Source organism: Cervus canadensis, chromosome 27, assembly GCF_019320065.1.
Source record: "Cervus canadensis isolate Bull #8, Minnesota chromosome 27, ASM1932006v1, whole genome shotgun sequence".
In the NCBI taxonomy this organism is placed as follows: Eukaryota; Metazoa; Chordata; class Mammalia; order Artiodactyla; family Cervidae; genus Cervus; species Cervus canadensis.
In genome coordinates, this window is record NC_057412.1 from 43,030,108 (window position 1) to 43,174,286 (window position 144,179).

The window sequence follows — 144,179 nt, forward strand, 5'->3', positions numbered from 1 at the left end:
TGTGGTTTGAAGATTGACTTTCCTTGATAGAATGATTAATATTTAATATTTATATCTCTCCATAATTTGAATTCTGCCCATCTTTCCAACTTTATTTTTTCAGTAGCTCCATACACAGCCAATCTATCCCAACCAAACTTACCTATTCACAGTTCCCTGAACATTGCTTTTATATCTATGTCCATGACATTCCTAAAGCATTTCCAGCAATATTCTATTTGTGTGTCAAACTTCAAGTCAAATTCCACTTATTCCATGAAGTCTTTTGTGACACTTTGAATTTATGCAGTGTTTAGTGATGATGTTACTTGTAGACAATTAATAAAAATAATAAATAAAATGAAAATGAGACTACTTGCTTATTAACATGGATCCTCATGGGAAGACCATCAGCTGTCTGTAAGAGTCTTTATTTGCAAACATTTTATTGGTGTGGTTTACCTTACATTATAAACACTATACAAAGTCATTTTTAAAATCTTTTCCTGTTGTAGAGTTTTCAAGCGTTAATTATCATTGAAGATAGAAAAGAGAACTCAGAGATGTGTACTCTTTTTATCTCATTCATGCTATACTTAGTGTAAAAGGTGATAGAGTTGATACAGTTTTAGATGATGTTTAAAATATAATTTGTGAGTTAATATATTAAAATAGTAAAACTTTGAAAAGTTTATGGACCTATTTGTGTAAAATTGGTGAGCTTGTCTCATAATTTAAATGGACCATACAGAAAACCTCACTATACGACAGTTTAAGAAATGAGTGAGATTTGATCATGGATTGATTTATAATCTGTTAAGGGTAGACATAACTTGAATGATTTTGCAATATGAGTTTAAGTATTTAAATATTATCCTTAGACTAATACCAGTGATTTGAGTGGACTAATTTTGACAGTTGAAAGTGAACAATACCTGGTATTAGCTCGGTTGAACATTGAGAATAATCAGCTTGACTCTAAGTTGGACATTATTTGGGTAATAATGCTGAAGTAATACAAGTGACAATATTATATATTTCCACAAATCAAGTGGTCCTGGAGTGTGGGTTTCAAGGAGTTTAGCAATGCAACTAAAATTAACTTAGGTAAAAATAAAGTTATCCAATTCACTATATTGAAGAAAGGGCTAAGGAACCCAATCTACAGAAGGTAGGCCCCATATATCTCAAAGCACCTCAAGAATGATGCCAATAACCCTTCTCCTTTCCATCTTTCTTTCCATGACAACTTCAATATCTCTAGCCACTAACCTATACAAAATAGAACTGTGTTGGCTAGCAGTTTGTAAGCTCAGCCCTCATAGTTTGTGGTTCCCTAAAGGATTTGTTTTTCCAACTACAAAAACCAAACCAAAACAAAAGCAAAACCCACAAGCAAAAATATAAATATCAAAACAAACCCTCGGAAAAAGACTCTGGAACTGCTTAGGAAAGTGTTCACCTGCTGGACTAACACCACAGGCTTGAGGACAGTGTGATGATGACGGGGTCTGCATGGATCAAACAGGATCTCCATGGCTGGGTTACCAGCAAATGTGTTCATTGAAAGCCACCACTGGAATCATGTAGCTGGACTACAGGAAGAGACATTTATCAAAGGAAGGAGTCTATTTCTCTAAAAAAACCGAAGGAGGTACTGAAAAGAAAGGAATTTGTGTGAAAGATGGTATGGCCTTGGAATTCTGAGAAAGCTCTTGCCACAGGTCGCCAGCTAGTGTTTGCTGGGAATGAGGAGACAGTAGAGGCTACATCACTTGGAAGGAAGAGCTGACAGGAGCTAGGAATCAGGCACCACAAAGCAGGTCAGTCAGCCCTCCATTCCCAGATCCCTGTTAAGGATGGAAAATGAGCCAGAAATACAGCTGTGTGCACCAACAAGACAGCAGGACGCTTCCTGGAGCTGTTGGTCATGAATTGTTGGTAGAAGGGTCTAATAACTTGGGAGCTTCCCATTTCATCCCCGACGGGCTTTATATTTGGGTGATTGACATCTGGATCTTATCACCTCGTGGAAAGACAATGAGGATAAACATTTTTTCCTGATTAGGATCAGTTCTGGTGGATCCTCATAGTAACTCCATTTATAGGAGGCTGGGTAACTATCAGGGACAACAAAAAGATTTTTATCCTTCTTTCTGAGGTCTAATTGAGCCACATAAATATTAATATAAGAGAGATCAGTTATTCAATGGAGACATCAGTGGCTATTAAAATAATAGTGGTTCTTGGCTACTTGAATGTGCCCAAGATTCAAGGGAGGATTTAATTTGTTCCATACGTTTAATATGGAACAATGGGCAGAAAAAAAGCAAGGGCTGGATGAAGGAAAAAAACAGAGCATAACAGTCATTAGTAGAACATATATTTTAAGAAAAAAAAACTTCTTTTTTGGTCTGAGGAAAAGGAGTAGGAGAGGTGCTAGAGAGTCATGGAAAGTTTCTTTATTCTAAATGTCTTTATTCTAAAATCCTCTCATCTATAAATATTCAAGAAAAACATTACAATGATATTGAACTCATTTAACTTTGTTTTCCTAGACTTTAGACTTTGATATTTATAGCTTTGCAGATTATTGTGGGGGAGGAGTGTCCCAATGAAGAGCAGGAAAACTACTTAGGTAACTTTTGGGTGGCTTTTTTGTAGTATTGATTTAAGAGTTATTTTTAGTACTTTCTGTGGACAGGGAAGCCGGGCATGCTGCAGTCCATGGGGTCACAAAGAGTCGGACACGACTGAGTGACTGAACTAAACTGAAAGAGCTAGTGGAAAGGATTTCAAAATTGACAGAATAGTAGCTATTTTTTAGCTTATACCTAAGGCTGATATATCCCTCATGTATATACTTATAGAGTTAATGAAATACATATTTGTAAGACATCACATTAATAAAAAAAGGTGATTGGAAAAAGTATCACCTGTATTTTGTTAATTTTCTGCAGGCTCACGCTCCCTGCACCCGGCACATATTTTTAATCTTTTTATTTGGCAGGGGAAAACTACCTGTGGTGGGAAAGCCAGCAGTCATTTCTTTTCATAAAGGAAGGGATGCTGGAAATCTTAGTAATTACAACCCCATTTCAATTTTACTCACAGCAGTTAAATTATTTAAATGTCTCTTCTGCTGTCAAAATGAATATTTTTTAGTTTACAAATATTTTATTACCATTAGAGCAATTTTGTTTCCATTATCTTAGCTTGCCAATTATGCGTATTAAAAATGAGAACCGTCATAAAATGATACCAAATTAGAATTCTGGGGTCAGATAATATTTATTGATTTTCTTTAGTTCTCTGACTAGGGAGACTATGTATATTTTGATAGATAAGATACATTCTGTTATATATATATGTATTTTGAAATTGAGTCAAGAAAAAAGCATTATATTTTAGGACGAAAAAGTCTGTTGTGTGCCTTATTGTAGTGTTTCTTCATCGAAGTCTTAATACAACCCAGTCTTAAGTTAGAATTTATGCTCTGACCATTTATAGATTATATGATGAGTTTGTCTTGGGACTGTTCATATTTTAAAGAAATAATTAATTTTTCATTTTTATCCCATTATCTTTTGTGAACCAAGCTACATTTAATTTTGGAAAAATCATATTTTAATAATTAGAGTATTTACATGGAAGATATGAGAGTAAAACTTTGATAGATTTTGGTTAGGCTCACAAGTTTACAGTTCTTATTCTGTTGATCATGATAAAATACCCTCTCTTTCTCTCTATGGTTTAGAGAAGGCAGCCTTCTTATAAGCCTTCAACAATGCTTGTTGTCTATGTGGAACATCACAATGAGATGCTAAGGTAACTAAAATTTTTGTTTTATGTGTAGATTTTTTATAAACTTAAGCTCGAAAAATCAACTACACAAAGAGATTTTCCGTTTTTCATTATTTGACATTCTATATTATTATTTCATATTTGATGGATATTTGTACTTTTGCATATTGACTTACAAACTAAGTATAATTATACCATTATCAATGTTTTGTACTTTTATTTCTAAGGTTGAATCTTAGAGCAGTTAAATATCTCATTGCTTAGTGATTAGAAATTAGGTTCTGTGGTAGCACTTTGGGATTAGGAATGCTTTTGTTTTACCTCATAAGGTAAATTACCTAGTAAGGAAAAGCAGGTATGAAAAATACCTAAATTATCTATTTCAGAAGCAAGACTTCTGGAATGACCAAGTAAGAAACTTAAAGCTATCTACTTCTCCATACAAGCATTAAGGACACTGGAAAAAAATTCTCAAAATCAAATTTTTCATAACTCTGGAAAATAACAGAAGGCTTTTATATTTATCATATATTTAATATAATATCTGAGTTATATTTTAATAAATTGGCTATAAAAAGTATCCAATCCAAGTTTGCCAAAATAACTTCCCTATTTCTCTCTCTGTGGATGGACATTTAGATCTCTCCTATTTACAGATGATACTGTGACACATATTTTGGAGAAAAGTGAAAAAGCAGAAATATCCTGAAAAGTAGACAGCCAGGCAATTAGGAGTCATGTTCACAGGCATAGCGTATGAGTTGTCAGTGCTTGGGAAATACCAATATTTAATAAGAATTGAAAGAGATGTTGTCAAGCCATACCATGAAAGTTCAGCCTTATTGAAGGGCTGACAGAATACAGAACAGAACCCTTGAGTTGAAGCACTTGGGTTTAATGAAGAAAATCAGAGGCATTTGGGTCCCAGTTCATGTCACATTTCAACCACTTGTAAGCTCTGTGACTTAAATTATTCACACTTAACCTCAATTCCTCATTTGTAAAATAGGGACACCAGTAGATTCACCAGTAGATGTTAAATGTGATAGCTGTGAGTAAATACCTAGCATAAGTCCAGCAACCTAATATTTACATCCTATTTCCCCATATCTAAGCTGAAATTAAACACATCATCGGCCAGCTTCTCATTCTTATCCTACTGAGTTGCTCTATGAAGAGTCAAATTTATCAGTGTGAATTTCAAAATTTACACCTAGATGTATGAGAGATATAACCTTACATGGTTTAATTTGACTTGACGCTGGATCTACATTCAACCTCAATTATTAATTAGGTCCCCTTTCTTTCTGTATTTCACAAATGATCTTATGGTCTGTATAATTTACTGTATGCATTATGCAACCATTTGCAGCTCAGTCTCAGGTCACAGGGTCCCTTACAGTCCAGTCCAGCGGCTTTCTCCTTCTCTGCCATTCCTATGAATGGAATTTACCCAGAGCAGGTAAACTGGGCTTTTGGGCTCCAAACTCCCTTGGTACATTGTGCACCTTGTCCTTTCTGCAATTCACCCACTTTTTGATGGAGTTACTCCATAGAGTTTTGCTGGGATATCTGTCTTCTGTCTCCATTCTAGGTAGCTCTGTAGACATTTCCACACTTAAAGGCAGTTTCCATTTGCTTCCCACCTCTCCTCAAAACCCAGCATCCTTTCTGTAATGAGCAGACTTTAACCAAAAACAGACTGTCCCTGAATTAGAATTTTTCAACTTTACGGTGATGGTGAAGTGATACACATTCAGGATAAACTGTTCTTTGAAGTTTGAACTCTGATCTCTCAGGTGACTGATATGCAGCGCGATGCTCTGGAGTGCTGGGCAGTGGCAGAGAGTCACAGCTCCCAGCCAACTGCACAACCGTGAGGGTGGACAATACCTAAACCATCTGTACCCGAACGGCCATGCTGTTATCCCTTTCAGTACAGCATTCAATAAATTACATAAGACATTCACCCTGTATTATAAAATAGGTGTGTGCTAGATGGTTTTGCCCAACTATAGGTTGATGTAGTGTTCTGACAGAGTCTATATAAGGTAGGCTAGACTTAACTGTGATGTTCTATAGGAGTTGAGTATTTAATGAAATTTTGACTTAGGATACTTTTACCTTAGGATGGGTTTTTTTTTTTAACATAACCCCCTGATAAATTGAGGAATATCTGAATATGAAGCAGTTCTATAATTAAACAACTTCTGCTTTCAGCCCTTTGAAACTTCCTTAAGCAAGGAAATACAGTATCTGACCACATGTTGGAATTTGAGGGTGCATGAAAGGCAAGTTGAGTGCACGTGTACAAACACACATGCACACACAGAAACTATCTTATCAATAAGTTCCCTTCTGTTATTTGGGAAGAAATATGATACTGTAAGTTGGACATGACTTAGTGACTAAACCACCATGATACAGTAGAACAAACTCTTCTGACAGCATTTCCGTGAAAATTCTAGCACAATACTATGAAAAAGCTGATCATGACAGACTCATTTTCTAGTGGTAATTAATTACCTCTATATTCCTAATTCTCTTCTTTTCTCAGCTATTTGTAAGGCCTCCTTAGACAACCATTTTGCCTTTTTGCATTTCTTTTTCTTGGGAAGGTCTTGGTCACCACCTCTTTGTAAAGTATTATGAACCTCTGTCCATAGTTCTTCAGGCATTCTGCCTATCAGATCTAATCCTTTGAATCTATTTGTCACTTCCACTGTGTAATTGTAAGGGATTTGATTTAGGTCATACCTGAATGGTCTAGTGGTTTTCCCTACTTTCTTCAATTTCAGTCTGAATTTGGCAATGAGGAGATTATGATCTGAGCCACAGTCACCTCCCAGTCTTGTTTTTGCTGACTGCATAGAGCTCTTCCACCTTTGGCTGCAAATAATATAATCAATCTGATTTCAATATTGATCTTCTGGTGATGTCCAAGTGTAGAGTTTTCTCTTGTGTTGTTGGAAGAGGGTGTTTGCTATGACCAGTGCATTCTCTTGACAAAACTCTATTAACCTTTCCCCCCTTCATTTTGCACTCTAAGGACAAACTTGCCTGTTACTCTGGGTGTTTCTTGGCTTCCTACATTTGCATTCCAGTCCCCTATAATGAAAAGGACATCATTTTTGGTGTTAGTTCTAGAAGGTTTTGTAGGTCATCATAGAACCCTTTAACTTCAGCTTTTTCAGAAATAGTGGTTGGGGCATAGACTTGTTTAACTGTGATATTGAATGGTTTGCCTTGAAAATGAACAGAGATCATTCTGTCATTTTTGAGATTGCATTCAAGTACTGCATTTCAGACACTTCTGTTGACTTATGAGAGCTACTCCATTTCTTCTAAGGGATTCTTGCCCACATGAGTAGATATAATAGTTAACTGAATTAAATTCACCCATTCTGGTCCATTTAAGTTCACTGATTCCCAAAATGTTCATGTTCACTCTTGCCATGTCCCGTTGACTACTTCCAATTTAACTTGATTCATGGACCATTCCAAGTTCCTACCCAATGTTGTTCTTTGTAGCATTGAATTTTACTTCCATCATCAGTCACATCCACAACTGGGTGTTGTTTTCCTTTTGGTTCAACCTTTTCATTCTTTCTGGAGCTATTTCTCCACTCTCTCCAGTAGCATACTGGGCCTCTACACACCTGGGGAGTTCATCTTTCAGTGTCATATCTTTTTGCCTTATGGCACCACTGTTATAGCAGAAAGTAAAAAGGAATTAAAGGGCCTCTTGATGAAAGTGAAAGAGGAGAGTGAAAAAGATGGCTTAAAACTCAATTCAAAAAACTAGGATTATGGCATCCGGTATCATCACTTCATGGGGGAACAATGGAAACAATGAAAGACTTTGTTTTCTTAGGCTCCAAAATCACTGCAGATGGTGACTACAACCATGATTAAAAGATTCTTACTCCTTGGAAGAAGAGCTATGACAAACCTAGACAGCATATTAAAAAGCAGAGACATTGCTTTGCCAACAAAGGTCCATATAGTCAAAGCTGTGGTTTTTCCAGTAGTCATGTATGGATGTGAGAGTTGGACCATAAAGATGGCTGAGTGCCAAAGAATTGATGCTTTTGAACTGTGGTATTGGAGAAGACCCTTGAGAGTCCCTTGGACTGCAAGGAGATCAAACTGGTCAATCCTAAAGGAAATCAATCTTGAATATTCATTGGAAGGACTGGAGGTGAAACTCCAATACTTTGGCCACCTGATGTGAAGAGCTGACTCATTAGAAAAGACCCTGATGCTGGAAAAGACTGAAGGAGGAAGGATAAGGGGAAGACAGAGGATGAGATGGTTGGATGGCATCACTGACTTAATGGACATGAGTTTGAGCAAGCTCTGGGAGTTGGTGATTGACAGGGAAGCCTGGCGTGCTGCAGTCCATGGGGTTGCAAAAAGTCAGACAGGACTGAGTGACTGAACTGATATTTCTAATTCAGTTTCCCATTTATTTACAGAATCATGTGATTGGAATTTCATGGGAAAGTTAATAGCTTTTGGGGTGGCCATTTAATAATTGATGTAACCCAATGCTTTGTATGTGGTGAAAGTGAAAGTCGCTAAGCCATGTCCAACTCCTTTGGATCCCATGGTATATACATTCCATGGAATTCTCCAGGCCAGAATACTGGAGTGGGTAGCTGTTCCCTTCTCCAGGGGATCTTCCAAGTCAAGGGATTGAACCCAGGTCTCCCACATTGCAGTAGGATTCTTTACCAGCTGAGCCACCAGGGAAGTCCAAGAATACTGGAGTGGGTAGCCTAATGTTAATGAGATCATTAGCATCTGATATTTATATCTTAATTGCATATGTGATGGTTAGTTTTATGTGTCAGGTTGAAGGGTGTTTCTGAAGGAGATAAGCATTTAAGTTCATAAACTTTGAATAAGCAGATTGCCCTCTATGAATAGGTAGACCCCATCCAATCAATTGACAGCCTGAATAGAACATAAAGAACTTTCTCCCAAATCAAGAGGGAATTCTCCAGCAGACTACACTCAGACTTCATTTGCACCTAGATTTATCTCCTAGATCTCTAGTTTGCAAGCCTATACTGCAGATTTTAGACTCACCAGTATCTGTGACACCTGGATCACTGTCTAACAATAAATCTTCTATATATTTACAGTAATTCTGTTTCTGTGGAGAACCCTGACCAATAAATAGAGCATGTATCAACTTTTAGATATGGAGTGAAGAAAGATATTATGTTTATCAATGATGTGGAAGGAAATACCCTGCTTTACTCACTTTTAATGTTGATGCTTCTTGAGCAGAAGGATTTTCAATTCACTTCAGTTCAGCCACTCAGTTGTGTCTGACTCTTTGTGACCCCACAGACTGCAGCATGTGAGGTTTCCCTGTCCATCACCAACTCCCAGAGCTTGCTCAAACTCATGTCCATCGAGTCAGTGATGCCATCCAACCATCTCATCCTCTGCCGTCCCCTTCTCTTCCTGACTTCAATCTTTCTTAGAATCAGGGTCTTTTCCAATGAGTCAGTTCTTTGCATCAGGTGGCCAAAGTATTAGGGCTTCAGCTTTAGCATCAGTCCTTCCAGTGAATATTCAGGGTTGATTTCCTTTGGGATTGACTGGTTTGATCTCCTTGCAGTCCAAGAGACTCTCAAGAATCTTCTCCAACACCACAGTTCAAAAGCATCAGTTCTTCAGTGCTTAGCTTTCTTTATAGTCCAACTCTCACATCCATACGTGACTACTGGAAAAAAAGAAGGACTTTGGGATATATCAAATTGAAATAAGAAGAACATTATCATTTAATATGCATACAAAAATACAAGTGATATGGATAGAATCAACACAAGTAAAACCAAGTGAATGTAAATGAAAAAGTGCATGACTTTTCAGAATGTCAATACTGATATAACGGGCTACCCTCTGAATTAACCTGATATTTTAATGTAAAAATTTTCAGAAATCATGTGTCAAACTCTAAAGAAATAAATAAACAAAACAGAGTTTAGACCACCTAGTTATAATTTGAATGTCCTTTGGAAAGTTGGAGAGATAATGCTTACAGCCTCATTATATTCTTACCAAAGCAAGAAACAGACACTCATGACCTCAAAAGCTTCTCCCATCAGGATACATTTATTACAATCAGGAAAACTTTGCACCTAGAGCCTACAAGATATTAAAATTTAGAATATTAAATAATAAGATCATATACAACTGTGGTACACTACTATTAACTTCCAATAAATTAAATTTGCAGGAATTAAAGTATCTAGTTATTATGTTTCATTGAAAGGAAATATTAAAATTCATGAGTATTCTAAAGGACACCCTAACTAAATCAGAGTAGATTACAGTTCTGCCAATAAAGAACTGGAAATTTCTAATAGGTCTTTACCATGAAGTTATCAGAAATCAATAAGAACATAAATATCTTCATTGAAAAAATATGTAGAATTAGCTTGAATGATGGTTATAGAAGATAAAAAAGTTAGATAGGTAATTTAAAAATAGCTGATATCCTTTATAGCTACTAGGAAATACCAGCAAAGAGGTTAAAGAGAACATGAAGGGCATTTTAAAAAGTTCAAGGAGAATAAGATATAAAAAAAATTGAAAATAGGCCCTTTTAAAAAAATGATTATAGGAGCCATAGAAATTGCTAATAATAATTAGATTTAGAAATAGCATAATTTATAATAGAAAGAATATTGAAATTTTATAAACTGCTGTCAAAATATATATTATAAAATTGAGAAGTAATATGAATTCAGGAAAAGTAAATCTAAAGAAGAAAACTTTAAAAAAGTTATATAGAATATTGTTTAAATGCTCTCTCTTCAGTAAAGATATCTCATTGCTAATGATTTCTTTTTTTAATACTGACAAAATATTTCAGCATTTAAATAGGAATATTCATGATTTTCAGGGACATTATAAATCTTTTTATCACAAGGTTTTTTTCACTGTTACGATCATAAAAGCATGATAAACTATTGTGCCTGAGTTGCATCAGTCAATTGAACTGACAAATTGATTTACCTTTTAACTTAAGCTTTCTTGCTCATCCACCTTACCCAGGAAGCATGTCTAGTGCATGGATTCATGGTGGGAGATGTTCATAAAGTAATCATTTGGGAATGCTTTAAGTTATTAGATTCTTTTGCTTTGGAAGATAGGAACCATAATAATTAACAAATAGGTTTAAGCTTTTTCTTTTATGCTATAATTCCCTTTAAGTAGTTCAGTACTTCATTAAAAGATTGAATCTCTTTATAGTCTTGTGGGGCTTGCATTTTATTTACACATTGAGGGAAAGGACTCTGTATTGAGAAATTTAGGATGGTGATTAATTAGCCCAGAGCAACAGTCACAGTTCTGGGATCAGCCATGAGGACACATGGTGTTAACGAATCTTTCCAAGTAAAACAGTTAGGATGGATATAAACCAATGTTTTCCTTTGTAATGGATCTTAGAGAAAGGTAAGACCTGAAAAGGGGAATATGTTGATATATCTATTACATATTTTAATACTTGTATTTTTAATACTTTATTTTAATCTTTCTCTCATTTTTAGTCATGTAGGTCACTTAAATTTTTTGGTAATAAAAATGCAAAAACATGGCTTTAGTCATTAGATTTTAGTTCGTTTATAATCCCTGTCACTTAATCTCCTTGAGTTTTCTTATATCCAAAATAGAAATGCAATACCTATGTCTTTGGCTGAGTATTATGATCCATGTGTCAGCTTGTAGAAATGTCTAGCCCAGTGGTTATCACATAGTTGATAATAAAATGTAATTATTTCCCTACCCAACCTTAGCCTTTCAAAATGACTTGGGAACTTGGAACTGAACTTACAGTATGTAGGGTCTAGTCATTACAGAAGCTGTTAGGGCTGTTATCTTTCTGTCCATAACACTGTCCTTAGATAAGTATAACCTAAGATTGAGTTAGATTTTTCTCTTTCATATTATTTCCTTGTACTGTTCACTTATATTGAACTTGTATGTCTCTAAAAAAAAGCCCCGACATTTAATTCTTCTGAGTGATTCAAGCCAAGCCTTGCCAACAATTTGTTCAATAAATTCTTTTAAACAGAATATCTCCCATTTCCCTCCAGTAATTTCTTTTCACAATCCTCTGGCTTTCTGCTCCTTCCAGAAGGCTGTGTACTATGTGAAGCTCTCTTGGGATCCTATTTATCCTGCAGAGAAGAGAAAATCTCTGATTATCTAATGCTGTTGAGAAGTCAATCAATAAGCAACGTGGATTTAGTAACAACAAATAAAGCCAAGCACTAAGGCTTTGTTGTTTGTTGCTAAACTAGTGGCATCCTGAAAGAAAAGTATTTCTTTTATACTAGCTGTCAGGTAGACGCTTAAAAAAATAAAGACCAAGGCCAAATTGCATTTAATGGTGGTTAAGTCATGAGACTTAACAAATAAATAATTGAGGCAAGGATTATTTATCACTGATTTATATAAAAGTATAATATGCTTAATTATGAGTAACAATCTTGAGGAAGTGACTTGATGTCCTTGAGCACAGCAAAAAAAAGCTATAATGATTATTGTAGGTGAAAAAAATGTAGCTATGGAGAGGAAGTGAGCTAAAAACATTCAGACTACAGAAAAGACCAAAAACAAATCAGCTATAAAAGATATTGAAGAGGAAGCATCAGATACTCTTTTATAACTCTAAAATGAAATGCAAACAGATAAAGTATATGATTTGCTGTAGAAAAGTTTTGAAATTAAGCATCAGGATTCATCTTAGCATTCAACCAAGAATGTGCGCGTGTCCTAAAATGCTTCAGTCGTGTCGACTCTGTACGACCCCATGGACTGTAGACGACCAGGAACCACTGTCCATAGGATTCTCCAGGCAAGAGTACTGGAGTGGGTTGCCATGCCTTCTGCCAGGGGATCTTCCCAACCCCGGGATCGAACCACCTGCATTTCTTACATTTCATATGTTGGCAGGCAGGTTCCTTACCACTAGTGCCACCTGGGAAGCTGTCAAGACTATGAGGAGATTTCTCTCAAGAGTATAGAAATGCCTCCTCTTTGTGAGTGAAATCATCATAAAGAGATTGGTTTATTGATATTTGTGTGCTGGTAGGCTCCCTGCCCCTGCAGTTGCTCTGCTTAATTCTCTTCATCTCCCCTTCCTAACAATTCAGTCATTGGAGCTGATTTCTATGAAAAAATGTTTGACTTCCAAAATGTTATAATTCCAAATTATAACAGTACATTTAATAAGAAGTTTATATTTGCTTACTGAATTATTTAAATATTTGTTCTGGAAAACAATGACATTTGTCTATTATGGTTTAGGTTGGGTTCCTCATTCTAGTCTGGATCCTTATCCATAGGGATGTTATTGTTGGTCAGTTGCTAAGTCCTGTCTGACTCTTTGCAACCCTATGGACTGTAGCAGGCCAGGCTCCTCTGTCCTCAACAGTCTCCCGGAGTTTGCTCAAATTCATGTCAACTGAGTCGGTGATGCTATCTAACCATTGCATCCTCTGCTCCCTTCTTCTCTTGCCTTCAATCTTTCCTGGAATCAAGGTCTTTTCCAGTGAGTCAGCTCTTCTCATTGGATGGCCAAAGTATTGGAGCTTCAGCTTCAGTACCAGTCCTTCCAATGAATATTCAGGGTTGATTTCCTTTAGGACTGACTTTTGATCTCCTTGTAGTCTAAGAGACTCTCAAGAGTCTTCCCCAGCACATCAGTTCCAAAACATCAATTCTTCAGTGCTTAGCCTTCTTTATGGTCCAACTCTCACATCTGTACATAGTTACTGGAAAAACCATAGCTTTGACTTTACCACCCAAATATCCCTAGAAAGTTGGAGCAAAGGGAAGCCATTCCTATAGCATTCTGTGGAAGCATATCTAAGAAGGGATCACAGACTTAGAAAACCAAAATCATTAAAGGTAAACTCATGCCTTGAGTGTGAAGAGCTGAGGGTAGATGCCAGAAAGAATAGCAGGACAGGGAAGTGAGTGGCGGGCAGAATTAAAGTTTGGCTTGCTCAAAAAGAAGACTTAGGTGAGATAGTTGTCCTTTTGTCATCCAAGAGTAAATCATGATGATTGCTCTTAGGAGCTCCTGTTGCTGTGTGTGTATCAGCTTAAAGCAATTGTATGTGCATCTTTTGGAGAGCATCTTTAATTGTTTAAGCACATTCTTCTGTCTCACTAGCCTGGTACTATGAAAGTGAAATCAGTGAAAGTCAAAGTTGCTCAGTCGTATCTTTGCTAACCAGGCCAGAATACTGGGGTGGGTAGCCTTTCCCTTCTCCAGAGGATCTTCCCAACCCAGGGATCAAACCCAGGTCTCCCGCATTGTAGGTGGATTCTTTACCAACTGAGTCACAAGGGAAGCCCATGAATACTGGGGTGGGTAGCCTATCCCTTCTCTAGGGGATCTTCCTGACCTAGGAATCGAACCGGAGTCTCCTGCATTACAGGTTCTACCAACTGAGCTATCAGGGAAGCCCCAGCCTGGTGCTAGAAAATGAGATTATGCTCCATTGTTACTGGACATGTTTAGGAGGTGGATGCATCCCTGATATCCTTCTGGGAAATTAGCACGTCTTTAAAGGAGAAGACCCCTATTTTTGCTCTTGAAGTTTCTTAGAGTAATAACACTACTGTGCTCTGGTAAAGTTCCTTCATTTCCTCTGATCTGTGTTTTTGGTCTGGTTGGGAGCTGTGCCAAGCCCATGCCCATTCCTTTGCATGTATTTTTCTGTTACAGGAGGTGAAAGTAAGGTCAGGACTGTTCAAAGGTATTAATATGCATGCATGTTCTTCCTTAGAAAGATATACATATTCTAAGTACAGATGACTTACAAAATTCAGATTTTTGAGAGGAAAAGTAAATTGATGAGTAAATACAAGATTTTCCAATTCTCTGTGGGTACTTCTCTGCTAAGGAAAACTGTTAAAGTTAATAGACCAAAGATCAAATCCCTCTATCTCTAAAATTCTCCTGAGGAACAGTAAGAGAGGTCTGTTCCTTACATATATATATATATAAATTGAACTGTATAAATGTATAAAAAGTTCAATTCATCCACCCAAACAGATCAAAGAATGCCTTCCCTAAAAACAAGTGCTTTTTCTATCCTGGAATATAAAGTGAGATTTGTGATTTTTAAAATGGCAGTCTTCCAACCTCAAAATTGAAAATGACATTCTTTATCACATGCATCATTGTAAGGATATTAAAGAACTAAGCGCTGAGAATTGATAAGCCTGAGTCTGACTGTTTCATAAGTGGAAGTGTTGACTTGATAGGATCCTCCTGAGTTTAGTTGTCTTCCTGAATGTGAAGATTGTGTAGCTAATCTGTTAAGTTATGGTCCTGATGTGGGACATGGTTTCAGTGATAGTCTTGACTTTAGAAAATGTAGAGCTCCTATAGATTCGTGATGTTTTCTTATTGGGGCATGGAATCAGTTATATAGAAAAATCTTTAATTTTCCCTCCAGAAGTAGCTATGCTATAAACATTTATATCCATGGCTGTATCTATATCTATGCTATATACATTTAAAAGATAAAGTTATTGTTTATTTTGATAGTTACATTTTTGGACTCCTTTAGGACTGCTTTTGTAAGTAGATAGATTTTCTTGGTACTGACTATAATTATAACATCATTAGAAGTTACTCTGTCCTTTCAGATGCATATGAACTTGGTTTGCATCCTCTATTTTATGTCCAATAAAACGTCCACTGCTTTCTCCAACACTTCTGTGAATTTCCAGGAGTGTGTATTTTCGGTCACTTCTAATTTTACTTTCTGATTCACTCTGAATGTAATCTACCTTTTTGTTATTCTCCTAGCTGCTTTCTTCATGATCTATTCAAACAGGAACATTTTCCATGTACTTAAGTTCTCTCATGTACCACGTACAGAGAGCATTTGTAGATATAGCAGATTATACTGAAAATTTAGAGTTAACAGGGAGCGAGAGGGGACATGGCAGTACTATACAGTAGTTCATGTCAAAAGAAGATGTCCTGTTCTTTGAAGTTCTTTGCTTACTACCCCACCTTTTGCATCAACAGCCAAAAATTTGTAACTGGCAACATTTTTCTATGGGTTCCACTGGGGTAAATGGATTTTCTGTACAAAGTATTTTCTGAAATAATAGAGAAAATAATTGTCAACTTTTTATAGAGTACAGTTAATCTATTAAAATTTTAATTCTTATTTATTAAACTTTTTATACAGATTTTAAAGGTATACTCCATTTACATTTATTGCACATTATTGACTGTATTCTTGGTGTTGTACAATACATCCTTGTAACCTGTCTTACATCCAATAGTTTGTACCTCTCAATCCCCCAGCCCTATATTGCACCTCCCCCACTGCTAAGAGCCACTAGTTTGTTCTCTATATTGGGTAGTCCTTTTCTTTCTTGTTATATTAACGAGGTTTTTGTATTTGGAGATCCCACATACAAGTGGTATCACATCTATTTGTATCTCTCTGGCTTATTTCATTTAGCATAATGCCCTCTGAGTCTATCCACATTGCTGCAAATGCTAAAATCTTGTTCTTTTTTATGGTTGAGTAGTATTCCATTGTGTGTGTGTGTGTGTGTGTGTATACACATTATAAATATTGCTACTATGAACATTGGAGTCCATGTATCTTTTTGAATGAGCATTTTTGACGTTTTGGGGGATATATATATATCCAGAAGTATAATTGCTGGATCTGGCGACCTACTCCAGTATTCTTGCCTGGGAAGTCCCATGGACAGGAGCTTGGCAGGCTGCAGTCCATGGGATCGCAAAAGAGATAGACATGGCTTAGCAACTAAACAACAACAATGGTAACTCTATTTTTAGTTTTTTGAAAAACCTCCGTACTGTTTTCCACTGGAGCTGCACCAGTTTACATTCCCACCAACAGTGTCCAAAGCTTCCCTTTCCTCCACATCCTCATCAACATATATTATTTGTATACATTTTGATGATAGCCATTCTGACAGATGTCAGGTGATATCTCTCTGCAGTTTTGATTTGCATTTCTGTGATGATCAGTGATATTGAGCATCTTTTCATATGGCTGTCGGCCATCTTTAGTCTATTTGGAAATATGTCTATTCAGTTCTTCTGCCCGTTTTTTTAATTGGGTTGTTTCTTTGATATTAATGTGCATAAGCTTTCTATATATGTTGAATATTAATTAATTAATAATTAATCCCATTTGCAAATGTTTTATCTCATTCAGTAAGTTGTCTTCCCCTTATATTGATGGTATCCTTTGTGTGCAAAAACTCTTAAGTTTAATTAGGCTCCATAGGTGTATTTTTGTTTTTATTTCCTTTACTTTACGAAATAGATTTAAAAAATATTGCTGCAATTTATGGCAGAGTGTCCTACCTATGTTTTCCCTGGGGGTTTTATATCTGGTCTTACATTTAAGTCTTTAATCCATATTTAGTTTATTTTTTTACATGGTGTTAGAGAATGCTCTAATTGCATTCTTTTACATGTAGCTGTCCAGTTTTCCCAGCAGCACTTATTCAAGTGCCTGTCTTTTCTCCATGGTATGTTTTTACCCCCTCTCCTGTAGGTTAATCGTCTGTGGGTGTGTGGGTTTATATTTGGGCTCTGTATCCTGTTCCATTGATTTGTGTCAGTTTTTGTGCCAGTACCAGGTAGCTCAGTTGGTAAAGAATCTGCCTGTGGTGCAGGACACCTGGGTTCGATCCCTGGGTTGGGAAGATTGCCTGGAGAAGGAAATGGCAACACACTCCAGTATCCTTGCCTGGAAAATCCCATGGACAGAGGAGCCTGGTGGGCTGCAGTCCATGGGGTTGCACAGAGTCAGGCAGAACTGAGCAACTAACACCATACATTTTGATTCCTGTAGCTTTGTAGTCTAGTCTGAAGACAAGGCATGTGATTTTTCCAGTTCTTTTCTTCTTCCATAAGATTGTTTTGAATATTTGGGGTCTTTTTTGTTTCCACACAAATTTGAAAATTTATTTGTTCTATTTCTGTGCAAAATGCCATTGTTATTCTGATAGGGATTACACTGAATCTGTAGATTGCCTTGGGTAGTATGGTTATTTTAACAATGCCTCTTCATGTGGTCACCTCTACTTAACCTTTATTTAAATCTCTACTTGGCATAATCTCCAATTTTCACTGTACCTTATGAAGAGCAGCTTAGAGAGCTTTACATCTCTGGCTAAAACCCTGCAGTTTCCCACCTATGTTCTGCTAGATATAAGACCATCTAACCTGGAGAGAAATTGCCCCCTTCCTTAGGGGCAAAATTAATTACAGAAGGTTGTGATGCTCCTTGAATGAGTGAATTACCCTGTTATATTTCTCTCTGCTTATTCCAGTGGCATCTTCATTTTCCTCCCCATCTTCCAGCAGTCTTCCCAAGTGCTTCTCTTTGCATTCGCTTTTCTTGTTCCTAGTTCTATTAGGCTCTTGTTTTCTGTAGAGCAGAATATTTCTACTCAGGAACCTCCTCACTCTACCACAGTCTGTGTATTTATTGCTTGAGGGGATTTTCACGGCTGGAGCTTGCTGGTAAAGATGATTCTGGACACTTCTTTCCAGGTGGTCCTGCTCATATGATGCCATGTATATATATTATTTCATTTATATGTAAGGCTGGCCTTAGAGATCCAAACCTTTGTGAGAATAAACTTTACAGAATGTACTATACTTAAAACCTCTATTCAACATGAAGAATGTATTAGAATGTGCTTTTATTACTCTGTTTTCTCAAAGCTAAGCATTTAGAATATAATCTTGTTTCTTCAGTAAGCTGATAGCCACTGCATTTTCTTAATATTCACACAAAATTGCATAAATGATAGAATTTTATGTCATTTGAAACATCCTGTTAAGTTTATTGTTATATTTAAATATAAAATACCCATCTTGTTGTTTAAAGCACATGCACATATTTGAGTGGGGAGATTAATTTATTTATTTTAAAGTCCTGATGCAAATCCATTAAACCATACTTTCTTGCTCCAAGCTCTAGCCTACACATAATTTTTCATTGAATATTATTTGAACTGAGGACATTTGCAATTATCTGGAACATATTTTCTCCAATACTTGATTTTAACCTCTCTATACATCTTTACCATCACTCCTGGTGGTCCAGATGATAAATAGTCTGCCTGCAATGCAGGAGACCCAGGTTTGATCCCTGGGTTGGGAAGATACCCTGGAGTAGGAAATGGCTAATCACTCCAGTATTCTTACCTGGAGAATTCCATGGATAGAGGAGCCTGGCAGGCTGCAGTCCATGGGATCACAGAGTCAGATACAACTGAGCAACTAAATATACATGCATACATCTTGGAATTCTCTAAAAAATCCTATGGCATGTTTGAGTATCACTGAACAGACAAGAGCTATGCCTAACAAGAACAATGCTAGTCTGAGTGAAAAATATGCCATTTTTATTAAAAGCATCTTTGATATGTTTAATTAAGCCCCTTATTCTGCCAATACTACTCTCTGAGTAAAGAATTTCTCCATACATAACACATTATATATTATGAAATGGTTTAAGCAATAAAAAATTAATGAAAATAATAATGAATATCTACCATCACCTAGCTTTTTATCATGTATGCTTCTGTTGTTCTAATTGAATATTACAGATTCATTTGACTCACATTGCTCAATTATTCCCTCGTCCATTTCCCTTTCCTTCTTTCCCAGAAGTAACTGATATCTGTTTATCAAAACAGTGTATATTTATACTTTTATTACATTGGTATATAGTCTGAATAATTTTTACTTTTTTATGTTGTTAAAACATGTAGATCTTTTTACAGTATACTCATTATTACAATATAACAATTTTTTCACATTAAGCTTTTTAAGATTGTTTTTCCTGTTAATATTTGCTGGTGTAATTCATTCATTTTTCACTGTATAAGGATTTCATTGCATGAACACAGCAGAATTTATTTCCCTTTGTCTTATTTTCCTTAGTTTTTTCACTTTTCTAGCAGTTGCACTTTAAGAGCTCTTTGATAGAAAATCACGTGAGCTTTAATAAATGATCACTTTTTAAAGTCATTGAGATTTGAAATGGTTTGTTACATAGCAATAGTGCTAATTCCTTCAGTTAAAAATAATAGAGTATTTCTTGTTAATCCCTGAAGCCCTCTCTGTTTTTCATTGGATCCATGTTTGTAATGTCTTTGATTGTGGTTATTGAGGGTCTCTATCTTAGTTCACCACTGAACCGTGTGTTGTTTGCAAAATGGGCCTGGAATCTCCATTTAATTGCTTATTCCCCTACACCATTACTCCTCACTTGGCGGATGTAGCAGTTATTTTATTTCTAAAACAAGTTAATGTTAAAATAAATTTTGCTAATGTTTTTCTTTTCTACAAAAGCCTATGCCTAGCTTTCATTTAAAACTGGTATACCCATGTTTCCTTACTGAGTTTTTCTAGGCCTAGTGCAGACAAGCAAAAAAGAGCCTATTTTTGGTCCTTTCATCACCCTCTCCAGTGCTGTCCACTGATATTTTTCTCTGCTGTCTCCAGCTTAGTCCTCTGGGGGCATAAGAGCTTCCTCTGAAATGATGAAAAGTCTATTTTATTGATGATACCACCAACTTGCTTTTCCCTTTCAGCCTGAGCCCATCTTCTGGACTCTTAACTCTGAATTTAGCCCTGCATGCTCTTTGATATTTAGGGTCACTTGATTTTTAAGAAAAGAAATTTATTTATTTGTTGTGTTTTCTATTGTGACTTGTGATTTATCAGTTCAGTTGAGTTGCTCAGTCGTGTCTGACACTTTGTGACCCCATGTATGCAAAACTTCAGGCTTCCCTGTCCATCACCAACTCCCGGAGTTTACTCAAACTCATGTCCATTGAGTTGGTGATGCCATCCACCCATCTCATCCTCTGTCGTCCCCTTCTTCTCCTGCCTTCAATCTTCCCCAGCATCAGGGTCTTTTCCAGTGAGTCAGTTCTTCGCATCAGGTGGCCAAAGTATTGGAGTTTCAGCATCAGCCCTTCCAATGAATATTCCATGAATATTCAGGACTGATTTCCTTGAGGACTGACTGGTAGGATCTCCTTGCAGTCCAAGGAACTCTCAAGAGTCTTCTCCAACAACACAGTTCAAAAGCATCATTTTTTTCAGCACTCAGCTTTCTTTATAGTCCAACTCTCACATCCATACATGACTACTGGGAAAACCATAGCTTTGACTAGCTGGACCTTTGTTGACTAGCTTGTGAAAATTTGAGTGCTGCATTTAATTAGAACAGTAAATTATACTGAACTACCTCAGTATTTCTTGGATCTGAACTTTTCAAATTGTTTTTTATTCAACCTAATGCTATACTTTCATTCAACTTCATGACTTTTTTGTAATGTGCACTGTGGTAGCAGGAACTTTCTAAATTAAAATTAACTCTGAGTTTCTGAAAGAAGCTTTGTTTCTAAGAGTGATTATTTGCAATAATTGCTCCACTGTTTTATGAAAAGTTAAGATTCCTGGTGTCACATGGCAACCTTATCCCTGGGTCTCCTGCTGGCTTTTGTCAGATTATTGCATGCTGCTCCCCTGCTGAAAAACCCACATGGGTTCTCTTCCAGGCCACCTGTAGAGGAAGAGAAGGTTTTTAAATTTTTTCTTAAATTTCCAAGAAAATGAGAATATCTAGAATGTGAATTGGAGGACAAAGTATCATTTACAATAAGCTGTTCTTGAGAATATTTAGTCTCAGGAAGAAAATACATTGAACTCTGGTCTCATGTTATCTTACAGTGTCTCTTAAAGAAATTGACAAGATTTTGTTGCATCTACATGTACTCCAGAATCTGCTCAGATCTTGCTATCTTCTACTTCCTTACTTTAAATCAAGTTATCTTTAAGAAGGAGTAAATATTGGCTCTTGGTAAAGTTTGAGAAGATTCAGACATGAGTCTGGTAGCTGGGTTGATAATATCTCTACTTTTCCCCCTCTTTCCATTATTATTAAAACTTTTCTCAAAGTGAAGCACCATTGGTGAACTTTAGGTGCTAGAAGCTCTTGCTCGTTGTTTCCCCTTGCTGGAGAGGGAAGGCACTTGCAGGTGAGGATGGCTGCATTTTTGTCAGGCAGTGTCAGATTACACTTCCTTTTAAAGATCACAAGACCAGTATGGATCTGAAATACCAAACATGCCACCTGTGAGCACCGGATAAGTCTTCTGGATCTGCCATAAGAGGTATTTGAAATCAATTGCAAACCCTGCTGGAATGTCTTTTATGAAAAGCTCAACTCTGGCCTTCTGGAATATTTATTTGTTTCTTATTTCCTCTATTTCAGCGGACTCCCTTCTCTGCAATCAGGTGAGTTTTGTGAAGATTAGTTGGGTTTTGATGTGGGAAGTTCTTTATGAGTCATTCCTTATGTTTTCAGGAATTAGGCCCTTATGAATAAAATTTCCAGACAACATATTCCTCACTTCTGGGGTAAGAGTTAAGCTTTAAATATTCGTTGACTGAAAAAAAATATGTAATAACTGACATTTGCTATAAATTTAGTAAAGATTTTGATTGTATTTTGTTAATCACCAAGTCATTTAACATATATGATAAGGAGTATATATGTGTGTGAAGTATATTTTAGTCAGTCTACAATGTTGAGAGAGCAAATTGATGCTATGATCTTTCATTCTATCACATCATTGCTCCCCTAAGACACCGAAAGGTTGTCTCTTACTGTGGCATAACCTGTGATTGTGTTGTTTATTGGGGCTTTGCTGCATTGCTTCGACTGTGTCTGACTTTTTGTGACCCCATGGACTGCAGCTTGCCAGACTCCTCTGTCCATGGAATTCTCCAGGCAAGAATACTAGAGTGGGTTGTTAGGGCTTTACATATATGCTAATCATTTACTTATGAGATGAGTTATGTACCATAAAATATGTTCTATGTGAAATATACTTCTTAACTTTCTAGGGAAAATTAAAAGAAAGATAAGATGATTTAAGGTTGTAGTTTATACCAGATCTGATGTTTGTTACAATATATGGACTTTTAGTCAACCCTAATTCTTAAGCAATTCCATGTCTTGTGTGTATGTGAACTGTTCTCTCCTAAGACCCACCTTCTCATTGCTTAGGAAGGCTTAGCTCCGTTGATAATTACTCATAATATTTGACAAATAAATTATTTTCATTTCTTGAATTTATGTCTGGTGAATTGCTGTTAACAGTCATCTGCCTTATTGGAGACCTAAAAGGAATTTCCACCAGGTTTATGTGTTTGACTTTGCTGATAGATGCAGCTAGCAGGGAGTGTACAAGGCCACTAGCCCAGCCTGGCCCAAGGTAAATCCTGCTCATTTCTTCCCAGATTCTTATAGATTCATGTCTCCTGCTCAAAGAGTCTTGCTCTTAACTTTTTGTTCTGTGAGTGTAAAGTTTTCGTGTTCACGTGAAACTGGGAACATATTCTTTCCCTTGATACCCGATTGTGACTTAAGTCATAACTGCTTCTAGAGATAGTTCTCTAAGGGTAGGGAGCGTGCCTATTTTGCCCATTCTGGTATCCTAAATGACTAGAATAGGAAACTGAACCTATTAAGTCGCAATAAATATTATATGAATGAATGAGCCAGCGCTCAAATGACTTGAGTAGCAAAACTCTTTTCAGTATATATTATATTCTGAGTCCTCAGATCATACTGCTCCTCTTATCTATTAATGGAGCTATGCAATTGTGAAGTCTAGGCATAGGGGCCATTTTTTTTTTTTTTTTTTTTTTTGCTTTCCAGCATCTAGATCATTATCTTACAGGATGGCTGTTCTCTCTTTCTCAAATGCAGTCGCCTGATTTTGGTATTTGTTTTAATAATTGGTTTGTGGATGTTAGGTCTTATTTGATTTTCTCCATAAGACTGCATGCGTTGGAATAGACCAAAGACAGAGTTATATCAGAACTTAGAATATAAATCACATTTTACTGGTGAGCAGCTCTGGCAGTGATAGACTGCTCATTTAATGGAAGAATCTATGATGGTATGTGCTGAGATCAACAGCATGCACCTAGGTAGTGTACATGAAATTACCACTTTATCAAATGATAATATGGCTATTAAGACATTGATGCTCTTGTGTTTCCCTTCTCAAGGGGTCATAATAGATTCCCTGGGCACAACTGAAAGGAAATCTGTAGAGACAGAAAAAATGCTGTCTTTCTTTCTCTTGCACCCTCCCTCTTGCTATCAGAGCTATGGAGAAAGGATATGCCTACCGCAAATAGGATTTTTCTTTTAGTGACACTTATCACAGTGACATGACCCACTCAAAGGTTTATAGAATATTTTGCCAAAGCACCACTGGGCTTCCCTTTTGCTCAGGTCCTAATAGATTTTGGCAATTATCCATGTTGGGAAGCGTGGAGGCTCTGAGAAAGGTCGGGGTCTTCATAGCTTCTCAGACACCTTGCTGTGACTTGGAATGAAATTGATCTGCTCAGCAGCCAGAGAAAGGGGAGAGGAGGAAAATTTGATAAAAATCTTCATCTACCATTGAGATTTCTTTCTTTCTTTTTTACTTTGAAACCTTGCTTGTCAGAATTTGGAGAATTTAAGGAAAAACAAGTGTCCAAGTCTGCTATAAGGTTGTATATGAAAGGTATATCTTTGCGACATGACATACTAAAAGGTCAATTGAACTGACATGCCTAAGGAGAGATTTTATTTATGCCTCTTGCAGAAGAAATAATTGATAACTTTCACCTCTCCCTTGAATACACTTGAGTTGCCATCACACATGAGAAAAGAAATCAAGGTCCTATTCATGAAGGTCACTTGTCAATCTCAATTATTGAGCAGAGTTGTCATGACTGTCACATACATGCGTATAGGATATTTGATTATGATAGAAATATTTCAGGGACTAATAGTAAATATTGGGTTCTGATGGTTAAATCCATGGGATTAAAAGAGCAACTAAGTAATATCTGTCAATACTGAGGTCTTCAGACAAATGTGCAAGATAAGCGAGGTTCTTTTTCATCCATTTATTTAGGAGGATGATCATATTCAGAAGTGAGCATTTTCATGCCTCTAAACTCAGAGAATCTGGTTTTCATGGGATTTACATGATTGTGGTATCTTTATGAATCAGTTTTGACATGACTGTGGTATTATTGTGTACTGTGAGGGCACCCCAGTGAACAAAGCTGCTTTGCCTAAAAAGAGCTGGGCATTATCTGGGCTCTTTCTGGCCATAGTTATTGTTAATGTTTCACAGAGATCACACCAACAAGACAGTATACACTGATGGTGTAACTTAGCTTTCATATCACCTACTTACTTGTGCTGCTTATGGTAGACTTTGAACGTTCATAACTATGGAATTTTTTTTGAATGTTGTAATACCTCTTCCTGTTTGTTACCTCTCCTCCCAACAATGGGCTTCTTTTCCTTTTCTGGTAGCTCCTACATTTTAACATGAATGAGAACCACCTTGGAAACTTGTTATAATGAGATTTTAATTTAGTAGGCAGGGGTGATCTCAGGAATTGCATTGAAAAGAAACTCTGAATAATTCCAGTGAATAACTTCACACTTGGAGAGACATAGTTTAGACTATTCTTTGGCTAGCATCCTTCTTCTAACTAGCATTGAACTGTGGATTTTTTAAGCTCTTAGCTGCCTTTTTCTTTGTCACCTATACTTTGTAGAATTGCAGAGAGGTTAAAAATAGTGTGATTGAAGATCAGTGAATTTAAGAAGTGCTACCTTCTATGGCAAGAGGGACTTCACAGTGTGATTAAATTAGGGATTTTGCAATAGGAAGATTATGTTGGATTGTCCCACTGGGCCCAACATAATCACAAGAGTCAGAGAGAGAGAGAGAGAGACATGGCATGAGGCTGGTCATGAAGATGGAGGAAGGGACTGGGCAAACTCTTCTGTAGACCTTCCAGAAGGAACACTGGCTTGTCAACACTTTGATTTGGGGCCAGTAAAACTGATTTCAGACTTCTGACCTCAAGAAGTGTAGATAATAAATTCATGTTGTTCTAAGCCATGAAGTTTGTGGTAATATATTGTAGTAGCAAATAGGAGGCTAATAGGTTGTCTTTAAACTTGTTTGTTGAGTTCAATGAAAAAATAAGAATGAAAACAATTCCTATTCCTTAGAATTTTTGAGCAGATCAGATGAGATACATCATATAAAACATATGAAAATGTTGGTTGCTGTCATGTCCAACTCTTTGTGACACCAATGGCTATAGCCCATCAGGCTCCTCTGTCCATGGAATTCTCCAAGCAAGAATACTAGTAGCCATTCCCAGTGGCTACTGGGAATGGGTAGCCATTTCCTTCTCCAAGGGATCTTCCCAACTCAGGGATTGAACCCGGGTCTCCCACAGTGAGGGTAGATTCTTACCATTTGAACCACCAGGGAAACCTGTAAAATATATGGGTGCATATTAAATACATACTGCTGCTGAAGATGATGGTGATGTGAAGATGCCCACAATGCTGCTTCTTCACTTTAGCTAAGCAGAGCCTTCTTGTTGTTCAGTCACCAAGTTGTGTCTGACTCTTTGTGACCCCATGGACTGCAGCACAGCAGGCCTCCCTGTCCCTCACCATCTCCCTGAGTTTGCTCAAGTTCACAGCCATTGAATCGGTGATGCCATCCAACCATCTCATCCTCTGTCATCCCCTTCTACTCCTGCCTTCAATCTTTCCTAGCATCAGGGTCCTTCCCAATGAGTTGGCTGTTTGTATCAGGTGGCCAAAGTATTGTCCTTCCAATGAGTATTCATGGTGGATTTCCTTTAAGATTGACTAACTTGATCTCCTTGCTTCACGGGACTCTCAGGAGTCCTCTCCCGCAGCACAGTTTGAGAGCATCAATTCTTTGGTGCTCTGCCTTTTTTATGGTCCAGCTCTCACATCTGTAGATGATTGCTGGAAAGACCATAGCCTTGACTATACGGATCTTTGTCAGCAGAGTGATGACTTCGCCCACTAATAAAAATGAGGGTTATTCCTAACTCACTTGATTTTAGATCACTCCTACTTTCAGCTGTCTCCTTAGGTAATAAACTCTCTCCATTTTGTGTGTTTCTAGGAAGAGGCAGCCATATTCTTGTTCCCATATTAAATCAATCCAATTAATAAGACTTTTTGATTATCCACAAACTACCCACAATTATATGTGCTAGGAATCAGTTGGCTCAATCATATTTTCCTTGATTTTTTATAATTTATAATTTGAAGGTTGTTTGAGGATATTTTTTTCTTCCCGGTAGAGATTTTGCAAGGCTTATGGTCCCATGATTCTCTACGACGTCTCTGTATCAACATCTAGCATGTTCTGAAATGATGTAAATGATTTTTAAAAAGTTATTTGCCTCTTAAGGAGCTGATCATCTATTGTTATAAGTGTAACATGATCAGGTACCAATTAAATGGAGTACGATTGAAGAATGGTAAGAACTCAGAGAAAAGGAGCTGTATATTGATAGCTTTGGAAAAAGCTTTATCGAGGAAGCAAGTCTTGAGCCCTGATTTGAAGAATACATGTAATTTGGATAGAAAAAAGTAGTGAGGCAAAGTACATTAAATTAGGGGGACAATGAAAAATCCATTGAGGCCATTTACAGATGAAGGTGAGCAGGGATTGCATTGGAGAGGATCAGCTAATAGGGAACTGGAATTTGGCTGACTCACTATATGCTCAGGCTTTACAGGTCTTGTAAGCACTGCTTATTTCATTGTATTCTTGAACCTCCTTAGAAATCCATACTAATGCATCTGTAAATTGAAATCGAAATATATTTGCTTCTTTTTCTTTTGTAACAATTGGATACAATAGTGTATGCTGTTATTCATCCACACTGATTCTCAGTTTGAGAGATCAGGGTTAATTGACATTCATCCTCTTTCCTGACAAATAGCCTGAACCCCTTAATACCGAATGCTGTTAATGGTGATGAAGTTGAAATTTTAGATAGTTCTAAAAGGAAAAAAAAAAAAAAATCTGATAGGCATCCAGAGAGTAGAGAGCAGGACTGTTCTCTAAGTATCAAGGGAATTGTTTTGGAGAAGGAACAAAGCAATCAGCAGTTTGTTTCAGCTTCTTTCCAGTCTTATTAATCTAAAAGAGGCCAGTGCCTCAGTGAAGTAGTAATGCAGAAGGCATCGGCACCAGCAACCCTGGCAAAAATCCCAGCTGCCTTCTGGATGGGGGTAAAAGAACAGGAAGCAAATGAGATAATTCAAGAAAAGAGCAGAGATGGTGAATCAGAGTAGTAATGGGCTGCTTCTGGGGAAATTTATGTTCATGCTTAGAACACAGTGACTCCTTCCTCAAAAACACGCAATCAAATAAATAAATAACAGAAGATGCTCCATTTCATGAGCCCGGGGTAAGTAAGGAAAGACATGGGATTTTTAGGCAAGGGGTACCTGCAAGTCCATTTCGGAGATGTGTCAGAAGAGGTAAGGGATTCCCAGGCACTGGGCCTGCATTGGCAATTGCAAGGTGCTTCCCACAACACTCCCATTCCTGAGGATTTCATTAGCCTCCCACTCTATGCATCAAGATAAGATTAATCACCACAAGGCTCTGAGGTGTTTGTTGGCATTTTAACACTTGAAAAGTATAACATACAAAAACGTACTTAAAGCAAACAACTTGTTAGCAAATAATCATAAGATAACCACAAATGGCATGGCATCGCATATTTGTTAGTAGCACAGGTGCAGCCAGTGTCCCCACAGGGCCTCTCACATCCTTATTCCCTTCTCTCCCCCAAAGGTTATCACTATCCCGAATTTCTTGGCAGTCACTTTGTGTTCTTCTTTATACAACTGGCACTTATGTACGTATTCCATAAACACTGCAATTTTGTTTTCCCTGTTTTCTTAATGTTATATAAATGGAATTGTATCATAAGTATTCTTTTGTGTCTGGCTTTTCTTTTTTCCTTTTAATGTTATGTTTATGAGATTCATCTTTGTTGTTGCTCGTGGTTCTTGCTGTTGTTTTTGAAGTCATTCTAATGGATATAGGCAGGCCTCAGAGATAAAATGGGTTTGGTTCAAGACCACTGCAATTAAGCAAATATTGCAATAAAGTGAGTCATACAGACTTTTGTTTCCAGAGTGAATTCAAGTTATGTTTAAACTACACTGTAGTCTGTTAAGTGTGCAATGACATTACATCTGTTGGGGGAGTTTGTAATTTCCTTGGTTCTGTCTTGCCACAGCAAAAATTTGAAGCGATGGATGGACCAGTGTTGCAGCTCAGTTTTATTTGGCAAGTATAGGAAAATCATCCTCGAGGTATGAGGGCAGGCTGACCCAAAAGATGCGAAGAGAAGAGAGAAACCCATGGCTCACTTTTGGCTCCTGTTTTTATATGTTATTTCTCCTCCACCTGAGCCTACCCTATGTAAACTGGGCTAGCCAGGAGAGCTGTTTGTTTCATCTGAGGTTCTCACTCCAATCCCCAGACCTTCCTTTATTCTATTTGTTCTATTTGTGTGGGCTTTTCCCTTCTTTGTCTTTTTTAGCCACCACCATTCTGGACCCCCTTTTTGGATTCTAACTACCTAACATTACCCACTAAGAGATGGGAAGCCCAATTCTTTGAGAATAGGGGTGTCGAGGTCTTTCTGGCTATTTCCTGCTGAACTGGGATGGTGAGTGGCATTGGGCATCCCCCTCTTGCTAGTCTCGAGCCTCAGAGTCCTTATAATGGTGGCCATCTAAGGGTGAGTGATATTTTCCATGGTTGGCTGTGGTTTTATATAGCCTTGCTGAACTGGCAATGCATGTTGTAGCTTGTTGACCTGGGCAGAGACAAAATGGGTTAGACAATTCATATAACATGGAACAATCATGAGCAGCATCAATATGGTGATGACAGGGATTAGTAGGGGCATTAGCCAAGTCGAAATTCCCCATCACCAGGAGAAGGATCCCCCAAAGAGAGACTGCAGCTGCCTGAGAACTCTCCAGCTTGTTCTTTGAGATCCTGTAGGATCTGAATGTTTTCCTTGAGGACTGTGAGACTTTCTTTAACTTAGTTGGAGGTATTTTCCCAGAAATAATATGTCTCATTCAAGATGGGTCAAGTCCCTCCTTATTCAGGGATCAGGAGCTCTATCTCCTGACTATTTTGGAGTATAACCCCTGCCAAGCTGTGTTGGCTCTTTGAAGCCGTTCTGAGAAATCTTATGCCCAGAAACTTAATTTTGGGGTGTTCATTAGAATGGCACTCATTTGTAGTCCTGAATAGGTATCTGAGATCTCCCAGGGGCTCACAGGTGTATTGAGTGTCCTCTTCTGTTTTCTTCCATGGCTTGACTCATGAGTAGTGAATCCAGGAGTTGTGTCCTAGTACCTTGACTGCTGTGGGAGTAGAAAGTATTAAAGGTTAGGCGCTCTTCCATGTGGAGTGGAGCTGAGCCTTTGAGGACCCATCTTTCCAGACTTTAATCAGGACTTGAGTCCCTGGAGCATATAGTGGTGGCTCTTTAGAATCTTTTGGGCCCTGATTGGTACCCCACAAGTGTATATCCTGTTGGAATTGCCCAATGACTATGGTATAAGACTGGAGAGTCTGCGCCTCTGGAACTAGGAGGTCATTGACATAAACAAAAGATCTCCCATATAGCATCTAATAAGGACTAAGACCAACCTGTTCCTTAGGGGCAATACGCGTGCGGAGGAGAGCTATTGGTAAATCCCCTTTCCATCCCTGGGAGATCTCCTGGGTTATTTTTTTTTTAATCTCTGATTTTAAGAAATGGTTGGCTCTTTCTACTTTTCCTGAAGACTGAAGCCTCCAGGCACAATGGAGATAATAAGCAATGCCCAGTGATTTAGAGACCCCTTGCGGGCAGGAGGAGAAGGGGACGACAGAGGATGAGATGGCTGGATGGCATCACCGACTCGATGGACATGGGTTTGAGTAAACTCTGGAAGTTGGTGATGGACACAGAGGCCTGGCGTGCTGCGATTCATGGGGTCGCAAAGAGTCGGACACGGCTGAGTGACTGAACTGAACAGAATTAAATTGGGTGACCTTAGAAGTAAATGATGCCTCATTGTCTGTAATGACCTGGACAGGCCAAATCTCAGAATGATTTCATGGAGCAGTTTTTTTTTTTTTTTTTAACCACCTCCTCAGCCTTCTCAGTCCAGGTGGGAAAGCCTTCTATCCATCCTGTGAATGTATCTATCATGACTAATAGGTATTTATACTGTTGAGAAACTGGCATCTGGGTAAAGTCCATCTGCCAGTCCTCTCCTGGGTAAGTCCCACATCGTGGACAGGCTGGGCCAGCTGGGGTCTTTGAGCTCCTTGGGGGTTGTTAATTGGCAAGTGGGACAAGAGGACACAACTTGCCTTATATTCATTTGGAGGCCTGTTCCCCTAAATGAGTAGTGGCATATAAGGAGTTAACCAACTTCCATGGGAGGTTCCCAGGCAGAAAATAAGAGTTGCTCCTTTTGGAACCACCCCAAATGATCTTCTTGAAAGCCCCTACTCTTAGCTTTAAGAGTCTCACCTTCAGTATATGAAGGAGTTTCTATCAAGTTAGTCTGTAGAATTAAGGTGGCAACTCCTATTAGGTCATGGTTCTGTAACGCTGCTCTCTTAGCTGCCTGATGAGCTGTTTGGCTCACTTGTGCCACCTCTGTGCTCTTTTTGGTGTCCTTTACAGTGGAGACTGAAACTTCAGCGGGCAGATGGGCTTCCTCCAAGAGCCTAAGGATTTGACCACCATATTTGATTGGGGAAACTTGGGTGGTCAAGTGGCCTCTTTCCTTCCAAATAGCAGCATGTGCATGTAGCACCAGAAAGGCATACTTGGAGTCAGTGTAAATGGCTACTCTTTTTCCTTTTCCCAGCTCTAAAGCTCGAGTCAGGGCTGTGAGCTCAGCTAATTGGAAGGACTGATGTTGAAGCTGAAACTCCAATACTTTGGCCACTGATGCGGAGAACTGACTTATTTGAAAAGACCCTGATGCTGGGAAAGATTGAGGGGAGGAGAAGAAGGGGACGACAGAGGATGGGATGGTTGGATGGCATCACCAACTCAATGGACATGGGTTTGGATGGACTCTGGGAGTTGGTGATGGAGAGGGAGGCCTGATGTGCTGCTGTTCATGGGGCCGCAAAGAGTTGGACACGACTGAGTGACTGAACTGAGCTGAACCTGGTGGCAAAGGTTTAGCCTCTGTGGTCTCAAAATTGGAGACTACTGCATATCTGGCTCTTCTATTTCCGTCCAAGACAAAGCTGCTTCCATCAATGTACCAAATTTTCTCAGGATTTATCACAGGATCATCTGACAACTCCTCTCAGGGTTTTGTTCAATGGTCCAAAGTTTCTAGGCAAGAGTGGAAGGGGAGAGAGCCCTCAGGGGTAGGCAGGAGGGTGGCTGGGTTAAGAACCTCACAAGGGGATAGAGTCAGGCCTGGATTTTTCATCAGCACTGCTTGATATCTGAGGATCCTTTGATCAGACATCCATAAATGCCCTCTCCCATTCATTATTTGTTTCACTTGGTGGCTGGTAAAAGTAGTTTGCCCCCAAAAGAGTGTTTTAAAACATACTCTCACAGGACTGCAATAGTTGCAAGATTTTGAAGGCAGGGAGAGATCTCTTCCCAATAAGGGAGCAGGACACTCAGGGACCACCAGAAACTGGTGGGAAAATATTTGTCCATCCCAGCAACAAATAAGTACTTGGGTGAATCTTTTTGTAATTGTTTTTCCTGTAGCACCCAAAATGGTACAGGTTTGGGAGGAGAAGGCTCTGGAGAAGGAGGTCAGGATAGATTAGGTAGCTCCTGTGTCAACCAAGAAATTCTCAGACCTTCCTGCCACATCCAGTGCACCCTTGAATCCAGCTCTCTGATGGTTATCTGTGACAGGTGGGCTGGCTGGAGTGGGCTGTGTCAGTCCTGTTGAGCCATCATGTGGGAAGACTTGGTGCTTGACCTTGAGGCTCTTGGGTCCCGAGGTCAGTGTGCTGCCCAATGTTCCACTTGATACCATTTGTAACAAGCATTTTAGGAGACGTGTCATGGTTTGGACAGTCTTTGGCCCAATGTCCCACCTGTCTACAGATTAGACATTTGCCTCATGCCTTGTCCTTCAAGGACTTGGGGTTTGCCATAGGGCTTCCCTGTAGGGTCGCCAGCATCTGGGCATGCCTTGTCTCTTTCCTTTTCTCCCTTTCCTGGGCCCTGGCCTCCCACTCCTGTTCTCTGTTGTACAAAGGTATTGGTGGCTGGACCATCTCATCTAAAGAGGCACAGGGTCCTGCTGCTATAGCTGTTGTAACTTTATCCTGATGTCTGATGTACACTGGGACACAGATTTGTCCTTTAAAATCACCTGTCCCTCGTAAGAGTCTAAGTCCAGATTGTTAAACTTTTGGAGGACCTCTTTAAGCTTTTTCAGAAAGGCAGTGGGGTTCTCATTGGGCTCATGAGTTGTTTCTGAGACTGGGCACAGTCCCACAACTAATAGGCTTCCTTCTATTTCCATGAGTGGACTTCCTTAGGGGTGAGTCTTTCTGAAGCTTATCCTATCCAGTACTGTTGCAAACTGAGAGCTGGGCATCCCCAGGTCAGAGTGCAGATCGCCAGGCAGATTGAGGTGTGACAGCCTCCTGGAGATCGAATCCCCGGGCAGGTAGAGGCAGGTTGGCCTCTCTGGAGTTGTGTCCCTGGGCAGGTGGAGGCATATCGACCTCCTGGGACTCCTGGACTGGCAGATCCCCAAGCAGGTTGAGGTGTGACAACTTTCTGAGGACCAGATCCCTAGGCAGGTTGAGATAGGTTGACCTCCTGGGAACCCCAGACTGGAGTTGGGCACCACCAAGGTCTCCAGCATGACCAGTGCTGGGTAGGATTAAGGGGTTGTAATCTTAACTCATTGCTGGTTTGTCCACTGTGGATGGGAATAGATACCATGATGTAAAGAAATCCAAGTCTGTGCTCTGAGACTGGGAATCTGGTGAAAAAGCCATAAGCCTTACCCTCTTATTGCTCTGAGGGAATATAAATCACTGATTTCCTCCCTAGTCCTCAATAAGAGCAATTTAGGGTGTTTCCAATGCTTCAGGATAAGCATTTCATTGTCCTAGACCCTCTCTAGGTAATAACAGAAGTAATGACAAAGGATTGGGTTATCTGGTCCTGTTAGGGGTGTTAAAGAGTATTTTAATAATAAGCTGGATGAAGCGATGTTGCCTATAAGGGGGGCAGGGTCCTGGTTGCAGCAGTTAGTAAGTGGCTTAATGACAAATTGATGAGGCAACAGACCAGATGTTCCCCAAAAGTGGAGTGGAGATTTGATCCAGGAGTATATTTGTAACTTTAGGAGAAGGGTGGTAAGGGTTTGGGCCCAAATGGCTTGCAGGGCAAACTCCCAAAGTGGCAAACATTATCCCTGGAAGCCCAGTTGCCCTTGAAGAGAGGCCACCAGTAGATGGACTTTTAGCAGGCATTGTGTGCCTGTCACCTGCCTTAGTGGATCCACTGAGAGATGCTGTTGTTGCACATGTTGTAGGAAACATGGAAGATGAAGACCTGAGTATCTAGAGGGATTGGATATTATATAGTATTTCCCTCCCAAGGGCCAGCTATTTTCTGGTTGTCCCTCCAGAAGATTGTAGAGGCAACAGTGTGGGCCCAGATGGGGCTCAGGAAAAAAGCATGAAACAGGAGGGAAAGGGGCAGGGCACGACTTTTGAAAGAATGACATAGCCCAAGGGCATAACATAAACAGATTAAAATCAAGTGGGTCCAAGATGACAAGTCAAATTCAACTAAACCTTGATCCTCAATCTGCAAGCTAAACAGTAGTTCCAGTTCAGTTCAGTCGCTCTTCGTATCCGATTCTTTGCGACCCCATGAATCGCAGCACACCAGGCCTCCCTGTCCATCACAAACTCCCGGAGTTTACTCAAACTCATGCCCATCGAGTCGGTGATGCCATCCAGCCATCTCATCCTCTGTCGTCCCCTTCTCCTCCTGCCCCTAATCGCTCCCAGCATCAGGGTCTTTTCCAATGAGTCAACTCTTCCCATGAGGTGGCCAAAGTAATGGAGTTTCAGGTCACTGTCAAAAGACCAAGGAGTGGGTAGTTTCCCAGTTGTTGGAATGATCCTCCCACTTATTAGCATATGAAATCACCCAGCTCTGGAAAACTAGCCACACCACATTCCATGGCCAACGCATGTAATGGCCCACACCCTGCGGAGTGTGCTTCTCTCTGAATCAGAACAAATCCACCTCTTACCTATCACTGTGTCTCTCACTGAATTGTTTTTGCAATGGGACATCAAGAGCCTGAGCTTCATTAGATCCTAAAACCAAGCACTGTGGGTTTTGGCCGGGTTCAAGTTCCAGCTGGATATGACTGAATGACCAAGCATAGCACAGAGTCCCTGCCATGTGGGTTTGAGTCCCAGTCATAGACAATGGTTTCAAGCACAACTTTCAGAAATGGAAAGATGATGACCTGCCCAGTACTTTGTAAGCAGTGGCATAGATGGAGAGAGGAGATGAAGGATGGGAGGAAAAAACAGTGGGAAAAACATGCTGAGGAATCCCCTTCATAACCTGCTGGTAAATCTGCTAAATACCCGACCTGTGCTCACAGTTTTCATTGGCACAAAGAAGATTAAGGACAGGAGAACCCCTACCCCCTTGGACAATAGCTGCTAAGTAGCCCCTGCCAGAATCCCTCAATTGCACCCACTGCTGCTCGCCTGTTCATGGGGGGATTGAGGAAACAAGAAACAAGAGATTGTAAAGGATTTGAGGTTTTATCAGCTATATGTCCTTCCAGCCAGAGGAGCAAGGACCTCCTGCCTTAACTGGAGGTTTTCTGGAATCTGAGACTGAGCTGCGTGAGCTTTCTGCCAAGTTTCTTTTAGCTGTCCTGCTTTCTAGCACGCTGGGCTTCTTGTCACTTCCTCTGCACTGGATTTTCTTTGAGTTCAGCTTCCACCACAGGGGCTTTCGCCGGGCTGGGCTTCTGCTGTGCTTGGCCTCCGCCTTGTGGGGGCTGAGCCAAGGTTGTTTCAGCTAGGTTAAATCCAAGTCACGGCACTATAGATGTTGGGGGAGTTTGTAATTTCCTTGGTTCTGTCTTGCCACAGTAAAAAATGTGAAGTGATGGATGGACCAGTGTTACAGCTCAGTTTTATTTGGCAAACAAAGGAAACTACATCCCTGAGGCATGAGGGCAGGCTGACCCAAAAGACACAGAGAGAAGCTCGCGGCTCAATTTTGGCCCCTCTTTTTATATGTTACTTCTTCTTCCCCTGAGCCTGCCCTATGTAACTTGGGCTAGCCAGGAGAGCTGTTTGTTTCACCTGAGGTTCTCACTCTGGTCCTTGGACCTTCCTTTGTTCTATTTTCATGGGCTTTTCCCTTCTTTGTCGTTTAGCCACCGTCATTCTGGGCTCCTTTGTCCTATTCTAAGTACCTAAAATATCTTTAAAAAAAGCAATGCACATGCATCAAATAAAACTAATGCTGTTGGAAAAATGGCTGATAGACTTGCTTGACTCAAGGTTGCTACAAACATTCAATTTGTTTTTTTTTTTTTTTTTTTTTAAGTAGTATCTGAGCAACAAAGTGTGGTAAAATGAGTTATGCCTGTGTTATAGTATGTACATGGATTATAGAATAGATGTGTAAATTAAGTGGTGCTAGTGGTAAAGAACCCACCTGCCAATGCAGGAGACATAAGAGTCGCGGGTTCCATCCCTGGATCAGGAAGATCTGCTGGAAGAGGAAATAATGACGCACTCCAGTATTCTTGCCTGGAGAATCCCAAGGACACAGGAGCCTAGTGGGCTACAGTCCAAAGGGTTGCAAGAAGTCAGACACGACTGAGTGATTTAGCACACACGTAATAAGTAGATGTATGTTTCAGATAACATTTCTTTATAGAATCTCAGTTAAGCTTCTATGAGGGTTGTATTAGTTTTATTTCTACCTAACAAATTCCCACACATTTAACAGCTTAAAACATTACCTGTGTAGTATCCCACAGTTCTGGAAGTGAGATATTTGGTTGAGCTTGACTGGTTTCTCTGCTGTTAATCTCATGAGGCCAACATCAAGGTGTTGGTTTGTCTATTCTTGGATCTGAGGCTATGGTGAAGAATTCACTTCCAGCTCATTCAAGTGGTTGTCATAATTCAGTTTTTTTGTGATTGTGGAAATGTTAACAACGAGAGTCCTTGGATTCCTTAATCAATAGAAATTGATGAGGCCAGACAAGAAATTCAGGCAAGGCTTTATTGGCACTCCTGCTGCAGCAGCGGGGAATGAGAAGAAGTAACAGGTTCCCTTGCTTGCTCCCTGAGAAGGTGGTGAGTGGGATGTGGTCCCTTAGATGGGGTGAGACTAGGGGCAGGCCCAGAGGTCAGGCTGGAGGGTAGCGTGCGTGGTTGGCCCACCCTGTTGGTGGTGCTGTGTGCAGTGATCATGCACAGTACCAGTTTTGCTGCCTACACCTCAGAAGTGGCAGTTGGGTTTTTGGTATTTTTGTATCTTGTTTATAATTTGCTCTAAATGCACAATTACTTTAGTCCCTTAGAGTTTTTTTGTGCTCTGTTTTTGGACGAGGAGACATTATATGTCCAGGTGTGTGCACTGCAGCAAAGGGCACCAGGTCTTAGGTCCCAGCCTGTGTCAGAAATAAAGTCCCATCTCCTTGCTGACTTTTGGCAAGAAGTCACTCTAGAAGTTTCTCTAAGGTTCTTTCTCGTGACTCCCTAGTCTTCAGAGCCAACTATGGCACATCACATTTCAGGCTTCCAATCTCTCTCACTTTTCTCTCAAGAGAAAGCAGGAGAAAGAGCAGGAGAAAATTCCCTGATGTGATTGCACGCGTGTGTGGCCAGTCACTCAGTCGTGTCTGACTCTTTGCAGTCCTGTGGACTGTAACCTGCCAAGATCCTCTGTCCATGGCAATTTTCAGGCAAGAATACTGGAGTGGGTTGTCATTGCCTCCTCCAGGGGATCTTCCCAACCCAGGAATTGAGCCATCTCCTTTGTTTCCTGCATTGGCAGGTGGATTCTTTACCACCAAGCCACCTGGGAAGTTCCCTTTAAGGGATTAGATTCATGTAATTAGATTACTCACCAGGAAAATTTTTTTGTCATATTATAATGTAACATAATCATGGGAGTGATATATCATTATATTTACAGATTTCACTCACACTCAAAGGGGGTTTTACAAGGTGAGGATCATCGAGGGCGTCTTTGAATTCTGCCTTGTACAGGAGAAGAAAATGATAATTTTATTGATTTAGAATTTAGTGTTTCTAAATACTGCATCCGATGCATCCCACTGTTGCTATAGCTTGGCACTTTAAATGACCAGAGATACTCATACTTCGTGTAAAATTGATATTTATCTTCAACAGGGAAGGCTGATATTTTGTGTTTACTGAGCATATTCCATTAATAAAGTACTGTGGATGGATACAAGGATGATGTGATGGTTACATAATGACCTATGGAACAATAGACAACTGTAACAATACAAAATTCAGAATTTGATATGTATTCAAGGGAGGGTGAGACTACATTCTGCTGAGGAAGTTAAATAAGCCCTTAGGTTTCAACCAAAATTTTTTTAATTTAAGCTTTTTATTTTATTTTATGTTGGAATATGCTGTTGCTGCTGCTGCTGCTAAGTTGCTTCAGTCATGTCTGACTCTGTGTGACCCCATATATGGCAGCCCATCAGGCTTCTCTGCCCCTGGGATTCTCCAGGCAGGAATACTGGAGTGGGTTGCCATTCCCTTCTTCAACGCATGTATGCATGCTAAGTCGCTTCAGCCGTGTCCGACTCTGTGCGATCCTATGGACAGCAGGCCCCAGGCTCCTCTGTCCACAGGATTCTCTAGGCAAGAATACTTGGGTGGGTTGCCATTTCCCTCTCCAGTGTTGGAGTATAGCCAATACACAATGTTACAATAGCTTTAGGTAGTCAGCAAAGGGACTCAGCCATTACATATATATCCATTCTCTCCCCAGCTCCCCTCCCATCCAGGCTGCCAAGTAACATTGAGCAGAGTTTCGTGCGCTCTATACTAGGTCCTTGTTGGTTATCACTTTAAATATAGCAGTGTGTACATGTCGATCCAAAATTCCCTTCCCAAATTTAATACTCGTCCTTTGTCTTTGGTTTGTTCCCCTCATGTTCTGTTCTCCTCATGAATTGTTAAATTCATTTCACAAACATTTGATAAATAGTACTTGGGTTTACTGCCCACTACTATTCTAAACCCTTTATATATATATATGAACTCATTTCATCTTACGACAACTCTATGAAGTCTTCTTATTTCATAGGTAAAAATAACCTGGGCAAAAAAAGTTGAGTAATTTGTGCAGGTTTCAATAACAAGTAATTAGCACGTTCAGCGGTTGAACCCAGTCCTGCTGGCTCAGAATCCTTGCTTTTAAACCACTGTTTAAAGTTGTAATGTTTAAGTTGCACTGTACCTAAATGAAGATGGAATTCAGATTTAACCATGTAATATTGAGGTTCATTTCATTATGAACCATGTAGAGCAGTGGTTTTCATCAGAGTCTATTTTTGTCTTCTCCCAACTGAATTTGATGTTTGGCAAGATCTGGAGACCTTTTTGGTTCTCACAGCGACACTAGTGTTTAGCGGGTAAGAGGCTAGTGAAGAAAGTGAGAATGTTAGTCATTCAGTCGTGTCTGGCTCTCTTAGACTCCACGGACTGTAGCCCGCCAGGCTCCTCTGTCCACGGAATTCTTCAGGCCAGAATACTGGAGTGGGTGGCCATTTCCTTCTCCAGGGGAACTTCCTGATTCATGGATTGAACCAAAGTTTCCTGCATTGCAGGCACATAGAGGCTAGAGATGCTGCCAAGTATTTAATTCTTTGCATCCCATAACAAAGAATTATCCAGCCCCAAATGTCAGTTGTGCTGAGGTTGAGAGACTCTTGTAGCCCCATGACCCTCAGGATTAAATCAAAGCTCTCTCCAACATGGCACACACGGTAATTACCTGTGTGGCCTGTCCTCTGTGCTCATCAATACCTTCTAGTAGTTCATGGGCGCAAGGTACATGCACAGAGCTCTCTCTTGACACCGTGGCTTTATTTGTTCTCTCCACTCTCCCCAGAATGCCTTCTCTACGCATCCTCTCACCCACAACGATTCGCAGTCGCTTACTCATCCTTCGAGGTGAGTTCAGCACACGGCCATTCTTGAAACCTTCTCTCTATCCCCCAGTCAGCGTGAGGTGTCTCCATACCGTGGTTCCACATTGTCCGCTGCAGCCATGAAGTGTTACACCCAAGGGACTGAACACCTTCTTTGCTCCCCTCTGCGTGAGTTTGGGGATCCCATGGGAGCAGGGACTGTCAGACTCACATCCGTGTCAGAAGCACCTGGAAGAGTGTAATTCCTGACACAGATACGTTCAGTACATCTTAGGCGAGTGAATTCGTGAGTGAAAGTATTGTATTCCTCTGCTAGGGCTGCCGTAACAAAATTCTACAAACTAGGTGACTTAAGTATCAGAAATTGAGTTGTGGATGCTGGGCAGTTCAAGGTGCTGGTGCCTGCAGGTTTGGCTTCTCCTGAAGTGCCTCTCCTTGGCTTACAGACAGACAACTTTACTGCGACCTCATGTCGCCTTTTCTATGTATGTGCACTTTCCTGTTTCCTTTTCTTGTAAAGAGATCAATCCTACTGCATTAGGGCTCCACCCTTATGACCTCGTTTAACCTTACTTGTCTCTTTAAATACCCTATTTCCAAATATAGTCACATTGAGGGTTAGGGCTCCATTATACGAATTTTAAAGGGACGTAACTCAGCCCATCCCTGGAGAAGGGAATGGTTACTCACTCCAGTATTCTTGCCTGGAGAATTCCATGGACAGAGGAGCCTGGTGGGCTACAGTCCTTGGGGTCACAAAGAGTCAGACATGACTGAGAGATTAATACTTTCAGCACTTTCAATTCAGTCCATATCAAGTATGAAGTGAAAAAATACAGGATATAGAAATTGTTTCAGTTTTGATAGGAAAATGCTTCTCAAATCCAGTCATTTAATATAATTAAAATACTATTTAAATTAGTATTTTTATTGTTCAATTTTTTCTTTCAAATGAATGTATTTATAACTGTAAATGAAAAACAAGCTTATATCCTTAAACAAAAGATATCCATACAAAAGCATTTGTTTTGAAAACAAAATAGATATTCCATTATAGCCCCAAAAGTGTTGCCAATGGAAAGAACTGGGCTTTCATTTATGCTCTGTTTATTATTAAAAAGATTATAAAATGTTTGGGGTATGTAAAGAGTACCTTGCACCAAAGCAATATAGTCTATAGCAAAATAGAAAACAGGAAAGAAAACTGAAAAATGAAATGTCATCCTTACCATTTGAGTCAATGCTCTTTTTTCCATATCTTCACCAAACTAGATGCATCCCAAACTTGGCCACAGATTAGATTAGAGCCTAGGATGTGTGCTGAGGAGTGTGTGGGCTGAAGCTGATGAGGATGGGGAGGCAGGAGTCAGTGTCCTGACCCATGATGAAGCTTCTGTGTGTTTACTGGGGTCTGCATTATATCATATAACTAAACAGTACCTGAATTTCAAGTATCAAAAATTTTACTGAAGATAGTCTTTTAGTACTAAGAGAAATTTGCAGACATACTCTATAAAATACTGCTAAGTTAATTCCTGTTACATAATCATGTTTTATTTTTGGTGGTTTCATACTCCAAACAGTGCCTTGGAGCAATGTTGTAGTGATCTATGGCAAGGAGTCTCACATTTGGCATGCAGCAAAATCACCTGGAGGGCTTGTTGAGACAGTTTGCTGGGCCCCCTGTTCCCAAAGTATCTGATTAGGAGACGTTGATGGGGTCTGAGAATTCCTGTTTCCAACAAGTTCTCAGATGCTGCCGATGCTGCTTTCTGGGAACCCTACTTTGAGAACCACTATTTAATAGTTCTTCTAAAGTACTTCCTTGCCTCCTTACAGGAGCTGTGGATGAAAAGCAACCCTGTAATGCTCTTCCAGACTGAGAGATTAAAGCCATATGTAGGTGCAGGTTTTCTGCCAGAACATTTTGGAAGCATCCTTGGTATTTTGAGTGCACTTCCTATTTGGACCTTCATCCAATAGCTGAAGACTGATTTATTGAAATTCTTCAATTGCCAGGTTCTGTGATAGGCAATTGGTATGCAGCAGTGCACACGGATAAGGCTACCGACTTTTTACCAACGATATAGTGTTTACAGGCAGCTATGTGGCTATTTTAGTCAATGTGTGAGCTCACAGACCTGGAAATGAGATTCTGTCTCAGTTTGCCAAACTCTTAGCTTTGTGACCTTGAACAAATCATGAAACTTGCCTAGATTCTAGGTCCCTCTTCTCAAAAAAAGGTTAGCATCACATTCAGTGACTTCACGTATTTCTGAAAAGTTATGACATGAAAAAGTCTGAAAAAAAAAAAAAGTCTGAAAAATAGAATTTTGACATGATAACCTCACTTTTTTCTCTATCTTGGTGGCATAACGGTATGAACTGAAACAGTCACTATTAGAAAAACACAATGATAGTTTGTATGTTTAAGATTGGTTCATTTAAATCTTGTTTAATCAGAATTATTTCTTCTGCTTGGGACCTGATAGAATAGAAGCTACCTGAAATGTGTCAAACAGCACTCAAAACAGAAAATTACATAGAAACTATCTGAATCATCCTGCAGTGTGTCCACCACGAAGTCTTTCTTGTCTCCTTTGTGAGATTAAGTCTACCTGTTGGCAGCTCTGCCATATCTGAGCACACATACTCTGAGATAAATCAACTTTCTATCTGCAGGCAGCTGTAGGACTGCTGTCTAAGAGACATTTGACAGATAGCTCCCCATCCCCCAAAAGAAAAAATCCTGGGTTTTTGGATTAAATCTAATGGGTAGTATATGCCATTTCACTCATTTTGAATGGTTATATTTTTCCCCTAAAAGTGAACCAAATACTGGCTTTGAAGCAATACAAATTTGAATTAGAGTCCTGACTAAGCTACTTATGACTTTGGTAATATCAGACACGTTGTTTTAACTCTCTGAATCACAGTTTGTCATCTCTAAAATGGGACCAATATAACTCCGGATTTTATGGCAATTTAACATAATAACACATGTAAAACATGTAGCAACATTTGTAACATATTTTAGATGGTAAATGCTATTTTAAAAGTAACTTGTAAGCAGAACACTGTTTGAACTAGATTATAGATAATCACTTTGGGCCCAGAAAGGATAATAGTCTAAGGACATGGATTGCTGAGAACAGCTCCTGCACCAATAACTTGAGGCAGAAGCAAGGTTTAGGGAAATATTTTAGTTTGGGTTCTTCTGAAAGCTGAGCCTGAATAATACCTTGGCTGTACTAGGAGGTAGGCATTAGGGAGTGGGGAGAATTGGACAGGGAAGGATCAAAGGTCAATATTCAGATGTGTTTTTGAGGTTATCACTGTCAGTTCCCCAGGACTGATTCCCCCGGAGATCCTGAGAAGGGTGGGGACCTCCTCCTATGAGAGTAGCCGAGAGGAGAGCTGCCAGGATTGTGGTTGTCCTGGGGACTTTAACCCACACTTGTCTGAGCTGCAGCTGAACTCAGAGGTTGGCTGAGGGGCTCTGACATGGGGGAAGCCAAGGCGATGAGGTTGCAGTAGTTTTGTTCAGATTTCTATACGTCCGGCACTTTTTAGGATGATACAGCTAGAAGAGGTCCCCTCCTTCATTTTCCAAAATTCCCTAAGGTTCTTAATCTTCATGTTCAGCTCAATGAACATTACCCTATTTCAAGTTTAAAAGAAAAGTATATCATACATTTTCAGGTATAATATGCTCCTAGGCATAACGATACACTAATAGACATTGGCTAGACAAGTATTTTGAATGAGGTGACCCATAAACTACCTGTATCAGACTTACCTTTAAGACCCACTACATTAAAATCTTTCAAGATAAGGTTGCTGCTGCTGCTAAGTCGCTTCAGTCGTGTCTGACTTTTCTGTCTGTGTGACCCCACAGATGGCAGCCCACCAGGCTCCCCCGTCCCCGGGATTCTCCAGGCAAGAATATGGAGTGAGCTGCCATTTCCTTCTCCAATGCATGAAAGTGAAAAGTGAAAGTGAAGTCGCTCAGTCGTGTCCAACTCTTTGCGACCCCATGGACTGCAGCCCACCAGGCTCCTCCGTCCATGGGATTTTCCAGGCAAAAGTACTGGAGTGGGGTGCCATTGCCTTCTCCAAGATAAGGTATCTTTCCTTTAATAAGCTCTATACCGGAAGCTGGGGCTTATTATGCTATGTTATTTTGTGCTTTGGGTTGTCTTATTTTCTTGTTATATACACTGTTATAACATTTTCTTCTTAATCCCTTATGTGGTACTATCTTTTGTTGAGGGTATGGGAAAATCATTCATGGAGGTATTTTCTTTGGTTGTGTGTACTATGTGTAGAAAAGAGATTCCCTCATCTACCCCTTCTAAGTGATTAAACATTCACACACTTGATGTAGCTTACAATCATTCCATCTGCCAGATACAACACGGGGAATGAGGTTGACCACATCATTTAAGGAAACAGAGGTTCATAGCACCTCAATGTTTTGTTTCAGCCCAGATACCGAAACGTAACTCCAACTGAGATTAGAGTCTTATTCAGTGCCCCAGTATCATTGGGACAACAGCTGTCTGGAAAACTGACATGGTAAATGGATTTTAGGTTCCTTGTTTCATCATGAAAAGAAGGTAACAACTATACACATTTCTCAGAACCCTCTTTTCTCAGGCAGACTGTAGTTTTCCTCTCAGGCATTTTATCAAAGTACTTAATCTTATTGAGCATATAGACAATGGTATCTGAACACAATGAATTTATTTAAGAATAAAGAGAATACTTAAGCTCAGGATTTACTTTCCTGTTAGCTGGTGTCACTGGCTAGTTTTATGTAGGGTTTCTAAACATATGTTGTCTATGACAGGAAACATGCATTCAGTGTATGGTGGATAAATCTGTAGACTGTAGGTTTCCAAGTTCTCCTTTGTTCAATGCCCTCAGAATGTCATTCTACCATTTTGGGTTCTAGGAGCTCAAACAAGTTTTCTAATAAGATCAGAGTGAAAACTCTATTAAGTACTGGCTCATGGATGATTTTATGGACTTATTATACAGTTACACTCTACTATCTTAAGACCGTCTTATATAGTTCCCTAAATTCCATGCTTTTGATATGTTCTGTTTCCAAAAGGGCATCACTACAATGGCGGTGTAATGACATGAGGAGAACTTAATGATTTCAGAATATGATATATAATAACCATTACCTGTAGTAGATAAAAAAGTGAATGTTTGGAATTTTAGATTATACATGGATAATCAAATATTTGGGTGGTAGAACAGATTAAATAAGTGAGGTGGAAGTTACAGAGCTGAAATTCTTTGGGGCTGGTTAAATCTCAGTTTTTATGTAGTTTCATTGTTTCTACATAGTTGCTTGAGTATTAAATATAAAGAAAAAACATAATTAGCTTTTATTTTAATACCTTACTTACCAGGGAGATTCTCATTCAACTTTCACAGTGGTGTAGAACCCAACTTAGAACCCAACCATAAAATTAAAAGTACTTTTTTTTTTTTTTTGAGATTAGGTGGGTGAGTGGATGTAAATGACTATAAACCATTACCTTTTGGGTTTATATAACTGAGAGCTACAGTTTTTCTGCATCTCTTCCCACTGCCAGACTATAAGCAACTACTTCTTTTTGCCTTATCTGTGAAACAAAGATAAATACAATACTTACCTCTTAATGGAACTGTATATGTATCAGTCAGTTCAGTTCAGTCGCTCAGTCGTGTCTGACTCTTTGTGACCCCATAGACTGCAGCATGCCAGGCTTCCCTGTCTAACACCGACTATCAGAGCTTGCTCAAACTCATGTCCATTGGGTCGGTGATGCCATCCAATCATCTCATCCTCTGTCGTCCCCTTCTCCTCCTGCCTTCAGTCTTTCCTAGCATCAGTGACTTTTTCAGTAAATCAGTTCTTCACATCAGGTGGCTAAAGTATTGGAGCTTCAGTTTCAGCATCAGTCCTTCCAGTGAATATTCAGGACTGATTGTACACACACATATTATGTATATATATTTTGTCTGACATCACACTGTTATGGAGACTGCCCAAACCATTTAGAAGTGATTTGGCATAATTTTACACACAGTGTTAACAACGTTGGCTATTTTATTCCACAGAGACTTTTATTAAAGAGGATATTGACATGTAGAGAAACATTGAGCACAAAAATTATCATCAATAATACAGATATAGCTTATAGATGATACAATTATAGTGCTTATTATGGGCCAAGTCCTACAAATAATTTGTGTATAGGTTGATTTACTGTTCACAAATCCATTATGAGATAGCTAATATTATAATCTTTATTTTACAGATGAGGAAACTAAAACAGAATACAATGATTGCTCTCAGTCTGACAGTGGGAAGAGAGGCAGAAAAATTGTGATTATCTGGTATATTGATTTAAAAAGTAGAGGTCTTGAGCTACTTATTGGAGGCTAAGGCATCCGTCAGTAATTTCTTCAGGCAAAGTAGTGTGTCAGGCAAGTAAAATACGTAGGGTTCATAGTGACCATCCTGTGAAACATGCTAAACAAAAGGAGCCAGTTGTTAGGATCTATAAAACAAAGATGTGTCTAATATATTTCAAGACTATTTCACTTAATATTTTCATGTTTTGAAAACTAAAAATTAAGTTCCTTTTCATTGGTTGGGATAGTAAAGAAAGCATTTCTTTAATTATAGTAAAAATAATATTCATCTTAACTTTCATACATTAAAAAATAAAAACAAAGAATGGCAATCACACACACATACACACACACAAATACACGCACAGAGACACACACACACACACACAATTTATTGAAATTTAAGGGACTAATTTGGAAATTCCTTTTTCAAAAACAGGTGTATCGGTATCCAAAAAATACTTGAATGATAGATGGGAAGGACCTATATTACTAGCACTAAAAAGTACTTCGTGGGAGTGGGGGCTTGGAAGAGAACAAAAAAGGAGAATCATTTAATAAAAACAACAGTAAAAGTAATGATCATTATTTAAATCAATCATGGGATAGGAATGATTATCTCAATCTGAATATGTCCAAAAAAGGAAACGGACGCACAAGCGTCCTGCACGCACAACCATCGGTACTGTGCTATCTTGTCCCTTCATGCAGTTTATATGAATACACTAGGTGGGGATGGTTTTGGGAAAGAGAAGAGGGATTTCTGTGATCTCTGGAAGTCTTGTCCAAAGATCTTTGGTGCTTATTCATGAGCAGATTTTAGCTCTCAGATCAGTTTCATTGGCTTTACAAACATTGCAGTCTTCCAGAATGCTAAACTAAGACTGATCTATTTAATCCTTCTGTTACTTTGGTGATTCCAGGGGCCGTGATTTCTGATGGGTAACCACTGTCACATTACAATGCAGAACTCCTTCTGGATGATATGCTTAACTTGAGAAAGAGTGCAGATATAGTTTTAACCATCAAATGTGTTAGAGTTTGAATTGTAGCCAACATGTACCAGATATAAAGTTAAAAACAGGTTTTTTTTTCAAGAGTGAAATATTGCCACTGAGTTTATTTTCTACTGCATTTGCTGTTGATCATGGCATTTGCAGTTCTAATTAGTAAATGGAATTTAGCAAGTAATGCAAGTTTAATAAGCCTATCCTAAGAAGATATCAAATTATATTTATCAAGCATTTTATGCACCCATATAAATCATAATTGTATTAATATGTTAATTAGTATATTAACATATTAAAGCCTTAACATTAATAGCTTAGAATTGATTTTTAAAAGTAAAATTGTTTTGAGTTTCATGAAATAAAATCTTATTTGTTTATAATTGAAAAGCAATAAAAGAGAAATATATATATTGTGTTGAAAACTTTATGTGTTTGGTAGTAAAGAGATTTCACAATGGGATGGTATACTTGAGAAAAAGATTTTTAAATACAACTAAAATAAGCTAAGATTGAAGTACCTTTTAAAGCAATACTTATGACTTTGTATAATACCTAGGACTAGTTATGAACTGATATATAGAAGTTTCAGTGATATAAAAGTGATTGAGCTTGACAGTGAATGCAATGTCTGAAAACTGGCTACATGAAAATGTTTATTCAGAACAAGTGAGTGTTAACTACCAAAAGAAATGGAACATTGGGTATAACCCAAGATGAAATAATTCCATTTTGAGAATTAATATTAACCTAAACTCAGCAGTGACTGATGACCTATAATAATGCTTGTCATGCAATAGTGTGATCACCGGATGACTGGATTCTCAGACCATCAAGATTCTTTCAAGCTATGTATTTTATTTTGCTGAGTAAAATAATAAATGCATGAATAAATGCGTGGACATATGGTTATATTGGTGAAAAGATGAAAACAATAAAAAATATATTACCTTAAGTGGGAGAAGACATGGTTTTATCTACCTATTTATCATTACAAATTGAAGAGTTTAGGCTACATTGGTATTTAGAAATAATTCTCAGTTAGTGTTTTAGCTATCATCACATGTAAAGTTTGGAGTCTTACTGAAATATATTTCCTAAAATAGCAATGGAATAAAGGAAAAATACAATAAAAGTTGAGAGCCTTGTGGTTCTGTTCTCATAATTTGTAATCACTGCTAGAAATCAGCTGCATGAGTGAGGTGAGGGTGAGTGTCAAAAGGGACTGTAGCTAATTTTTAAAAAATAATGGTATTGGAAGCATTTATGATATCTATAAAGGTGTTTTATTTTTGACCAGTGGCAAAGATCAAGGTACATGACAGACTTGGCTATGCTACACTATTTTGGCCAAACATCAAATGGAAGACACACTCTCTTATTTATTTAATGCAATAAAAAATATGTTTTGTTTTCATTTGTTCCTTTAGATTAAACGTTAAGACAAAATACTCATGATAAAATAGTTATGATCCTTAACTTGTACTTCAAATAATATGTTATGACAAACACTCCATATAAATCATGCACTCTGGGATGTACATCTAAAAAGGATATCCAGAGTAAAGATATTTTAAGGCATTTTTCTGTGATTTGAAACACAATAATTATTAGATTTATTTAAAGGTTTGTATCCCTTGTCTTGTTTCCCAAGTGTGTAACATTTCTTGCAAAGTGCATGTAATAAAGGATAAAGCAAAAATTTAGATTAAAGTGCAAGTGAAAAAGCAATAAAAATATGTAAATGCAGGCTGTTTTGTGCATTTGCTACAGATGGATCTTGGAATGACTCTGTTTCTCACAGGAAAAGAAAATATATATGATTTTTGTTTGTTGGCTTAAAAACCACTTAAAAATCAGTTTGGTTTTCAATTGTACAGCTTTTCTTGATGTTGGATTTGATAGGAAATTCCCTCATGGCTTCCAGCAAGGATGTTGGAAGCTAATGATATTTCTAAACTTATAGTATGTATCACTGAGTATGTGTGTGTATATCCTTAATTCACATATATATGTATATATATATATATGTGTGTATATATATACAGATAGATAGATAGATATGATGTAGTAATGGAAGTTCTATTGGTTGGGTTGCAAAATTAATTAGTATAAGTAGATACTCTGATCTCTGATAATACAACTTATTAATCCAAGAAATAATTTAGATTGTCTTTACATGGTTTCTTGCCTCAAGTTGTGTATTATTATACCAGTTTCAGTGATGGGATGAAAGAATTTTGTAAAGTACCCAAAATTGTATGTTAATACCACATGTACCATTTTGCATTTCCCCTACTTCTACTATCATAACAGCATTCTCAAAATAAATTGTACCATACAAAATTTAGAGAACCGTTGCACACCATGTACTTATTAACTGTTTTAATTCTGAATTTAGCATGTATATTTATGTTCTTAGATGTTTTATTAATACTGAATTGTTAGCTTTTAAGTAATTTTCTGTTGGTATTAATAGTATCAGAAATGAAAACACCTTTATTTCATGGTATTCATAATATCTTATTTAAAACTACAGTTTTAGAAACATTATGTGATTTTCTCCTAGAATCTTTCCGTGCAGAGTTTAGCATATTTCTGGAAAGTCTCAACTATCATGAAGATTGATTTCTTACTATAAAAGTCACAGATATATTGTTTGTGAATCATTATTTACAGAAGGATGTCACTTTTTGTTTTTATATTGTTGTAATTAATGAAATTCATTGAATCAGTTTCTTCATATAATACTCAGGAATCTATCTGGATAAATCAGCAATGTCAATTAATTCTTATGGTATTAACTATTTTCTCCCAGATCAGAATATATACTTGCTACTTTGTGGATCATAATCTATTTAGCCTCTTGATGAAAGTGAAAGAAGAGAGTGAAAAAGCTGGCTTAAAACTCAGCATTCAAAAAACTAAAATCATAGCATTCAGGCCCATCACTTCATGGTAAATAGATGGGAAAACAATGGAAACAGTGACAGACTTTATTTCCTTGGGCTCCTGAGTCACTGCAGATGGTGACTGCAGCCATGAAATTAAAAGACGCTTGCTCCTTAGACAGCATATTAAAAAGCAGAGACATTACTTTACAGACCAAAGTCTGCTTAGTCCAAGCTATGGTTTTTCCAGAAGTCATGTATGAATGTGAGTTGGACCATAAAGAAAGCTGAGCACTGAAGAATTGATACTTTTGAACTGTGGCGTTGGAGAAGACTCTTGAGAGTCTTTTGGACAGAAAAGAGATCAAACCAGTCAATCCTAAAGAAAATCAGTCCTGAATATTCTTTGGAAGGACTGATGCTGAAGCTCGAATACTTTGGCCACCTGATATGAAGAACCGACTCCTTAGAAAAGACCCTGATGCTGGGAAAGGTTGAAGGCAGGAGGAGAAGAGGACGACAGAGGATGAGATGGTTGGATGGCATCACCGACTCAATGGACATGAGTTTGAGCAAGCTCTGGAGTTGGTGATGGACAGGGAAGTCTGGTGTGCTGCAGTCCGTGTGGTCACTAAGAATCAGACAGGACTGAGCAACTGAACTGAAATGAACTGAATCTATTTACAATCCCAAAGACAAGTGGGATGACAGGGGTGGAGGATAGCACAACTGCTATCTATGTGCAAGGTAACTGCCTCAGGTGAGGTCATTGCAAATCATCAGACAAGGCAGGACTTCTGTCACTAGACAGGAGAATAGGCAGTTTTTCTGCTCTTTAAGAAAATTTTTTTGTTGTTTATGGGTTAAAGTCTTTAGATTCATTATAATTCATCCAAATGCCCCCTTCCACTTTTCAGAGACTTAGTCAATCCTTTAAATTTTGTGTGATCTAAGGGACTAATAAATCCATTTATGTTATACTTTAGCAACCTATAGAAGTTTCTGCTCTGCTTTTCAAATTTGGCAACCCAACCTTGCATCTACAAGAGACATGAGATACTTTTAGGATAAACATGGGAGCTTTCTTGTTCTTTATTGTTAGGTAAGCTGAGAATTTAAAACCTTGAACATACCTTTTTTTTTTTTTTTAATTTAAAAATCCCCACTACTATCAGAATAGCCAGCCACATTATTGATATTACTCAGTTTCATCATAGCTTCCCAGGTGGCACCAGTGGTAAAGAATCTACCAGCACTGCAGGAGATGCGGGTTTGATCCTTGAGTCTGGAAGATCCCCTCGAGGTGGAAATGTCACCCCACTCCAGTATTCTTGCCTGGGAAATCCCATGGACAGAGGAGCCTGGCAGGCTACAGTTCATGGGGTCAAAGAGTCTGACGTGTCTGAGTGAGGGCGCATGTGCATCCGCGTGTGCACACACACACACACACACACACACTGCCTTCAATGAGCATTTCATCCCAGGGAATTACAGGATAAAACGTTAGGTAACTTTCACACACATCTGTGAACTAATGGTATCCCATTTGCCAACTTCCAAACCAACCAAGCCAGATAAGCCAGTTCTGTGAAAGTCAATTTCTTGCAACCTCTCTTGTTACCAAATACTCTCTCAAGCAAATTTCTAGTTATTTTAAACAGAGAGAGGTTTAGTTCAGGGAATTTGGTGTTCAAATGGTATTAGAATTGTTTGGTTAAGAGTTGTAAACACAATGAACTGTTTGATTTAAAGACCATTTATTCCGGAAGTCTGGAAGCTGCCCCTGTTGCTACCTCCACATTCACCTTCATTTATGACTCTGTAGCGGATACCGGAACAGGAAGTCTACCTCCCACACACACTCATGTCTTTTAGAACTTGTTTAAGAGTGGTAGAAGGATGACTTTTATTTTATCATACCTTTCTGACATCGCATGAATGCATCTCAATGGCAGAAACAAAATTGTATTTAGAACCTTAGCCAAACAAAGAATCTGAGGAAAGATTTTAGCCCTTGCAACACTGGATAGGGCATGGGGAGGATGTTCTACCCAATCTTTCAGCATCTCTTGACATAGTTGATAGTTGTCTTCCTTAAAGCACTTTCTGCACTTGCTCTCCATATAACTGTATTTTGCTGTGTGTTCTCTCCTCACACATTGCCTGCTGTTTCTGAGGATTCTTTTCTGGATGAAGTGAATAAGGAAAATGGGGGCAGAGGGGTAGGTTCAATATCTTGGGTATGATAACAGGGAAGACTTCTCAGAATAGATACTCTTTAAATGGGATACACACAAATGTGAGATGGGTTTTAGGAATAACACCAAACTGCTTTCTTTCTTCTTCTCCCTCCTCTGTCTTCCGTGGTGACTGTGGAGACCAAATGCTGAAGGTGGTACCTCACCAGGTGGAATTCCTTGGCGTTCTTGTGAAACTTCTTGAAGGGAGGCCCCATGAGAAAGCCTCCTGTCATGAAGAGCTATATGGACCCTCATGTTAAAATAGGTAATTTTTACTTGTTTTTAGCTGCTTAAAAGAGGGCATTTAGTCTGTTTCATGAAGGTTTGAGGTTTATCAGATAATAATGCTAGAAGAGACAAGAAAAATGTGGGCATAAGCAATATAGTGATTATTATGAAAGACAGTGAAATTTAGGAACAGAAACAGGAACATGTGGTATTTTTGGATAGTTAGAAATTGATAATGTCAATATGTTTCTGACATTGATAATGTCAATATGTTTCTGACATTGATGAGTAATAGCATTGTGAGGGAATTTGACAAAGTGAGAAGAGTGTGGAATGCTGTTTTAAAATGTACGTTTGCCGTCGAGAGTAGAAGGGATATTAATTTTCTTGTGATATCAAGTTTGAGTGTGTGATCATAGAAGTGAATGTCACCATAGTTGGTGAAAACACCAACTATGAAAAGAATGGAAAACTGAGAGGTCAGAGTTTTATAGAGGTTCATTTGAAAGAGATTGATCTATTCCTGTATTTAAATTAAATAGCTTTATTGGTTGATGAAGCTAGAATAGCAGAACACTTGCATTGGTCCTTTCTGGGCCCTTTGCTGTTTATATTTTGCAAACTTTCTTTTGGTGAAGTGAAGACAGTGTTGCATATAAAAACATGGACATTAGTGTCAGACTGCCCAGCTTCTGATTCTAGTTTAGTCAGTCACTAGTTAAGCAACACTTGGAAACTGGCTTACTCTTAAAATACTTTTTTTATATAAAAGAAATATTGAAGGTTAATTGAAGGCAATAATTTAAAATGTCTTGGCTAATAAGGTACTATCCTTATTGTGTAATATTATGGTTCCTACTTTTCTTGATGACTTGACATTAAAATCCACCACTAAATTTATTGTAGGGACATTGGTGAGGATGGTATCCACTGTTATCATTTATTGTTACCCACATAGCACCTTAATTCTCACACGCACACACACACACACACACACACACACAAAACAGAAACAGAAATAACCTTCCAGATTGAACTGACAAAAGAAATTTGCTTCCACTGAAAAACTGCTGTGTATTCTCAAATTCTCCACAAATTATCCTGGTAAATATTTGATCCCTTTTAGCTTCAGAGACTGCATAATTAGAGACAAAATTGTGGCTTGACTTTAATATAGGAAATGATTATTTGAATATCATATACACACTCCCTTTCATCCATTAATTATAACATTTCTTTTTATTTTAGATTCAACATTTGATCATTCTTATTGTTTACATTTTCCAAGTCACTTCAGTTCTTCATGTGCGTATGTGTGTGGTGTACAAGTACTCTCAATAGCCTAGATTTTGAGACCACAAACTTTTGAAGGAAAATAGATGTGCAGAAGTAGAAGATTTTTACTAGTATAGAAAGATTTTTTAAAATAATTAAATGTTTTCCATTTAAGGACTAGGATGGAATAGTTCTCCTGAGCCTGCTCTCCAGTATAACTTTTTCTACGTGTCCCATTTTGTATTAAAAAGTTAATTGTGTATCACCTATTGACTTTATTTCTTAATTTGGTCCAATCTATGTTATAATTATTGTTGCTTCACATCATGATTCCTAGAGTTTAATGAGGGTTCTAGAGCTCTTTTCTCAATTACATCTATATGGATATTTTAATGGTAAAGAGAGATAAAAAATAAGATGCTATTTCTTCCCCTACTGTTGAATTAAGCAGACATTATTTTAATAATGTCATATTTCTATACTTGCAAGTAGAGCTTGCTTCACTGTGACTGAGACACTATGCTAAGTAGGACGACTATAAGCATCTTTGAGAAATTGCTCAGAGATTAAATGTCTCTTAATTTTCATACCAGCAAATGATTTCATCTTTGACCTGTAATTTGACATTCTAAGCATAGGATGTTCTGTATTTTAGTATCATGTGTGATGAAGCTTATTGGATTTTATCCAGTGTCCTATTAATTTTGACACTGGGAAGGCTGAGGATACAGCATTGAATTTTAAGCTTATGTAAGTTTCCAGGAAAGGAAATAGAGAAGCAAATAAAGAATGTGCATTTCCTATCAGTCCTGACAATAGATCTGTGAAGTTGCATACATGATAAACCACTTAGGGTACTCATAAACTGTTCTCTTCTGGACAGACTTATATTTAGTTTTAGGAGACATTTGTTGTGTACCTACTGTATAGAAAATTTTAAGTTCTTAAAAGACAAAAGAAATGAAAACAAAATAATCCAGGCTTCAAGGAGCAGCTCTTCTGTGCATAGTATTTATCCAAGTTAAAAGGGGAAAAAAATATGTTCTCTATAATGTGTATTTGTTGAAGTAACTTTTTGTGAATTTGTAAGTAACAGAAAATTTGGAGTATGAGATAACTTGGCACTGAGGTAACTTTAGGAAATAGGAGGTCAGGGGGTATCTCAAATAAAAGGTCACAGCCTAACTGAAGTTCAGAAACACTATTCATTTCCTGATTTTTGAGTTCTCTAAACTTTATCCCTACTGTATATTATTCAAACTGATTTTAAACTGCATTTATTACATTTTCTGATTTATTTAGGCTTATATATTTTAATTCATTCATTAAAAAATGAAATCAAAGGAGATCTGAATAAACAGATATTTCATATTTATGGACAGGAAAACTTGATATTGTCAGAAAGTTTATTTTTCCAAGACCTGCTTGTGTTCATTATTGTTTCCTTTCTTATGCTTAGTGTGGATTTAGTTTGCTCTTTTTCCACTTTTCTAAGATTGAAACTTAGATATTACTTCTTTTCTAATATATGCATTCGATGCTATGAATTTCCTTCCGAGCGCTGATTTTACTGCACCACGTGGATTTGGATAAGTTGTGTTTTCATTTTCATTTAGTTCAAAATAGTTTTTAATTTCTCATGAGATTTCTTCCTTGATCTATGTCAAATAAGTGTGTTGTTTAATCTCCACGTATTGTGGGATTTTTTGTTTATCCTTCTGTTGATTTCTAATTTAATTCCATTGTGGTCTGAGAACAGACATTGCATGATTTTTATACTGATAAGTTTGCCAAGGGGTGTTTCATGGTCCATGATGTGGTTAATATTCCATATGAGCTTGATGAAAATATATTCTGCTATTGTATGAAGTAATCTATATTGTTGTTCAGTCACCCAGTCGTGTCCAACTCTTTGCGACCCCATGGACCACAGCACACCAGGCGTCCCTGTCCCTCACCATCTCCTGGAGTTTGCCCAAGTTCATGTTCATTGCATCTGTGATGCCATCCAGCCACCTTATCCTCTGATGCCCTCTTCTTCTGCCCTTGATCTTTCCCAGCATGAGGGACTTTTCTAATGAGTCTTCTGTTTACATCAGATGACCCAAATACTGGAGCTTCAGCTTCAGCATCAGTCCTTCCAGTGACTATTCAGGGTTGATCCCCCTTAAGATTGACTGGTTTGATCTCCTTGCTCTCCAAGGGACTTTGAGGAGTCTTCTCCAGCACCTTAGTTCGAAAGCATCAATTCTTTGACATCCCGCTTTCTTTATGGTCCCAGTCTCACAATTGTACATACCACTGGGAATACCATAGCCTTGACTATATAGACCTTTGTTGGTAAAGTAATGTCTCAGCTTTTCAGCACACTGTCTAGGTTTGTCATTGCCTTCCTGCCAAGAAGCAATCATCTTCTGATTTCATGGCTGCAGTCACTGTCCATAGTGATTCTGGAGACCAAGAAGAGGAAATCTGTCCCTGCCTCCACCTTTTCCCCCTTCTATGTGCCATGCAGTAATGGGGCCAGATGTCGTGATCTTAGGTTTTTTTTTTTTCATATTTAGTCTTAAGCCAGCTCTTTCACTAGCCTCCTTCACCTTCATCAAGAGGCTCTTTAGTTCCTCTTTGCTTTCTGCCATTGGAGTGGTAGAAGTAATCTATTGGGGTCTATTATGTCTAGTCAGTTGATGGTATTGAGTTCAGCTATGCCATTGCTCATTTTCCACTTGCTGAATCCCTCCTTTTCTAATAGAAGAATGTTGAAGTCTTTGACTATAATGGTGGATACATCTGTTTCTCGTTGCAGTTCTTTTTCTGACTCATGTATTTTGACACTCTGTTGGATGCATACACATTAAAAATTATGTCTTCTTGAAAAAAAATGACCTCTTTATCATTTATAGTGCCTTTCTTTAATTCTGATAACTTTCACTGCTTGGAAGTATGCTTTGTCTAAAATTAATATAGAGTCTTCTGCTTTTGGATTCATGCTAGCATGGTATATTTTACTCCCTTCATTTACTTTTAATCCTTGTTTGAATTTATATTAAAGTGGGTTTTTTGTAGATGATGTATAGTTGGGTTTTGTTTCTTGACACACTCTGACAATCTGTCTTTTCATTTGTGCATTTAAACCATTGATATTCATAGTGATTATTGTATATTTGAATTAATATCTACCATATGTGTTAGTATTTTTCTGTTTGTCGTTTTTGTTACTTATTCCTATTTTTGTCTTCCACTGTTTTGTGTCTTTTGTGCTTTTAATCGAGGATTTTATATGATTTCATTTTTTTTCTTTTTCCTTAGCATGTTCATTTTACTTCTGTTTTTAATTTTTTTGGTGATTTTAATATATATTGACAGTTAATCCAAGTCCACTCTTAAATATAATGATTCACAGGTAGTGAGTAATTTATAGTGATAAAACAATCCTTATTCTTTTCTTTTGACTCTTTTATCATTGTCATTCATTTTACTTACACGTAAGCACATCAGATATGCACAGTATATGTGATAGAATATAGTGTTACCATTATTATTTTGAACATACTGTTAGCTTATAGATCATTTAAGAATAAGAAAAATAATTTATTTTATTTTATTTTATTTTTTTAAATAATTTTTAAAAAATTTACTTATTCCTTCCCTGATACTCTTTCATTTCTTTGTATGGATCTGAGTTGTCATTTGCTGTGTCTCTAAAGAATTTTTATAACATTTCCTGCAACATGTTCTGCCTTCATTACTGTTTCAGACATTTCTTCTGTTCTTTTCTCTCTCTCTTCTATTGGAATTCTCGTTAGGAAAATGTTAGGCCGTTTTCAGTTGCCCCACATTTTTGGGTATTTAGTTTGTCCTGTTTTTTTCCTTCCTGCAGTCCTTTTTCCCATTGCTTTTTAGTCTCAGTGGTTTCTATTCATGTATTCTCAAGCTCGGAGGGTGTTTCCTCAGCTCTATCCAGTTTGCCAGTAACCCCATCAAAGGCGCTCTTCATTTCTGTTTTCTTTTACAGTGATATTTCTTTGTTATAATTTCTCTCTACCTTCATTGTCCGTCTGTTCTTGCATGTTGTACTTTGTCCGTTGGAGGCCGTAGCGTCTTTTCCACAGTTGTTTTCAATTCCCGGTCTGATAGTTCCCACATCCTTGCACTTAATCTGGTCCTGATGCTTACTGTTTCTCCTCAGACTTTGATGTTTGTCTTTTAATATGTCTTACACCCTTCTCATCATAGCTGAACATGAGGCACTTGGGAAAGGGAATTGTTGCAATTCGGCCTTTAGTGGTTAGGTGTGGGTGGGCAGGGAGTGTTCCCTAGTCTTGTGAGTAGGTCTTAGTCTGTGAGTGAGTTTGTGCTGCTGAGCTGTGAACTTCACACGTGCTTCTCGATTTTTTGCCCCCCTTCATTGGGACATGATGGGTAGAATGGGCTTATTTGGGTGTATCCTTTCTTCTACATGGAAGTCTAGAGGGGGCTAGAATTGGGTTTTTCCTTTCTCCAAGTCAATTAAGCTCTGATTAACTCCAGGAGCTTAGGCTCTAGCTAAGTAATTTCACCTGAGGGCTGACCTTTTAAAGACAAACAGGGTGCTCTGGCGTATTTCAAAATGGCTCTGTTTCCTCTCCTCCTGCCAGAAGCACAAGGGGATTTTTCTCTGTTCTTCACTGTGAGAACCTGGTCTACCTCCTGGAGGTAAGGCACAAAAATGTGGGGGGTCCCCTGATGTTGAAAAACACAGATAGTCTTTTATTTCAGCCTTGGTTTTTCCCCTTTTACAAATAACCTTAGGTGCAGGTACGTTTTGTAACTTATTTTCTTTACCTGAAATGTGTCCTTTAATATGCATTCTGGTAAGTGATATTGAATTCTCTGTTTTTGTCTGTGAAAGTTGTTATTTAGCTTTCCTTTTTGGAAAATATTTTTGCTTGTTACAAACTTCTTGGTTTGATTTTTTTTTTTCTTTGAGAATTTGAAAGTTACTGGTAAGCTGCCTTTTGGCTTCCATAAAAATTGAGTGTGGGGAGAAAAAAAAAAATTGAGTGTGGGTTTTGTTGTAGCTGTAGTTACCCCTAGTGCTTATTTTGCTTGAGATTTTTTCAGGGTTCCATTGTGCATAGGGTGGGAGTTGGATTGTCAGAGGAGTTTTCCCAGTGCTCTTGTTCTCCTATTAGCTTTAGACTTTCCCTGCGTGCTTCCACATGAGAACAGGTACCTCTCCATAGGCTGTCTCATCCCAGGGGTGGACAGCCGCATCGTCACACAGGGTCCCCTGGTGAGGGGACGGGAGGGGATTCTCTCGTCCTGGCTCAGTCTCCGGCTTCGATTGGCTTGGTGTTCCCGGTTCTGGGAATGGGGCTCTCCTGAAGATGTTGCTCTGCTTCCTTTACTAGAAGTACACACCAGAGCCGGAGCCTGGAGAGTCTCTTACTCTCCTTTCAGGGGCAGCATTTTGTTTGATTCCTTGCCACAGATGCAACTGTTTGCTCTTTCCCCTCCTTTCTCCAGCTCAAGAATTTTTTTTTTCTCCTGTTGGACAGAAGTTTCCAAACAGCTTTGTGCTTCCCTGCAATGACGGCTACTTTTCTTGTTCAGGCTTGAACCACGCAGGGGGCCTTTTTCTAATGTCTGACTCTGCTCAAAATTGTTCTTGTTGCCTTGCGACTTCCATGGAAAGCTCTGAGATTGAATGTAAAACCCCTGTGTCTTGGACTCTTGAGAGCTCTGTATTTTCAGTTTATCCCACCCTTGGTCTTTAGGAATTTATTAAAGTTTGTCAGCCCCAGTTTCCTACCCCAGATAAGCCATCACTTGTATTTCCTTGAAGGTTTCTTTCCTCAGATTTCAGCCTACTTGTTTCCTCTGTGACGTTTGCTGTTTTATTAGCTAAGGACAAATTATAATTTTGTAGATTATTTGGCTTTTTCTGTTGTCTGAGTGTGAGCAATGCTCTTTCTACATTTCTATATCCTAACTGGAAGCCAAACCTTTCTGGAGAAGAGTTTTGGTTCAGCTGGAAACCATTAAAACTGACACCTGCTTCATATAATGAGAAAGTTACTCATAAATGTTTTGGGCTATTGATACTACTGCTTTCATTAGCAGATGTATTGGTATCATCCTTTGTAAATGTTGGCCTTTAAAAGGGCAGAACACAATTCTTCTATGACTAAAATGTGTATGTGATGTCATTTTGTAAATGTGATACCTTTGGCGTATCATTATTAAACTGTGAGCTTGAAGTTATGTTTTTTAATTAGAGTGACACAAAGTAGATGTTTTTATGTATAAAAAAATCAGGAATTATAAAAATGGCTATTAACACTGTTTCACTGTTAGAAAGTTGATTTTATTATCTGTTCATTTAAATTTTGGAAATTGTATTTATCTGTAGTGAATGTGAGCATAGTAGTTCCTTAAACAATCAAGTAATTTTTAGCATATCAGAATTCTTAATTCTAATGTATTGCATAATTTCCATTGTATTCCTTTTCATCACTCTGGCCATTATGACATTTAAGTTGATCAATGTCAAAACTACTTGAACATTCAGTTTATATATATATACACACACACATATATATATATATATAATATACTAATGCACTCTTGACTTCTGTCTAATGCACTCAGGAAAATGTTTTTACCAGTGGTATTATCAGTAATAGAAGTGTTCTGTATTTACCCAGTTGGGTCAAAAAGCTAGAAGCAGAGTGACATTGAAAAATATAACAACCATATAAAATGAATGTGTTATGGTGTCTCATTATCTTTCTATGTTGTCATTTTCAAGAATTAGATGAAGAAATAAAAGTAAAATCAGTTTAACCATGTGTCCCTTTTTGAGGAACTAGGTGTTTATTATTTCAATATATTTATTCAGTGGCTTTTAGGACAGGTGCTATTCAAGGAATTGTGGAGTCAGCAGTTACTGAAAGAACAAGGCCTGCTTTATGTAAAGCTTACCATTTTTTCAACAAAATTTAAAAATACTTATTGTTTTGCAATTGGTGGTTTAAGCTCTGACACATTGGAGTATCTTATTATAGTGGAGGCATTTTATTATTGTGTTTTGGAGTTCCCATTCTCACATTAAAAGATTACCTAGAATGATTCATGAGGGCTTGAAATAGTAATGCTCAATGATTTATCACACAGCTATCATTAGGGTAGACAGCTGGATGAGGGAAAGAGACGTCGGTAGAGCGTGGAGGAGTCTGCCTGCAGACTTCTTACACTCTCCCTCTCATTAGGTGTCATGCGGAGCACACTCTTCCCTAGCAGTGAAAATGCAGTACATGTGTGCTGTCCTTCTGCTGAGGGAGGCTGACTAGAGACTCGTGTCCTGGGTTTTTATTGGGATCCGATCACATAGGCACTCCCTGCCTAGCACACACCAATCTTCCAGACTCCCAGAAGTTAAGCAGATGTAGTTTAAAGCACATTGCCATCTCCTTCTCCAGGGGATCTTCCCAATTCAGGGATCAGACCTGGGTCTCCTGCATTGCAGTTAGATTCTGGATGGGAGCTGAGCAACCAGGGAATTCCCTAGAGAGTTAGCTCACAGGTGGCAGAGAGAGGGAAGGGAAAAATGGAAAACATATTTTAGAGATTTGTAGTTTCTGTTAACATCTTTAAAATTTCCCCTGAATGAGAGAAATCCTAGGGATTCTTGGGATAAAAGTGATATGATCCTACATACATTTTAAAAGTTAGAGCAAATAATAGACTTAAAGGATGAGGGTAGATTACTAGAAGAGAATATACAAAGAGACTATTAGCAATATATTTCAATAATCCAGAAAAAAGTATCATGGTGAGAATCAGAAGAGTAGCAGTGAGTAGAAATGGTTAGAAGATTTGGGCTGGGTATATTTTGATATCAGAAACAATAGGAAAAGAACAGAACAAAGCAAATCTTTTTGGGTGCTACTGTTAAGGTCCTTTAAGATTTTTGGTGGAGATAATTTAAAGATGTTGATATTAATTGAAGTGAGGGCAGTTGATAGAGAAGTATGTTTTGGGATAATGAAGAATTTTTATTTGGATGTGTTATGCTTAAGATACATATTTGACAACCAAGTGGAGATGTTCAGTAAACAGCAAGACCTGGGGGTCCAAAGAAGGGTGGAAGTGAGGGCTTGGAGATCAAAACTTGGGCGTCATCAGATTAAAGATGACATTTAAAGCTATGAGAATGGAAGACATCACAAATTGTAGTTAGAAAAAGTTACAAGGTCACAGTCATGGGGCATTCTAATTGGTACCAGTAGAAGATGAGAACTGCCTTTAGTGGAGGCTCAATGGAGTAGTACTCAGTGAAGTAAGAGAACCAAGAGAAGGTGGTAGTGTCTAGAATCAGTGTGGAGAAAGTTTTGCAAGAAGTGATCAACATTGTCAAATTTTTCTGATTGCTTGCATTAGGTGAAGTTTGAGAATGAACTGACAGATTTAACGTAGATGTTCCTGATATCGGCAGGTGCAAGTTATACATGTTACAGTAGCAGTATAAATTCATGTGGGCTCAAGAGGGAACAGGGGAAATGGAAAAATGCACTGTAAATACAGATTGTAGTTCCAAAAAGTTTGGGAGTCAGAAGGATTTTTTATGGGTACTAATACACATGTTTGATTATGTTAAATTGTTCAGGTGAGAGAAATGTGATAAACCTGAAATTAAAATAACATCAAAAATAAGTGAGATGGGATGGATGCATCCATCGTTGGAGGGATTCATCTTGGGCAGGAATACTGGTACTGCAGCAGCAGGAGAGAAAGCAGAGTATATAAGAATCACAGTAGGTAGGATGGTGGATGTGGTACTGGGTGTTTCTGAATGCTTGTATTTTGTCAGTGAAATATTTACAACACCTCAAAATAAGGAATTCCCTGGGGGCAGGGTGACGGAAGAGGTTTTGTTAATTTAAGGAGAAAGAAAGTTTGGATGTATGAATTGACTAAGGATATACAACAGGATTGAAATTAAGGACAGATCCTGAGAGATGGGGTCAGCAATGCAGTGAGTCACTTCAGGTCCTTCAAGTGGCAGATGCCATGCTGGGATTGTGCACAGTATTTATTGGGGAAAATGCCTGCAAAGAGTACAGGGGAGGGTTAGGCATAGGAGAGGGGAGTCTTCAGACTGTGAAGCAGGTTTGACACCTGTGAAATGAAAGGAAAGACAGGAAAGCTGGGTAAGAGAGCATCTGACTGAGTGCAGACCTGAGAAGGTCTTGACCAGGCTGATGTGAGGTCCTCCAGCAAAGGCTGACTATTGGGAGAGTCAATAGTCAGAAACAGCCCAGCCAGAGAAGTCTTGTCAGACTCAGCTACTGGCTGGAAGAAGTCTCGGGGAAGCCCAGCTTTGGTGTGCATCCGAGAGAGGACCTGGAGGTGCTGCCAGCGGTGGATCTGGGTCAGCGTGTTCAAACTGCAGCTGGTTCTCCTGATGGTAGAGCTGAGCTGAGTGTGTGTGTCCACGGCTGACACGTGTGATGCGCTGATGCTTCCCTCCATCTCTGTTTCGCTGCTCTGATGTATTTGGGGAAGAAATAAGAATGTTAAATTTAAGTAGATTAGAGAATATCCAGGGTAGTGATATGAAGGGAAAGAGGGAAATGCAAATTGAACTACACACTTTAAAAGAGGAAACTGTTTAAGCTGGTTCTGGACGTGAGTGCCTCCGGCACTACTGTTATAACCGTGCAAACACGAAGCTAAGGTATCTTTAGTAAGGTTTGCATCCTTAATTCCTTAATTTTCTTTGCATGTTTCAGGGTATGGAAGTATGAAAGACTTATAATCACATATACCTACATATGTATATTTATATATAAAGAGAGAGAAAAAAAACAATTTCAAGTTATCAATTTAAGTGTATACATATGACTTAGATGTAAGAGGAGAATTTGTTGCTTCCTCGTTAGGCTTCACTTCCCATGTGTTTGTTACATTCTTAACCACAATGTGTTTGATTTTAATTTTCTTCCTGTTATAACATGTGCCTCTAGTTCTAATAAATTAATCATATGCTCATATGAAGAGGAGAAACTGAGTGCATTGAACTTATTTTGGGAGATGATGTGCCGTTCTACAAAGTAATTAATGCTTTACAATGAGAATATGAAGGTTGCTTTAGGGAATTTGAGGTTTTCCAGTGACTTCGGGCTTAACATCAGTTGATCAGTTTTGAAACTACTGCCTATACCTGGATCCCCACTTAGTTTGCCTCTACTTGGCTCTTTGGATCTTCTATTTTCCTAATGAACATTGTGGAGGTAGCATGTCCTCCGCTACCTGTGAATTTGCCTACCAGATGCCAGATTCTAATTGTAAGACTGTAATTTATTCTGATCTGTCCTGAATCTACTGCCTCAGTTCTTTTTCTACTTTAGTGGGCAGGTCTGGTTTCTGATCTGAACCTTCCTCAATGTATCTTGTCCTGCTCCAAATGACAAAGCCATGCCCTACTGTGTTAAATATACTTATGTGTGTGCTAAGCGCTTCAGTTACTTTGACTCTTTGTGACCCCATGGACTGTAGCCTGCCAAGCTCCTCTGTCCATGGGATTCTCCAGGCAAGAATCCTGGAGTGGGTTGCCATGCCCTCCTCTAAGGATCTTCCTGACCCAGGGATTGAACCCATGTCTCTCATGTCTTCTGCATTGGCAGGTGGGTTCTTTACCACCATCGCCATCTAGAAGTCCATGAAATACACTTATAAGTAAATAAGTTATAATTAGTACTGCTGTCATGAGTAGGCCCTGTTTTAAGAGTCTTAAGAAATACTCATATTCAATCCTCATAACAACACTATATTTTATTATTGTTATCCCTATTGATGGATGAAGAAAACAAAGCCCAGGTAATATAACTTGCCTAAATTTATGCAATAAATCCTGGAACCACAGAGAAACCAAACTGATCACAAATTTTTCTTTAAAGTGATATCTTATTCTCTTAGTTTTAGACATTAAGTATAGCAATTAATATCTCATGATTCATGTTTTCAATGAATTCATAGATTTATCTATTTTTGAAGCTCTCCATTTTAATAGATAAAGAAACAGCATTGTCTGTCTACTTACAAGGAGAAAAATAACATTCACATGTTTATACAAGGCTATCATTAGGTACCTATTGATTTCTTTCAGACCCTGAACACTTGGCTTTCTGCTTACATTTATTGATGCTTCAGGGTAGCTATTTTTTGTTTATGGCAATAATTATAACCCTCAAACAGAAGTGTATGTAATTTTTTCATTCTAGTTTCAAGTCCTATTTTCATTAGAATTATTGCTATAGGGCTTGAGTCTTTCCAAATCATAAAGTTGGCCTCCTAAATCAGAGACAGACTCTTCTAAGCAGGGTGATATGTACTTCCAGATGTATATGTCAAAATAAAGAAATATTCTTGTCAAAGCATGATCTTTACTTCTTTATTTCTCTCTTGGTCTGAGTTATACTTTCTAAAACTATATTGAAAAATTAATTTCTTAAAATTGCAATGGCCTAAAAGCAAATTGAAACTTTAGTAAAGTCAGTGATAGTTTTCACTACTAAAGTAAACCAGTTACCTATAAAAGACACTTCTGTTTCTTTAACAATTTTCTATCCATCAACTGTGGGGTCTGTTTCTGAATGTCTTGAAGAAATAGGTTACGGCAGTTAAGTCAAGGATTTTATTTTAAGTAAAGGATTTTATTTGATAGAATTATAGTCTTTTTTTCTTTTCTGTCATAGTCTTTGTAGCATCTGAGTTTTATTCAACACAGAGTTTTTCACCTGGATTGAATGTTATGTAAGAGTATTTCACTGGAAAACTAATACAAAATTATGTCATATTAATTTTTCTCTTACATAGGAATTTATAAAACAATTTGAGCTAATTGTGTTTGGAATAATTTAGGAATTAGTTTTTCAGGAAAAACAATAAAACTTTGAACTTAGTAAGTATATATATATTGTAAGAAATATTTTCTATTTTTATAATGTATTTGAATTTGATATGAATAGTCTGGATATGGAGAAATAGCAGTTAAAAGGAACAAATAATGCTTTCTTTTTTATATTCTATATTCCTTATGTATCATGCAACTGATTTTGATTTTACAAATTAAGTGAAAAAAGATGGAAATAATTACTCATTTAATATAGCAGTTTCCAAAATTAACCATAATATTGGAAAGATAGTTTTACTTCCTGTATGCAATAAATTATCTTAGTTTCTCCCTGTGTAGTCTTCAATATGCATTTCTTCCTTTGCGTTTTTAATAATACCATCTTAGAATCTGATAACTTTGCATTTATGTAACTTCAGTTTGCTTATTGTTGCTACCAAACGCTTGCTAGCTTCAAACTGCTTCCAGGTGAATATTTTTAAAACCTCTTTCACATCCCTCTTTAAAATTCCATATCCTTTACTACCCACGCAGTCTCCCTATGGTGCTCTGCCCAGCTCTCTTTAGTGAGGACATTCTCTGTGGATAACCATGAACATTCGGGTCAGGTTTGTTGGTATTGTTTACGCTGTTCTCAGATAAGCCAGATGCTACCTTTCCTTTATTTCCAGAACTGGATCCATTTCCTCCATCAAGTCTCACCCAGCTGATTTATCTGTTAATGATTTTTTCTTCTCTCATTATTATCTCAGACTAAGCCTTGACTTATATCTTCTGGCTGCTTCATGTACTATAATATTTCTCCAGTAGGTTGTACATCTTTGAATATTACTGTGTTCTCTACCAAGGCTGTGTAAACCAGGAAACAGATACTTGAGTAGTTATTAATATAAAACTTTTCCAGTACATGATCTACCATAGTAATAAGATTTGTTAAAATACAGTAGCATGCAGCATAAGATAGTAAGTGGTAAAATGTTCAACAAGATGTTCACTGTCTTTTAACTGAAGTACAGTTGATTTACAATATTTGTGATGTACAGTGTAGTGATACAGTACGTTTACAGACTACACGCCATTAAAAGTTTTTATAAGGTGATTGCTATAATTCCCTATTATACAGCATATCCTTGTTACTTTTTTACTTTATACATAGTAGTTTGTATCTCTTCCTTCCTTACCCCTAACTTGCTCCTCCCCCTTTCCCTCTCCCCTCTGGTAACCACTAGTTGTCTATATCTGTGTTCCTGTTTTGCATTTATATTCAGTTGTATTTTTTAGATTTCACATATAAGTAATATCATACAATATTTATCTTTGATTTTTTTCACTAAGCATAATATTCTCTAGGTCAATCCATATTGCTACAAGTGGTAAAATTTTGTCCTTTTTTCTTGGCTGAGTAATATTCCTGTGTGTGTGTGTGTGTGTGTGTGCACACCACATCCTTATCCATTTGTCTGCTGATGGACACTTGGGTTGCCCCCATGTCTTGGCTATTGTAAATTGTGCAGATATGGACAATGGGGTGTATGTATTTTTTTGAATTATGGTTTTCTCCAGATATATACTCAGAAGGACAATTAATGGATCATATGATTGGCTCCATCCCTTCATTCTTTCTGCAGTTATTTCTCCACTGATCTCCAGTAGCATATTGGGCACCTACCGACCTGGGGAGTTCCTCTTTCAGTATCCTATTATTTTGCCTTCTCGTACTGTTCATGGGGTTCTCAGGCAAGAATACTGAAGTGGTTTGCCATTCCCTTCTCCAGTGGGCCACATTCTGTCAGCCCTCTCCACCATGACCCGACCGTCTTGGGTGGCCCCACACGGTATGGCTTAGTTTCACTGAGTTAGAGAAGCTGTGGTCCTGTGATCAGATTGGCTAGTTCTCTGTGATTATGGTTTCAGTGTGTCTTCCCTCTGATGCCCTCACTCAGCGCCTACCATCTTACTTGGCTTTCTCTTACCTTGGATGTGGGGTATCTCCTCACGGATGCACCTCCTGACCTTGGATGTGGGGTAGCTTCTCAGGGACGCCGCTCCTGACTTTGGATGTGGGGTATCTCTTCAAGGCCGCTGGCTCCTGACCTTGGATGTGGGGTAGCTACTCTCGGCTGCTCCTGCACTGTGCAGCCACTGCGAGAAAAAAAAAAAATAAAATGGAAAAAATGGAAAAAAAAGAATGCAAAAAAGCAAAATGGCTGTCTGAGGAAGCCTCACAAATAGCTATGAAAAGAAGTGAAAAGCAAAGGAGAAAAGGAAAGATATACACATTTGAATGTAGAAATCCAAAGAAGAGCAAGGAGAGATGAGAAAACCTTCCTCAGTGTTCAGTGCAAAGAAATAGAGGAAAACAATAGAATGGGAAAGACTAGAGATCTCTTCAAGAAAATTAGAGATACCAAGGGAACATTTCATGCAAAGATGGGCACAATAAAGGACAGAAATGGTATGAACCTAACAGAAGCAGAAGATATTAAGAAGAGGTGGCAAGAATACAGAGAACTATACAAAAAAGATCTTCACAACCCAGATAATCACGATGGTGTGATCACTCACCTAGAGCCAGACATCCTGGAATGTGAAGTCAAGTGAGCCTTAGAAAGCATCGCTATGAACAAAGCTAGTGGAGGTGATGAAATTCCAGTTGAGCTATTTCAAATCCTGAAAGATGACGCTGTGAAAGTGCTGCACTCAATATGCCAGCAAATTTGGAAAACTCAGCAGTGGCCACAGGACTGGAAAAGGTCAGTTTTCTTTCCAAACCCAAAGAAAGTCAATGCCAAAGAACGCTCAACTACTGCACAATTGCACTCATCTCACATGCTAGTAAAGTAATGCTCAAAATTCTCCAAGCCAGGTTTCAGCAATGTGTGAACCGTGAACTTCCAGATGTTCAAGCTGGTTTTAGAAAAGGCAGAGGAACCAGAAATCAAATTGCCAACATCTGCTAGATCATCAAGAAAGCAAGAGAGTTCCAGAAAAACATCTATTTCTGCTTTATTGACTATGCCAAAGCCTTTGACTGTGTGGATCACAATAAACTGGAAAATTCTGAAAGAGATGGGAATACCAGACCACCTGACCTGCGAAACCTGTATGCAGGTCAGGAAGCAACAGTTAGAACTGGACATGGGACAACAGACTGGTTCCAAATAGGAAAAGGAGTACGTCAGGCTGTATATTGTCACCCTGCTTATTTAACTTATATGCAGAGTACATCATGAGAAATGCTGAGCTGGAGGAAGCACAAACTTCCCAAGATTGCTGGGAGAAATATCAATAACCTCAGATATGCAGATGACACCACCCTTATGGCAGAAAGAGAAGAACTAAAGAGCCTCTTGATGAAAGTGAAGGAGGAGAGTGAAAAAGTTGGCTTAAAGCTCAACATTCAGAAAACTAAGATCATGGCATCTGGTCCCATCACTTCATGGGAAATTGATGGGGAAACAGTGGCTGACTTTATTTTTTTGGGAATCCAAAATCACTGCAGACGGTGACTGCAGCCATGATATTAAAAGATGCTTACTTCTTGGAAGGAAAGTTATGACTAACCTAGATAGCATATTAAAAAACAGAGACATTAGTTTGTCAACAAAGGTCCATCTAGTCAAGGCTATGGTTTTTCCAGTGGTCATGTATGGATATGAGAGTTGGACTATAAAGAAAGATGAGGGCTGAGGAATTGATGCTTTAGAACTGTGGTGTTGGAGAAGACGATTGAGAGTCTCTTGAATTGCAGGAAGATCCAACCAGTCCATCCTAAAGGAGATCAGTCCTGGGTATTCACAGGAAGGACTGATATTGAAGCTGAAACTCCAGTACTTTGGCCACCTGATGCGAAGAGATGACTCATTGGAAAAGACCCTGATGCTGGGAAAGATAGAGGGCAGGAGGAGAAGGGGACGACAGAGGATGAGATGGTTGGATGGCATCACTGACTCAATGGACATGAATTTGGGTGGACTCTGAGGTTGGTGATGGGCAGGGAGGCCTGGCGTGCTACGGTTCATGTGGTCACAGAGAGTCAGACACGACTGAACGGAACTGATTATTGTTCTGTTTTTAGTTCTTTAAGGAATGTCCATTTCATTTTCTGTAGTGGATGCACCAATTTACATTTCCACCAACATCATACAAGTGTTCCCTTTTTCACACCTCCTCCAGTTTTTGTTATCTGTAGGGTTTTTGATAGCCATCTGACAAGTGTGAGGTGATAGTTACGCTGGTTTTCCTTTGCAGTTTTTGATTAGTGATGTTGAACATCGCTTCATGTGCCTTTGGCCATCTGTTTGTAGTCTTTGGAAAAACGTCTATTCAGCTCTTCTGCTCATTCTTTAACTGGGCTGTTTGCCTTTTGATACTCAGTTGTATGCACTTTTTATACATTTTGGATATAAGCCTCTTATTGTTTTATTCTTTGCAAATAATTTTCTCCCATTCAGTAGGTTGTCTTTTCATTTTGTGGATGGTTTCCTTTGTTGTGCAAAGGTGTGAACTTCAGTTAGGTTCCTTTATTGTTGCTTCAGGAGGCAGATCCAAGAAAATGTTCTTACAGTTTATATCAGTGAGTTTTCTGCCTATGTTCAGTTCTAGGAACTTTGTGGTTTCTGGTCTTACACTTAGGTCTTTAATCCATTTGGAGTTTATTTTGTATATGGTGTGAGGGAATGTTCTTATAGTTTTACATATAGCTGTTCTTGTCCCAGTGCCACTTATTGAAGAGATGGTGTTTAAAAATTGTCTTTCCAAAACTGAAACAAACGAGGGAAGAATATACAAAGCAGAAAAGACAATTGTATTATTTTTATAGATTGATATGCCTGACATTATCTACATCTTATTCTTAAATTTCTTCCAAGTAAAAAGTAGCAAGATAGATAGTATCCTGAATTTAACCTTCCAAATTGTTAAGTTCAAACATCCCATGTCCAAAATCTCATAAGCTAAGTAATTGTTTTTTTAACAATGTTTGTTAATTATGTTGATCTAATATGAAAACATTACACTTAGCTTTTGTGACTTAATTTTTTGTTTTATATACAATTTTGAGAACCTGATAATTTGTGGACCTGCCTAATATTTCCCCTTTAGAAATGTAATGTACATAAACACAAACAACATTTTCATACCATTTGCTTTCATATTATATTAGAAATAGATTTTCTTTGCAAATAATATGAGGCCAATTTAAAAAAAATATTGGCAAACCCCAGGTTTGAAAGAAAAATAATGGCTTACTTTTAAAAAGAAGGCATAAATATAATTTGGGCAAGTAAAACCCAAGAGAAAAGTTGATTCTGCTTAAAAGTATATCCAGAAGTTGCTGTTATTGGCTTGAGTCAGTACTTGATATTTTGGGTGTGACTTTGACCTGGCATATCCTCTCTAATATGCATTTGAGCTTCTTAACTTTTATTTCTGATGTTAGTAAAAGTTGATTATCTGATTCAGAGAGTTTCCTAGAAGCACATCAAATCAGAATTCTTATATAAACTGTTGCCATGCAAGGCTTAGCTTATATCAAGGAATTCTTGAGTTTCTTCCAAGGCATTCATGTTAGACTATTTTATTTAAAATGGATGAGTTCAAATTATGTGTGTGCATGTGTGTGTGTGTATGTTTGATATATACATATATATGAAATGTAGCACTAATAAGGTTAACTTTAGTAAGAAAATATTTAAATATATACTTTAAAATGGTAGGAGAATTAAAGTTTAAAAGGGTTCTTCAGTATTTTCTGGTATTTTTGGATTTCTTCCTATTAAGAAATTGACAAGTCTTTTTGATTCCTGTTTTAAACCTAGTGAAACATTTCTTTCAATCTTGGATAGGTCAAACTGTTGTCTCTATTGACTCCACTAATATTAATATTAACATCTTAATACTAAGATATTAATCACTTCTTTAACTCATCATCTCCTGAGTTTTTCGTGTCACTCAGTCTTCCTTTGGTAGCTCTAAAGATCAAGGGGATAGTGGTAAAAGTCAAGTGTTCATGAAGTGTCCACAAGACAAACTAATGCAGCAAACCCATTAGGAGAATGGACTCTTCAGAGATTTGTCTTGGAGTGGTGGCAAGTGATGCTACAGATCAATTCATCTCCACCTGGGTTATTTATTCTTACAATTTTATCTGGAATCCCAATAGGTCTGAAAAGTCATTAAAATATTTCTTGTTGTCAACTCATATACATACTCTTATACATTTTTTTCTGCTTCTAAGACATCAAAATTGAGACTTGCAGAAGTGGTATTATATACTTTGAACTCTAGCTTCCTTTTTTCTTTTGGCCCCTCTCATCTCTCTGATCACATGGATCATAAACGTTGTAGAACCTTGTTCTCTTTAACCCACTTCTCCAGAATAAGTTATTGATCAAACATGTTCTAAGTTCACTAACTTGGCACAAATCATTTCTGATAGCATTGTAAGTTTGTGTGTGTGTGTGCATATGCACATACATAATACATATACACACAAACACATAATTTCGCCTAGAGTATATTTAATAAAATTCCATTGTACCCCCAAAATGCTTCCCTCATGTGTTCCATATATTTACTTAAATTTCCATTGTTTGTATGTAAAAGTTCACCTTTAACACCTCACATCCATGTCTTACAAGTGGTTCCCATCAGTGTCCTTATAAATCCCTCTTTTATTTCCAGCCAAAGATTTCTGAAGCATCAACAAAGATGACAACTGAACCTGGTTTTGAAAGATTTACCTCATTTTCTATGGCAAATTTAGCTGCCATTTATAGCCAATCCAAGAATATGCTTTTCTCTGACACATTATTATGAGGGCTAACTTCTATATTCCTTCAAAATTGTTAAGTTCTGTGTCATGGCAGTATGTGGGTCCAGGCCACTTGCTTCTATAGGATCAGTCATATCCTGAGCTCTTAGGTCAAACCGGCATTCAGTGGGACAGTGATACCTAAATCATCTCTCAAGGACCTTTGGGGTGCCCTGAGACTTTTTGAGGGAGTTTTCAATGTCAAAACAATATTCAAAATAGTACTAAGATTTCATTTACCTCTTTATCTCTGACTTCCTCATAAGTGAAGAATAGATTTTAGAGGCTATCTAATTTGGTATTGCAACTGAATGAAGCAGGTGTGAAAATTCAACAATGCCACTCTTCACTCTAAATGTTGATTTGTAAGTATGGATTTTTTTTTTTGGTAAAACATGTAATTTACATTAAAATGTAATGGCTTTGTTGATGTTGATTCAAAATATTTATTTCATTTAAAACTTTTCAATTTTGATATATGTTAATGACAGCCATAGCTTGCATAAACCAAAGCTCTTTTGGATCCTTGTAAGAGGGTAAAAGGGTTCTGAAGACAATCGTTTCAAGAAACACTGTTGTAGAGGCTGCCTGCTTCCTTCCTGAATATTTAATCTTAGCTGATCTTCTGTATGTAATTGGAGAACAAATTATAAAGCCAGCTCTATTCAGTTCAAATCCAGGTGTTTGTTCAGATCCTGTATCTAGATGGGTTTCTTGGTCGTTTGATCTATGTTCTTGTTTTCCTAGACTTTTGACCCTGGCTGAATCTCCTGTGGTTGGAAGACTTGTTTGTATGCCCTTCTGTGGCTTATTGATCCCCATTTTCTAGTTCACTCTCTTGACTCCAGTGTTACCGAGGTTTCAGGAGGAAGACACCACTTGTATCAAAACAAGCTGCTGCTACTAAGTCGCTTCAGTCGTGTCCGACTCTGTGCGACCCCAGAGACGGTAGCCCACTAGGCTCCTCTGTCCCTGGGATTCTCCAGGCAAGGACACTGGAGTGGGTTGCCATTTCCTTCTCTAATGCATGAAAGTGGAAAGTGAAAGTGAAGCCTCTCAGTCGTGTCTGACTCCTAGCGACCCCATGGACTGCAGCCCACCAGGCTCCTCTGTTCATGGGATTTTCCAGGCAAGAGGACTGGAGTGGGGTGCCATTGCCTTCTCCCAAAAACAAGCTAGAGGAACTCTTTCCTGGATTCCACTAAGAGTATATGCCTGCATTTATACATTAGGAAAGTTAGGAGTAATTGACACGGTGAATTGCATATCTATTTATGAATCTACTGGTTGATAGTTCCCTCCCAACAGTATCTATGATGTGTTTGTTCTCTCTTTTTCTCAAAGTTCTAACATTCTTTTATGAATAAAATTTTTCCTCTCCGCCTCCTTTAGCTCATTCATCTGTTGCCCACACCCTCCGGTCACCAGTCTCCAGGTAGTCTGCTGATTGGTGCCCTGCCCCTGATGTCTAGTCCTTGGAATCGTACTCACCCTATAATTAGAAGTTCCTGATGTTCCCTAGTTTATCCCTCTCTTACTCCAGCCTAAAACTAAGATCATGGCATCCCGTCCCATCACTTATGGCAAACAGATGGGGGAAACAATGGAAACAGTGACAGACTTTATTTTCTTGGCCTCCAAAATCACTGCAGATGGTGACTGCAGCCATGAAATTAAAAGACACTTACTCCTTGGAAGAAAAGCTATGACCAGCCTAGACAGCATTTTAAAAAGCAGAGACATTACTTTGCCAACAAAGGTCCATCTAGTCAAGGCTGTGGTTTTTCCAGTAGTCACGTATGGATGTAAGAGTTGAACTATAAAGAAGGCTGGGTGTCAAAGGATTGACGCTTTTAACTTGTGGTGTTGGAGAAGACTCTTGAGAGTTCCTTGGAGTATAAGGAGATCAAACCAGTCAATCCTAAGGGAAGTCAATCCTGAATATTCATTGGAAGGACTGATGCTGAAGCTTGAATACTTTGGCCATCTGATGTGGAGAGCCGACTCCTTAGAAAAGACCCTGATGCTGGGAAAGATTGAAGGCGGGAGGAGAAGGGGACAACAGAGGACGAGATGGTTGGATGGTATCACAGACTCTGTGGGAATGAGTTTGAGTGAGCTCTGGGGAATGGTGAAGGAGAGGGAAGCCTGGTGTCCTGCAGTCCATGGGGTCACACAGGGTTGGACCTGACTGAGTGAGTGAACAATAACGACTGAAATACCTAACTGACTAGTCCGGGTTTTCTTTGTTACAACTGGAAAAGTGAAAAAAAATTAAGTATAACATGCATATACTTACACTCAAATTATAGTCATGTAGGATGATGAATTTTCATAAATTGAACATATTTAAGAAAACATGGGAGATTAGAATTACATATACATACTATTATATATAAAATGATTTTTAGTTGCTAAATTGTGTCTGACTCTCTTGCGACCCCATGGACTGTAGCCTGCCAGGCTCTTCTGTCCATGGGATTTTCCAGGCAAGAATTCTAGAGTGGGTTGCCTATTTCTACTCCAGGGGACCGTCCAGACCCAGGGATTGAACATGCATTTTCTCCTGCTTGGCAGGTGGGTTCTTTACCAGTGAACCACTTGAGAAGCCATATATAGAAACATATAAAATGGATAACTAAAAAGAACCTTCTGTATAGCACAGGAAACTCTGCTCAATACTCTGAAATGGCCTATATGGGAAAATAATTTTAAAAAGAGTGGATATATGTATGTATATAACTGAATCACTTTGCTATACAACCTAAACTAACACGGCATTGTACATCAACTATACTACCATAAACATTAAGCAAAACAAATTTCGGCTCAAGAAATAACACTTCCAGCATTCCAGAATTCCACTGTCTACTTCCCATCACTGTTGCAAAAATAAAACCCATTTTCCTGTCTTGTAACAGTATATACGATTTTACCTGTGTTGGAAATATATATGCATATACACACATACATATGGTCAAACAGTAGAAACTCTTTTCTATATAGTTTCTTTAACATTTACTGTTTGTGAATATCTGTATTTTTGTGCACAGTTAAATTGTTCATTCTGTTTGCTGCATGGAATTTCATTGTGAGAAAATACTGCAGTGTACTTCACCACTTCTCTATTTTTCAGTGTATTTGTAGTTTCTGAATAGTACTACCACGAATGTTTTGGTATTTCTTCCTCATGAACAAATGCATACATTTCTATCAGTTATATGCTTAGGAATAGAATTGGGAGATTATTGGATAAGCTTCTGTTCAGCTACAGTAAACTTATCAATAGCACTTCAAACTGGTTTCGCAAATTTGCACTCCCAGCCGTAGTATTAGAGTTCTGACTATGCCATATCCTTGAAACACTTGCTATTTTTTAAGACTTTTTTGGTGTAATGGTAATATGTCGTGGTCTAGTTTGCATTTCTCAGAATAAATATGCTTTATATGTTTGTTAGCCGTCTGGATCCCCTTTTCTTGTGCTTGTACAACTTTGTGGCCATTCTTTTTCTCCATTGGCTTGCATGTTATTTCTCCGCTGACTTACAGTGCTCTGTATATTTTAAACATACGCCCTTGGTCAGGTTTCTGTGTTACACATATTTTATCTCACTCTGTGGGTTACCTTTTCATCCTTTCTGGGCTCATTTTTGAATAAAGTTCTTAATTTTTGTATTACCTAATCTGTCATTTTCCTTTCCAATTAGCTCCTCTTTTAGAAATCGTTGTTTACTCAAGTGTCAGAAAGGTGTTTCTGTTTTCTTAAAATTTTATTGTTTTACTTTTCCCTTTATTTTCAGTAAACTTTAACATTTAATTTTATTTGTTCTACTTTAAAATTTTGTTTAGATTGCAGTCCATGTGGAACTGATTTTTGAAGATGGCATGGTATAGGGGTCAAGATAATTTTTTTCATAAGAAAATGTAAGCCAACAGCATTTATTTTATTGACATTTACATATTTAATGTGTATTTGTTGAATTAATATTTATTGAATGAAATAAAAGGCAAGATTATGCTCTGGGTTCACATTTATTTTATATTTTTACTTGTATGTACTATTCTGTTCCTGTCACCAGGAGGTAGACTCCATGAAGGCAGGGATTTTTTGTTTTGTTCACTGCTGTATCCTCAGGGCCTAGAACAGTATCTGGCGTTCAATAAATATTAGTGAGTCAGTGAAATGGTGATTAGGATACTCTCCATCTAATTGCTTTTCTGTTGCCTTCAGTGCGTCTTTTCTGTGAACAACATTTCTTTTAAAGACCATTGTTTCCACTGTCCTATAGTATTTGCTTTGTTACAGGTGACTTGATTCTGACTTCAAGTATTGTTTTCTGTGCTCGCTTCGGCAGCACATATACTAAAATTGGAACGATACAGAGAAAATTAGCATGGCCCCTGCGCAAGGATGACACGCAAATTCATGAAGCGTTCCATATTTTTACATTTCACCCCAAAACAATCAACTTCACCTTTTTCTCAAGTGCACACGGAACCTTCTCCAGAATAGATCACATCCTGGGCCATAAATCTGGTCTTGGAAAATTCAAAAAAATTGAAATCATTCCAGTCATCTTTTCTGACCACAGTGCAGTAAGATTAGATCTCAATTACAGGAAAAAAATTGTTAAAAATTCAAACATATGGAGGCTAAATAACACGCTTCTGAATAACCAACAAATCATAGAAGAAATCAAAAAAGAAATCAAAATATGCATAGAAATGAATGAAAATGAAAACACAACAACCCAAAACCTATGGGATACTGTAAAAGCAGTGCTAAGGGGAAGGTTCATAGCATTACAGGCTCACATCAAGAAACAAGAAAAAAGCCAAATAAATAACCTAACTCTACACCTAAAGCAATTAGAGACGGAAGAAATGAAGAACCCCAGGGTTAGCAGAAGGAAAGAAATCTTAAAAATTAGGGCACAAATAAATGCAAAAGAAACTAAAGAGACCATAGCAAAAATCAACAAAGCTAAAAGCTGGTTTTTTGAGAAAAAGTATTTTCTGTTTTATCGCCCAGTTGGCTTCTATTGTGCCAGTTCTATACTGTTACACTAGTGCAGCTTTTAAATAGATTGTCGATATATAGTATATGTTTTACAGCTTTGAACTTTATTTTTGCTTTATGTATTCTTGGCCCTTTATATTTCCTATTGATTGAGAACCACCTTTCACAATTTTCATTGAAATAAGTATAACATTTGGAATTTTGTTTGGTCTTGCTATAGATTAATTTGTGGACAATTGTTATATTTAAAACATTGAGCATATGAATCTGTGTGTCACATTTATCGTAAGGAAGTTTTCTTTTTATTCTTAGTTTGCAAAAAGGTCTTATTATCTTTGAGAGATGAATTTTAATTCTGTATTGATATAGACTGCCACAAGACAGTTTTTAAAATACAGTCAATAGTTATCTATATTTACCTATACATTTACCCTTTCAAGTGTTCTTTATTCCTTTCTCTATTTTTATGTTTCCAGCAGAGGTAGTTTCTATCTAAAGAACTCCCATTTAGTATTTTTAATGCAGTCCGACCTGCAACAGATTGTCTCAAATTCTCTGAAAATATCTTTATTCAACCCTTATTTTTGAAGGATGTTTATTATATGTATAGAGTTACAAGTTTGGTTACTTTTTTTTTTTCAAAGATAGATCCCATTGCCATATGTTTTTTTAACAGATGGCAGTCTTAATTTTTCACCTCTATGTCCCTGAACCTTATTAGAGTTCGGCAGGACAATAGAGAATTGGTTGGTATTAACATTCCTTTTCTCTTCATTAAATTTTTTATAAACTTGTTTATTTTAATTGGAGGCTGATTACCTTACAGTATTGTAGTGGTTTTGCCATACATTGCCATGAATCAGCCATGGGTGTACATGTGCTCCCCATCCTGAACCCCCCTCCCACCTCCCTCCCCATCCCATCCCTCTGGGTCATCCCAGTGCGCCAGCCCTGAGCACCCTGTCTCAGGCATCCAACCTGGACTGGCGATGTGTTTCACATATGCTAATATACATGCTTCAATGCCATTCTCCCAAATCATCCCACCCTCGCCTCTCCCACAGAGTCTTAAAGACTGTTCTATACATCTGTGTCTCTTTTGCTGTCTTGCATACAGGGTTATCATTACTATATTTCTAAGTTACTATCTAACAGTACTGTTACTAAGTTACTATCTTTCTAAGTTACTATTGTTAACTATTTTTCTTCATGTCTTTAACAAAAATTTAATTTCTTCCTTTCGTAACTTATGTATTATTAAAAATTTTTACTATTGAAGGTGGCCAAGGAAATGTTGATATTTCTCATTATGTATTTCCAATAAAAGACGAAGCTAAGCTTTCTCATCTTTGATCTCATTGATTATTGACTTATCTATCACTCATACATATAAGGGTGATCTTATCCAGGGATGGACACAACGAGTCCTCGGCCTCGGCAGGAGTCCCTCGCACTCACGGAAGCCAGGTCAATGATTACAATGGATCTTTTACTGTCCATTCCCAGGGTTTTATTTTTAAAGGCCACTGTGCCTTTAACAATGTTGTAAATAGGTTATGCCCCAACCAGAGACATGGTTATAAGATCTGATTCTGGCCCAGAGGTTCAGATGGCATTGGGGGTATTAATTAATGTATTTTAAACATTGGGGTTTTCTTTCTTTGAGATTGAGATTTTTAAAGTATATCTCCCCCGGGTGAGATGACAAGGACCAGGCGATCGGGGCTGTGTTGCACATACCTTCTTGGCCTTTGAGTAGCTCAGGTGTGGGTTTTGGCTGCAGATGCTAAATTTTGGTACCATGTAAGCCTACTTGACTCCTTGGCCTTGGTCTTTTGTTTTGACTGGAGCAGAGGAGTGTGAACTGTGCCTTTGAGATTTATACCAAGTCGCCTTTTCCAGACATCAGCCTCTACACCTCAGTAGCCTCTAAAATATGCTCTGTATCGTTTGAGAGGGCCTGTCTATGGAGGAACGGGAAGAAGACCAGGAGACTTGAGCAATTTTGCATTGGAGGGAGTTGGTCAAAGCCCTTCCTCTGGTGATTGCAGGGTCCCTGCTGACTGGAATGGCTGAGGCAGTGCCTTGATTAGCAATCGAGTACCCCAGGTGCTTGCTAAAATGGTTCTGCTGGGTGTGGAGCAATGGCAGGGGGTCCATGGGGCCTCTCCCCCATGCCTTCCCTTGCCTCCCTGGTTTCCTTGGTAGCTTGTCCTGACATTTTCCCCCCTCGGTATGACATTGCGAAGAGCAAGATGATACCTATTTTTAGATGGCTGTGTTTTTAAAACTAGATTAGCACACTTTTTTCTTTCTTTCTTTTTTTTTTTTTTAAACTAGAACCCCTTCTTAACTAATAGCACCGGTTCAGATTCTTTGGGGCTTCCCTGGTGGCTCAGCAGTAGAAAACCCTCCTGCCAATGCAGGAGATGTGGGTTCAATCCCTGGGTTGGCAAGATTCCCTGGAGAAGGAAATGGCAACCCACTTTAGTGTTCTTGCCTAGAGAATCCCATGGACAGAAGAGCCTGGTGGGCTACAGTCCACGGGGTCACAAAGAGTCGGACAAGACTTAGTGACTAAACAACTATCCAAGGACACATTTACTTTCTCGTTCCCTCTTCCTGTCTTCCTGTTAGCCAGTTGCCTTTTCTTCTTTGTCCACATAATGATTCAGTTACACCTGGGTTCCTGTAGTGTGCCCTCGGGGTCATCAGTGAGATAAGATTGTAGGTAATTATTTGCTTTAACAAACCAAGGGATAACCTTTTCCTCCACTCACCTCACCCACCTCCATGAAGGGCATGCAACATTGGGTTTTCTGCTAGACTATAGCAAGAACTCTGCCTCCAATTATGCACTTCTATTATTTTGTGAATGAATTGAACTCTGTCTGTAACATGCTTTAGAATAGTCTTGCCTAACTCTTCTAATTTACATGTTTTAGAATTTTTAAATTTAGGATCAATATCTGGGTAGTGTCATAGGAGTAATGACAGATGAGGTAGGCAATTTTTTCTCTTCTCCACATCAGTATTATTGGGCAGCCACCAAGTCTGTTGTGGTGTCCATTCATTTTTTTTTACAAATTTAATTTCTTTGCCAGTATTTAACATTAGGCTGGGAAGTTCTCTTTTCTTTCCAAGTACTTGGTTTTTCTGAAAAACGTTTTTTTTAAAACCAGCCATAATCTCAGTGTGAAGTTATATATGAATCTGGCAATAAGGTCTGAATGCTCTCTTGTCCTCTGAGTAAGGGCGTAAAGAAATGCGTACCGTTGAAGGGGCATAGCTGTATCTACCATATCATATCTTGAGTTAGAGGCACATTAGAGGAGGCTATATTTTGATTATCATGTAATTATCATGTAATTCTACTCAGCTGCTGTTCTTGCCATTTTTAATGCTTCAGTGCTGCATTCCATACTATTGTGAGAGAAGGAAGGGATCATTTGTCCTATTTGTATTTACACTTGATTAGCTTTTACTGAACCTAATAGACTTCATTCAGGTTGTTAGTGAATTAAATGCCAGTTTGCCTAACTGTGGGTCAGGATTCATAACTAAAGTTCTCGACTGAGTAACAGCAAATTTGAGTGTGGTTTTCTCCAAGTCCTCAAGGAAAAAAAAAATGGCTTAAAAACATGAACCAGATTTTGTTGAAAGTTCAGGCTCAAAGCTCTTATCAGAGTCTCCTTGCTCAATGGTTTCACTATTTCTAAAGCAGTTGTGAATAAGTATTTTTTTCCTACAATTTCTGTTGACTTGCCTTTTCCATATATTAGCTATTGATTGGTTTCCTGTTTCATGATGTAAAATTTTTGTTACACCAGAACATGAAAGGTCAGCAGCCATTTGCTCATCAAAATTTCATTGGTTCTTCCTTTTTTATGTTTTTTTTCTGGGACATGGTTTATATTTTTTTATTCAGTCAAAGGTCTTTGTGTCAAATAGTTGGAATTATACAGTATGTAGCCTTTTCATACTGGTTTCTTTCATTTAATCATATGCATTTAACTTTCCTTCATGTATTTTTACAACTTGATTGCTCATCTATTTTTTGGTATGGACTAATATTCAATTGTCTGGATGTACCAGTTTATTCACTTACTGAAGGCCTTCTTTGTTGCTTCCACGTCTTGACAATGATGCATTCATCATTGTTGCTATAAAATCAGTGTGGAACTTTTTCTGTAGATGTTTTCAACTCCTTTGGTTAAATGCTAAGGTGTAAAATTGATAGATCATATGGTAATTATAAAATTATGTAAGATGTTGCTGAACTGTCTTCCAAAGCAGCTGTACTATTTTGTATTGCCATCAGTAATTATTGAGAGCTCATGTTGTTCTCTATCCTCACCAGGATTTGATGTTGTTCGTGTTTTGGGTTTCAACCATTCTAATAGGGGTACAGTGGCATCTCATTGCTTTAATTTCCATCAGGACACATGATGTGGAACATCTTTTCCCATGGTTGTCATCTGTATCATCTTTGAGGTTTCTGTTTAACTTTTTTCCCCTATTTTTAAATTGGACTGTTTGCTTTCTTACAGAGTTTTTGAGTTCTTTGCATACTTTGGATGAGTCTTTTATCAGATATGACTTTTTGTGAATACTTTCTCTATTTGTGTCATGTCATTTAATTCTCTTGACAGTGTCTTTTGCAGATCACACGTTTTTAATTTTTAGGAAGTCCAGCTTTCTATCCCTCTTATGGATCACACCTTTGGTGTTGTATCTAAAAAGTCATCTCTGTGCCCAAGTTCCTCCAGACTTTGTCCTGTGTTATCTTCTAGAATTTCATAGCTTTGCATTTGCATTGACATCTGTGATCCATTTTTAATTTTTGTGATTGCATTTGATCTTTTTCATTTTATTAGATAGGTTGTAACAGATGATGTTTAAGCAAGTGTGAGCAACATCAAACCTGTGAGGCTAAAGCCTCTATTTCTTAACTATTTTTAAAGTCGACTATATTATCCTCATCTTATCCTAGCCATTTGAACTGTAATTTATACTTGAGGGGCTCAAGCCATTAGGATGCCGGTGACATCCGAGCATCCAGTTAATAATTCTCATTTATCTTAAGTCACTGCATTTCAGAGTTGGAGGAAAGTAATTTCAGGGTCATATTCACACTTATCAGGGTATAAGTTCAGACCCTGTGTTGAATCTTCCCCTAAGAACCTCATGTAATATTTTATTCCTAACACTCTTTTTTAAAAAATTAATGCTGATATTACTTGTCTTCAACTTCAGAGGCTTGAAATTCTGCAGGTGTCTTATCTCAGCTACATAATTTTCTAATAGGTATCAAAATAGGCATTTTCTTCACTTTCTTCAAAGGCATTCTGTAACATAAGTTCTCTAAGACCTTCAAAAATGAATGGGGCTATTTAACAACTTTCAAAGTCAAACTTCATTCAACTTAACAAATATACCAGCTAATAAATACTTATTTTTAAAAACACCATTTTGAACTCTTAAAATGAATTGGCAAAAACAAGTGTTGTTTCGTCCACAAATGAATGTTCATATAAACAAAAAGTGTGCTAATGGAGGTGCGGTTTGGTATCAGCGTTTAACATCATCCTACCAGTGTTTCACTCTCTCTTCAACATTCAGTGGTTCTCCCAGTAAATGCTGTGCTAAGCTCTGTGATTGTGGCTGGAGAGGATTAGTATGGAATGATAGAGGAAGGATATACATATGCAGAAGCAAAACACATCTGCCCTAGAGACAGTTTTAGTCTATTTGTGAAGTATTTGCAATACACATGGAAATAACCTAGGAACATGTTCTGAATAAAAACACTTCTCATTAAAATTCTAAAGTTCTTTAGTAAAGGAGAGGAAGGCAAACATATTTTGTACTTTGTTCTGGTTAGATATTATATCAAACATTTTAAGCAAAATTTAATATTTACTTATAATAATGGTCTCTGTACTTCTAATTTTATAGGAGATTCTAAACATAATTGGAGAACCTAAGTTCAAGGTTAAAGGGCCAGAGATGCAAAGTTATTTGATCCCATATCTAATTTATCTCAAAACTCATGTTATTTTTACTATTTCCTGTTACATAGAAAAAAAAGTTGTTCTAAAGTTTTTAAATCACACTGTGGAAAACAAGACAAAAGTCATCTTTCAATGTACATTTATACTAAAGTAAAAACATGTCACTCCATCTCTTACTAATGGCAAGATTCAATGTACATATGAAGACATTATTTAAAATCATGGCCAAATCACCAAGGTTACATTCAGACAAATGTACTGGACTTAGACAAAAAGTCTTATTTTTCAAGTAGTGAAGTAAAAAATGTTATGTATATAAAAAAAAAAAAACCTCAAATTGTAGCCAATATATAGGGTTACTCTGGCTTCCCAGGTACTTCAGCTGGTAAAGAATCCACCTGCAATGCAGGAGACCCTGGTTGGATTCCTGGATTGGGAAGATCCCCTGGAGAAGGAATAGGCTACCCACTCCAGTATTCTTGGACTTATCTTGTGGCTCAGCTGGTAAAGAATCTGCCTGCAAGGTGGGAGACCTGGGTTCAATCCCTGGTTGTGAAGATCCTCTGGGTGGGGGGGGCATGGCAATCTACACCAGCTTTCTTGCCTGGAGAATCCCCTTGGACAGAAGGAACTGGTGGGCTGCAGGCCACGTGGTCGCAAAGAGATGGACTTGACTGAGCGACTCAGCACAGCACAGAACATAGGGTTACTCAGTTAACATACATCATAGATCATGTTCATCATAAGAATGTCCTGAAAAGTGATAATTGAAGTCACTCAGTCATGTGACGCCTTGGACTGTATAGATTCTCCAGGCCAGGATACTGGAGTGGGTAGCTGTTCCCTTCTCCAGGGGATCTTCCCAACCCAGGGATCCAGCCCCGGTCTCCCCCATTGCAGGTGGATTCTTTACTGTCTGAGCTACCAGGGAAGCCCAAGATTACTGGAGTGGGTGGTCTGTCTCTTCTCCAGGGGATCTTCCTGACCCAGGAATCCAGCTGGGGTCTCCTGCATTGTAGGTGGATTCTTTACCAGCTGAGTTACCAGTGAAGGCCCTAAGAATGTCCTAATAGTAAACAATTTGTTGCATTATAAACTTTGAGTCAGTAAATATGTGCTTATGAAAAATGGTCTGTAATATGTTCGGGAAATATTTCTGGCAGGGTATAATGATTATCTCATTGTTTGATTCAAGATTTTCTCAAGTTTTGAACTAAATTAGAACAATCACAACTTTTACTAAATAAAATTCTCTAACTAGGATGTAAAATCCATAAAGGGGAGAATTAAAACTTCTTGATTTTATTTACTTTTCCCTAGCATAGTCGACGTTGTTTGTTTTTCCTTTAATGAATTATTTTGGAATTTAACAACTCATGCTATTCTGGGTCTTTTTATTCCATAGATTGGAGAAGGCAATGGCAACCCACTCCAGTGTTCTTGCCTGGAGTATCCCATCCCAGGGACGGGGGAGCCTGGTGGGCTGCCAGCTATGGGGTCGCACAGAGTCAGACACGACTGAAGCGACTTAGCAGCAGCATTCCATAGATACCTAATTGACTAAATTTGATGTATCCATTTTTTACTAGAGTCAATTCTAATGTTTTTCATGAAGATTGAAATCATAATATGATAAACATTGACATAACCTTTGATAATTTACCTAAAAAAATACTGTTTCAGTAGATACTACTTGCAAGGAAAGGAATGTGAAACTCATATTTTGTAGGACATTACAAATTCTTCCTCAGTAAAAATTTCAAGGTTTTAGGGCAATTAAGTTAGATAAACTCCTTTGGTGATGAAGGCAGTACATACTTTGTCTAATTAAAGAAACTAATGAAAAAAATCAAATGGGTAGCCTGTCACAAAATAAGATATTTGAAATGAGGTCACTATTTTAAATGTTCCTTTCTTTTATTCCTGCTCTGTGTTTTACCGAAAAAAAAAAAAAAAAAAATACCTAGGGGAAAAAAATGTAAAAACAGGAAGAATGAATCTGTAAATTTCTCCTGGACAAACAGTTACTGCTATTTTGCCTTCAGGCTTTCAACTTGCTTCATCCCAGACTTTACTTTTCAACCAGTTTTGCCACATGTAGATACAGTCTATGAATCTCCTTTGGTAATAGAATCTGCATACACTTTAAATTGAAGGCTATAGCTTGGGGGAAGAGAAGGGCATTTTAAGCAGTAAATAAATAATACAAAGCATGCAGAGAAAAATCACCTCTGATTTGGTTTCTATACATAAGATATTGATCTTCATGTTAAAGCAGAAACAGAAATCAAAAACAAGACTATTTGTAAGAAGTAATAAAACACAGAAAAACAACTTTGATGTTTTCATTTTTTTGACTTCTTGATTGGCAAGCTGACTTTTTGTAGATTTTTTTTTTTTAAGCTGCAGAAGGCAAACAATAGAAAATAATCCAGATATTGCATCATCAGATTATTTAAAGATGAACTAGAATTATATAAAAGTTACCTTTTTGGAAAGGTTAAGGTACTGTTGTGTGAACTAGGTGAAAACTTGAGTAACCTGGTAGCCTATACGTACTTTCTGTTTTAATGAAAATAAATTGAATGGAATCTTAGTAGCACAATTCCTTGTGAAAGCAAAAAAGGAAAGAGTACAAAAAGTGACATTCTACTATTGGCAACTTGTATCAGATTGCATAGACTTTTGGAAGCTTATTTATATTTATTTGATTATTACATAGTATGTTAAAGCAAATTAAAAAATATGTACTTCACAGGCCTAACTTAAGCTGTGCACAATTTTGCAGTGGTACTGGTTGCTGCTATAGAAAGTTTATTTATGTAAAAATACAATATTCATCTCTATATTCATGGAAATAGTATATAAGCCACTGAAGGCTAAAACAGAAGTTATGATTTTTTGCCTTCATTCTCCTTATGAGTGGATTTAGGCTTTGGATTACCTATATAAAACATCTCAAATTCGTTGCTTTATTTAACTCACTTGCACAGATTTTATAAACATATTATTGAAAAAATATAGAAGCCAATAAGAACAGAAATGTTATCAAGTATAAATGTCAAATTCTTAGTTTGCGGCTTCCAAATATATCTCATTATGGAATCCAAGCTGTCTCTCATTTTCAGATTGTTCTCCTTCATTATGTTATTGGCTGCCTATTGCTGTTACTCACTTGGCCATATTGAATTTAACATTATTTAGAGTGGAATTTATATCATGTTCATTTTCATATTCCTATTCTCACATATCAGTAATAACATACCAAGTAGAATGCTTTATATACCAGAAGTTCCCAATCAAGGTATATTATGTACAGATGAATTTCAACATAAATGAACATATCAAATTTTATTTTAGCCTTTCAGTTGAAGAAAACTGTTCTTTGTAACATAGATCTGGTAAAAAGGGATAACATAAAATATGATAACAATAATCTAATATAAAATACAATTCAGCATCAAGTCAAAACAACACTAGAAATTTTACAGAATGATAGAAATTTAAGAGGGCTGGTTTTCTGGCTCATAGAAAAAATAGCATTGGCATGTCATCAGGGTGTGTGTTAATCACTCAGTTGTGTCCGACTCTTTGCAACCCCTTGGCCTATAGCCCGTCAGGCTCCTCTGTCCACAGGATTCTCCAGGCAAAAATACTGAAGTGGGTTGTCATTTCCTTCTCCAGAGGATCTTCCTGACCCAGGGATTGAACCTGACCCTGGGATTGAACCTGGGACTCCTGCATTGCAGGCAGATTCTTTACCATCTGAGCCACCAAGGGAATCTGTGTAATTATTATTTATCATTGATGAACAATTAATTCTCAGTACTCCCAGGAAGTAACTTACCTATTTTAGCCTCAATAGGTATTTGATCCTCCGTTCTTCTTTCCACATGAAACTATTAATGACTTCAGAGTGAAAACAGCCTGCTCAGTCATTTTTCTTAGGGAGTCAACCAGTTGGTAATTGTCTATCTCCATTTTGGTGACAGGATCCATAATTCACACATTTTGAGCAAACCCATGTGACTGTTTTGTACTTTTCTGTCTCCAACATTATAGCAACAATGGTCTGTACATTTTCTGCTGAATCTTTCAGACTGCCTCAGTTAAAAAAACAAACAAAAAAGCCATTATCAGCAGGAGTAATGTTGATGCATTAGGCAATGATGAAGACTTGCTAAAGGATAGCTTATATGGGCATAGCTTGCAGAATGGTTCCCAAGAGTAGTATTATAAAAGATGGAAACTCCAGGCAGTTTCTCCTATAAATGTTTTAATACTAACAAAAAAAAATCTTAATTTGTCAGCTATTTCTTGAGCAGTAATCACAAGTTACAGGGCATAAGAGAATGTAATTCAAGAATCTGAACATAATTTGTTACCCTCGCCCTAAACTCCTGGTTTGTTGGAGTCTTAAATTTCAAAGAAAATAACTATTTTATAAAATTTAAATCTCTCTTAAAGAAGTAAATTCAATATAATACTATGACTTAGTAGATTGAAAATTGCATAAATATGGAAGAACTTTGTGAACTTCAAAACACTGTAAAATCAGTGACTTATAATTTACAAAGCCTTTTTGCATTATCATTAATTAACATAGTATTACTCAGTTTTATCCCCTGTCCTGTGAGGAATTTTCTATGCCTTCTCCTTTTAATATATTCACCTATCTGTCTTTCCACCCAAGCTATTAGGCTGGGAATAATTTTTAACTTTCTCTGCTCCCTTAATCCTCAAATTAACTGAACAAATAAGACATCTCATTTTCCCTTTTAATTATTTCTTAATTTCTCTCCTATTAATCTTACATAACTTACAAATTCCTTTCAACTTATGTCTACAATATTATAGTTACTTTTTTAAAAACTGAGGTGTAGTTGATAAAACATGAATTTTAGTTGTACAACATAGTGATTGATATTTATAAATATTGTGAGGTGATCACCATTATTTAGTTGATATCTGTCATATATAGTGGAAGAGAATTTTTGTGATGAGGACTTTGTACCTACTCAGCAACCTTCAAGCATGAAGTACAGTATTCTAAAATACAGTCATCATGCTCTAAAGTACTTCTCCAGAACTTTATTCTATAAGGGGTAGTTGTAACTTTGGACTACCTTGACCCATTCACCACTCACCCCACCCAGCATGCATGATCTAAGAGTTTTGACTTTTGCTTTTGTTTTTAAATTTCACATGTGGGGTCATATGGTATTTGTCTTTATTTGACTTCACTTAACATCACCACCTTCAAAGGTCACCCATGTTTTTGCAAATGGCAAGATTTCTTTCTTTCTTGTTTTTTTTTTTTTTTTTTTTTTGTGGCCAAGTAACTTTCCATTGTATATATGTCACATTTTCTTTATCCATTCACCCATCAATGGACACGTAAGTTGTTGCCATATCTTACCTGTTGATAATAGTGCAGTAGACAAGGAGGAGCATATATATATTTTTTGATTTTTTGTTTTCTTCGGATAAATACCTGGAAGTAGGAACTGGTGGTCCACATGGTAGTTCTATTTTTAATTTTTTGAGAAACTTTTATATTGATTTCCACAGTGATTGTACCAATGTACATTTCAGCAAAGTGCGTAAGAGTTCCTGTTCTACACGTCGTTGCCCAGCACTTGTTATTTCTAGTCTTTTTGATAAAATAGTGATTGCAGTGTGAGGTCATCTTGTATTAATATCTTGTGTACTTGTATTTATGGTATTACAGTCACTTTTCTTATTCTTTTCACTTGAATCTTACTTCTATCAATGAACAAAATATGCCCTATTGAATGATCTAATTCAGGATTTCTCAAAATTCAGCATGCGTAGTGATTACCTGGTGCTCTTGTTAAAATGCAGATTTGGATTCACTAGATCTGAAATGGAGCCTGAGCTTCTGCATTTATAAGCTTGCACATGATGCTGATAATATTCTGCAGAGCAGACTCTGAAAAGCAAGAATCTTGATAAAACTTTAATTTCTCACATTACTCCCATTCATTAAATTTGTTATGGCAACCTGTCTGTGTTGGAATGGAGTCAGCCTTCCTGAGCATGGAGTACAGTCATTTAGGATTTTCATCATCAAATCCTTGACATTTACAGCCACATCTTTTAAGCTCTCCTCTTTATCAGCTTTAAATTTTAATATGTAATTTACCAATATCAAACTTGAGTCTTTCTCCCCAAAATGAAGTTGAGTCATCCTGTGTGACTATTGAGTTGCCCGCTTGTCTCTGCCTGGGACTTTTTTTCATTACTGATTTCTCTTGTCCTTCAAGACTTACTTTGTTACCTCTTCCAGAAAGCCTTTATTGGCAATGTGAAACTTCGTTTGTCTACTCTTACGCACACTCCATTATGACTCTGGGTTGACAATTCTGACAGCACTTTAGATTTTTCTAAAATGTTTGACAAGTATTTATTCCACTGGCCGTGGTGTTTTCATCGTTGTGTCCCACAGCCTTTGTCAAGGTACTGGTTCATAATAAGAGCTAGTAAATATTTGCCTGACTCCACTGAAGCTATGTAAGGTCACTTCTGAAACTTGTCCAAATTATACACATGCATAATTATTGCTGGAACAAGTAGGATATTTTAAGTAACATTTAAAAAAATAGCCTTTACTTACTTCCATTTTCTTTTTATGGTCTTTAGTAATGTCCCTTTACTGTTGGTATTCACTATTTGTTCCGTCTCCTTTACTTGATTTCCTTGATGAGAGTATCAGTTTTATTAGGATATTTTCTGCCATTACTTCATGGCAAATAGAGGAGGGAAAGGTAGAAGTAGTGACAGATTTCATTTTCTTGGGCTCTAAAACCCCTGTAAATGGTGACTGCAGCCATGAAGTTAGAAGACGTTTGCTTCTTGGCAGGAAAGCTATGACAAACCTAGACAGTGTGCTGAAAAGCAGAGACATTACTCTGCTGACCAAGGTCCGTACAGTCAAAGCTGTGGTCTTCCCAGTGGTCACGTACGGTTGTGAGAGCTGGACTGTAAAGAGGGCAGAGCACTGAAGAATTGATGCCTTTGAATTATGGTGCCGGAGAGGACTCCTGAGAATCCTTTGGGCGGTAAGGAGATCAAACCAGTCAACCTTAAGAGAAATCAATCCTGAATACTCATTGGAAGGACTGATGCTGAAGCTGAAACTCCAATAATTTGGTTATCTGATGCGAAAAACTGACTCATTGGGAAAGTCCCTGATGCTGGGAAAGATTGAGGGCAGAAGAGGAGGGCGTCAGAGAACGAGACGGCTGGATGGCATCACTGACGCAATGGATATGAACTTGAGCAAATTTCCGGAGATGGTGAGAGACAGAGAGGCCTGGCATGCTGCAGTCCATGGGGTCGCAAAGAGTCAGACATGGCTGGGCAACTGAACAACAAGAACAATTTTCTGGCTATAGAGATAATCTTTATTATTTTCTAGTTTCTTAAATGCTTGTCTTCATTTCTTTCCTTTGTTCTTTGGCTTTCTTTGTTCTATCTTATTATGAGTCATGCTAAGAATTTTTAGTCTTATTATTTTCTAATGTGTTTAAATCTGTAAATTTTCCTCTAAGGCAATGTATAGCAGGACCTTATAAAATCTAATATGTGTAATTATTATTTAATTAAAATGTTTTATAGCTCCTATTGTGATTTCTTCTTGACCTCAAGTTATTTAGAGTTTTACTGCTTAGTTTCAAAGTATGAGTATCATTAACATTTTATTACTAATTTCTATCTTAATTGCTCTATGGTCAAAGAGCATACTTTGTATAATTTTAATCCTTTTAAATTAGATACTTTATGACACTCCAAAGGACCAACTTTATTAAAATGTTTAATATTAATTTGAAAATAACACATATTTCCTATTTTGTGTGTATGTTCTGTAATTATCAAATTAGTCAATTTTGTTAATCAAATATTATGTCTTTTTTTCTTTATATCAATAATGATAGAATGTCATTAAAATCTCATTTACTTGGGATTTGTCTATCTCCTATCAAGGAAACCCTAGATTCAAATGCCCAAGTGACCTCTCTTGTCTTCTCTCCTTTTGAATTTTTGACATAAGCATTTTTTACAATAGTAGACCCCAGTTGAGTTCATTTTTAAAGAAAACTTGTTTAATTTTTACGTTTATATTACCCACATATTTGTAGATAGTGACTCCAGCCATGAAATTAAAATACACTTGCTCCTTGGGAAGAAAGCTATGAGAAACTTAGACAGTGTATTAAAAAGGAGAGACATCAGTTTGCCAACAAAGGTCCACATAGTCAGTGCTATGATTTTTCCAGTAGTCATGTACAAATGTGAGAGCTGGACCGTGATGAATTGTGCTGGAGAGGACTCTTTGAGAGTCCCTTGGACAGCAAGGAGATCAAACTATTCAGTCTTATAGGAAATCAACCCTGAATATTCACTGGAAGTACTGTTGCTGAAGCTAAAACCCCAATACTTAGGTCAACTGATGTGAAGAACTGACTCATTGGAAAAGACCCTGATGTTGGGAAAGATTGAAGGCAAAAAGAGAAGGGGGAGGCAAGCATGAGCTGGTTAGATAACATCACTGACTCAATGGACTTGAATTTGAGCAAACTCCTGGAGATAGTGGAAGGCAGAGGAGCCTGGCCTGCTGCAGCCCATGAGGTCACAAAGTGTTGGAAAAGACTTAGTATTATAACAACCACGACAACTTATTTGTGTAACTCAAACTACTCAGCCATTACCAGAGGCCCTGAGTAGCTTTTTAAATCACAGATCTTCTTTGATTTCTAATAATACAAAGAGTCAATATAAGTTTATTCTTACTGGTCAGACTTTCTATTTCATATTCTAGTTGGAAATCTGCTTTTTATATTTTCATGTTTTCCCCTTTAGAGTTCTTAGTGTTTTTCTTTTCTTTTTCAATCTTTCTGTATACATGAAGACCCACATAAAATATCTGATCTTTAGGAACAAAAACATACCCTTTCCAAATGAAATGAATAAAAATAAATGAAATAAAATTAAAATCATATCTAAAGTTAAAGTGAATCCAGGGGGTTGGAAAATGAGTATAAATTAAAGAACTGTAAGATTTTTTAATGAATGTATTCTAATAAAATACCATAACATAAATGCAAACCATGAAATGCTTTGTTTTATTTATGTACTAATTTTGAGAAGATTTGGATCTTAATATGATTCAGTTCCCATTCAGGAATATATGTATTTCTTTTGTTAGTTGTTTTGCATACCTCAGAATAGACCTTTCTGTAATTTATTACTAGTTTTTTAGACAAATTCTGTCAGATTCTTGGCAATTTCTGATCCCCATTATGTGTTCCATAGTATTGAGATCAGACTATAGAATTAAAAAAAAAAACCTTAGACATTATGTAGCATGAAGGATTATGATTTCTTTTTTCTTTTTCTTTCATGGAACAAACTTTCTTAACCTACCTGTTCATCTGAAAAAAAACTATTTACCAATCATTTTTTGACTTACTGCTTTACACTAAGAATTTTTTCTTGATTTCTGATTTTGGGCAAGATATATCTCTTCTCTATTTCATTTATCATAATATGCAACTGACTTCAATGTAATTACTTAGGATTAGTGGCTTTATAGATAAAATAAAGATTTTTTTTTTTTCTTTCTCTCTCCAAAAATAAAGAGGCCTATGATTCAACAGTTCTGAGACGTGGCTTGTGCCTATTTTTTTTTAGCAAGACACTCCACAGGCACCTCTAGTGCAGGTCTGACTGAGGACCACTGCTGTAGATAAGCTCCTCAGGGAAGGGACTCTGCACATTCTCTGTTTCATCGTTCAAGTAAGACAGTGTTAGGCACACTGGTGAAGTTGCTCGGTCGTTTCTGACTCTTTGAGACCCCATGGACTGTAGCCTGCCAGGCTCCTCTGTCCCTGGAATTTTCTAGGCAAGAGTACTGGAGTGGGTTGCCATTTCCTTCTCCAGGGGATCTTTCTGACCCAGGGATCTAACCCGGGTCTCCTACATTGCAGGCAGACGCTTTACCGTCTGAGCCACCAGGGACGCCCTTTAGGCACGTTAGTGCTCAATAATTAGTTAACTGAAGAATGAATCCACTATTGATTTCTTAGCAAGTATTTTATACTCAGCCATGTCAATGTTCCCCCGGTCAGTCAGTGTTATAATATTTTAAAATACTCTTTTTTATTTCATTTTGCTATGAAATTACATTGACTGAGAATTCCAGAACAAAGTTATATAAGACTACATGTTTGTCTTCTTTCTTACATTATTTTTTCATCTGTTTTCAAGTATGTTTTCAGTTTTAAGATATAGTTGACATGCCATTGTATATATTTAAAGTATATAGCATAATGATTTGATGTACATATTATAAAACATGTGCATATTATATATATATATATATATATATATTTCAAAACGATTACCACAATAAGGATAGCTAACATATCCATCACTTCATATAGGTAACATTTCTTTTTTTTGTTGTTTTGGTGATAAGATCTTTTACCATTTACTAGTCTCTTAGCAACTTTCAAGTATAGTGATACAGTGTTATTAACTGTGGTCACCATGCTATATATTAACGTTCCCCTAGAATTTATTCATCTTACAACCGGAGATTTGTTCACTTTGACTATCTTCATCTATTTTCTCCTACCACTCAGCACCTGGAAACCACCAACCTACTCTTTTTCTGTAAGTTAAGCTTTTTTTTTTCCATATTATACATATAAGAGATATCACAGTATGTCTTTCTGTCTGACTAGTTTCATTTAGCATAATGTACTCAAGGTTCATACCTGTTGTCACAAATGATAAGATTTTTCTTAGGTCTAAATAATACTTCATTCTATAATATTTTGTTTATCCATTCAGTTATTGACAGACACATAGGTTGTTTACATGTCTTGGCTATTGGCTATTGTGAACAGTTCTGTAGTGAACATGGAGGCAGGTGCAGATAACTCTTCGAGATTGTGCTTTTTGATCATTAGCATCCTAATAGGTATGAAGCTATAGTTCATTATGGTTTGAATTAGCATTTCCCTGATGATTCGTGAGCGTTGTTACCTTTTAATATACCTGTTGAGAATTTGAAAATCTTTGAAAATGTTTAGTCAGGTCTTCTGCCTAATAAATGGGTTGGAAATATTTTTTCTCATTTTGTTCATGTTGTTCAGCAGAAGGTTTTTAGTTTGATGTAGTCCTGGTTTTTCTTGCTTTTGTTTCTATGTTTCTGATGTTTAAAGAGTCTTTGCCGATACCAGTGTCAAAGAGCTTTCCCCACATGTGTAAGTTTAGCTACCCCTGCTTTCTTCTGGTTATTTTTTGCCATAAATATCTTTTTCTGACTTTTCATGTTCAATCCGTTTATGTCCTTAAAGGTAAAGCCAATATATATTTTATATATTTTTAAATTCGTTCAGCTATTCTGTCTGTTAATGGATATTTTAATCCATTTACCCTTAATTACTTGTAGGTAAGGTCTTACCATTGACTGTTTTCTGACTGTTTTATAGGTCCTTCAATCTCTTGCTGTCTTCCTTTGTGACTTGAAAACTTTTTGTGGCATATACTTTGAGTCCTTTATTGTAATCTTTTGTGTATCTGCTGCAGGTGTTTCATCTGTGTTTACATGAGGCTTACTTACATAGGACGTTTTAACTGAAGACATTTTAAGTTAATAACAGCTTAACTTTGATAGCATATAGAATGTATACTTTTATTTTTCCCCTTCATCAGATTTTAGGTTACGAGTTACATCTTTTTAGAGTGTGGGTTGAAAACCAAATTATTACAATTTTTAATATGTTAACTTATAAACTATATTTGTGATTTATTCACCACCATTAAAATATTAGAGAATCTAACTTTGAATATAAATATATTTACCAGTGTCAACTGGAAAAAATGCGCAACATGAGTATTGTGAGTTAAGTTTTATTTGGGTCAAAATGAGGACTACTGCCTAAGAAACAACATCTCAGATCGCACTAACATATCGGCTCCTGAAGTAAACCTACTTGGACATGGTGAATTATTTTTAAACTTACTGGTAATTGCTGTAATTTACTTAGAAATTTTACAATTACATTTCAAAAATAGTCTTTATGTATTTTTTTCCTTTTCTATCACATTCCAGTACAAGCATTGCAGTAGCTTAAGAAAAAGTTTTCCAATTTTAGGTTTATTTATAGTTGCTATTTCTTTTCTGCTTCTAGTACTTCTATATACATTAATTTCTCATATTTTGACTTACAGTCAGGTTCCTAAATATTAAAAGAGAAGTTGTCAGTGTTTTGAATTATGGCCTCAAATCTAGACAGGTGCACATGTGCACACATGCACACTTTTGATGCTAAAATGCGATTTGAAGTATATCACCTACTCACCTCACAGAATTGCGGGCCATGGTAAAGTTAGCCTCATCACACATTAGGATAACTACAGACAAATTTATTTTTGTGTGTGTGCTAGTGAGCCTTGCGATTTTGAACTCATGTCTTGGTACTATCTGCCTGGGTCATATACACACTAGTAAAAAGAAAATTCAAATCTTCTGTTTCTAGCTGTGATAGAGTACTGGACTTTTGTTCATGCTTTAAATAATTAGGAAACCAGACAAAATTTATAAAGCAACTCTTTTTATATATTGGATAACTAGCAGAACTGTACCGTGATCAATAAAAAGGATAAACAAATGAAGTTCCTGCAATGACAGCTACTTCCAGCTTATAAAAAATAGAAAGAAATTTCTAGAGATGATAAATACAAGAAATGAAATAAAAATTTTTCTAGATAACCATCAGTTACAGTAAATGAACATCTGCAGAAGAAAAGATCAGTGAACCTAAACACAGCAATAGAAACTGTCCAGACTGAAGCACAGCTGAAGTACTGAAGAAAAGGAATACTCTTTCTTTTTGAATAATACAAAATGTCTAAGTTCCGTGTAATATTTAAGACTTACTATGTAGAAAAGAAGCAAATAAAAAGGCTGTGAAATGACATACTAGATGCCTAAGAAAGATAATGTGTATATATACCATAAATACATTTTTTAATGGAAAAACTTGGCAGGTTGCTAAATTTTCAAGATATACATAGTCATGTGAGGAGGACAACTGCATGAGGAGGAAATATTCTACAAATGAGGGACTTGGTATAGAATAATAATCTTAATATATGTAATTTGATATGAAAATGGGAAGAGAACCAATGAAATGTGGATTATGAGTTTATCCCATTTATGTGTATTCCAGAGGAAACAATAGTGTATTTACATACAAAGTTGTGAGCTCAATAACCATATATCATTGGAAATTATTAATTTTTAACAGCTCAGAGATGATGTTTAGTTAATATGTGATTGGAAAAAATTCTTCAGTCTAAAGTAAGATATGGAGTTAGATCTGACCTAAATGTTTCACTAAGTTCAAAGGAATTCCTGTTCTAAGGTCACCTATAAAGAAGCATAATACCTCCCATGCATTATATTTAGAGATATATGATATTTTATGATATATGTTATATGCCAACAAAGGTCCATCTAGTCAAAGCTGTGGCTTTTCCAGTGGTCATGTATGGATGTGAGAGTTGGACTATAAAGAAAGCTGAGCACCAAAGAATTGATGCTTTTGAACTGTGGTGTTGGAGAAGACTCTTGAGAGTCCCTTGGATTGCAAGGAGATCCAACCAGTCCATCCTAAAGGAAATCATTCCTGAATATTCATTGGAAGGACTGATACTGAAGCTGAAGCTCCAATACTTTGGCCACCTGATGCAAAGAGCTGACTCATTGGAAAAGACCCTGAGGCTGGGAAAGATTTAAGGCAAGAGGCGAAGGAGACAGCAGAGGATGAGACGGTTGGATGGCATCACTGAGTCGATGGACATGAGTTTGAGTAAGCTCCGGGAGCTGGTGAAGGGCAGGGAAGCTAGGTGTGCTGCAGTCCATGGGGTCACAAAGAGTTGGACAAGACTGAGTAACTGAACTGAACCATAGTTGGTTGGTTGGTTGTTTTTGTAATGTATAACCCAGAAAGTTTACTGTAGCAAGATATTTTCCCACTAATATTCATTTTAAAGGGCTACATAGATGACTCAGTGGTAAAGAACCCGCCTGCCAATTCAGGAGACTGCAAGTTCAATCCCTGGTTTGGCAGATCACCTGGAGGAGGAAATGGCAAACCGCTCAAGTATTCTTGTCTGTAAAATCCCATGGACAGAGGAGTTTGGTGGTCTGCAATCCCTGGGGTCTCAAAAAGTTGGACATGACTGAGGGCATGCATACAGAGGCGCACACATATCCATTTTAAACTTTGATCAAGGCAGATCAAGTTTTCATGGTGCATAAAGTGTGTACAGTTTTGGTGGTGGAGAGGACACCAAAGGAAAAGGATACGAAATTATGAACCAAATTAGGTATGAAAATCAATGTCTTCTTTGTGTGAGGCAACAGATTACAATTTTGATAAAGCTGATAACACTAGCAAAAGTTAGCTTTTTTTCTAGTTATATAACATGTATGGTATGTTTACCTAAAAAATTTTATTTCACACTATTTGCCTCTTATAAAAAATACTTTATATGGTAATCTACACAGAGATTCGTAAAGAAATTGTTTTTCTCCAACCTTCTAAGAGTTTCTTGTTTAGATTCATGGAGGTTAGTCTGCAAAATATGTTTCTTTACAAATATGTACTCAATTTTTGTGGTACTACTGCTAGAAATTTGTGACATAAATATAGGAATTTTTACAAATGCACTGTGTATATCGAATGCAAAGCATGGTACATTTGTAATTTTGTACACTGAGTTATTGCATATATATATTTTTTTCTTTTTTTACTGGGTAAATTTCTTTTGCCTATGTCAATACAAACTATTTTCTAGTTAAAATGTTACACATATGATAACTGGAAGAATTTTCTTGAACCTATTATTTATTTATATGCATTTTAAAACTTGTATTTGCTTCCTAATATTTCTGGAGCCTCGATGAATTCTTTTACCTTTCATCCTGGTGTTTGTATGCTGGGTAAGTCAGTACAGTGGGTTATAGGAATATTCTTGACATTATTATTACATAAGGACAGCTAGCGAAAATTAACTATACATGAAAGTGACCACAAACAACATACATACATATATTACTCTGCCCATATTTGATGCATTTTCCCTTCACTGCACCATACCACTTCATCTACACCAACAGGAAGGAAATTTTGAGGAAGTGAAGTCAGAGTGGAAAACACAAGGATTTCAACTGATTATAGTTTAAATGTCTTAATTTTGCACATTTTATAAAAATACATGATCCCAGAAATACAATGGTGGTGCCCATGCTAAGGCTCTGAACTCAGAACTCAGGCTCTGAGGGACCCTGAACTTCAAGTTTCAGAAGCTTTCTGTAGATCTGTCTCCATTGTTAGCCATTCTCACAAGCATACAAATAAGAATCATAATAAAAACATTTAAAGTTTTGAGTTATGAAGAAATTCTAGTTGTCCTAACTTTCTTACAGTTGATGGCATTTTGGTTCATAGTAAACTCCATCCTGCTAGAATCTAGTTTCCCATAGACACTTGTGTTAATTTCTTAAGGTTCCTCCACGAAAACATAATTTGAACAATTTATTCTACAGGCAAGTGTCTGTATACTTTGATTATTGAATTTCTTTTCTCTTTTTTCCCCCCAAAATTGCATATTCAGTAAAATGATTGCCTAGTACTATGCAAAAAAAAAAAGTTAGACTTTATTCTGTAGATATGTTTATTTTCAAATGTGAAATTCTCTATCATGAAACAGTCCCTTGTTTTATCAACAATGCTAGTCTGAAATTTTAGATTGTATTTCTTAAGAAACATGGTAGAATGTTGCTGTCATCTACTATATTCAAATTTCTCTTATGTTTTAAATGTATATTAGTTTCATGAATATGTATACTCTTGAATGGTTTTGAACCCTAAACTCTTAATTTATTATATTCCTTTGTGGAATAGTGACTAAGTCTTACTTAACTTCATTATTATTTCCAGGGAAATCCAGCCTCTGTGCAGTGAGTCTCAGGATAATTCAGGATTGTAGACTTAAGAAAATATTTGGCTTTCAGTGTTTGATAAAGGAATCCATTTCCTGGAGGCATGATTTGCTTCCCCAGATTGTTTGAGAAAGCATTACATCTCATTAACCAGACTACACTGTTTGGAAGAAAAGCTGTTCCCTTATTCTGCTTGAGTGTTGGACTGTGAGACGCCCTTTTGCTTTTCCCAGAAGTGACCTGGTTGATAAAGTTACCTGTCAATTAAGGCAGGAGCCAGGGGTCTCAGGTGGCGGTTCTGCTTTGATAACCACATAGGAAAATTTCTGGCTTGCTTATGAGACTAAATATCAGGAAAGAGCCACATTATAAGGGGGATGCTTTTACTTCATTATAACAAAACGTCCTAAAAGAAAATTTTGTCCATGGTATTAATTCAGTAAATTGGTTAGATATTTACTCTATGAGTAAGAAATTCTTTGAAAAAAAATATAGGCAATAATTAGGGCTACCTTCAGAAATAATACCAGTCCATCTAGGCAGGTAGAATAACATTTTCAAGTTTCAAATGCAACCCCATGTGGCTATTTTAGTTACCTGTTCCAAGATCTCCAAAATATATTCTTTAGGAGAATAGGAAAAGGTCCATTGGTCATCAGAGTTCTGTCATTCATCTGGTCTCTCAACCAAGCTCTAGCAGTATTAACCACTTGAGGCAAATTAGGTTAAGATCCTTGTTGGCCATTATGTTATCTGTTAATTCTCTAGATTTACCAGGTATGTTTTACACACATACATTAGAAGTAGAAGACTTTTTAAAAATCTCTTGGGGAACATCACTATATTAAACAGATACCAGTGGCTTTCTATTAATATAGATTTTTTAAAATTTGATTTATACTTTATTTCTACAAAATCTATCAGTAAGAATATTGGTGATGATCCAGTGTAAATGAAAATTTAAAATTGGCTACTATTTAAAATTGGGTACCTATGTAATCTAACAATAGATAATTTCTAATTTATTCCCTTTCATGGTGGCAATGTGATCCTCATTCATATAAGTAATTACTTGTAACTAATAGCAAATATTTCTAGTGTATCTTATATTTCATCGTGGCTGGCAAGATGTAAGCTGTACCAAAACAGATATCCTCTCTGTTGCTTTAGTTGTGGTTCTGGCACCTGCAGTAAATGCTGGGAATACAAATACCTGGTTTGTTAATTTGTTGGAGAAATTAATGTCAAAACAGCAATAATACTGGTAGTAACAGTTGCTATTTGAGCATCTGTTTTCCAGGTAGAAGTGTATGTGCTTTACGGGAATTAAATCATCCAACACTACTAATAAAGAAGATAGGTATAGTAGTACATCCACAAAATTAGATTTTCCAAGGTTCAGAACCAGTCAGAGTTGAACTTAAACTCCATGCATTCTTACTCCAGAGGAAACACTTTTAACTGTTAATGCTATATTACATCACTCAAAATGAGCTAAACTTAATATACTTTGAATAAAATAATAATTTAAAAGACCAATACAGTATACTAATGCATATATATGGAATTTAGAAAGATGGTAATGATAACCTGATATGCAAAACAGAAAAAGAGACACAGATGTACAGAACAGACTTTTGGACTCTATGGGAGAAGGCGAGGGTAGGATGTTTCGAGAGAACAGCACCGAAACATGTATATTATCTAGGGTGAAACAGATCACCAGCCCAGGTTGGATGCATGAGACAAGTGTTCGGGGCTGGTGCACTGGGAAGACCCAGAGGGATCGGGTAGAGAGGGAGGTGGGAGGGGGGATCGGGATGGGGAATACATGTAAATCCATGGCTGATTCATGTCAATGTATGACAAAACCCACTACAATATTGTAAAGTAATCAGCCCCCAACTAATAAAAATAAATGGAAAAAAATAAAATTGTGAGATAAATTTTAATTAAAATAGACAGTTTCATCATCACACTGATCACATATCAAGATCTCAGTAGCTACATGTAACCAGCAAATACTGTCTTTGACAGTGCAGATATAGAACACAGCCATCATCACAGAAAACTCTTCTCAAGTGTTGACCTCAAGCAGGTATTAGAAACCCTTCCCTGTGAACAGCCAGATAGTGTTTAGTTGTTGCAGGCCAGGCTTGTCTCTCATAACTACGCAATGCCGCCATTACATTGGTGAAGGCAATATTTAAAATCAATCTGGCTGTGTTCCAACGCCATTTTATTTATGGAAAATGATATTTGAGTTTCATATAGCTTTACATTTATGAATTTTTTTAAATCCAGTCATTAAAAGTATAAAAACTGTTCTTAATTCTCAGGTCAGGTAGTAACAGGCAATGGGCTAAAATTTACCGACACCTGTTTTAGAATTTCTCTAATATTTTAATTCTTAAATGCTACACATTTTATGAAATCCACAAATTTCAACAAAACTATGATCTCTTTTATTATGGAATGTTAATATGTACAATCTTTTTAAGACTCAGTCTCCCAAGTTTAACATAATTTGAATATTTCAGTATTTTTTAAATTTATTTATTTTAACTGGAGGGTAATTACTTTACAATATTGTAGTGGTTTTTGCCATACATTGACATGAATCAGCCATGGGCGTACATGCGTTCCCCATCCTGAAGCCCCCTCCCACCTCCGTCCCCATCCCATCCCTCGGGGTCATCCCAGTGCACCAGCCCTGGGCACCCTGTCTCATGCATTGAACCTGGACTGGCGATCTGTTTCACATATGCTAATATACATGTTTCAGTGAATATTTCAGTATTAAGGGGAGTATCAGTTAATTGTCTAAAGACTCATCTCTCAAACAAGTTTTAGTTCCTTAAGGCTGAAATTCATGTCTAAGGTTTGTTGTAGTATTCTCAGAACTTAACGTATTTGTAGACCATTAGTAAAAACCTAGCTTTGGTTTCTTGAATTAGTGACTAAATAAGATTAAAAATTCGGAAATATTTTCACAAGCAGTTGCCTGTTGAATAGGTAATGTTTCACATACCATGACACTTACATAAGCAGGGATTGTGCAGTATAATAATCATTTAAGAATGATATAAAACATTTATAAAATGATATGGAATGGTGAAATATGGAGAAGAAAATGGGATTAAGATTATCTTTGGGCTTGTGTCAACCGCAATATCAACTGCCAATAATAGGGTTCTCCAACTTCGTCATTTCTGAGTCTAGAGACTGGCTTACCATTTACATGAAGGTAGTTTTCAAATCATTTAACAAAACTAGTGAATATTTACCAGATGTAGTATACCACTGTAACATTCCTTCTACATCTTAGGCAGCACATTGAAGATTTAACTTGTTTCTAATCTTTTCCTGAAAATTCAGAGTATAGTGAATATTTTATCAGTGATCTAAAAGAAAAATATGATGTGTAAAATTAGACAAATGGTTTTTCAAATGTGATGCTCAAGACCTGCTCCAGAACATAAAGTGGTGGTGGGTTGAGGTGGTGACTGGCCTCAAAAATTAACCCTAAGTAGATAGGAGATTCTAATATGCAACAGGAGTTGGGAGTCACTGACGTGACACTACAATCACTGATTTGACAACATATACAATTAAGGCTATTTCCTCAGATTTCTTTTTTTTTTTTTTTTTTGGACTTCTCTGATAGCTCAGTTGGTAAAGAATCCACCTGCAATGCAGGAGACCCTGGTTCAATTCCTGGGTCGGGAAGATCCGCTGGAGAAGGCATAGGCTACCCATTCCAGTGTTCTTGGGCTTGCCTCAGTTTTTAAGATGGTAAATTTAGAGTCTGAGCTAACCACAGAATGCATTAACACCCAGGGCACAGCACAGCACTGGAAGAATAAGGGACGAAACACTCTGCTGGTGCAGGGATCAATATCTTAATTTATAGCAGACACATCAGATGCTATCAAGTAATTTATGGCATATATAAAATAAGATCATAGTAATATAAGAAAGGACATTCCCAGGTGGCACCAGTGGTTAAAAAAATTTTTGCCTGCAAATGCAGGAGAAACAAGAGATTCAGTTTCGCTCTCTGGGCCGGGAAGAAACCCTAGAGAAGAAAATGCAACCCACTGCAGTATTCTTGCCTGGGAAATCCCGTGGACAGAGGAACCTGGCAGGCTGCAGTCCCTGGGGTTGCAAAGAGTTAGCCACTACTGAGCAGGCATGCAAGAAGAAGAAGAAAGGTATAAGGAAGCATAAGATAAAAAATTGTCAGACTATCATATTTAAGACCTAATAGATAAAGATACTCAGGATACAAAAATGGTAAGATTAGTGTGATTTTTAAATAAAATAAATATGGACAGTATTCTGGTTCTTCTGAGAAACTAAAGCATAAATGATTTATAGATGTATCAGAAAGTTGAAGTTAGTATTCTCAGGAAATAAATAAAAATAGCAAACGACTTACTGTTAGGATTAATTATTCTGAAAATGACATGAAATCCTTGACAGGAAAATGTCAGGATGAAATATGAATCATATTTTCACTTAAAGTATGTAAAAATGTCTAATTTGTGTATGATTAAGAACATTTCACAGCCTTTTCCCCTTAGAAGATAAATAATTAATACTGAATTTTATGTCAGGATATTTTTTCATAGTTATATAACTAGTATTTTGACCAGCAATTTTACCAAGATCAATTAAGGACACTTATTCATAGCAAAAATAGTTATTTCATGACACAAGTATGTGGAATAATTTTGTATAATGTGATAGACATTATACATGTTCAGGTAACAGTAAATAGTAAAGTAATGTGAAAAGACTTGTAACAAGCCACAATTTGTATTGCTCTCCTTTGAAAACTTACTTTTTGTGAGTATATTATATTGGATCTCATGTGAATACTTATTATGACTTTATCTGTAATAAGATTTTATGGAATGACAGAAAAGTGAATTATGGTGAAGTAATAAAGTCTCCAATAACCAAAGTTTGAATTTCCTGGTCTGTTGAGCTTTGAAAGTTTTGCATGTGTGACCTGTTTTTATAGGTGTAAAACTCTTAGAATGTTAAAACATAAAAGTTATATCAATATAAAGCTAATAATGTGAATAAAAGTCATCAAGGAATCAAATCTGTTGATAGTTTGAATTCTTTCCTTATAATATGTTCTTAACCAAACATTTCAGGAATGTGCCATTCAAGGATCAATTGTTTTCAGACCTCAGTATTTTCCACAGTGCACAAATGGTCCTCCTATTAGGGATTTTATGTATGTAGACATAGTTCACTATTTGCTTTTAAATCTTATTATGTCACTCATGTACCATTGTTCTTCGAAGTCAGGGGAAATAATATGGCACTGTCAAAAAGCAATGATTAAGGTTTTCTGATAAATAATTTAATCTGTCAGTCAGTATTTTTTTCAACATAACAGATAACAGTATAACTTAATAGATATAAATGAACAGATATTTCCATTGCTCAGATGTGACTGTGTATTGATATAAGTTAATAACAAATGTGCTACAGTCAACCTGGAAAACAATCTGTGGAGTAGAGAAATGGAGATATGCTATTTTTAAATGCTTAGTTGGTTGTACAATAGGCCAGCTTTAAGAGAAAGGATAACTGTCTTTCCTTAATTCCTGTTTAGATCTTGCATAGTTTTGTAGTTCCTGAGATTTTTGCCAATTTATGATACACAGAGACTTAGGTAAGGCAAGAATACTTGCTGGTAAATGAAGCCTGCTGATGCAGTAATTTTTTATTTGAAGATAATGATAGGCTGCCTAGCAGACTACAGTCCATGGGGCCGGACAGAGTTGGACATGATTTAACAACTGATCGCACACACACACACACACACACACACATACACACACACACACACACACACACACACACACAATACTCTAAATATATCTTTAATCAGATAAATATATGCAAGTGTATAAGTTGTGAATCATTTGGACTTGATTCACAAAAGTGTCAACACCCCTTTAATACTGCATATTAAAAGTGCTTGGTTTTATTAGAATTTGAAGACTAGAGAAAATATCTTGATGGATCCCTAAATATTTGAATATAGGTCCTAATATTTTTCCAGTTATTATTTCTCTAGACTTTTTTTTTTCTTTTTTTGGTAAAGAATCTGCACTCTTTTGGAGTGCAGTTTATTACACCGGCGGGCCCAAGGCAGAGTCTCCTCTTAGCCAAGGGCCCCAACCAGCATTTGTGAAAATCTTTTATACCCCATGTGTACGTGTCCAAACCCACCACCCCAAATCCCTTGAGGCTTACAAAGGAAGGGTAAATATAATCACAATAACCCCATCATTCATGTGTTATGTGTTCAAACAGTTAATAATCAATAAGCCTGTGGTTACATTCCAATCAGTTAATAACCGATAAGCCTGTGGTTACATTTCGATAGATACTGTCCGGAGGCAGGGGTGATTAGTGTCTGTTTTCTCTTCTTCAAGATTCCCCTGCCCAGAGGGGGGTCTTATCCTTCCATTGTCATTCCCACAGGCGCTAAGCACAGAGTTCAGAGTCCACTGGAGAGGTGGCCGCGCACGATCAGCATGGACGGGCCTGAGATGGAGTCCAGGCCCCATGAATTCCTTCTTCATTCCCCCCTCTTGATGCTCTTAGTTTCCATAATGAGCATCATTTATTGAGATATATTGTACCTTAGCCCTCCTGCCACCCACATGAGAGAATGCTATCAACCTCTGGGTTACAAAATTCACAAGGCATTGTAGGAAGCAGGGCCCACAAAGCAGTATGATCAAGATTACTATAACAGTTCATTAGACATGGCTTTCACTTGATTTTGCATATCCTTCAAGGCAGTAGATACATCTTCAGACAGGTCAGGGATGTACACACAACATTCGTGAAAGTCCCTCCTTGGGCTGCTGTGAGTATGTCTAATGCCATCCTATTTTGAATTACTGCTTTCCTCATCTGAATCTGTTCTTCGCTCAAAGCTTGAATGGCTTTAGTACTGTCTAAGAGGGCCTGTTTAGTGAAATTAGTTAAGGCCTCTACCTTAACCATGATATCCGTTGTCCCTACAGAGGGTACAAACAAGGCAGCAAGATAGTCATACCATTGGAACACGGATTGTGTCCATCTTGCATGCAGACAAGGCAGGTTTACTGGAGGCTGGTGTAGGCTAGGCTTAATTCTGCCATAGGCGAAAGCAAATCCTAATGTGCAACGCCCCACTCAGCCAACGGGTAACCATGGCCATAAGTTAAGCCCACAGAGCCACTGGGTCCCATTGGGGGCTACCCAGCGGATTCCAGGATTATATTTCCAGTCGGAACCGGGCCACTGAGCAGACTGATTGGGGTGATAGGTAACTTCCAAGATTTGTTTACTTTGTTTAGGGGACAAATAACAATTCTTTTGGGTCTAGGGGATGGTCTCCAAATCCAACTTTCTGTTCTTTTTGTTCCCAGTTAATAGGTGCAGGGGCAATCAACTGTCCTTTCTCAGGAGTCATCCAGAAATATTCATTCCAGACCTGGTAGTATTGCTCAAGGTACTGGGAGGCCTGTCCCCCTTTTGTAAGGGAGCCCTTTTCCTCTTTAATTCTCATATATGAGGTATATATGAGGTATATTCTCTAGACTTTTACAAATTCTGTTTCTCAAATCAGCTTCTGTATTGCTTCCTTATATTTTAGACTTATGTGTTTGAGGTCAGGGACCTTCTCAATAGTGATGGGAACCTGAGATTTTTCACTGTAGCCATACTCAAATTTGATGGTGTGGTTTCATATAAAAAATTTACAGCAAATGTTGCAAAATCCCATGGTATTGATTGCAACTTAATTGGATTGTGTCTACAACTTAGTGGATCATTTCATGCCAAGTGATCTAATGCCCCTGTGATTTGGTATCACTTGGTAAATGTGCTCCTAAAGAGGTCTACAATTTCCACAGAAGGTGCATTTTAATTCTACTGTTCAATTTTATGACTGAGGTATAAATTAGCACTTGAGCCCTAATTTATCTTTCTAACCTGTATATAATACTGATAACCTGCTATAATACTGTATATCACTCTAAATCCTCTGTATAGCCCTCTAAATTCTCCATGGCCAACAAATTGCTCTCCCTGCTGTTCCCCTTTCATTCTTTGCACCGCCTCCCTTCTCTTTTCCCTCCTTTTATTGTACTTATGTTTCCTATCCTATTTTCAGGGCCAAGTTTTTGTTTCAACTTCTGTGAAGCCTTTCCTTGCTATCCATGGAAATCCTCCATTTATTTTTTTCACCTTTTCTCTGGAACTTGATCTGTGCGGTGGTTCACAGTCGTATTTTTTCAAATATCCATACCCTATTATTTTTGAACGCTCTAAAGGAATCCTATAAACAACTATATGTCTATAAATTTGATAATCTAGGCAAAACAGACCTATTCTTTGAAAGATGCAAATAACCCAAGCTCACACAAAGATAAGTAATCTGATAGTAAATATATCCTATGTCAAAGAAATTGAGTCAATAATTAATAACCTTTCAGAAAGGAAAGAAACCTGGTTTCGCTGGTGAATAGTGCCTAGTATTTAAGGCAGAAATTATACCAGTTCTCAGAAACTTCACTACATTACTAAGTAGTCAAAGTCCGCATGAGCACTGATAAGTATATTGGGAGTACATTTTGCTGATGTGATGTAACAGACATCATACTTTATTTCTGTGGTTTTACAAAAACAATAATCCCAGTCTAATCATGATTCAAGAAAACAGATCACAATGGAGGGAAGTTGGCCAATACTCCTCAAAACTGTAAACTTCTCAAAAGTAATAGAAGTCTGAGAATGTTTTAGCCAGGAGAATCTTTAGGAGAAATAAAAGCTAAATGTAATGTATTTGTGGTATCCTGTATACAATTCTAGAACAGAAAATGGACATTAGGTAAAAGCTAAGGAAATCTGAATAAAGTGTGGATTTAGTTAACAATGACCCTATGATTAATTATTTACCATACTAATGTAAGATGTTACTATTTGGTGAAAAATAGACGGGGGATAACCCTCTGAACTGTACTTTGCAAATTTTTCTGTAAACTTAAAACTGTCCTAAAAATATTTTACTTAAAAAAAAGTTCCGTCTCTTATTAGAGGAGTGTCATTGGCAAATTACTCAATTTCTCTGTATTTCAGAAAAAAGCAATGTATGTAACCTCTGTACTCAGTTTTCTGATCTACAGAATAGAAGTAATATTATTCCCTATCTTAGATATCATAAAATTGAAATAAATTGATGCTGGTAGAGAATTTAGAAGGGTGTCTTACATATAGTAAGTCCTCAGTAAATTAGTTGTATCCATGATAATGATGATTTTATTATTGTCAAGAAACCTGACCCGGCACTATCTTTTTCTAAAGAAACCTCCGGTGGTGTCAAAAGATAGAAAGATGGAGTGTGATCTGACCTTGGTCTTCCTCTTAGTCTAGAATTGTCAGAAATGGGAGCTACTCTTTACTGCCTCCCTTTTTCCCTAAGACTGTTATAGCAGCCTAATTTCAATAGGCTTATCCACCCCAAAGGATACTATATCAGATGGGGAGGATGAACCTACTTTATCTTTTCTTATCAATCTCCTCTCCACATTATATCTTTAAGCCTGATTTGAATGTTCCTTTCTTCTTACTCTAGCAGAAATGACTTTTAAAAACACTGATTGCTTTGCAGACTCTAGGTCTAATGGATAATTAACATGTTATGTTTTTATGTTTATTATCAAATAATGTTCATTTTATATTGCATTTTAATTAATGTAACATGTTTAAGTTATTGTCATGTTATTTTCTATCTCTCTGCCTCTCCTATTGGAATGTGAGATCCATTGGGTTGGGGACCTTTACTTAATTTTGTCACTTAAGTGTTCCAAGTGTCTCTACAAACAGTTTATGCCATTTTATAGATACCTATTAGGTATTTGCAGTACATTGAATAAATATATAATCATATTCTATTGTGTGGCTTATCTTTCTAATTTGTTTTGTTGTATTTTGTGATATTGAAGATTTTAAATATTATTTCTTTATAAGGTTAAATTTTATGATTAGGCTTTTGCTGTCACAAAGCATCTTTTCATAATAAATATCAAGGATCTTATTTTCTTTTCTGAAATTACTTACTTTTTATTCTTTATGTGGAAATTAAAAAAAAAGGGACAATTTATTATTTTTTGATATGGTAAATCAGTAGTTCCAGGAGTATTGAATGTATCCATTTCCTACTGATTTTTGTGCTACAAAATCTTGTACCATATTTAGATAAGCATTAGTCTCATTCTGATCATTTCATTATGTCTATCATTTGGATTTCCCTGGTGGCTCAGGTGGTAAAGTGTCTGCCTACAATGCAGGAGACCTGGGTTCAATCCCTGGGTCAGGAAGATCCCCTGGAGAAGGAAATGACAACCCACTCCAGTACTCTTGCCTGGAAAATCCCATGGACAGTGGAGTCTGGTAGGCTACAGTCCATGGGGTCGCAAAGAGTCAGACAAGACTGAGTGACTTCATTTCACTTCATCATTCGGCTAATGCCACATTGTCTTAGTAACAAAAACTGTGTTTTCTTTTTCTGTTTTCCAAAGCTATGTTAAGCCAGTATTCTTGAATATTTACTCTTTGATGATAAGTTGAGAAATACTTTGCCATTGTCTATGAAAATCTCCTTTATAATTTCATCAGGAAAGAACTATTTTCCCAGTATTCAATCTTCATGGCTTCCTATTTTTAAAACTTTTCATTGAGATATGTTTGACATGTGTTGATTTCAGATGTAAGCATAGTGACTTATACGTGTATATATTGTGAAATGATTGCCACAGTAAGTTTAGTTCACATCCATAACCACACAGAGTTAGTTTTCCCTTGTGATGAAAGCTTTCAAGATCTACTTTCTTAGCAACTTTCAAATTTACAGTACAGTATTATTAACTATAGTCTCCATGCTGTACATTACATGCTGTGACATTTATTTTATAACTGAAAGTTATACCTTTTACCTCTCTCCAACATTTTGCCTTCCCTCACCCCCTGCCTCTTGGCAATTACCAATCTGTTCTCTGTATGTATAAGTTCAGTTTTTGTGTTTGTTTTTTTAGATTCCACTTTGAGATCTTAGGCATTTACTTTCTCTGACTTACTTCACTTAGCATAATGCCCTCAAGGGTCATCCATGTTGTTTCAAGTGGCAAGATATCCTTTTTTATAGCTGAATAACATTCTGTTGCATGTATGTATGTGTGTGTATATATATGTATATATATATACAAATTTTCTTTATCCATTCATATACTGGTGAACATCTAGATTGTTTCATGTCTTGGCTCCTTTAAGTAATGCTGTGTGAATATGGGAAGTGGTGGTGCTGGGTCATGTCCAACTGCAACGCCATGGACTATAGCCCGCCAGGCTCCTCTGTGCATGGGATTTTCCAGGCAAGAATACTAGGGGTGCATATATCATTTCAAATTAGTGTTCTCTTTTTCTTAAGATAAATACCTAGAAGAAGAATTACTAGATAATTTGATAGTTTAATTTTTTGAGCAATCTCTATAGTGATTTTACCCTATTTACAATCCCACCAATAATGCACAAGATTCTCCTTTTTTACAACCTCATCAACACTTGTTATTTATTCTCTTTTTTTTTGATAGTCATTCTAACAGGTGTGAGGTGATTGTGGTTTATATTTGCATTTCCCTGATGATTAGTGATGTTGAAAGTCTTTTATGTACCTGTTGGCTATCTGTATATCTTCTTTGGAAAAAATGTCTATTCACTTCTGTCCCCTCATTGTTTGCTTTCTTGCTGTTAAGTTCTTTACATATTTTGGATACTAGTCTCTTATCAGATTTGGCTTGCAGGTATGTTCTCTTGTTTGGTAGTTCACTTGTTGTTGATGGCTTCCTTTGCTTTGCAGAATCTTTTTAGTTTGATGTAGTTCCGCTTATTTTTGCTTTTGTTGCCTTTGCTTTTGGTGTCAAACCCAAAATCATTGCCAAGGTTGATGCCAGGGAGTTTATTGCTTATGATTCCTTCTATGAGTTTTATGGTTTACATCTTACATTCAAATCTTGTATCTGTTTTGAGCCAATTTTTATGTGTGATGTAAGATAATGGTTCAGTTTCATTCTGTTGCATATTACTATGCAGTTTTTTCCAATGCCACTTATTGAAGAGTACATCTTTTCCTCATTATACATTCTTGACTCCTTTGTCATAAATTAATTGATCCTATATGTATGTTTTTTTTTTCTGGATTCTTTATTCTGTTCCATTAATATATATGTCTGTTATGTCAATACCATACATCTCAATTACTGTAGATTTACAATATAGTTTGCAACTATCTCCATATTTTCTCTCTACCACAGGTTTTCTTTTGAGGTTGCCAGTTGTTCATTTAATTTTACCCAAGCACTTCTTGATTATATGTTGATTAAATTATTCCTAACTACTTATAGTGTGTGTTGCTCTCCAAGAGTATTTTCCTTAAATCCTACTACAGTTTAAAAAAGACTTTATTTTTTAGAACAATTTTAGGTTTACAACAAAACTGAGAGAAAGGTACAGAGATTTTTCTGACTTTCTGCCCCCATACATAAGTGATCTCCCCCATTACAGACATGGATCACCAGGATTGTCCCTTTTTCTTTTTAACCAAAGATGAATATACATTGACATATCATAATCACCCAAAGTTCATACTTTGCCTTAGAGTTCACTCTAGTTAGGGTACTTTTTAACGGGTTTGGACAAATAAGAAGTGGACTGGATCCATCATTGTAGTATCATAGAGTGTTTTCATCTAAAATTCCTCTGTGTTCTGCCTTTTCATCTTCCACCTCCACCCTGGTACCACTGGTCTTCTTTTAGTATTACAATCTTCAGAATGTTTTATAGTTGGAATTATAGAGTGTGTAGTCTCTTTAGTTTGGTTTCTTTCACTTAATGGTATGCATTTAATGTTCCTCCATGTATTTTCATGACTTGAGAGTACATTTATTTTCAGGACTGAGTAATAGTCCTTTATCTGGATTTACCACAGTCTTTTTATCCATTCACCTTCAGAAGTATATCTCGGTTGGTTCCACATTTTAATGCTTCTGATTGGTATATTCTGGTCTGTCATGGTTTCCCAAATCATTTTGGGTATAGCAACTGTCTTCTTCAGAATCATTTAATACCTTCATGATTATAGGATAAGATTGTATGGGTCTCTGTTTTCTCTTGGGTCTATATTGGCAATTTATTGAAGATTTCTGATTTAAAAATTACTTGTTCTGGCTCCAAACATAAAGTAATAAAATGTAAAATGTACACAAAAAAAGGCAAGTCTGTGCTCAGAGATACTGATCTTTAGATATTATAGACAAACCAGAAATATACTGATGAGTTTCAAAGCTAAAAAAAGTGAATTTATATTCACAAGTCTGTCTATTCAGTTCCCAAGTTTAATATAATAATCAAGATATTGATTATACTTAATTGACTTTTATCTGATGATTGAGTATTGAGTTTTAATTGTCATGGTTTGATTTCATGTGAAGCTTGATACCAGGTCCAGACATTTTATTTGCTTTTAGTAAACAAAAGCTAGAGACGAACAATATCTCCAAGGTGAATCAACATTCGTGACAACAGATACTATAAACTGTCAATTTTTTAAGAAAAGAAATAGCTAAATAACAGAGATGGACAAGAGGCTTTTTCTTAGTTCCTGTTGGAAATGAGATTTTCATGTGGCATTTGAGATTGGGATATCATGCATAGTTGATAATGTAAGGGGACACACTGCTAATGATTTGGAAAGAGTCTATTTTTGTTATTGCTTGATTCAAGATATGGTGCAGTGTCCAAAAACTGCTCCATCATTTTCTGTGTTTCTCCCTGATGAAAGTTGCTCTCAGTGGATAAATCGTTAGTCAGGTCTGAGAATAGTTGCAGCTGCTATGCATATTTAAATACTGCCAAGGAATGAAATTACCAAATTGGACAGAAACCTGGTTTTTGTACCTTTCTGTACAGAGATGATAAATCATTTTCCAGGTTATTCTGTTTCAAATTGTCTACTCAACACCTGTGAACAACATAAAGAGAAGGAACAGTAGACACAGATAATGTTTACTCTGATGGTGGGAGCCAGAATTTTGTAATCCTTTCACTCTTTGGAGAGTCTTCATGGTCTTACAGAAGATAATATTTTTCCATTAAACAGAGAATACATAGCAGTCTTTATTTCATAGATGAATCATATCAGTGAATATTTAAAATTTTCCTTTCATTCTACCTTCTAACTATCATCACTTTTCATTCTTTTGTAATTTCTCCCATTTTCAGGGGAGGTTTATCTAGTTACTGAGGTGGTGGGAATTTCCTGTATTTGCATTTTTTAAGTTTTAACATTTTAATATATTTTGGAACTCTAACTTACATGAAAAGATTGGTATTTGGCATTGTCCAGAATTATTCCTAAAAGGCAAGTGCCTGCTTTTAAACATTTCTTTGACTTGTTTACTATCTATTAATTGTCTTTTTACTTCTCTGACATTAGCATCGTAATGCTTTCCCCTTTAGAATAAAATTCTTCTTTCCTTTTGTCTTAGTGTCACTAAAATAAACTTTAGACATTATCACTTAAAATTCTAAAAAGAATTACTTTTCTATCAAAAATAAAATATTAGGTGAAAATAATGCTTAGACTTCACTATTTTCTTACTTAGATAGCTAAATAATGTAGAAGGTGCTCTTCTTACTGATTCTGTAATCATAAAAGCTGTGTTCAGAAAGAATCAGTGGCAGAAAATTGAACTAAATGAAAAGAACCTCCTCCAAAGATTTAATGTACCACTTTTTCTTGTGATTGAGTAGTATATGAAGGTGTAAAAGCAATGATTTGAAAATTTTGCTCCTCAAAGTAAGTATCACATTGTCCTTGGTATTCATTCCAGTTCTTCCCCAATTGTGTGTCCTCCCGGTATCAATTCTGGCTTCCTCTATTTTTTCAGCCCTTTACTTGTAAAGAATGAGTTGTTTGGTTGGCTTTGCTGCTGCCGCTAAGTCACTTAAGTCGTGTCCGACTCTGTGAGACCCCGTAGATGGCAGCCCACCAGGCCCCGCCATCCCTGAGATTCTCCAGGCAAGAACACTGGAGTGGGTTGCCATTTCCTTCTCCAGTGTATGAAAGTGAAAAGTGAAAGTGAAGTCGCTCAGTCTCTTTGCGACCCCATGGACTGCAGCCTACCAGGCTCCTCCGTCCATGGGATTTTCCAGGCAAGAGCACTGGAGTGGGTCACCATTGCCTTCTCCGTTGGTTGGCTTTGGGACATGTTAATTAGCTGCACTCACTTCTAGACTTTTGCCTGATTTGTCAGTCTTCACTATTTTCCTGTAAATGGGAATTAAGAAATCATCAGAAAAGAGTAATTTTTAAAATCTTTTTTATTTTGTATTGGAGTACAACTGATTAACAGTGTGGTGACAGTTTCAGGTGGATGGCAAATGACAAAGTGTGATTATTTAGGTGAATTGTATTTATATTTAGCATCCTCCTTAAGGAACTCAGCAGTTGACTCTCACTTACATAACGTGTGATGATGGTTCATTCCTATAAGTATTCTCAGAGGATTCATTTTCCAAAATTCATTGGCAAAAATGGTAAGTTCATTACATAACTGAAATTACTTTAAAAATGCATAGTTCTAAAAGAAATTGCTTTGCCTTAGTCTTTATGATTTGACGACTCGGTGAAACACACTTTGTTTGATCTTAGAACAAACCCAAGAATCTTCTAATATTTCCTTAATAGCAGGCGTGAAAGGAATAAGTGGAATGAAGATGGAGGGAAAGATGATCACAGTGAAAAAATATTTTTACTTTGTACAAAATTATGTGATAATGGCATTTGAAAAAGTCTGTCCATTTCAAATACTTTTGTGGAATTAATGTCGATGACACAGGCTTGGAAATTGTGACTGGCCATCTAACTTTTCTTTGTAGATGAGTGATTTATTTAGGCTTTTAGCATATTAAAATACTTGTTCTATCTATGTGGGATAAGTGTGCTTTGTCATTGCAAAACTCAGCTTGACAGAACTCTATATTTTATGGGGTCAATAATAGATGCTATGGTTTAAAAGGAGCACAGAGGAACAAGATTTAAGGTCCATGTCTTGGTTATTGCTCTATGCCTGTTCCTTTAATTGTATCCTATGTAGTAAAATATTGACATGTGATATGTACTGAGAATTAACTCTGTGCCAAGTACTATGCCAAACCTTTACATGCATTATCTTACCTAGTCTTAACAAATTGCAGATGAGCAAAGAGAAAGAGGTTCAAAGAGAAGTGATTTACCAGATTCGTGGAGATTTTTAGTGCATGGGAGAGCTGGGATTTGAACTCAGGCAGTCTATTCCAGAGCCCTCGTTGCCTCTGCACACCAGTGGGTGGCCTTGGAACTGCCAATATTGACCAGCTCTGTTGCTGATCTGGTTTCCATTGTACTTTGAAAGAGCACCACCAGCCTCTGTCAGAGCATGTTCTTGAGGATACTACTAGGTTATTAACATAAGGAACAGATACATGTTTTCCTGTGTTAGACTAATGTTTAGGAAAATAAAAGTCAGTTATATCTAGGAAAATTTCTTAGGAAAAGTAGCCAAACCAATAATATATCTATTGCCTTTTTATATCTTAACCTTGTGAAGGGCTTCCCTGGTGTCTCAGTTGGTAAAGAATCTGCCTGCAATGCAGGAGACATAGCTCAATTCCTGGGTCAGGAAGATCCCCTGGAGAAGGAAATGGCAACCCACTCCAGTACTCTTGCCTGGAAAATCCCATGGATAGAGAAGCCTGGTGGGCTACATTTTTTGGTAGTGTAGAGCCAAACATAACTTAGCAAGCAAACCATCACCACCAACTGAAGCAAACCCTCCTAAATACAGTCATCATTCTTTCCTTCCTAAAGCAATCTTATATTAAACATGCACTTATACGCTTGTATTCAAAGGACTAAATTTTCAAAACTGGGAATACTTGTGTAAAGCTTTATTCTCAGTATAATGAGAAAAAAATGTGGTTTGTTTTTTTTTTTAAGAGACAAACAATAGGAAAGTAGCTTTAGTTGGAAACTTTTTCAGGCAGAAATGCTTACCTTTTTGGATTGTGTATATATATATATATTTTATTTTTTTAGAAAAATGTATATACTGTTGAAACTCCCTATTACAGCTGAATAAAATCATGTGCCTGTTTATCATCAGACTTAGTATAGCTATGGTTTAACATTCATTTCCAATAATGTAATTAATAGCTTATCTATATTAACATTAATCTAGACTCTTCATGAGCAAAAGACTGTGCATCCCTATGCCTTTAACAGATTCTGGTTTAGGGTAAGCACTCAATTAATGTATGTTTATGGGTAAAACATACCCATATCATATATAAATGAGTATTTACATATTCCTTTTAGTTAGGAGAGTCCATCTTGTGTAAAAACATATGGTAAGCTAGGAAGAATTGTATAACAAATAATAATTATTATGTATTTGATTGCAACTAATTGTAACTTACACTATATTTTAGTGTATATAATTTAGGGATTATTTTTATTTTTATTTTTTAAAGGCTTGTAAGTCTTTCCTAAGGGATCTAGAGATAGGTACAAATAGAATAAAGACCACATATACACACAAACATATATGTTTAATACCTCAGAGCAGAGGAAAAAATGATTTACAATATTACTCAGTTTTCTAAACTATGGTAAAATACTCAAATTATAGTTTAAAAATGACTCAAAATATTCAAACAATTTGATTCCCCACACAAATAATCTTAATGGTCCAAAATATGTAGCATTCCTGTCTCAACCCTCATTGTCCAGTTCACCTATTTTTCATTTTGTCGAACTACCTATTACAACACCATGTATGAGGAATAGGTCAGTTACCAGGGAAGTGCTTGTATTCTGGATCAGGTCTTTTTTTTTATTCTTCCTGTTCTGAGTTGAGTAATTCTACAGTATGAATGTGTTACAATGAGATAAGTCACTGAAACTATGGCCCAGTTACTGCCTTGGGTATATTCATGATGTGTACAGGTGGCTGTTTGTTTTATATTCACAATCGATGCTATCTGTTTTGTTACTACAAGATGAATCATTGTTTTAATACTTAAGAATTCATTCAGACATGTTCAATCGATTGGAAATCTGTCTTGAATAGCACAGAGCTTTTATTTTTTCATTTCTAATTTTCAAAACATGTTTTTGATGAAGTGTTCCAGATCAGCAAACTACTTAAAGACTGATAGCCTCTGAAATGCCCCGAAACACAACCTTTGGGGGATGATTGCTCCATGTAATCCCAACTCTGTTTTGGAAAATACGCTTTCAGAAGCCATGGAAAGAAACACTGTTTGAAAAACTACTTAGCACCCTTTGAGACTCTGAGGTTTCTGGAGGATATGTACCTTTCCCTCTCCCTCCGTCCATTCTTCCTTTTATGTATTTTTTTCAACAAATCGATTGGGCACTTAACATATTTTAGGCCCTATGCCACATTCTGGAAATGCCAGTCTGAATAAGACACAGTTCCTATTCTTTAGGGTCTTATACTCTATTTAGTAAGACGAATAACTAAGAAGAAAATCCCCAGTAGAGCGTCACACACGCACTGGTAGATTTTACCTGTTATTTAAAAAACTAAACACTTGAAAGGCTTTACCAAAGGTATGCCACATGTTAAAATTGTTGAAGGTCCTAGCAAACATATCCTCAAAAGAAAGGTAACCTCTAACTATAATTGAAAGCTAGGTTTTAAAAGCTTTTTTAAGTCATAATTTCAATGAATAAAATCTCAATATATTTTTACCTTTTTGTTGTAGTATAGTTGATTTATAGCATTGTGTTTCTGTGGTACAACAAAGTGAATCAGTTATGCATATGTCCACTCTTTTTTTAGACCCTTTTCCATTTAGGTCATTGAAGAGTATTGCGTAGAGGTCACTGTGCTATACAGTCAATCTTTATTATCCATTTTATATATAGCATTGTGTATATGTCAATCACAGTTTCCCAATTTATCCTTCCCTGTCTTTCCCCTTTGAGAACTGTAAGTTTCTTTTCTGTGTCTGTGACTCTCTGATTTGTAAAAAATTCATTTGTATCATTTTTTTAGATTCCACTTACAAGAATAGTATATTTTTCTTTCTCTAACTTACTTCATCTAGTATGGTAATCTCATCTAGGATCAACACAGATCCATCTGTGTTGCTGAAAATGCATTATTTCATTCTTTTCTAAGGCTGAGTAATGTTCCATTGTATACATGTGTGTGTGTATATCTTCTTCATCATACCACATCTTCTTCATGCACTACTCTCTTGATGGACATTCAGGTTGCTTCCATATCTTGACTGTTGTAAATAGTGCTTCTGTGAATATTGGGGTGCATGCATCCTTTTGAATTAGAGTTTTCTCTGGATATATGCCCAGGAGTGGGATTGCTGGATTGTATGATAGTTTCATTTTAGTGTTTTAAGAAACAGTCATACTATTCTTTGTAATAGGTCCTACACTGTTGGGGCAAAAGCTAGATGTTTTAATAACATGTCTAATGAGGAGAACTTTTTTGAAAAAAATTACTAAATCCTGAAGATCTCTCTTCTCTGAATTAGCACCTTAGGAATGGGACTAGGTTGTGGTATACAGAAGCAACTGACAGAGCAGAATATTGATTCTGAAGGATGTTGAGCCCTGCCCACGCCGCCCTAGTACACAATATCTAGTTTGTAGCCTTCCATGTGGAGATTAAAATGGTTCTTGGATACATATTTAGTTTTATATTGTCCCCTTTGAGTTCTTGTGTATAGACCATTTATGAATTTTTATACCTCTTCAACTTATGATAAAAAGTATACCATAAATAATGGTTATGGTAATCATTCTCAAATGCTGGATACAAGCAGATTTTTCCTGTGAAGCTTTTCTTTAGGAGACACTCAAATATTTCTAAAAGCAGCCCTTGATTTTGCATATTTATTTACTACTTGGCCTTTCATTTGAAATTTCTAAAAACAGATTATAATCAGTCTACTTATATCCCAAGATTTGTGAGGTGGGATAGAGAATTCAAGAATTTCTTTTCATGTTATATTAATCTGTTATTATGAAATGGGCTTTTGAAAGTATTCCCTGAATTATATAAGCATGTAAAATGTGTAATAATCCTCACAATAAAACTGATATTTAACCACTAATAGTTTTCTAACATAGGTATTGCTATTCATATATTTTTTTTACATACTGATATCATACTGTATATATACAGTATTAATTTATTTATTAAAATTAGCATGAGGTTTTTTTTCCTTTTCTTAAAGACTCCTATTTAATGTCCACATTACATTGTATGATATGGTTCATTTCACAGTTCTTGGATTTTTAAAGTTGAATCCATATTCAAAATAGTTAATATTTTATTTCATTATTTCAAATTTTCTATACACTCTCCTCTCCCCTTCGTCATCTGATCTTTTGCCAGAAGTAAAGAAACACCCTGATCTTACCAAAGGTCAGTCCTTCCACCTTTGCTCCAGGTATCATCCTATCTCATCTTCTAAGGTTATTAATCCTGAAATGTCTTCTGCACCATCAATTGCTTCCCATTTATTATACTCATTGACATAGAACATTTATTAAGTTCTTCCATCTATTAAAAAAAAACAAACTTGCTTCTTTTGAAATATACCCACATTTCTTTCCTCCCTCTTATAGCACAGCTTCTTCAATGAATTGTCATGTAGTTTTGTCTCTCATCTGCATTTTCTCTTCATCAAATTTGGCCAGACTTCTGCTCTTCACTAGCCCACTGAACCTGCTCCTACTAGACCACCAGTGATCATGATGTTACCAATAAGTGACCCCTGCTCATCTTTCAAATTACCTTGTGACTAGTCTCATTCTCTCTAGTTTGACCAGTCCCTGTTTTCTGAAAATACATGCTATTGTCGGTTTCTTGAGGCCAGTGGATTTTCTCTTGACTGCCTCTCCCCTGACCCTGCCCCTGTCCATCTCCATTGCTGGCTGCTTTTCTAGATCTGTTTTTAGGACTCAAGTGTGTTACCATTTCCATCTCTATTTATAAACTCTTCTAGAAAATCTTATCCACTTCCATGCCTTAAAATACATAAGTGCTAATTAACACTCCAGGCTTGATCTCTCATCTGAACTCCACACTCATAGCCAGCTGCTACTTTACATCTCCACTTAAATATCTTGTAAATATCTGAAAGTTAACATGATTCAAGGAAACTTTCAGTCCACAAACACCTCTGGTTATGTACTCCTCAGTAATATTGTCACCAGCGACTGGTTGCTTAAACAAAGATAACAACAACAACAAAAATAACAGGTACCAATTGACTCCTCTCTTACCTCAATCTCCAAGACCAATCTGCCAAGAAACCTGCCACTTGGAGCTCAAGACCGTTCCAAAATATGTCATTCTTTTCTATGACTATCTTAGTCTCTCTTTACAACTCTACTCATTGGTTATCTAGTTTGCTTCCTTGGCTTGTTATAATTCATTTATAAGAATTATCCTTTATAAAACACAGTTGACACATTTTTCATTCATCAGCTAAGCCGCCTTCATTGTTCCCTGTTGTATTTACTCAGACGATCCAAAGTCAGTACTCTGAGCATTTGGATCCCAAATTAACCAGATCCTGAATCCCATGTGACTTTTTCTCAGATAATTTTTCTTGCATTTACTTTTTCTAGTCATACTGTCACTTTTATTCTTGCTGTTACTTTAACACGCTAACTTTTATAACCTTTATGTCTTTCCTACGTGTGGCCTGTGTCTCCTTTTCACATTGCTGGCTCCTACTTTTTATTTATTTCTCAACCTAAGTGTTACTTCTCCACTAAGTCTCTCCTTTAATGCCTAATAAAAAGCAGCTCCTCAGTGTCTCTTGCATTATCTGGTTTTATTTCCATCATGAAATTAATACTGCCTTATTTATTCATTTATTATAATGAAACATTTTTGTGTTTTATGAGAACATAGATGCCATGAAAGCAAGGATCTTTCTTTCTCTACCTTAAATAAAATGATTGAGTTCTAGCCAATTGTCTTTTAGGAAGTTTGTACATATATTAGGGTTTTCAGAGTTAACAAAAAAATAAATATAAGACTACCAGTTAAATTTGAAGTTTAGGTATAGTATTATAATTTGAATAGTATTTTAATACAAGTATATGTTTTATGCTGTATTTAGGACACACTTATACTAAAAAATTACTCATGTTTTTTTTTCTGAAATTCGAATTTGGGCGTCATTTATATGACCTAGCAATGCTATCCTTTATGCACTCCTGATAAAAGTGGGTAAAAATATTGTGGTCCCCTTTTTACCATCTAGAAAATGCACATACACATGTCCAACACCACCCCCACACCAGACACTGGACCACTGAAATTAACACAAATGTAAGTCTGTAGTTAGATTATAGTCTGCTGCACAAGATACACCTTTTATTTCGTTGCGATCCAGCTCGGGGCCCTAGTGATTCTGCATAAGTCACAGGTGCTCAGTACAAGCCTTTGTCATATCCAGGTATGAATATTGGTTAGATCATAACCGTGTGTTGATTGGAACGGACCTGAGGAAATATCATTCTCCCTAGATAAGCCAGTGGAGAAGGCATTGGCGACCCACTTCAGTATTATTGCCTGGAAAATCCCATGGACAGAGAAGCCTGGCAGGTCACAGCCCCTGGGTTCACAAAGAGTTGGACACGACTGAGTGACTAACACAGAGATGAGCAACCACATAGAGGGACTCTGATTCTGACTGGGATTTGTGATATGGGATGGAAAAGTGACTCAGGGGCCTAGCATTTGTGGAATCCAGAAAACATTCTAAGAGTTAGAGTCTGTGGTGTGTTAGGCCACTGACTATGCTCAAAAAAAAAAACACCCCACAATCTTTGGGATGGTAGTTTGTGATGTAGAACGTCCTAGGTGTTCATGGAATACTTTGCAAGTATTTTTGGTCTCTCTTTAAAGAAATTTAATCCTATAAAGAGATATGGAAAAAAATTTTTTTTGAAGAACAGCTAGCAAAGAAATAATCATGCTTAACACCAACTAAAACTTTCATTTGCTGTTGTGTTTTTGTGTTATTGTAAACTCTTATAAGAAAGATGCTGACTAAAGTGTGAGAATGATATCAAAATGTATTTTGTCATGTTTTTCTCCATTAATCCACAATAAGGCTCTAATGTGTTAGGAACTTGAAAGGGAAATATAAAAACCTGGGAACCACATTAAATGAAATGACAACATGGAAAAGTCTGAACTAGAAAAGGATTCTCCTTAGGGGGTCTTTGCATTTTAAAAGCCTTAAAATTAAAATCGCTGCAAGTAATTTTCATAAATAGCTGAGATTTTTGGTTTATACTAGACTAGAGGCTGAATTAGGTGCTGAGAATATCCTCTCTATTGTCCTCAACCAGAAAGGTTTCACTATTTCATTTAGCATTTCCATAAAATAGTAAGAACTCACAAAATACTACATTATTTGTTGGCACTGCCTTTCTATCATCTATAACCAAAACTAGCAGGGTCTGTCATCATCGTTATTTTCATGAGAAAGGAAGCAAAGTACAAAGAAGCTACAGTGAGCACCTGGCCTCTCCCATTTGTAACCATTTACCCTATTCAGAAATACAGAATAGGCAATTATATTTCAGTTCCCTGTTTATTAGATAATAGTAGCAATTGTTAATATACTTTGAACAGGATATTTAAGTGTATATGTTTTTATATTTAAACTAGTATCTGAAAAGATAAGCTTTCTTTTCCACTTACCTCCAAATCAATGTTGTGTAGTAAAAACGACCTTCCAGAAACCTTCCATGAATTCATAAGTAGTAGCTAGTGACCGGTTCCTCTTTTTCTTTACACCTTTATGTATCATAGTATTCATATTCAGGGTACTGAGTAAGGAGCTAGGTCTCTGGTCTTAGAAACTCTGGGCTTGAACTCTGTTATTAACCACATGTTGGTAAATAGCTGTAACTCACTTGAGTCTCAATTTTTATTTATTACATGGAGATGTGATTAGTAAGAGAAAAGTGAATATCTGAATAAAAACACTTATTACTTGATAAGTGCTTGATATGTGAAGTAGGAATCCAAAAACGAATACTTCACTTTCTTCTTTTCCTAAGGAAAAGTCCCACAGCCACTACACCTGAAACACATTATTGAATGCATGTTATGTGCCAGACAACATATAATTGCTTTTTATATATTGTTTTGTTTAATCCTCACAATGCTTTTATGACATAGTTTATGCTATTTTCATCATTCCCATCTTACAAGGGAAGAGAGTGCAATACCGAAATTCAAACAGATGAGTCATTCTCAGGCCTGTCTTACTCTGCTTTGGCTTTCTTATCCATCAGGTGTCGTAAAATGTGAGCCTACAATCATTTTAGATATACATCACACTAAATACTGTATTTTTCCGTAAACTGTATTTAAATCCAAGGATTCAAAATGTCTTAACTGCCTAAGTATAATGCCCTGTTAGACACTGTGGAAAAATACACTTCTAAGAGTTTCTGTCCTCACAGAACTCAAAATTGGAAACAATTTATTAGTTCCAGCTGCGAACCCACAATTAAAGAATGAGGTTTATTCTGTGATCACTAGAAGAAAACAACAATGTTGTATTGTTCTGGGCTATTAGAAATTAGAAATTGTTAATATAGATAAATTGCCATGACATGAAGCTGAGAACTTATCCACATGCAAATAAATTCTGGTCATCAGGGCAATTTACTGATGTTAAAGCAACTCAGGAGAAAAAAAACAATGGATATGAAATTTACTCAAAGAAGTAACCATAAATTCATATACATAAAGTTTAGATTTCTTTGTGGAATTTCAGGAGGAGGTCATACAGTTTAGACCTGAATTTATTGGCAGTTAATCCCAATCGTAAGAACTTGAAGAACACTAAAGCTAGTTTGATTCGGTTTTTGGTAAACATTGGACTTTGAGATAAGACTGTTTTGTTTAACACATGAATATCAAATGTTCTCTGATTATAAGAGAAGCCCCAGATGGATATATTAATACAATGTAATTAGAAACTTGATAAACTAGTAAACTTCGCAGAGCTTAAAATAAAGCTCATACAGGACAATAAATGTGGGATGAATGCAGTTGTCTGCTGTCATCTCTATGCTCTTCAGGGCCCGAGTACCAGAATTAGTTTAAGTTTGAAAACAATGAGGGATAGTAGACTGAGGGACTTTAAAGTGTTGAGAAGTATATATTCACATTATGAAGCAGAAATTCTATTTTACAAATTGTAATAAGAACTAGATTGTCAAGTAAGCATTTGGAATAGTCATTTATTTCAAACAACAAGATGTTTTCACTTTCAATATAATACAACTATCTCCTTCCTTTATTGGTTGCCCAGAATATTACCTACTTGATTTTGTGCGTAATTACAGACAATGATGTATCTACCCTTCTTAACACAGAAACTTTGATTATAAATAAAAGAGAAAAAAAAGACCTCTGACAGGACCTTGACCTGCCCTTTCCTACCCACCATAATACTCAGGTCTCCATTAAAGACTAAAAACAGTTTCTGGCTAAATAGTAGCATAGTTGAATTTCAGTTAAATGTGTCAGAATATTATCAGCCATACTAGCTTTTTGTCTCAATTTTATTTCCCAGGATGCTAAGTAATTTTTTTCAGTTTTTTTGCAACTGCTCAAAACATGTGGTAAACTAAATTTTGGAAATCTCCTGTTAAAATTGGAATCATGTTTACTTGAGTATTCAAAATTGTGGTAAATCTACCATAATATATACTTTTAAATAGGAAAAAAGGTTACATAATATATCTTAGGGAAAAATTATAATTCTCCACCTGAATATATGTGTTTGTGTGCTGTGGAAAATATTTTGGATGGATAAGTACAGGAACATTAACTCTAATTTGGGAGAGTGGATTAGAAAATAGGAGAAAGGTATTTAAATTTTATTTAGTATTTCTTGAAATTATTTTAATTTGAAAAATGTGCAACATGGAATTGAGAAAATTGATCAGTGGAGTTATATTTAAAGAAACACATAGAAAGGAAAAATGCAAAACAAAAAAGCCTTTCTTCCCACAGGATACAAATACCACATGACTCAATTTTGTTCGAGAGCAGGATGTAATTTTTAATTTATGAGTAAAATGCTAACATTTCTGTGTGATAGTATTTCTTGGTGGCTGTGGTTGCTAAAGGCTATGCTGTAGGGTATGTAGGCTTGAAAGTGAACTAGATAACATAAAAGGGTGTGGTAAGCTGAATGAATTGAAGTATAAAGTCATTGGATCTTGTCATTTTATTTTATATTTCTGATGATTTCCATGAATTTATTGTGCATGAAGAAGACATTTCTGAAGTAGCTTAGATAAAACTTCTTATAAACTGATTTTTGTTTGTTTGGCTATGTCAAATCTTAGTTGCAGCGTTTAGTATCTAGTTCCTTGACCAGGATTAGAACCTGGACCCACTGCATTGGGAGTGAGTAGTTTTAGCCACTGGACCACGAGGGAACTCCCTGAGGAGAGGTTCTTTTTTTAATTAACTTTTTATTTAATTTTAATTGGAGGATAATTACTTTACAATGTTACCTTGGTTTCTGCTGTAAAACAGTGTGAATCAGCTATAAGATTACATATATCCCCTCCTTCTTGAGCCTGCCTCCAGCACCGCCCCATCCCACCCCTCTAGTCCATCACAGAGCACCAATCTAATTTTTCTGTGTACACAGCTGCTTCCAGCCAGCTTTCTATTTTACATACGGTAGGCTACAGGGCATGGGGGTCACAAAAGGTCAGACAAGACTGAGTGACTGGATCACCCAGCAAGTGTGTGTATTTGTCATTGTAAATAAGTCTTATTATGCAGAACATCTCATACCATTTTCTTTGCTGATACATATTTTGCATTGGTTCTATTATTCTTTTTGGACACTATGGTCTTATAATTATCTTTTCTAGTGTCAATATGTAGTACCATTTACATTCAAACAAAATTTGAGTTGACGTATTATGCATTTATGCTAGAAAAACTTGTTTTTCTATAGCTATTTATAAGTTTAAATAACAGAAGAAACAAAACAAAGAAACTACCCCTATGACTATTGAAAAGATACTTTTTGGACATAGCAGAAAATAGGATTAGGATTCCCTAAGAAGCCATCTCAAAGTGAGAGATGAATTGTGCTAATTGGTGGTTCAAATATTCTTGTTCTGTCCCTGTCATGACTGCAACCTCGTGGACTGTAGCATGCCAGGCTCTTCTGTCCTCCACTGTCTCCCGTTCGAGTCCATGATGCTAACCATCTCATCCTCTGCTGCCCCTTTGCCTTTTGCCTTCAGCCTTGCCCAGCATCAGGGTCTTTTCTGTAATCTTCAGTAATTATGAATATTTTCTTAGTGGAACCTACCTCAGGTAATGTTACGGATTGAATTGTGTGCCTCCCAAATTCACATGTTGAAGCATTAATCCCCAAGGTGACTATATCTGGCAATAGGGCCTTTAACAGGGTAATACAAGTTAAAGTGAAGTCATAATCAGGGGGCTCCAATCTAATAGAACGGACATCCTTATAAGAAGGAGGGGAGACACCTGGATGCCATGAATGCAGAGGAAAGGCCATGAGGACGCAACAAGAAGGCAGCTATCAGCAAGCCAAAGAGACCTCAGGGAAGAATCAAACCTGCTGACCCCTTGGTCTTGGACTCTGAGATTTTTGGACAGAGGGAAATCTTTTGTTGTGTTGTTTAACCTGCCCAGTCTGTGTTACGGTAGCTCTGGCAATTCTGGATACCTAGAATTGAACTTTAACCAATGGATTAGAGCTTCTTATATTTGGATTTTAAATAAAGTCTGCTACAGAGGAATAAATAAGACATTATCATTAAATAAAGGGTTGCCATTAACAAAATACCAAAAAGCTAGGTAGCTTAAGATTGGACATTTATAGTTCCAGTGTTCTGGAGGCTAGAAGACTGAAATCAAGCTATTGGAAGGGTTGGCTTCTTCTGTGTGCTGTGAGGTAAGGCTGTAATTCAAGCCTCTTTCCTTGGCTTATTTGCATGGTTGACTTCACGTTCACATGACCCTTTTACAGTAGGTATTTCTGTCTCCAAATTTCCCATGTTGATAATGACACCCATCATACTGAATTAGGTTCTACTCTGTTTGCTTATTTTACCTTTATTATCTCTGCAAAGCTTCATTTCCAAATAAGATCACACCCTGAAATCTGAGGTTAGAACTTCAATTTATGAATTTGGGGATCACAATTCAACCTATAACAAGGGCATATGTTTTAAGAATTTTGATCGAGAGAACTCTTGCAATATTTTTTTTTTCTGTCTTTTTGGGTTAGTAAAATTAGAAAGTGAACCAAGATTTTTAAAATGTTTTTCGGAATCTAAATGTCAATCTTCAGAATTAACATTTTAATGAAATGTTAATGAGTTATTTTAATGAAAGATTTTCTAGGTATATGGCTTTGCTTATATATTTAACCTAACCTCTGCCTTGTATCTGAAGTGATTAGTGTGTGTTTACAATATATTCATAACCTGCAACAGGATTATTATAAGATGAGTGGGGAAATCACAAAGCTCTTATCCCCAAATCATTCTTGAATTTAGTATGCAGAGTACAGAAGCCGAACTGTACAGCAACATGAGCTATGGACTAATCTGATATATATTTTATACATTTTAATGTTTAATTTATAAATGATTTTTACTATTGCCTTTATTACCTGTGTGCGTGCGTGCATGCTCACTTGCCCAGTCACGTCTGACTCTTCGCCACCCCATGGACTGTAGCCTGCCAGGCTCCTCTGTCCTTGGAATTTTCCAGCAAGAATACTGGAGCGGGTTGCCACTTCCCTCTCCAGGGGATATGTCTTTAAAATAGAGAATCAGTGCCTATTGACTATGCGAAATTGCTATGTATCAAGTGGGTGGTAGTCATTATGTGTGAAAAATACAGGATAATGAATAGCCAGGGTCCCATATGAGTTGTGAGTGTCCACTATTAGTTTATAAAAATTATTAAAGTGTTAAAGAAATAAATTATGAGTGTACATTGAGGAGATTAAGTCAAAAGGAATAATGATTAGAAATGGCTAAGTTTGGTCCTAAAGAAATCCATGGTGGTCTTTAGGGTGTGGAACTGGACAGAGTTTAACTTGAATTACAACAGAGTGTTTTTGTAATGATTGAAGTATGATTTACATGCAATACATTCGATATATCTTCAGTGTTGAGTTCAATGAGAATTTTAAATGTGTACAATACGGTCACCACCCAAATATACAGGGCATTCCCTCTCCAAATCCATGCGTGTGCATAGTTTTTGTCATCCCCAATCTTCAAAAGAATCCCATTGTTTATATTAATCATTACAGATAATGAGTTCTGTTTGTTCTTAAATTTTATATAAATAGAATCTTACACTTTGTATTGCTTTGTGTCTGGCTTCTTCTCAACATCGCAAGTTGATATTCATTCTTGTTATTTTCTATATCTGCATTCTTTAAGTTTCTGAGTAGAATCATCTGAAGATTTCAAATTTTATTGTTCTAATCCCATTTAATGGAAAGTTCAGCTGTTTCCAGGTTTTAGATATAATAAATAAGGTCTCTGTGAGTATTCATTTACAAATATTTTCATGGACACATTTCCTCCCACTTTTCTTGGGTAAGTACCGGGGAGTGGAATCACTAGTCATAGGATAAGAAACTACTAATCATCTTTCCAAAGCTTTACATTCTTACCAGCAACATATACATGCATATTTGTGTTAGCATATTTACTTTGCTCTTATTTTCCTCTTTCCCTAAGAAACTGTTAGAGCTTTTTGAAAAAATCCTAAGACAGCACAATTTCTATAAGGCAGTAAGAACACAAATAGCACTTCTCTCTGACTTATACAAGATTGAGACACAACTCAAGTGGGAGTAAAGTCAACCATTCCTTCTATACCATCCCCCATTGGATCACATTGTTGTAAAATGGTTCATAACAGTGGCTGAAGTTATTTCCAGAACACTTGCATGAAGAAGGTGTAGAAATGTAAGAGATGACAGATTTTCCACAGTGGAAAAGTGTTAGTCACTCAGCTGTGTCTGACACTTTGTGACCCCATGGACTGTAGCCCACCAGGCTCCACGGTGGAAGAGCATGACAACAATGACTATGATTGCATATGTGAGACACCCTGAAGGTGTCTTCAACTAGTAGAATAGGTTGTAGCTAGGATTTCAGAAATTCTTCCAAAGAAAGCTTAGTCAGATAAAATTTTGCTACTGCTTTCCAGAGTGTTATGGGAAGATACTAATTTCTGGTTGAAGCTGGAGTGCTGTCTGATAGAGATAAGTACATGTACCTGTATATGTTTTGTGTATGGCTTGGGCATATGAACAACTGTAGAAAGAAATATGACTTTTATGAAAGCCAGAGTTTCCTTCTTTATTACGTGACTTAAAATAATTAATTGCTAAATACTTACAGTGTCTAAACAGGAAGTGGGGGTAAACATCAGGATTATCCCTACAGTTGACCTGTAAGTCACCTAAGTTTTTATGTTAGGTCTAAGAAAAGTTTTTTTGTGATGGTCTTTGGTTAATTGGATAGCAAAGAGTGAATTAAAATAAATATGCATCTTGTATCTTTATCACATATGTTATGACTTTTGAAAATTCTAGTAATTGAAAAGTTATTCCATCCAAAATATTAATGCAGAAAATTTTTACAGAATAAATAAATTGTCATTGAAAAACTGCTGCCTCAAATATTTTCACTTTCTAGGACAGGCATAAAATGTAGACATCTTCATATTTATAATTTTTTCAGAAGTTCACTTATAAACTGGTTATTGGAAACCCTGAATATGTTTTCATATAAGTTAAATGCCATGTAGTTGTTAGGTCAAACTCCAAACTGTATCATCATACATTGAACTATAATAAAAATCACAAGTTGTCTGGGTTGGAAAAGATTATTTTGTAACAGTATGGATAAAACTGGTACTACAGTGAAAATAATTTCTAGCCCCAATTAGGTTCAAGGACTATATTAACCATTCCCTAACAGTAGTAGGTCAAATTCACACAGATTTCTTGCACCCTATTTACTTTAGTTTGGCTCCTGTGATGTCTCTGGTAATGGGAATGATACTAAGGTGCTTTGTGGACTAAGTTATAAAAAAATAAATGTTGTGTCAGCCACCGACCTTGTCAACCAAGATAGCATCCTGTACTAAGTAAATTGTATGAAACTTTTAAAAAAATCATAAAGATCAAGAAGAAGGTCCTTTGTAACCACATGGATTGGAATAGAGAAGATATGTCATTGATATAAATTATTGGTTGACTACAGGCATTCACAATTTGGAAGTTCTTTCTCTTGCTTTCACTTTAATGGTAGTGGGATTTGAGAGTGTTATTCAGGTTTTCTAGGGGAAAATAAATGCATTGAAACCACTTATTCTCTACTTCTTTCATTCACCTCAAGATTCAGAGTCCATGGAAAGAAATCCACCTGTCCAAACTAAGATCCCATCTTTGAAGTGCAGGGGGAAAAGGCTCTAGTCACCAGAAAATGACAGTGAGGAAGATGCAGTTGTAATTCTCTAAAGGGAATTGTATATTATCAGAGAGATGAATGCATATTGAGGACCTCAAACAACAAAACTCTCTAAAACTCTTCCAAACCCATAACCCTTGATTTATTTTTATTCTAAAGCTGCACTTGACTTGTCCGTGGTCTTTTCTTCCTCTGTCTTCACATGGTCTCTCTGGGCATGTTTGTGTCCCATTAGGACACCAGTCCTGTTATCTTAGGGCCCATGGTAACTACTTCACTTGACCTTGATTGCCTCTTTAAAGGACCTGCCCTCCAATACAGTTACATTCTGAGGTGGAGGTGTTAGGACCTGAACATCAGCGTTTTGGGGAGGAGCACACAATTCAGCCTATAACAATGATATCTCTGGAAACTTATTTATGGAAACTGAATTTGAGACCTTTACCCTTGGGGGAAGATATTCACTACATTTCTAAGTTCTCAGAGTTACATATTAATTTGTGAAAAGAAGATGATAATGAAGTGTTTTAAGAAATATATTCAATTTCCAGTAAATGGAAATCCTAATCAGATACTTCATATTTTCATTAAGACAATTTTTAAAATCTGTATATAAATATAGTTTATGACTTCAGTTTTTCTCTGAGTATAAGGTAGCTTTGCTGACCAAGTGGTATTAGATACATATCAAGCAGTTCTTTAAAGAGCATGCACACCATCTGATTGATTAATGGATCTATGATTCATATTAGATTATGACAGTATATTGTGATTTTATAAAATATTATCCATCCTTAATATGCCCTGAAAATTCATTGCAAAATCACTTTATCAGTGACACCACGACTACCTTATAATACACAAAATTAAAATAGCTGCTTCACTCTGGAGAGCTTATGCTTATAATTCTTATAAAATTTATAGATCATTTCTGTCCAAATCAGCCCTTGACTTGGCATTTGATTGACTTTAACATAATTTTGTAAACTCTACTCAAAGCTCTGTTTATCTATAAATGATTCGTTTGGTGCTGATGACAACCTTCTGTTAGGCGTGCAATTCACGAGAATATGTGATAGATATCTGTGCTTAAAACATCTGTTCAGTGCTTAAATACCAGTCACCTTACTTTAAATCTATGCATAATGTAAAAAGTCAGTAAGGAGTGGATCAAGACGATAAATTGTGTGTTCTGACCATTTTAAAGATTTTCCAAGTGAAGGATTCTTTTCATAAATGCCAACTATACCAAATGCAAAGCATCAACCTGATCAAAGAGCACATATGGCTATTCAATTAGATTATCCTCTCCCTCTTAAAAGGAGAACTGAAACTAATGGACGTAATTGCCTCTGAGAGCTTGGGACATTTTTACCCTCCACCCTGCATGCTTTATACTTCATTTGAGCAAGAAGAGCTTTCTGTAATAGTCTTACACTTTAATTGGAGAATTGAAGTCTGATTTTAATGTTCAAACAGCCCACTAAAATGGAATTTGTAAATATTTTTTTAAGAAGCAATGCCAACAGAATTGTGCTAAACTCTACCAGTAAAATATTATAAATATAGCATGTGCTATGTTTGATTAACTTCCATTATCTATCAGAAAGTTTGCATACCTGTCAAAAATACTGAACAGATAGAAGAAACTCTTGTTAAAAAATTTCAAAGACGTTTCTCAGTATGTACAGCCTCCTGCTACAATATCTGACACTTGAAAAATTGTGGCAAACAGTCTAAACTTTGTACAGAAAGCTGAATTTTGTTGTCTCTACAGCATGGGTCTAGGTTTCTTCCTCCTAAAGATTTAAATTGAATCTAGTTTTTAGGGAATGGCCACCTGATGTGAAGAACTAACTCATTTGAAAAGACCCTAAAGCTGGGAAAGATTGAAGGCAGGAGGAGAAGGGGATGACAGATGAGATGGTTGGATGGCATCACCAACTCGATGCACATGAGTTTCAGTACACTCCAGGAGTTGATGATGGAAAGGGACCTGATGTGCTGTAGGCCATGGGGTCACAAAGAGTCGGACAGGACTGAGTGACTGAACCGAACCGAAACAATCACCCATACTGCAGAGTTATCAGATGAATTTAGGAAACAAAGTGTAATAGGAATAACCCTCCCCCAAACTGCCATTTTCTCTTTTCATTGAAAAAATAAAACTGTGTAAATATATATGCATATTAAGCATATGTAACAAAAAGCAAAATGGCTGTCTGAGGAGTTCTTACAAATAGCTGTGAAAATAAGGGAAGCAAAAAGCAAAGGAGATAAGGAAAGATATACCCATTTGAATGTAGAGTTCCAAATAATAGCAAGGAGAGATAAGAAAGCCTTCCTCAGCAATCAATGAAAAGAAATAGAGGAAAACAATAGAATTGGAAAGACTAGAGATCTCTTCAAAAAAATTAGAGATACCAAGGGAACATTTCATGCAAAGATGGGCACAATAAAGGACAGAAATAGTATGAACCTAACAGAAGCAGAAGATATTAAGAAGAGGTGGCAAGAATACAGAGAAGAACTGTACAAAAAAGATCTTCATGACCCAGATAACCATGATGGTGTGATCACTCACCTAGAGCCAGACATCCTAGAATGTGAAGTCAAGTGGGCCTTAGGAAGCATCACTATGAACAAAGCTAGTGGAGATGATGGAATTCCAGTTGAGCTATTTCAAATCCTGAAAGATGATGCTATGAAAGTGCTGCGCTCAATATGCCAGCAAATTTGGAAAACTCAGCAGTGGCCAAAGGACTGGAAAAGGTCAGTTTTCATTCCAATCCGAAAGAAAGGCAATGCCAAAGAATGCTCAAACTACCGCACAATTGCACTCATCTCACATGCTAGTAAAGTGATGCTTAAAATTCTCCAAGCCAGGCTTCAACAGTATGTGAACCATTAACTTCCAGATGTTCAAGCTGGTTTTAGAAAAGGCGGAGGAACCAGAGATCAAATTGCCAACATCTGCTGGATCATCAACAAAGCAAGAGAGTTCCAGAAAAATATCTATTTCTGCTTTATTGACTATGCCGAAGCCTTTGACTGTGTGGATCACAACAAACTGTGGAAAATTCTTCAGAGATGGGAATACCAGATCACCTGACCTGCCTCTTGAGAAACCTGTGTGCTGGTCAAGAAGCAACAGTTAGAACTGGTCATGGAACAACAGACTGGTTCCAAATAGGAAAAGGAGTACGTCAAGGCTGTATATTGTCACCCTGCTTATTTAACTTATATGCAGAGTACATCATGAGAAATGCTGGGCTGGAAGAAGCACAAGCTGGAATCAAGATTGCCAGAAAAAATATCAATAACCTCAGATATGCAGATGACACCACCTTTATGGCAGAAAGTGAAGAAGAACTAAAGAACCTCTTGATGAAAGTGAAAGGAGAGTGAAAAAAAAAGTTGACTTAAAGCTCAACATTCAGAAAACTAAGATCATGGCATCTGATCCCATCACTTCATGGCAAATAGATGGGGAAACAGTGGAAACAGTGGCTGACTTTATTTTTCTGGGCTCCAAAATCACTGCAGATGGTGATTGCAGCCATGAAATTAAAAGATGCTTGCTCCTTGGAAGGAAAGTTATTACCAACCTAGACAGCACATTAAAAAGCAGAGACATTACGTTGCCAACAAAGGTCTGTCTAGTCAAGGCTATGGTTTTTCCAGTGGTCATGTATGGATGTGAGAGTTGGACTATAAGAAATCTGAGTGCTGGAGAATTGATGCTTTTGAACTGTGGTGTTGGAGAAGACTCTTGAGAGTCCCTGGGACTGCAAGGAGATCCAACCAGTCCATCCTAAAGGAGATCAGCCCTGGGTGTTCATTGGAAGGACTGATGCTGAAGGTGAAACTCCAATACTTTGACCACCTGATGCAAATAACTGACTCATTGGAAAAGACCCTAATGCTGGGGAAGACTGAAGGTGGGAGGAGAAGAGGACGACAGAGGATGAGATGGTTGAATGGCATCACAGACTCGATGGACATGAGTTTGAGTAAAGTCCGGGAGTTGGTGATGGACAGAGAGGCCTGGCGTGCTGCGATTCATGGGGTGGCAAAGAGTCGAACACAACTGAGCAACTGAACTGAACTGAACAGGTGTGGTATATAGTTTTTATATTTAAAGTTTGTTCTTCTAGGTAGTTATCACTTAGAGTATATTCAATTCAGTATCAGGTATAAAAAGAAATGGTGAAAGACTGTACTGTGTCATTCGATTGTGGAATCATTGGTTCTTGTGTAGGATGTGTTAAGAAGCAGGGTATCTCCATTGCCCAAAGTCTTCTGTAGCCTGTATCCCTATGAGAGTTGAGTGGGAAAGTGAAGACACCCAGAATATCTGTTACCAAGACTGTCCTCATGCTTGCTGTATTTGGCAAGACCCCCTGTGTAGGGAAGTTGCCTTATGGAGCCACTCCATCTGATGATAATCAAGTCTCCATCACTAGTATCTAGGCTACCTGGTATGCTTAGAAACTGTGATAGCAATACATACATGGACAGAACAGATGAGAGAAAAAGAGAGGAAACAATTAGTTAAGGAAAGGTCATTCTTTAGCTTTTGCAATGATCACTATTTCTGATTGCTTATGAAGTCTGTTAACCCTCAGGAATGAATTTTTCCTACAGTGAGTGCTCCAGAGTTTCTAGAATTAAGGCACTTGCTATTTTCTTTTCCTTCCTGCTCTGTCTCTGCTATGCCTTTTACCACCAAATGGAAAGTACTGAAAAAAGAAGATAGACAAGAGAAAATATTGATAATAAAAACAGAAATGGAGAAGGAAGGGCTTGTGGGCTTAGATGAAGGTAGACAGTAGGAAAAGGAAAGAGGATGGTATGGGATGAGAGGTTTGTAAGGTAAATGACTGTTTTTGTAATCTCATCTTATTTGCCTGATGTCCACTTTGAGTACACCATATATCTCCAGTGTCTTGAATGACACTAATTCCCAAAACAACAAGTCATGTGTGTCAGTAACAGGTTCTGGAGATTTGAGAGCCCAGAAACATACAGGAGGCACCCTCAAGTCATGGACAAATTTCCTGAGCCCCTGGTTCATTTGATTTCCCTCCTCACAATGATCCATCATTTTTAAATTCCAGTCATGAGGAAGACAAGCAAAACGTAATTCTCCAACTCTCACAAACCCGAGTCCTTCATCAGGATACCCCTCCTGTGGCCCCCCAGGGATGGTTTGACAGCCCTTCTGAGATGATAGTCTAACTTGTCTCCTGGCAGTGCAACTCTTTTTACCCGCAACTGCGTTTAGATAAATGTTTATGAAATTCTGCTTCTGATCTGTCACCTCCTATGGATCATTTTAAAATGGATTTCTATTACAAGATAAAATACAGACTCTGAGTCTGAATGGCAATACCTGCTACCCACACAGTCTGCTTGCTCACTGCCTTCATAAACATCTCTCCAGCTAGTTTCTCTCTTCCAAGAGGAACTCTCCTCCCCTCCCAATCCCCCATCTCCTGGATCTGCCAACTGAGCGACACAAATCACTTCCACACCTGAGTCTTTGCTTACAGCCTGCCTCCCACCAGAGCTCCTCTCCTTCCTTTCCTCATCCACATCCCAACTACTCTTGTTGACAAAGTTTATGTCGCATTTTCTCTGAGATGCTGTCTTCAGGCTGTCCAGGAATCATTTCCTAAGGTCCCACTGCACTTCCTTAGTGACCATTCATGTAGCACTTGTATATTGGGGATATACTTGTTGTGGCCTGCTTTTTCCTCTAAAAATATAAATTTTGTGATAAATAATCTTAGAATCTTTATAAAACCTGGTAGGGTATACTATACATAGCTTGTACTTATAGATTATTAAGTTAGTGCATATAGGTATCAAAATTGCTTTGGTTTGAATCCTATAGATAAATGTTTAAGGCTCCCAAATTAAGTTTGATAATCAAGTAATCATGAATTAAGAAGGTAATAAGTATTAAAACTACACTAGTTTGTAGACATGTGTACGAAGGCAATGACTACCCACTCAGTATTCTTGTTTGGAGAATTCCATGGACAGAGAAGCCTGGCAAGCTATGTATAGTCCATGGGGTTGCAAAGAGCTGGGCAGGACTGAGCAACCAACTCTGTCACTTTTTCATTTTTGTGAGTTACTCTACAAAATGAAAATGGTTTATGAAAGTTTAAATTTAAAATATAACCTGAAAATTTCACTTTATTTGATGCTGAATTTGGAAGAAAAATTCATAATATGTTGATTTATAATACACTCACATAGGGATTCCCTGGTGGCTCAGATGGTAAAGTGTCTGCCCGCAATGTGGGAGACCCGGGTTCGATCCCCAGGTCAGGAAAATCCCCTGGAGAAGGAAATAGCAACCCACTCCAGTACTCTTGCCTAGAAAATTCCATGGATGGAGGAACCTGGTGGGCTATAGTCCATGGGGTCACAAAGAGTCGGACACGACTGAGTGACTTTTCACTTTCACACTCATATAACTTTAGCATCCAAAATTAAAAAAAAAAAAGAGGTTGACCCACAGTTAATAGGCATCACTCCAAGAAAGCAAACCATATTTCTAATAAAAAATAACAGCAAAATAACAAGACATGTAATGAGACCATATTTGAAAATTGATGAGGATTCAAATATTCTAAAGTCTGAAAGTTTTCAGCTAAACTATTAAAGTAATTGGATTTTGTTCTTAATTCCAACATCACAGAAATGTACATTGGGATGCCTTTCACAAACACAGTGATAGAATAAACCATTTGTACCTATTTTGTTATTATAGTTGATATAAGAAAATAGTAATAAAAGGGTTTCTGCTATCTACAAGAAATATGCAGCTAGATCACTTCTCCCTTCCTAATAGAAGCTTCAGAAAGCTATCTTTTCTCTCTCTCTCTCTCTTTTAATCACAAATACAATCTGGAACAGAAGCCAAGAATAAACTTAATCTCTTGGTGAGTTTCAGGCATTTGACAATTACATAGGTTGGCTCATCAAGTAGGCATTGATTGTTAGCATTAGCCAGGAGTATATAAACACTTATAAATATTGCATGCAGAAGAGAAGCTGCACTTAGATGGATGATTAATAGTTCTGTTGTTGGTAATCTGTTGTATCTCTTTTGCATGGAAAAAGCAATTAGAGACACATTTCCGACTATCCCAGACAGACCTTAGATGTTTCACAGCGGAAAATTAAAATTTTAGACATTTCAAAGAATGTAATAAATGTAGCTTCATTCACCACATAGTAATGGTACTTGGGGGACCTGGACGAGATCATAAGATCACAATTTGACTTACCTTTCTTCCTTTCGATAATCTATTTTCATAAAGTCATGAAATTACTTACTTTGGTAGTAGATTTGTGTGTGTGTGTGTGTGTGTGTGTGTATTGTGAGCAAGCTAGGGGAAAGAGAAAAAATTCACTTCAGAAAACTAAATACTAATGCACAAGAAGTGGCAACTTTGACAATTGTACCATAATAAACCTATATGCATGCAGGTCAGGAGTGTAAAACAACACTCTAGAAATGAATTTTACTATCAAAATTCCAGAGTCTTATTATAACCTGTGAGTAAAATTGATTTTTTTAATATGAAAAGAACCTTTTATTGTAGCCTTATAGTTTTTCATTATATCCACTATAAATTAGATATTATAAATCAGGTTAGTCATTCCAGGCTAAAAAATGCCATATCAGGTTTCTGTCTGGAAGAGAATTATGCTTCATATTATTATTATTATCACTTACACTGAAGAAATGCTCACATTCTAGGAAAACTTTAAAAAATCAGTTTAAAATGTGCAGAGAGTATTGAACTAAGTTCATGTTATTAAGAATTCATTAAAACTCTTTCACAGGTATTTCTTTTCCCTTTTAAGTTTCCATAGGATAACTAGATTTTTTTTTATAGTCGAGAAATTGGGTATACAGAGGGCAAAAGATCTGAATTCAGTTCCCACAAATAACTGTTTTTTGATTGTTTATGTCATATGTTTATTATATCTATATCTACAAAGATAGATATAGATATAATATAGATATATTATATCTATAAAGAAAAAATTGAGAAGGGGATAATGTTTTGGAACTATTCGTTTTATCATCCACTTGACCTGGGCTGGATCCCTGGGTTGGGGACATCCCCTGGAGAGGGGACAGGCTACCCACTCCAGTATTCTGGCCTAGAGAATTCCATGGACTGTACAGTCACAAAGAGTCAGACTCGACTGAGTGACTTTCACTTCACTTCATTTTTCAGACAATACCCTTTCGTGTGTGTGTGGATATATACATTTTCAAATTCTAAAGATATATATATTTCAAGTTCTGAATGCTATAATGGTAGCATTTTGTATTAACATAGCAAGATTTTACTGTTATGTTAATAAAACCTAAAATTTATGCAGTACCTCTTTCCTCTGTAACCGCCAACCTGTAAAACAAAGCACTAAATTGGACAAACATAAATGTTGAGGGTAATAGTAATGAATATGGAAGGGAGTGGATGAATTTGCTGTTGATTTAACTTGGAAGTTGGTTTTTTATGTATTGTGATCACCATACCTGTCCTACATCAGGGTCTATGTCTCTGATAACAAAATTTATTTTAGAGAAAAAGAAATGACAAGAAAAGACAGTGACAAGGAAGAGAGGGGGATGAGAGTATATGCTTACAGATAATAAAACAATACTTACTAAAGCACATCTGATTCATATTATGCTGTAGTAAAGTCACTTAGATGTGGATCCTGCTGTATTCCCAATTAAGAATACAGTTGCCACATAGAATAAAATACTAAATCAACTATATTTTATTTAATCATATAGCGTGTTTTCCTTAGTCTATGATGAATTAAAACAAAACTGTAAAATGTATTGACCAGTAGGAAGGGTTCATCAATTAAAACAAAGAATTTTTAAGTCTTTATACGGCAACTTTCTTGTTAGTTTTATATTTCTTTAATTAATGCTAGTCCTACAAAACATGCTTTAATGGTATAACTTTTTTGGTCAGATCTCATTGGGGTTTTTCTGGATGATCCTTGGTGCTTCCCTAGTTTTAATATTCTTAACAAGGTCCAAGGCTACATAATAAACCTTTTGGGTTGGCTTGATAGATGTGATTTTTCCAGCCCAAGTAGATGGCCAGTCTAACTGCTTCAGTAGGGCCAAAAAGCCTGGCTCAATAGCAGTTATTAGCCCTCATCAGAAAACAGGTTACCAAGACAAGGCTTCATTTGGAAAAAACACCTCTTGTGCTGTCCAGAGAGAGGCAGAGACATGATTCAGGTGACAGTTTTGTGGCCAAGCTGTATTCCTTAATTGCCCATCTAGCTGGGAGTAAGCTTTATTAGATACATTTATTGTTCCCATTGCATGGGGTTTTCTGCAGTATTACCCTCTAAGCCAACTGTGTTGCTGTTTTTTTGGGCTGTGTGAATATTGTGCCACTGAAACAGTCATTGGTCATTTTGTCTATAGGAAGAACCTGATTGCATTGATTTTGTAGTAGACTCATTGTTTGCTAAGAATTTGACTTACGTTGAAAAAGTGAAATTAACTTGTAAATGGTCGATTTCATGTCTGTTTTTCATTATACAGGTACCTACAAAAAGTCATTTATAGTAAAACAAAATGTGGCCACAGTTTAATCACAGTTCTCAAATATGCTTAGATACACACAGCCTCCTTCTGCTTCAGCTCATTTCTTCGCTTACTCTTCTAATGTCGTTTATAAAACTGCTTTTCTTTTGGACTCTGAAGGAAAGCAAAGCTTTGGGCCACTTCATCTCTGAAAATGATTCTATCCCTTGCAGCTTCCGATCCCTCTAGTGCTATTTTTCTGAATGGATTTGTTTTTGTTTAGCAGTGTTCAGAGTACACAAACCAAACAGCATGTGAAATATTGCCTACCTGCAAAAGCTCTCAAAGGGCGCTAAATGAGGTAACCACGCCATGCAAGAATGATTGTTGCTGGGATAAGAAGATGGAACTATACAAAGGCAAAACTCTCTAGGTAAACTTGAAATGAGTCATTTGACATATTTCAAGGGGCAAACAGAACAGCTTCAAAAAGGCTTGTTAATAACAGGAAAACAAAAAACAAAGTTGACGAGCTATGCATTCATTTGCTCAGAATGGTTTCACATTTTCCAGCCTTAAATATTAGCTTTTCCTATGCATTATATCTGTCTTTCCTTCTTTCCTCCCTCCTTCCATCCCTTCCTTTTCTCCCTATCAAGAATTTCCCAGTGCAAATCTCTATTCCTAAAAGGATGTGACAATCCCTTCGAGTTCACTGTGTTCTTTATTTAGACCCCAGTTCAATCCCTGGGTTTGAAGATTCCCCTGGGTTGGGAAGATTCCCCTGAAGAAGGGAATGAGTAACCACTCCAATCTTATCTTGAGAATTTGTCAGAGGACCCTGGCAGGCTATAGTCCATGGAGTTGCAAAGAGTTGGATGTGACTGAGCGACCAATACTTTGCACTTTTCCTTGAAATACCCATTGGAATTATCTAGATGTTTTGTTACATGATTTTACATTCTTTGTGGCTTAGCTGATAAAGAATCCGCCTGCAATGCAGAAGACCTGGGTTCAATCCCTGGGCTGGGAAGATCCCCTCTTTGTGGCTTAGCTGATAAAGAATCCGCCTGCAATGCAGAAGACCTGGGTTCAATCCCTGGGCTGGGAAGATCCCCTGGAGAAGGAAAAGGCTACCTACTTCAGTATTCTGACTTGGAGAATTCCATGGACTATATAATCCATGGGGTTGCAAAGAGTTGGACACAACTGAGTGACTTTCACTTTTCACTTTCACTTATCACCATAATTTTTTCTCTGTGAAGTATTTCATAGGCAGAAAACTATTCATATATTCCACCAAAGAATAGCGAAAAATCGATGTCCTTATTACCTAGCTTAAACTTAATCATCATGATTTTGAAGCCATTATGTGATGTATCTTTTATGCATTTTCCAAGTTTCTGTTAAATTGCTTTCTTACTGTTTTGAAGGAGTTAATATTCCAAATGAATCCTTTCCCACTTGTTTGTTCAAAATCTTATCTATGTTTTTTGGCTTAAAAATTCTTTATTTAAAATAAAAGGTAGGAAGCTATTCTTTATGAGCTGGGGATAAGAAAAGATTGCTTTTAAATAAGACATAACAATACAAATGATAAAGAAAAGGGTAGAACGTTTTTACTGAATCGAAATTGAGAATTTATTTTAATTAAAAAGTTAAGAGAAAGAAGAGAAGAAAATCATACCAAAAACAATTGGGGAGCTATTTTTTCTCATCACCATAAATACATTACTTCATTCTCTTCTGACTTTCTTTTTTGTTATGGAGACTGTCTGATTGTCATTATTTTGTATGTTAACTGGTCTTATTTATTGCTTTTAAAACCTTCTCCTTTTTTCTTGTTTTACTCTGTTATTTTATCATGGCATGTCTAACTTTGGATTTTCTTGTATTAATCTTGCCTGTGATTCTTGGAATTTCCCAAATTTGAAGAGGGTTATCTTCCAGAAAATCTAGGGTATTATTTATTATTACCTTATTGAATATGGCCTTTTCTCTAGTCTTCCTATTCTCAGGTCCTCAAAGTATGATTAGACAGAGTTTAGGCTTATTCACTTTATCTTCCCTGTTTACATTTTTTCAAATCTCTGTCTTTTTTCTGGAGAACTATGTTTCACTTCATTAATTCTTTCTGCAGCTATGTCCAGTTGCTTGTAACTTAAATAATTAAGTAACAAAATTTGAAATCTTAGTATTTTTATTATAATACTAATTTATTTGTGTTAACATCATTGTATTTTTCATATACTAAATTTTAATTTGTGTTTTTTCAAAATTTTCAGAATATTTTGTTGACCATAATAACATCAATGCCCTTTGTTTCCTTACAAGTTTATATATTTATTTCATATACTTATCTGATGATTCCATCATCTGCAATTTGGGAATCTGATTCTTTAGTCTGACTTTTTTGATGTGTTTATGTGACTATGCGATTCTTGATGAGTTTCATTATCTTGAATGGGAGCTATGGTTCAGAATTTCATCAGTGGGAATCCTTTATTTAAAACAATTTTCTCCAGAGAACATTTGTTTTATCCAAATTCTTGTAGGCAATCCAGCATGGGACTGCATTTTATTACATTTTTATTTTCATATTTTAATGCAGAAATGTATGATTTCATGATACAAATATGTGAATATGAGGTTAAGGTTAGGGAAGGTTTGTTTTTCTTTTTCTTTTTTCCTTTTCTCTTCTACTGAGTCTCAACTCTGCACCAAATCAGGCAGGCATGCTTTTTTAGGGATTGTGTTTGTTTATTTTTTGGCTTGCTTTCCTAACTCACTTACTAAGCATGTTATCCTTTTGGGATATTTGCTTTATTTGAGAATTCCGAGTTGATATTATTTCTTCAGAGCCGGTTCTTATTCATTTTCCTGGTCTTTTAACCCTCAGGTGTGGCCTCTGAAAATTGACAGATGATTTTCAGCTAAATGTTACTTTTATTAGTACCTTGTC

General features: G+C 36.9%; 1 non-coding gene across 1 annotated transcript; it reads left to right on the plus strand.

Moving 5' to 3' along the window:
- The first annotated feature begins 77,153 nt into the window (after nt 1–77,153).
- LOC122429006 lies at nt 77,154–77,260 on the plus strand. Its single transcript, XR_006265877.1, has one exon. It is a non-coding gene; the product is annotated as a U6 spliceosomal RNA (small nuclear RNA).
- Nucleotides 77,261–144,179: the final 66,919 nt, after the last annotated feature.